General features: G+C 48.2%; 2 protein-coding genes across 2 annotated transcripts in view; both read right to left on the bottom strand.

Annotated features, from left to right (window-relative positions):
- Positions 1-4,422, bottom strand: part of LOC138990491 (putative ankyrin repeat domain-containing protein 20A5) — a 5,411-nt gene extending 989 nt beyond the window's left edge. The window contains exon 1 of the mRNA XM_070382042.1: positions 4,135-4,422. Within this exon, the coding sequence (XP_070238143.1) occupies positions 4,135-4,367 (233 nt within the window). The 5' untranslated portion in view covers positions 4,368-4,422. The remainder of the gene's footprint in view (positions 1-4,134) is intronic.
- A 4,551-nt stretch (positions 4,423-8,973) lies between these two features.
- NINL (ninein like) lies at positions 8,974-107,267 on the bottom strand. The gene is given in 25 exon segments (XM_070382043.1): positions 8,974-9,928; positions 11,721-11,834; positions 13,318-13,488; positions 16,487-16,600; positions 17,284-17,442; positions 22,758-22,827; positions 23,847-23,951; positions 30,628-30,887; positions 31,899-32,008; positions 33,307-33,626; positions 36,732-36,841; positions 37,679-37,786; positions 38,583-38,757; positions 42,672-42,812; positions 44,033-44,135; positions 44,138-44,168; positions 45,910-46,077; positions 47,516-47,668; positions 48,296-48,444; positions 48,447-48,485; positions 53,067-53,133; positions 53,633-53,805; positions 61,557-61,653; positions 69,507-69,920; positions 107,091-107,267. Coding segments are annotated over 24 exon segments (3,312 nt in total). The 5' UTR covers positions 69,690-69,920; positions 107,091-107,267; the 3' UTR covers positions 8,974-9,736.
- Positions 107,268-116,091: the final 8,824 nt, after the last annotated feature.

A 116,091-nucleotide genomic window follows, 5' to 3' on the forward strand; every position in this document is an offset into this window, starting at 1 on the left:
CCTTTGCAGATATATTTTGAGTATTAGAGACAACATTGTACTTCGGTGATTCTAATATGCTCATTTTCTCACATTTTAATGTCTCTGACATTGGAATATAATTTATAATTCACAGACTTTACAAATTGTAGAATTTTTGTTTGTCCATTTCTCTTTTTTCCTGTTGGTCTAATTCCCATGAGGTGTTTTCATCTAAGTCTGCTTTAGAGATGATGTATAATATATATTATTATATAACACAGGTGTACGACACAGTGATCCACAATTGTTAAAGGTTATACTGCATTTAAAGTGACTATAAAATATTAGCTATATTCCCCATGTTGTACAATAAATCTTTGTAGCTTGCAGGATTTTAGTTCCCTCACCAGAGATCGAACCCTGGGCCCAGAGCAGTGAGTCTTAACCACTGGACTTCCAGGAAATTCCCAAGATTCCCTTGACTTCTGAAAAGGCTGAAAGTTGTCACAGGATACCAATCCTCACAAAAAATTCTAAAACAAATTGAAAGTGCCAAATTATTTTTATCTGTGCCACATTCCTATGGAATATGGAATGAAGCAGGGCAAAGGCTAATAGACTGTTGTCAAGAGAACACACTGGTCATAGCAAACACCTTCTTCCAACAACACAAGAGAAGACTCTACACATGGATGTCACCAGATGGTCAACACCAAAATCAGATTGATTATATTCTTTGCAGCCAAAGATGGAGAAGCTCTATACAGTCACCAAAAACAAGACTGGGAGCTGACTGTGGCTCAGATCATGAACTCCTTATTGCCAAATTCAGACTTAAATTGAAGAAAGTAGGGAAAACCACTAGACCATTTAGGTCTGACCTAAATCAAATCCCTTATGATTGTACAGTGGAAGTTAGAAATAGATTTAACGGACTAGATCTGATAGATAGAGTGCTTGATGAACTATGGACAGAGGTTCGTGACATTGTACAGGAGATAGGGATCAAGACCATCCCCATGGAAAAGAAATGCAAAAAAGCAAAATGGCTGTCTGAGGAGGCCTTAGAAATAGCTGTGAAAAGAAGAGAAATGAAAAGCAAAGGAGAAAAGGAAAGATATAAGCATCTGAATGCAGTTCCAAAAAATAGCAAGGAGAGATAAGAAAGCCTTCCTCAGCGATCAGTGCAAAGAAATAGAGGAAAACAACAGAATGGGAACGACTAGAGATCTCTTCAAGAAAATTAGAGATACCAAGGGAACATTTCCTGCAAAGATGGGCTCAATAAAGGACAGAAATGCTATGGACCTAACAGAAGCAGAAGATATTAAGAAGAGGTGGCAAGAATATACAGAAGAATTATACAAAAAAGATCTTCATGACCAAGATAATCACAATGGTGTGATCACTGATCTAGAGCCAGATATCCTGGAATGTGAAGTCAAGTGGGCCTTAGAAAGGATCACTACGAACAAAGCTAGTGGAAGTGATGGAATTCCACTTGAGCTATTTCAAATCCTGGAAGATGATGCTGTGAAAGTGCTGCACTCAATATGCCAGCAAATTTGGAAAACTCAGCAGTGGCCACAGGACTGGAAAAGGTCAGTTTTCATTTCAACCCCAAAGAAAGGCAATGCCAAAGAATGCTCAAACTCCCACACAATTGCACTCATCTCACACTCTAGTAAAGCAATGCTCAAAATTCTCCACACTAGGCTTCAGCAATATGTCAACCATGAACTTCCAGATGTTCAAGCTGGTTTTAGAAAAGGCAAAGGAACCAGAGATCAAATTGCCAACATCCACTGGATCATCGAACAATCAAGAGAGTTCCAGAAAAACATCTACTTCTGCTTTGTTGACTATACCAAAGCCTTTGACTGTGTGGATCACATTAAACTGTGAAAAATTCTGAAAGAAATGGGAATACCAGACCACCTGACCTGCCTCTTGAGAAACCTATATGCAGGTCAGGAAGCAACAGTTAGAACTGGACATGGAACAACTGACTGGTTCCAAATAGGAAAAGGAGTATGTCAAGGCTGTATATTGTCACCCTGTTTATTTAACTTATATGCAGAGTACATCATGAGAAAGGCTGGGCTGGAAGAAGCACAAGCTGGAATCAAGATTGCTGGGAGAAATATCAATAACCTCAGATATGCAGATGACACCACCCTTATGGCAGAGAGTGAAGAGGAACTAAAGAGCCTCTTGATGAAAGTGAAAGAGGAGAGTAAAAAAGTTGACTTAAAGCTCAACATTCAGAAAACTAAGATCATGGCATCTTGTCCCATTACTTCATGGCAAATAGATGGGGAAACAGTGGAAACAGTGTCAGACTTTATTTTGGGGGGCTTCAAAATCACTGCAGATGGTGATTGCAGCCATGAAATTAAAAGACACTCCTTGGAAGAAAAGTTATGACCAATCTAGATAGCATATTGAAAAGCAGAGACATTACTTTGCCAACAAAGGTCTGTCTAGTCAAGGCTATGGTTTTTCCAGTAGTCATGTATGGATGTGAGAGTTGGACTGTGAAGAAAGCTGAGTGCTGAAGAATTCATGCTTTTGAACTGTGGTGTTGGAGAAGACTCTTGAGAGTCCCTTGGACTGCAAGGAGATCCAACCAGTCCATTCTAAATGAGATCAGTTCTGGGTGTTCTTTGGAAGGAATGATGCTAGAAACTCCAATACTTTGCCCACCTCATGTGAAGAGTTGACTCACTGGAAAAGACTCTGATGCTGGGAGGGATTGGGGGCAGGAGGAGAAGGGGACGACAGAGAATGAGATGGCTGGATGGACGGAAAGAGTTGGAGTGAACTCTGGGAGTTGGTGATGGACAGGGAGGCCTGGCGTGCTGCGATTCATGGGGTCACAAAGAGTCGGACATGACTGAGCAACTGAACTGAACTGACTGAAATCAACTTTCAGATTTTTTTCTTTTCTTGTTTTGGTGCCGAAACCCAGGAAACTCCAGAATTGTTGCCTTTGAAACCATTCTTAGAGAGGTCTCTGGGGTGGGATATGTGTATTCTTACAACTGATTTATGATGTTGTACAGAGGAAACCAACACAACATGGTACAGCAACCACCATCCAACTAAAAACATTAAGGTGAATGAACAGTAGAACTAGAAAAAATGGTCTTTGTCAGCACACACAAATGTATAGATAGGAATTTCAGTTTTCTTCTGGTACTTTTCTCACCCTGTGTATTTAAAATTTTTGATCTATACTCCCTCTGAACTTTTTGGTGAGATAAAAATCTAGTTACTTTTCTCTAAATAGTTACCAGGCTATTTCTCCACCATCTACACGTAATTTATCTTTCTAATAGAAATGTCATCAAGCAAATTTTTATATCTAAAAGGGCAAATCTTTGTCTACTATACAAAACTTTCAATTTCATCACAATTAAAGACAGCATGTGTAACCCAAAATCTTTAAAACCACGATGTTTATTTGGTTTAAATATGGAAAAACCATAGATCCTAAGAAAATGTCCTCTTAGTCAAAGGCACAGCCAGCTTCCTACTTCCAAGCTGTCTTCTAAGGTCCTTCAGCAAGGAACCTATACACCTAAGTGTATACTGATATAAAATGGATATTGCATTGTATCTGAAGGATTTTTAACCCAGAAGTTGACCTGTCATGGGGATTATTTTTCTTACTATGCAGTTTTCTGTAATACATAACATTATGGTATAAAAATGTGTACATTAAATGCCAACAACATCAAAAATCTGTCCACTGCCAATATCCACAATGGACGATCCATGGGAAGAAGAGTTTTCATAAATCACATGAGAAAAACAGGGTGAGAGCCAGGGAGTTCCAGATTTCTTGAGAGCTATAGAACTTGAGAGCTCTTACTCACGAGTACATCAGGCTGACACGTGCATAACAACAAAGGAAGAGGAGGAGGAAGAAGGACAAAAAAAGACGCTTTTCATGTTTCATTTCAGTTCTGTGATTACCGACATTCAGTTAAATCACTTTAAAACGACCACTAAAGTGCTCTGTAAGGGGAATTATAAGAGGGTCCGAAACCAGCTAAGGCTTTTGCAGCCTATCAAGTCTGTGGGGCGCTGGATCCCACAAAGGTGTCTGCGAGCCTTGGAGGGGAAACTCACAGGAGGGAGCCCTGCCAGGCCCTTCCTCCCACTTACCTGTTCTTCTTGTCCCTGTCGTTCAGGCCATTCTTTCCGAGCAACAGAACCTGCTGCACTTTGGCTACATTGCCTACGCTGGCAGCTTTGTGGATCTTTTTGAGGTCCCTGTCTCGGATGTGGTACCCGGGCTGGAAGCTGGTTCTACGATGACCTCTGTCTCTCCCCAGGCTGATGGAGGAGTCTAAGGGCGACTCGCCCTTCTTACTCCTGAAGCCAAAAATCTTCTTCATCGCAGAGCCTATGGGCTCCAAACACACCTCACCTCCCCCTCGGCTCTTCACAGTCCCCTAAACCCAACACAAGCACTACAGGGAAGCCTGTAAGCTTAATGGTTTGCTTAACAGTTTCCCAGCTGGGAAGCTCAACGGTTTGGAATCTTTCATCCCAGAATGATTGTTGCTAAGCGACAGCTCTAAACACATTGCCCGTGTGCCAGAATGCCCAGTGTGCATGTGCAAGAACTGGAAGTGCATTTTTCAAAAGAAGCAAACAATATCAATAAACCCTTACCTAAGGGAAGAAGGAAAGAGAGGAAACTGAAATAACCACAGAAAGGAAGGTGACATTACAACAGATACCTCAGAAGTAAAGAAGCATAATCATAAGGGGACGTTATTATTGATGAACAGTTACAAATTGGAAAACCTAGAAGAAATAGATAAATTCTGAGAAACATACACCCTGTCAAGACTAAAACAAGAAAAAATAGAAAAACTCAACACTCCAGTAACAAATAAAGAGATTCAAATATTAATTAAAAAAAAATCCCAAAAGTTAAAAGCTTAGGACCAAATGGCTTCAAAGCTCAATTCTACCAACATTCAAGTAAGAATTAAAAGTAAGACTATGCATAAAAAACACTTGAAAAAATTTAAAACCCATTCATGATAAAAAAAAATTCAATAAAATAGAAATTTCCTCAATAAAACAGAAATTTCCTCAAGGCCATTTATGAAAAGCATGAAAAGTGAAAGTGATAGTCACTCAGTCGTGTCTGACTCTTTGTTATGCCATGGACTATACAGTCCATGGAATTCTCTAGGCATGAATATTGGAGTGGGTAGCCTTTCCCTTCTCCAGGGGATCTTCCCAACCCAGAGATAGAACCTAGGTCTCTCGCAACGCAGGCAGATTCTTTACCAGCTGAGCACCAAGGAACCCCAAGAATACTGGAGTGGGTAGCCACTCTCTTCTCCAGTGGATCTTCCTGACCCAGGAATTGAACCAGGGTCTCCTGCATTGCAGGTGGATTCTTTACCAACTGAGCTAACAGGGAAGCTAGTCTACTTGGGAAAACAGCGTCTGATAGTAGGAAAAGCAGGGACCAAGAGGCTTTGACCAGGATGGCTCCCATCGTTAAAAAGAAAAAAGCCCTCTGTCCTGTGGCTGATTCATGCTGATGTTTGGCAGAAACCAACACAATACTGTAAAGCAATTGTCCTTCAGTTAAAAAAAAAAAAAAAAAAAAACACCTCTCCCTCAACTATGCTGCCCCCTTTACCTGCAGCCTCAAAGGTGCTCAGCCCACAACCAAACACCCTGAAGGAGCTGCCCAGCCTCACTCCTCCTCGCCACAGCCTAGATTCTGCTCCCTCACTCTGGAATTGTTCTCTTTGCCACCGGAGCTGAAATCAAACGGCTTGCCTACAGGTGAAGGGGGAGAGCTCTCAGCACTTCAGGTCACAGGTGCTAGATGGTAAGGTTCAAAGAAAGCTGCCAGTAACGTTACCAGGGTATAAACATCACATGGTGAGGCCACGAGCTGGATCCTCACTGGAGGGAAAAAGAGCTCAAGACCCTCAGTCCCTGATCTGTCCCCACAGATGGGGAGGGGGGCAGGTTGGCATGCATACAGTCACAGGCTGTTGTCACTTCCTGGCGGGGAGGGGACTCCTGCCCTGTGTCTGTGCGGCTGACCCACTGTGCTCTGATTAAACGTATCCCAGGTGTGGAGAATGTTCAACCTACCTCAGTCTGGCTCCCAGGAAAGAGCAATGAGCTTTTTTCTCTTCCCAGGTGGTGGCTGAGGCTGGGAAGAAGCAGGAAACACACATTTGCTCAAGAACACATTCTGATCTAAACTCACAGTGTAGCGTCAGCCTCTCATTTCTGATACTGCAGGACAGGCAACAGCCAACCTGAAAGGTGGTGAAATTGGCCCAGGTCTGAACCTCGGTGTGTGTGGGGTGGAGAGAGAGGATTCTTTATCAGGGACACGGATGGGCCCTGGGGCTGTTTTCAGCCCGTGAATGAGGCTGAGGGATGGAAGAACTATTTCTCCAGGATCGAGGCAAGTGCAGCCAGCAGCTCCAAGCAGTCCTTGGGCTGCTCTGTCCACATCTGCTCCCTGGTTAGTTTCTGAAGCTGTCAGAGCACAAGAAAGCTGTCTAAAGGAAAGTGGGATGCTGGCGTTCAGATGCTTAAATAAACCACATCTGTAGCAGGGCAGAACCCAAGGGCCATGTCTGGGCCCTCAGCTTTGAGAAGAGAGATCATAGTCGTATGTGGATAAGACAAAGCTCGGGATGCTGGAACCCTTTTGAATTATTACTCTGGCTCTGCCCCTAAATGAGCCTCAGATATTTCAACCAATTTATTTTCTCCATTTCTCTATGGATCCATGTATCTATATCCTTCCTACTGTGACCTCAGCCTGCAAATTAGACTGTTTGCCTGGGGAGGGAGAGGGATAGCTCTCACCCAGTACTGATTTGGCACTAATATAAACTAACCCCCACAGTGATAAAGAAAAACCAAGGGGTGCAGCAGAAGGAGTCAGATTTTGGTGGCAGGCAGGCCGTGCATGTGCAAATCCCAGCTCAAATATTAAGTTTAAACACCCAGCCTCAATTGTCTCATCCAACTTTATGAAGTTGTGGGTGTTGGAGGCTATCACGTAGAGTGAAGGGGCATTTTGTTAAGCGTACACGCGGCAGCGGTCACTACTCTTGTTCATTTGTGCGTGATCACTGTTTCTGCAGAAGCAGGGAAGCACTGTCACTAGGTGGGGTGCTAGTCTAGTAAGGGTGGACATTAGGTATAATCGAGGCAAGGCTGGGGAGGAAGGAGGGGTCCAGCTGCTCTGGAGAGAGGGCAGGAGGCAGTGGGCCTGGACAGGTGGGCACCAGGCCCCAGACCCCAGGGTGGTGGGTGGAGGAAGGCTAATGATGAAGGTCCTCGACTGAAGAGGAGCACAACTCAGGCCTAAACACGTCTGCCTGGACAAGACAAAGTACCGGTGGACCAGGGCCAAGGAATGCGCTGCTGGGGAGGGGACAGAGGGGACCCATCTCCCTGGTTCCTCCAGCAGAGGGTGAGTAGCTGCTCCCCTCGGAAAGGTTACGTAACCTCACCAAAGTCACTCAGACAGTAAGTGATGGACCCAAGGTTGAAAACTCAATTGTCTTTCCTACTGTGTAGCATGGGGCACTCTGCTCAATGGGATGTGGCAACCTTGGATGGGAAGGCAGTTTGGAATGAACATTGGAGTATGTGTATCTTTTTGAATTATAGTTTTCTCCAGATATATGCCCCAGAGTGGGATTTCTGAATCATACAGTAGTTCTAGTATATTTTCAGCTTTTTAAGGAATTTCTATACTGTTCTCCATAGTGGCTATACCAATTCACAGTATTACCAATAATGTAGGAGGGTTTCCTTTTCTCTACACCCTCTCCAGCCTTTATTATTAGTAGACTTTTGGATGATGGCCACTCTGACCAGTGTGATGTGATACCTCATCGCAGTTCTGTCATGCATTTCTCTGATAATTAGTGATGCTGACCATCATTTCATGTGCCATCATTTCATGGCAATCTGTCTATCTTCTTTGGAGAACTGTCTACTAACGTCTTCTGCCCATTTCTATTTTTTATTTTTATTTATTTGTGTTGCCCATTTCTAAATTGGGTTTTTGGTTTTTTATTTTTATTTTTTTGACATAGAGCTACATTTGTATATTTTGTAGATTAATCCCTTGTCAGTTGCTGCCTTTGCAAATATATTTTCCCTGTTAGTTTTTTATTTTGTTTTTGTTTCCTTTGGTGTGCAAAAGCTTTTAAGTATAATTAAGTTCCCTTTGTTTATTTTTATTTTTTTTTCAGTATTCAAAGACATGGATCAAAAAGGATAGTTCTGCAGTTTATGTCAGAGCTTTTTTTTTTTTTTTTTTTTGCTGTGCCATGCGACTTGTGGGATCCTAGTTCCCTGACCGGGGATTGAACTCAGGCCCACAGCAGTGAAAGTGCCAAGTCTTAACCCTGGACTGCCAGAGAATTCCCTCAAAGTGTGTTCGGCCTATGTTTTCCTCTAAAAGTTTCCATTTAGGTCTTTGGTCCATTTTGAGTATACTTTTGTGTATGGTATCAGAGAATGTCCTAATTTCATTCTTTTACTGTAGCTGTCCAGATTTCCCAGCACCACTTATTGAAGAGGGTTTTCTCCACTGTCCATCCTTGCCTCCTTTGTCATAGGTTAAGTGACCAGAGTTGCATGGAGAGAAGAGCCCACTTTATGTTGTTGAGTCCTCCTACCCCAGATCTGATCTTTCCATCTATTCCCCCAGTTTAAGGCTTTTCTCATTCAAGCAGGGACAGTAAATGTGCAGACAGACGGAGGGGAGGGGGCGTGCAGCAGCTTCAGGAGAGCGGAGGCCACCAGGACGGGGAGAGAGGTTGGCTGCAGTAGAACAGGGACTGGGCCTCTGTCCAGGATGCTGTAACAACGTCCTTAACACATCTGCATGTTCATGTAGTACATATGAGTGCTTCCTATAGAACTATTTTTCTATCTCTCTGAAATATTTTAGTTTAAAAAATATCTAGAAGTTAATCGGTTTTAATAGAAAAGGATTTTATTGCAAATACAGTGACTTCATATTACAGTAGTTTATTCTGATAAACCAAATGACCATACTTTATGTATATTTTGGATATAAAACTATATTTTTTCCCTTTTTTTTTTTTAAACATATCATACACTTTCCAGTGTGATGACATTTCAATGAGGAAAAGATTGCATTCACAATGGATACCATCCTCCCTGAGTCCACAGCCCTAAAATACCAGCACTGTCTAGACTCCCTCGTGGTGGAACAGGCCCTGACAAAAAGGCTTCCTTCCTCTATCCCTTATCGCCAGTTGAAAGTCACAGAAAGTACATTTCTGGAGTGTCTATATCAATCCACCAACGAGAATGCCAGTGACTAAACCCATAGCACTAACAGTGCAATGGTAAAACTATAGAGCCCTGACTTTGCATTTGAATCTCTGTAGCCAAGGTCAGAAGTGCAACATTAAAATTGCTTTATTTTACCATTTACCTTGCTGGGAACCCCATAATCTGTTTTGCTTGTCAGTAGCAAAATTAGGAATGTAACTCTGGAAGTTACCCAAGGACCACTAAAAAAAAAAGTAGTCTTTTCCAACCTGTTTCCCCAGCCTCTGGCACACAGACCTTCATTAAATGCTTGTGAGATAAACAGAATCACAATCCTCGTCTATCCAGGGGTGTACAGCCAGTGAGCCACAATAAGTTACAGCGTCACAGTGGTTTACTTTAAAGATGTTCTTTCAAAACGAACTCCAGGAAGAAAAGCAGTCTACACAGCGAGGGATGCTGTAGCAATCTTGCTGAGCAGTTTGCTGAGAGCTCTAACTTTTTCTTCCAAGAATCGGGACTTTTTCTCAGCACCTCGTTGCTTCTCTTCAGTGACTTGAAGCGCTTTTGTCAGGTGAGCATTTTCCACATAGAGCTCCTTGAGCAGCAGATCAGATCGGGTGTTCTTTTCAAACTGGAGAGGGGAGAAAGCCACCACGTCTTTACTTTACTTACTGCACGTCTAACACAGCCACGCCACGCCACCAGCTCTCCCTTCCTATTCCTCCACACGCGTTCAGACTAGTTTGGGGAACCTTACAAATCAGAGACATGTTAGATGTAATGACAGGTTTTGTTATCCTGGCATGAGAGAGGAAACTGACGAACTATGTGGCAGAGAAAATTTAAGCCAACTTTGTACAAATTGATGTATCACGAAATGAAGAAGACAAGACCCAAATCTGGAGGCCTCCAAAAATCAATGAGGAAACTGTCAAGAGTACCCAAATGATGGCCTTATCTCAGTGCGCTCTGCAGGCCCACCATGCCAGCCGGGACGCACCGAGGCACCTTGGGTGCCACCCACACGACACCGACAGGGGCTTCAGTGATGGGGACACAGGATACACTAGTCAAGATGCAAAGACGCAGGGGTCCTGGCTTTGGGCTTTGAAAGTCCGCGCTGAGGCCACTCACTCAAGTAGCTACCGAGCAGCTCTGCGGGCCAGTGCTGCCCGGCCACGGCCCTGCTCCCACAGGCACGTGTTCTAACAGGAGCCAGCAGAGCGCGCAGTGTCAGGTGGCGTGTTAACAGAGAACCCAGGCGGGGGACACACGGCTGAGCCTGAGGTGCACAGAGACCTGAAAGAAGCATGGAGGACGCGCGGGCGGCTGCCTGACGCAAACCTCCCGGGCAGAGGCCGGCGCATGCGCGGTGGCAGGAACGGCCAGGAGGCCCGTGAGGAAGGCAGGGCCGCCACGCCGGCTGGGCGAGGGGCCGAGGGGAGGGGGCCAGGTCCTGCAGGATCTCGAGGCCACCGGAGAAGCCGCTGTCTACTCTGAGGCAGGCCGCAGCTCCAACGTATCTAAGGAAGACTGCTGCTGCTGAGGGGCTGGCAGAGGAGACGAGGAGCCCAGCTGTCAGGACCCAAAAGACGGGGCGTGGGGTGCGCGATGGGAGCTCTGCTCCGCACCGAGGGCCGCGTTGAAGAGCCAGACGGGCCCCTGGGTGGCCGGGCGGCTGGGAGCAGACAGCTCTGAAGGGGCGCCTGTCAAGGCAGCAGAGAACTCGCTGGGAGCACCGGGCTCCGGAAGGCGGTGCTGAGGAGACCGGAGAGGGGGCGGCAGAAGCGGGGCTGGGCGAGCTGAGCGCACAGCCATTTCTCTGGGACCTTCTGGTCTTACGGGGACACAGCCCAAGTCACAACTGAGAGGAGGGGAGAGGGGCTGGGGTCAGAGCGGAAGGGCCCCCCAGACAGGGAGGGGGGAAAGGCGGCAGTAGGGACAGTCAACCCCTACCCGCCCCCTCCCCCAGCATGTAGGAGCCTCAAGATTTACTTGGGGTTGAGGTTTTACCAAGAGTGACTGGGGGTAGGGGGTCACCAGGAGTCTGATGATTGGGAAGGAAAGTGAGGACCCAGGGACGGAAAAGGTTGGAGGGCGGTGGTGCCGGCAGGGCAGGGGCTACACAGGTGGGAGTGGGGGTCTGGAGCAGGCAGCCTGCGTGGAGTGACTCGAACTGGGGACGCGGCTCAGGGCGCTCCAGGTAAACCACATTCGGTCACTGTGGAACTAAGCATTTCCACAGATGCTCACATTTCACTTCCTGGAGCAGCAAGCAGACCTCATAGGACAGCAAGGCCTCTCTCTCCCCTCTCCCTGCCCTCCTCTCCCCTTCTCAGCACTTCCGCAGGACACAGGGTTCTCTGGGGTCCTGTCTCCCTCATTAGCTACCCGGACGCCCAAAGGAGGCGTCCATCACTCACCTGTTCCTTCAGCTCACCCACTTTCTCTTGGAGGAGCACTTCCATGTTCTTCAGAATCATTTCCACCTCCTCCACCCGCTCTTCTGTTGCTTTCAGCTGCTTTTCATGTGCTTCCTGAATAAGAGGAGGTTAGAGATCAACACCAGAGAAGGCAATGGCACCCCACTCCAGTACTCTTGCCTGGAGAATCCCAGGGACGGGGGAGCCTGGTGGGCTGTCGTTTATGGGGTCGCACAGAGTTGGATACGACTGAAGTGACTTAGCAGCAGCAGCAGTGGCAGAGATCAACACGGTACATTGGCTGAAAATGGTGGAAAAGGACCAAGATGGGGGCGCAAACTGACGCCTCAGGGACAGAAAGATCTGGACGGGATCGCTGGACAGGTGGCAGCTGCCAACAAGAAGCATTAGAACAAATGATGCTGGGTTAATAAGTTGCCTCGTTAATAAAAAAAAAATAAAATAAAAAGAATCATCTCAGGCTTATTTACTTTAGAATGGAAATCAGCTGAAGTGTACAAAATCTGAGTATCTGGCTAACCTTTCATCTATAGGGAGGGATGGTTAGAAATGTCTCACAAGCCACAAAGCTGCACTTCTCACTGTAGTGTGAGCAGATAAGAGACTCTTTGTCCTAGGATTTTAATCCTAAATGACTCAAAGTTGAGTTTCCCCAATCATGGTAGTCTTTCTAGGGGATCTCTGACTAAATTTCCTTTGTCAATAATCTGTCCTAGCTTAAATGTCTCTCCAGCACAACGTGTTTGCATAATGCTATAAGGCTGTTCTTTGTTAGAATTTGTATTTTACAAATGTCAGATTTTACCCACCTTTCCAATCTTGCACAAATTCCTTCCTCAGGAAGGCACCTAGCCCTCTGCCGCTCCTCACCCTCCCACTGACCCATGAACTTTGAGGACCCAAATGTGCTTCCCCAGGCTCGCACTTTGAGGTGCTCACTCACTGATGCCTGAGAGACTGCTCTGAGGTGGGAACCACTGCCACCAGAGGTTGAAAGAAATGGAAGCACAGAGAGTTGAATCACTCACTCAGTTAAACCACTCGGCTCAGGTGGTGGAGCCAGGATCCAGTCCCCCACAGTGCACGCGCTGAGCCACTGTTCTGCTGCCCTTTTAAGGCAGCAGCTCTGTTTCTGCATGTGAGCCTGGCACACAGCAGGGCTCCCCAAGTCCATGCTGTCACTGTGCTGATCTCTTGTCCAACCAGCACCCCACACCCCTTGCTGCTTTGAAACATGCCAAGCATAGCCCACCCCAGGACCTTTGCACCTGCCTACACTCCTGAAAAGCTATCCCTGCCCATCCCTCTCTTGTGGCCCTTCTATCACCACCTTTCAGACCTGGAAGCAGGTCACGTGTGTGGCTGGCTACAGACACACACAGCCCAGAAAACAGGCTGGGGGACTCAGGGTTGGCCGCTCAATGCCCACCAGCTCCCAGCAGAAGCCGGGTCCCGTGGCTTCCATAAACATCCCACATGGTGGGAGGGCTGTGAGGCCATCCTCGCCTTGGCACCAGAAAGCCTACTCGCCCTCCCCATCACCCCCAGCTGGCCCCCGAGCCTGGTCCCTACTCACCTGGGCCTCCTCCTGGAGCCGCCATGCCCCCCACCGCTCCCCTTCCAGCAGCCGCTGCAGCTCAGCCACGCGGACTGCAGGCACGAGCTGTGCCATCTCCTCCCGCAGCTGCTGTACCCGCTGGGTGTGCTGCGACTGGGCCAGCTGCAGCCTCTGGGTGGCTCCATACAGCTGCCGGGGAAAAGGCACAGCAGTTGTGCGGTGACTGCCCAGAACTAAAGGGTCACCACCAGACACAGAAAACTGCATTTCTACCTGGTAGGCACCCCACAAGGGAAGGGTGTGTCCAGCAGAGCCCACAATTTCTAAAGAGTCCATTTATCTGATGCCCACACTCCATTTCCTGGTAGTTCAGACGGTAAAGAATCCGCCTGCAATGCAGGAGACACAGGATACGTGGATTTGGTCCCTGTGTTGGGAAGATCCCCTGGAGAACGGCATGGCAACCCACTCGAATATTCTTGCCTGGAGAATACCAGGGACAAAGGGCTTGGCAAGATAAAGTCCATGGGGTTGCAAAGAATCAGATGGGACTGAGCGACTAACACAGAGTCCATTCAGGGGCGCTTCTGCACCCTGAGAGCCTGGAAGGCCTGCCTGTAGCCCTCCCTGTGACCTCGTACCGGATCCTGGGAGGATCAAGTTATTCTGTCCTGTTTATCCCCTGGGTTCTTTGCTGGGTTTAATTCCTTCAATAATGGGACTCACACCAGCAGCATAGAGCAGCCTCCCTCTAAATGTAGAGCTCATGCTCCTGAGACGGGCTGTGGCCAGGGCCCCGGAGGTGGTTGCACAGCATCTGGAGAGGTGTGGATGTGGACGGACTCGGCCACCTGCTTCCTGGGCACAGAACCCATGGGATCGCTGGCACCAGGCTGCCCAGAGCCTGGCCACTTTCCCTGAATGGAGCGCCTGGGAGGCCATCTAAACACCATTTACACCACGGGCTCCGGCGGCCTCGTCTGGAGCACACAGACCTGTCCTCTGAGACCCCGTGGACGGGAGAGGTGGCGGCTCCACCAGGGGCCCTGCTGAGGGCAGGCAGGGGAGGAGGGCACTGGCCATCCTGGCCGGGCAGGGGTGAAACTGTGAGCCACAGCCCTACTCCCTCACTGGCCTGTGTCACCCGTGTCTGAGGGGCCACCCTGGGCAGTTTCCCCAGACAGACCCCCAGAAGCACACCACACACACAGGTCCAGCGGAGCAGCTGCCACGCTCCTGGGATGAAGAGAGGGGAGGAAAGTTCTCACACACCCTCCACCAGACGTAGCCACCTCCCTGTGGCTTTAGAGCTTCGGATGATCACTATGCAGTCACTCCTGCCCAGGTCTGAGTCCCACACACCTGCCTGGGTGCCTTGTTGCCTCCTGCAGCGATGCTCTGCTTAGCCCTGAAGCCTGACCACAGGCCTCACCGTCCACTCTCCTAGGCCAGGCAGTATTCAGCACGGCCCAGCTGAGTGCCCCTGAGGCCCTCCTTGTAAAACAAGGTGTGGGTGGAGAGTGGGCCTGCTCCGGAGAGCCCTGCTCGACCACCACGTGAGAAGGCAGGATGTCCCCAGAAGAGAAGTGGGGCCCCTGCAGCCAGGAAGCCAGGGCCTCCGTGTTCTGGGTGCTGGGGTGGGGCAGTGAGCCCCTCAGACGATGGCGGACCTCTCCACCCTGAATCCAGGCTGGCCCGGCCAAATGTGGGGCAGTGATGCTAAGGAAACCCCTGGCGCAGTGCTCAGCAGCCTGGATGCTTGTCTGCCCTTCCTGGGTGCTTGGTTGCCACGCAACAAGGACCCGATGCCACAGAGGGCAGTGCAGGTGCCCCCGCCCACAGCACCCTGGGATGCCGGCCCTGTAAGCTGCCCTCTCTGTTGCCTGGCTCCCTGCTGGCCCTGTGACCTCAGGACCATTCCCTCCTCACGGCTCTGGATGCACCCTCACCTCTGCACCCCTGATGGTCTTTAGATGCCTTGTAAGTGCCTTACTTCTCTCTGCACACTTTCATCCAGGTGTGTTTCGGGGGGTCCTCATCTAACTCACCAAAGGTGACACCAGCTGCCTCACAGCAGCTGCTCCTGCCTGTGACAGCGGCTGAGTGCTGGGCATCCCCCAACCCCAGCAGGCATGGAAGCCTCCGGCAGCCCAGTCCTGCTGCCCATGGGTGGATCTGTCTTCTCCACCTCAAAGGCTCAAACCAGTCCAGCAATTTCTCAAGGTTCCTTTTGCACTACAAACAGGGAAGGGGGCCCCAGTACACAGAGACACCTTGGAGAAAGTGCCTGCTGACAGTGGGGGGCTGGGCCCACAGGGGTCTGCCAGCCCCTCCTAAGACCCTGGACAGGGAGGGGTCCCACATGCAGACAGACCCTTCTGCAACCTGGGCCATCTGAGAAGTGACCTCTCACACCAGGTGTCCACAGCTAAGTCCAGGGGTCAGACCAGGGGCCAGGTGGGGAACCTGGTGCCAGGCTGAGCAGAGACACGAGGCTTAGAGACCCTCTCTCACAGCCCCTTCCCCCTGCAGACCCTGGCTCTCCAAGCGCACCCCATGTCTGAGTCCACCAGGGCCTGAGGCCCTCAGGGCACCTCACACCATCAGCTCCCTCCTCTCCTCCTGCTCGAGCTCCTCGGAAGAACCAGCCCTGCGTCCCAGCACCTCACTCTGGCAGGCACCCCCACCCCTCCTGGGCCCACTCTGCTCACATCTGTGTGTCCCAGCCCGTGAGCTCCCTGCCTCCCCGCTGCTGCATCTCTGAGCCTGGCAGGCATCAGACAAGTGCAGGGCAGGGCATTGGCAGCACTGCCACACACATGAACAGGCATGTGACACCCGGGCTCCACCAGGGCAAGCAGCTGGTCCCCTCGGGGGCTGCTCCGCCAGCGGCCTGGACCTCGGAGGCCACCTTCCGTGTTCCCTGGCTCCTCCACCTGCAGAGGGCACACCCAGAGGTGCTGCTATGCCTGCCTGCCCTCGTGAGGGAACAGGCACAGCCCTTCACACGGTTCACTCGCATTCCACCTGACCCTGGACGGGGCCTGACTGAATCCTCGGCCTGGAGGGCGCCCCCTAGCTGTGTGGCCTCAGCCAGCCCCGTGAAGCCCTTGGCCGGACTAGTCCCGTGCAGGCTGTCAGAGGCGAGGCTGACTCCCCTCAGCCTGGGACCACCATGCACACTCACCTGGTTCCGACTCTCTTCAAGGGCCTCTCTCAGCTGTGACTGTGCCAGTCTCAGGCTCTGACGGTCCCGAGTCACTCGGTCAAGTTCAAGTTCAAGTTTTTGGATTTGGTTACCCTGTTGTTAAATATCGGTTTCACAAGTATAAGAAGAACACTAGCAACGTGATACGTGCTTAATGCAGAAACTTCAGAAAAGCAAGAATTACAAAATTTAAGTCAGCAGTGACCACAGCACACCCGACATGCTGTATCTCCTGGCCCTTCCTCCACACACACACACATGCTGCCACCACGACATCGTGGGCCATGCTTTCTCTTTTATAACGTCCAGAGCATTAGACACTATTCAAAAATGTGGTTTTTAATGGCGGCACCATAATTTACTGACTTAGTCAATACGGTTGATGATTCAAAGCTGATTCCAATTCTGTTGTGCTATTATAAACACCAGAGCAATGAAAATATGTTCATCTAAGTCCATACACAATGTTCAGTAAAGTTCCCACAGCAGAATCATGAAGTCAGAGCACACCAACGTTCTTGACCACTCTTGATGTATGTTTTGCCTAATGGCCTCTGGAGAGGTCACCCCAATTTAGGCTCCTATCATCAGGATTTAATTCCTTTCTGCTACTTTCTCTAGAGGTACCAGGCTTTGCAAAAGCTGCTAGAAGTTCACACATTTGTCAGGGCTTGCTTGTGAAGCCCCTTGCTTTATTACCTGCAGGCACGTCAGGGCTGTCCCTGGTCTGTTTTAGGCCGGGCTGCCTGCCCCTCCCTGCCCTGCCCGCCATTCACCTGCAGCTCCTCCCGGAGCTCGGCCTCCTCCAGTCTGTGTGTCAGCAGCTGGACGGTGACGGGACTCTTCTCGCTTTGGGTCTGGTGGGTAGAGGCCTCCTCTCTGAGCTGCAGGACCCTGTGGTTGAGCTGGGACAGTTCATCCCTACACTTCTGACTCTGGAACAAACAGGGAGAAAACACAGGTAGGAAAGTTACTTTTTTAAGCCAGCAGCATCCCAGGGGTCCTCAACCAGGGACACTCTTCTCCCCAGGGGATGCTTGGCAATCTTTGGAGACCATTTTGGTCATCACAGCTGGGGGTGGGGTTGCTATTAGCAACTAGTGGGTGAGGCACTCGCTCAGTGTCCCCAGAGTGACGGGCTCTCAGGCCACCAGGTGGAGGATGAACTGTGATCAATCCCCCAAGAAATAAATGCTGGGCACCAGGAGCACTCACATCCCATCAACATCCCATCACTGCTCTGGAGAACTGGCATGCTTTTCTCGTTTCTCCCACAGTTATTTCTGACATTATCTTATACAAGTTGAAGAAAAAAAAAAACCCAGAACCCTAGCTAAACCTGAGGCACATGATTCTCTTTAAAAATCTGATCACTGTCATTAAACACAGCACACTGATGAAATGACCCACTTTGCAGACAGTGGATGCTGGACGCTGGCGGTGCGGCCTGGGATAAATGGCAGCCAGCAGGCGACACAAGGAAGCTCGTTATCGCCAACCGTGTGTCACACGCCTTCACACAAACCATGTTTTGCTCCTCTGCTTTTCCCTAGCAATTGCTCCGGAGGCTGAGGGTCTGAAGCCCTCTGTGCCTCGGAGCAGGGTTCATGCACAGCTAGGCGGATGCATCACTGTCGCCCCAGGGTGGCTGTTCCCACCGTATCAGCCAGGCTCGGGGAGGCAGGCAGCGGTGGGAAGAGGCAGATGGGAACTGCGGGTGTCTCCAGGGTACAGCAGGAGTCTGGGAAACCAGAGGTGACAAACGCACTCCCAGAGTGAGTGGGCGCTCAGCAAGGACACAAGGTCGGCAGGTGAAAACCTACTACGCTTCTATGTCCTGACAGTGAATGTGCAGAGACCCACGAGAAAAACAAAACGCCATTTCCGCTCTGGCCTGGAAAGAGCTTGGAAGTCGTCACTCCCACCCTCCCAGCAAGAACAAAGAAAAAGCTGAGTAACTGAAAGTCAACAACTCTTCTCAGGCCCATCAGAGAACTGAAGTCACAGGGCAAACCAATGCTCTGAAAACCAGCAAGAAAGACAGGCGAAGAGCGTCACAGCTCACCAGGAGCCAGAGGCTGGAGGCCTGAACAAGGTGGCTGCTGTGGGTAGAACCGGGTCCACAAAGTCACCAGTCTGGGGACAAGGCTGCTGGCAGGTAATTCAGGTTAAATGTGCTCGCAAGGTGGGGTCCTAATCCAATGGGACAGTGACTTTATAAGAAGACACAGTGAGAGGGGCTCCCCACAAGCCTGGAAGAGCCTCACGGGAACCAGGCCGGCCCCGCCTTGACCGTGGCCTTGAGAACCTTGGGACAATAAACCCTGTAGTTGAAGCCGCCTGCTTGTGGCGTCTGTATGAGCCTGAGTAGACTAGGACCGCGCCTGTTTTGAAGTACACAGAGCGTTCTGCTCTCTGCCCTCGAGGGAAACCTCCTTCTTTACCAGGCCTGAACCAGCGAGGGGATAGCCAAGTGGAGCCCCCGCCAGCTGTTCTGACCCAGTGTCACTCACTCCTGGACGGGCTAAAGTAAGAGTGACAACACCAAGTGTGGACAGGGATGTGGGGCAACTGGACCTGGCAGACGCCGCTGGCGGGAACATTAACTCTTAGTAGCTGCTCTGGAAAACAGCTGGGCAATTTCATATAAAACCAGACATGTAGCTGCCGTACAGATGAGTAATTGTCTCCTGGGCATCTATCCCGTGAAATGAAGACCATCCACACAAAGACCTGCCTAGGAACGTTCATTGCAGCTTCTGTGACGGCCCAAAACTGGAATCAGCCCAGCCATCCTTTAAAAGGTGAGCATTAAGACAAGCTGGTTCCAAATTGGGAAAGGAGTACGTCAAGGCTGTATATTGTCACCCTGCTTGTTTAATTTACATGCAGAGTACATCATGCAAAATGCCAGGCTGGATGAAGCACAAGCTGGAATCAAGATTGCCGGGAGAAACATCAATAACCTCAGATACGCTGATGACACCACCCTTATGGCAGAAGGCAAAGAGGAACTGAAGAGCCTCTTGATGAAAGTGAAAGAGAATGAAACAGTTGGCTTAAAACTCAACATTCAAAAAACTAAGATCATGGCATCCGGTCCCATCAGTTCATGGCAAATAGATGGGAAAACAATGGAAACAGTCACAGACTTTATTTTCTTGGGCTCCAAAATCACTGCAGATGGTAACTGTAGCCACGAAATTAAAAGGCGCCTGCTCCTTGGAAGAAAAGCTATGACCAACCAAGATAGCATGTTAAAAAACTGACAAAGGTCCATCTAGTCAAAGCTATGGTTTTTCTAGTAGTCATGTATGGATGTGAGAGTTGGACCATAAACAAAGTTAAGTGCCGAAGAATTGATGCTTTTGAACTGTGGTGTTGGAAAAGACTCTTGAGGGTCCCTTGGACTGCAAGGTGCAGACACCAACGAGTCCATCCTAAAGGAAATCAGTCCTGAATATTCATTGGAAGGGCTGATGCTGAAGCTGAAACTCCAATACTTTGGCCACCTGATGTGAAGAACTGACTCATTGGAAAAGACCCTGATGCTGGGAAAGAATGAAGGCAGGAGCAGAAGGGGACGACAGAGGATGAGATGGGGGGAAGGCATCACCGACGCGATGGACATGAGTCTGAGCAAGCTCCAGGAGTTGGTGATGGACAGGGGAGCCTGGCACGCCGCAGTCCATAGGGTCGCAGAGTCGGACACGACTGAGAGACTGAACTGAACTGAAAACAAGCTGTGGGACGTTAACGCCTTGGAATGCCATCCAGTGGCAGGAAGAAACTACTGTGGACACGCAGCAGGGAGCCGTGGTATGTGGAGAGGCAGTCCCAGAGAGCTCATTTGGGATGGCTCCTTGTGTGTCACTGGAGAAATGGTACAAGTTTGGCTGTCCTCTGTCACTTTCATCAGGAGGCTCTTCAGTTCCTCTTTGTTTTCTGCCGTAAGGGTGCTGTTGGGGCTGAGATAGGTGGGCAGAAAGACAGATGGCGGATGTCGCTGTGAATGAACAATATGAAGGACCTAGTGGCGCTGCAGCTGGGTTGTGGAGACATGAACCTGCACAGGGAATAAAACCGTGTAGACCTGACACCACACGAGAGCATAAGCAAAGCTGCGGGAGCACGTGGACTTTCTGGGTGGTCCCGTGGTTAAGAACCTGCCTTCCGAGGCAGGACACTCGGGTTCCATCCCTGGTTGGGGAACTAAGATGCCACGTGCCGTGGGGCAACGAAGCCCCTCCCCCAAGAAAAAGAACACCACCACCCCCCCCCCCGCAAAAAAAAAACTGGGGAAGTAAGACCTACGGATGCATCAATGTCAACAGCTTGACTGTGATGCTCATTAAGGGCTGACTTGCGCCCCCTCACACCCCAATTCAATGTTGAAGCCCAAACCTCCAATCCTGTACAGAGGGACTGCAGTTGGAGACGGGGTCTTGAAAGAGGTGATTAAGGTAAAACGAGGTCGTATGAATGCAGTATGATGGTGCCCTAATAAGAGATGATGACACAGACGCATCTGAAGGAGGACCATGTGAAGACACAGGCAGGACAGTTGTGTACAAACCAGAGAGAGGCCTCAGAAGAAACCAGCCCCGCCCTGACCTGAACTTCTAACTCCGAGCACTGTGAGGAAATAAACTTGGTTGTGTAAGCCCCTCAGTCTGCGGTGCTTTGCTATGGCAGCCCTAGCATACTAACACAGACACTATACTAAAGTTTAATAAAATGTGGTCCCTGGGGAAACTGGACAGAGTGTATTCCTCTGTAATATATGTCTTACAACCACATGTGAGCCTGCAATTATCAGTAATAATTTCAATTTTAAAAAAATAAAAAGAATGACACATCCAAGCTGTGTGAAGTGAAGTGAAAGAAGCTCAGTCGTGTCCAACTCTTTGCAACCCCTTGGAATTCTCTAGGCCAGCATACCGGAGTAGGTAGCCTTTCCCTTCTCCAGGGGATCTTCCCTACCCAGGGACCAAACCCAGGTCTCCCACACTACAGGTGGATTCTTTAGCAGCTGAGTCACAAGGGAAGCCCTCCTAGCTGTGTGCTTGGGTACAAAAGCCAGTAAGAGAGACCAAGTGCAGAAAACACTTATTCGTGGCTCAAAGGGAGACCAGTGTGGTGGTCAGCGCTAAACAGCGTGAGAAGGGCATTCACGTGCAGGCTAAAGGGGACTGACCAAACAGTAAGTCCATCCACTGAGGATGATGGAGACCAGGCTTTTCACTGCTAGAGGAATAAGTTATAAATACAGAGAGAGAAAGCTAGAACCATCCCTGTGATATTGGAATTTCAGAGTTTGAATTTATGATTTCTAGTAGAGAGGTGTACAAATAAATATACCTGAAACCACATGCATGTGAGCATCATAAATATACACTCCCTAGTTCCACGCACTAACTGTATTTGGACATAGTGATGATCCTGGAGCCGTGAACACCCCCAGTACCCAAATCTTGGTCTCCAAGTACCATTCTGAGCTAAAAGTCACCAAGGATTCCTTGGAGAAGTGGCTGCTTCCAGGGTTGGGGCAAGGGAAGTACCAGATGAACCTGGAATATCATGGGACACTAGAAAGTAAGGAAGTACTCAAATAATGACCAGGACCTGTCTGGAGGGCCCAGAACTCACCAGGAGGGGGCTCTTATTAGCCAAATCTGGGACAATTGAGCATGAAAATAAATACTGATGGTAACATATTATAACCCATTAAATAAACAGGGAGAACAACTGGGTGAGAGTTTGATGAAGAACAGGACATTCACATCATCTCAAAGGATTTTCCTATAAAATGTTCCGTAATTACCAAGGGGAAAGTAACTTTGTGAAGAAGCCTGGCCAACAGCACCTGACCAAGAATCTAAGGACGTCACTAAAGCTTGTGTTCCTGGACAGGATAGAATGAGAAGGGGATGTTCCCACATAATCGGAATCCAATTATAAGGAAGTTTTAGACACACCAAAACAACTGCTTATAACCTTCAAAAGCACCAGGTCCTAAGAACAAGGAAAGGCAGACAAGCCACACGAGGTCCCGGCCGTGGCTGACGAGGCTACACCCCGTCATATCCACAGTGATTCCCCAACTTGGAGTGGGAGGGGCTGATGGGCCAGCAACTCTTGTAACTTCCATAAAAATGTTCTGTGTTTCCTTTCTGCAAGTTTGAGATTATTTCAAAACAATGGAAAAGGGAGGGGGGCATCCGTTTCACACCAGGGGTCAATACTTAACCTGTGTGCGGAGCTCTTCCATCTCAGAGCAGGCCTTTTCCTTGTCTCTCTTTAAAACCTCAATTTCCTTCCTGTTGAAGAAGCAAAGTTAACAGTGTCACTGATGAGTCATTGCTCACCGTGGTCACCGTGGTGGCTGGTTTGTACACCTGTTCTCGATACCCTACAGCCACTGTTCTGTTACTGTCCTGCACTGTTACTGCTGCTGGTCCAATTGGATCCCAGCCTGGGAGCCAGAGGAACCCTGCCAGCACTGTAAGAACAAACCCTCCACGACATTCCTCAGTTGCACAGCACATGTTAATCTCTCTCCAGCACGTGGGAGTGCTCTTCATACCCAGAAGCATAACAATCAACACAGCCTTACATTTGCTGACATCTGCTGTCAAAAGGGCCCCAGCACCAAACTTAGGGAAAATGGTTCCTGGAGGGAAGAAACCTTTCAGATTTCAGAATTGCTGTAATGTAACAGTGATCGCTGGGTGACCATCCACTCTGGATTCCACACTTTAATCGTCAGGCACTTTTTATCAAATCAACACCACATTCTCAGCAGTTTACAGCTGAGCTCATTTGAATTTTATTAAAAAAAAAAAAAAAGCCAAACCCTTCTTAGATGAGGCTCTGATAGTGAAAGCTGAAATCTACCAACAAGTATCCCTCTACAATACACACAGCTCCTGCCTCAGTGCTCAGGCCCCTGCCCTAGACCCCTGACTCTGACACACTGAAATCAACAGACCAGGAATGAACCGTGGACAACAGCAGGGCTGAAATCATCATCAGGACAAGAAGAAACAGATTCTCCTGGCCCAGGAAGGTTGTAAGAGGCCCTCCTGCCCCTACAGGGATGCAGGATGCCTCCTCTGACCCTTGAGCACGCTATGGAGTATTCTAGGACGCCTGAGCCCTCCCGTGCCCATCAAGGCTGGTCGGAGGGCAGCACAGTTCTCTGCTGACTGTTCCTGGAATGTGGGTTATCTGTGAACACGTCCCACCTTCTACAGTAATGCCCTCTGAGCTTCTTCTGTGATGAGCAAACCGTGTCTGGGATGGGTGGCTGGGGTGGGACCCATGAGCTGGCCCTTACCTCTGTGCAGCCTCCGTCCTTTCTGAAGCTTCAAGCTCTTGTTGGATCCTCCCCAGCTCATTTTTCAAGAGCGTGTTTTCTTCAGAAAGCTTTTCCAACTCGATTCTGGATAACAAATTTTAAAAAGAAAGAAGAGTGGGAATTCCAGGAGCTGGTCATCCGACAGAGTCTGGTCTTGCAATGACCCACAGCCCCACTTTCCTTCCCTGGATGGGGACACAGGGCACCAGTCCCTCCCTGTATCCAGTGTTAACCTGCTCTGGTTTGCATCTCCCAAGAGATAAGCTACAGAAAAACAAAGCTTTCTTAGCTCCTAAAAGAGCCAGTGACTAGTGTGTTCGGCACCTTGGTTCACTGTGTTTACAGCTGGCCCGTTCCTGCATCTCCTTACCTTCACTGAAATGTCACCGTGCTCACAGCTGGCACCAATGCAAGATGCTGGGTGAGAGTCCTCACAGAGTTGTTGCAAGGAAATCCCCCCAGGGACCCCGAGCACAAAGCTGAGGAACACGAGGACTCAGGAAGCTGAATCCTATGGGGAGTGCCCCCTGTCCTACACCCTGAGGTCAGCACTGGAGGAAACTGGAAAGATGCCCGCGGCAGCAGACGGAGGGTGATCCGATGCAACGTGGAACCTTCAGGAGGGGAAAGCAAGTGCTGACAGAGGCTGCCCAGGCCAAGTCTGCCTGGAGCCCTTGGCTTCCAATGCTCTTAGTCTCCCTGGAAGGTAACTCCAGTGATGTGCAACAGATGAGCAACTGACCAATAAAGAGCACGGGGAGGCAGCTTGAAACCCACACCTGCCGCCCAGAAAATCTATCCTTCATATGTGCTGGTGTCACTGACACTTATTCCCCTAAACATTAGGTCTCTACCTGGCATTAGCTTCTGGTTTTTTCAATCTAAAAGTACTCAAGCACATGACCTCATATGTTTAATATATTATTCTTATAATATCAAGCATAAGTATCTCCATAAGCATAAGTATGATTTCATTTTTCTCATGAGGAACTAAACAGAAAAATTAAGACACAGAAGTCAATGGAAGTTTACAAGAAATGAAGGGTTTCAATGAGGAGAGTGATCTCCAATGAGATCTGTATTTTGAACTGTTATTCAGGCTCCTGGATGGTAAACAAAACTGATTCGAGACAGGTGTGTGTGTGTATGTGGGTGGCAGCGGTGGGTGGGGTTCTGTTTCCAGTTTCCTGGACCTCGAATAAGATGGTGGCTGCCTTATCCTAGTCCTCCACATTCACCAGATAACCAGAGCCGTGCATAGCTGATCATTTAAGGTGCGGTGTCCTCACAGAAGGTTATAGAAGCCTCCATGGGCCTTAAACAAAAACCCGAATGCTGAAATCAGAGCTGTGAGCATTAAGCAGCACAAAGATGGGGTTGCCCTGAGCGTCACCCTGAGGCCAACACCTACATCGGTGTGGAGAAACCACACCAGGGGTGTGTGTGCTGGGCTGGTTCCCTGGAGTAGCTTAAGCGGTCTCAGATTAAGAGGCTCCCAAGTCTTCTTGGAAAAAGCAAAACACATCCTTTCTGCAGGGAGAACCCTCTACTACAGCTCTCAAGAGTCCCAGAGATAAACATCGTGTGAACATGAGCTCACAATCAAAGGTCACCACAACGTATGTGGGAAAGGACCACTGATGAGAGTCAGAAGAAGCCAAAACAACAGAATTAGATCCCAGATATTGGAATTATCAGACACAAACTTGGGATAAATATTATTAAATGTTTACTTAAATAAAAGATGGAAATAAAAAGTGGACAAGCAAGCAAGAAGCTATCAGAAATGATCAGGCAGGACCAAATAGAATGTTAGAAAATGAAAAAAAAAAATCAATGTCAAAAGAAAAGCTCACTGGTAGATTAGATATAGCTGAAGAACGAATCACTGACCTGGAACACAGAGATATGAAAAAGTACCCAGAACATGCCATGTACAGAAAAGAAGCTGCAAGAAATGAAAGAGAGGTTAAGAAAAGCAGGAAAAGTGAAAAGATCTAATATCATACATCCAACTGAAAAGGCCACGGAGGGGAGAGGCAATATTTTACAAAGAATATCTGAAAGATTTTCATAGGACACAAATCTATATACTCAGCAGGCATAATATTTCTAAGTATGGTAAGTAAAAAGAAAACGGCACCTCTGCCCTATGACTCAACAATTCCATTCTTAGGAACACCAGCACCGAGAACAAAAAATGGGGTTCCCCAGAGCCCCCAGGGGTTACCACTATCCCGACTTGGAATAGTGACCCTGGGGACGTGTTCTGGGTGTGGTGACACAGATGTGTCCAATTCATCAATTCTTCCAACTGTATACACGTGTGTATTTTTTGTGTGTGCATATAACACTTCAATAAAAAGTTAAAATGAAAGAAATACACACCTAAACACACCAAAGAAAAACCACAAAAGATGGAGAAGCTAACAGCAACCAGATGACACAACTCAGATCACCTCCTGTGGAGACAGAATAACAGCCTCTAAAAGACATCTGCATCCAGAAACTGCAAATGTGCTATTTCATAGCAAAGGGGAATCAATGCAACAAACAGAATTAAAGCTGCTAATTCACTGCCCTTAGATGGAAAGAGTGTCCTAGACTGTCCACTAGGGCCCTTCTCTGTGGAAGAGCAGGCAGAAGACTGGGAGTCAGGATGGAGCACGAGGAGGACCAACTAGTCACTGCTGGCATCAGAGGAGGAAGGTGTGGATCAAGAATGGGAGGCCATGGAGAAATATACCATGTTCATGGATTGGAAGAATCAATATAGTGAAAATGAGTATACTACCCAAAGCAAATTACAGATTCAATGCAATCCCTATCAAGCTTCCAACAGTATTCTTCACAGAGCTAGAACAAATAATTTCACAATTTGTATGGAAATACAAAAAACCTCGAATAGCCAAAGCGATCTTGAGAAAGAAGAATGGAACTGGAGGAATCAAACTACCTGACTTCAGGCTCTACTACAAAGCCACAGTCATCAAGACAGTATGGTACTGGCACAAAGACAGAAATATAGATCAATGGAACAAAATAGAAAGCCCAGAGATAAATCCACGCACATACGGACACCTTATCTTTGACAAAGGAGGCAAGAATATACAATGGATTAAAGACAATCTCTTTAACAAGTGGTGCTGGGAAATCTGGTCAACCACTTGTAAAAGAATGAAACTAGAACACTTTCTAACACCATACACAAAAATAAACTCAAAATGGATTAAAGATCTAAACGTAAGACCAGAAACTATAAAACTCCTAGAGGACAACAGAGGCAAAACACTCTCGGACATACATCACAGCAGGATCCTCTATGACCCACCTCCCAGAATATTGGAAATAAAAGCAAAAATAAACAAATGGGACCTAATTAACCTTAAAAGCTTCTGCACATCAAAGGAAACTATTAGCAAGGTGAAAAGACAGCCTTCAGAATGGGAGAAAATAATAGCAAATGAAGCAACTGACAAACAACTAATCTCAAAAATATACAAGCAACTCCTACAGCTCAACTCCAGAAAAATAAAAGACCCAATCAAAAAATGGGCCAAAGAACTAAACAGACATTTCTCCAAAGAAGACATACAGATGGCTAACAAACACATGAAAAGATGCTCAACATCACTCATTATCAGAGAAATGCAAATCAAAACCACTATGAGGTACCATTTCACACCAGTCAGAATGGCTGCGATCCAAAAGTCTACAAATAATAAATGCTGGAGAGGGTGTGGAGAAAAGGGAACCCTCTTACACTGTTGGTGGGAATGCAAACTAGTACAGCCACTAAGGAGAACAGTATGGAGATTCCTTAAAAAACTGGAAATAGAACTGCCTTATGATCCAGCAATCCCACTGCTGGGCATACACACTGAGGAAACCAGAAGGGAAAGAGACACGTGTACCCCAATGTTCATTGCAGCACTGTTTATAATAGCCAGGACATGGAAGCAACCTAGATGTCCATCAGCAGATGAATGGATAAGAAAGCTGTGGTACATATACACAATGGAGTATTACTCAGCCATTAAAAAGAATACATTTGAATCAGTTCTAATGAGGTAGATGAAACTGGAGCCTATTATACACAGTGAAGTAAGCCAGAAGAAAAAACACCAATACAGTATACTAATGCATATATATGGAATTTAGAAAGATGGTAACAATAACCGGTGTAACACAGAGATAGCAAAAGAGACACTGATGTATAGAACAGTCTTATGGACTCTGTGGGAGAGGGAGAGGGTGGGAAGATTTGGGAGAATGACATTGAAACATGTAAAATATCATGTAAGAAACGAGCTGCCAGTCCAGGTTCGATGCATGATACTGGATGCTTGGGGCTGGTGCACTGGGACGACCCAGAGGGATGGTATGGGGAGGGAGGAGGGAGGAGGGTTCAGAATGGGGAACACATGTATACCTGTGGCGGATTCATTTTGATATTTGGCAAAACTAATACAATTATGTAAAGTTTAAAAAAAAAAAAAAAGAATGGGAGGCCTGCAGGTTTCCTCCCGAGCTTCCAGAAAGGAAGGCAGCTGCCAACACCAAGACTCCTGCCCAGTCGTAGGCACTTCTGACTTCCAGGCTCGAGCACCGTGAAATCCTAAGTGATGATGCTTTAAGCCTCTGACTTCCTGGTAACTCATCACTGCAGCAATGGAAAATGGATGCTCACACAGAGCAGCCTGCCCAGGTCAGAGGGCAGAGGGCAGAGGGCAACCTTCAACTGCACATCAAGGTTTGTGCTTCTAGGAAGACCAGCCTTCAGAAATGGGAGAGAAGCTGAGACATTTTCAGATTAAAAAAACTGAGGGAATGTACTCCAAAGACAGTTTCACAAAAGACCACACATCAGAGTAAAGAAGATGGCCCCATAAGGAAGGCATCTAACCTGGCATCCAAGCTGAGGACCATTCAGTACAACGCCCGGTCTGGAGATTTGAAAAACGGCCATGTCCAAATGCCTTGAAACAATCTACCAAGACAGACCCAGGAGGAAACATAAGACCTGAACAGACCTGTAACAAGGGTTACAGATGCTGAAGAATGGAGCCTTGTTTTGTCCGCCCACCCACCTGGGGCCGAAAGCTGCAAACACCTGTCTCACTCCCGGCTGCTCCCTCAGCTGTGACAGCAGGTGGCAGGTGCCCGGGAAACCCTGTCCAATGATCCAGACACCACTGAGACTGGAACTGTGATGTTATCTGTGGGGCCAACAAGCCAAGGCATGCAGCGAGTCAGGAGAAGCGGGGAGAGGCCCAGCACAGCCCCTGGGCCCGGGGGCTGGGTGGAGGACGAGGACAGCACCGGCTCCTGTGCCTGTCCAGAGGAAGTGCCCGAGACAGAGAGCAGAGAGGGCGTGTGGCCGCTGGGCTGCTCCTGCACGAAAGGCCCCGGAGTGTGCCAGGGGCCTGATGTGGACTCGCAGGTCCACTGGGCCAGAGACCAGCCTCCGATCGCAGCCGCAATTGCAACAGTGGGTCCACACGTTCACCTGAGGCTCTGCCACTTGTGAGGCCCAGCACCACCTCTGCTTCATGGAGCAGGGAATTCAGAGGTCAGCCCACCACGACCAAGGCTCCACATCATGGGGGACCCCCGCGTCTGAGGCAGAGGCCTACAGCAAGGTCTAGAGGGTGATAAACAGTCCAGGCGCCTCGGGGGGAAGGGAGGGGGTCTGGGAACAGAGCCTGGGGCTACTGGCTATGCCAGTATTTTCTTTCTCAAGCTGGGAGGTGCACTGACATTTATTCCTTGGCTTATCATAAATCCCACGTGATCTGTTTTCCGGTGAAGCAACGTGGCATGGTCACCCTGCGGGCAGGAGCTGGCTCCTCAGCTGGACACACCTGCGTGTGCGGTGAGCCAGTGTCCTCTGCCCAGACAAGGGACACAACAGCTCACAAAGACTCTGTCTCTGCAGGACGCGATGAGCTTGCGGGAGTGCCGTGTGGGCGCTCACGGGACCAAAAGACACTGGGTAGAGAGCTGCAACCACAACACACAGCTGGGCCTGCCTGCAGTCACCCAGGTCATCTCCTGGGTGGTGCTGGGAGGCTCCTGGCAAAGCCCTTCTAGAGGCCTGGGCTCCTGAGGTGGAGTGGGTGCCGGCCTGGGCCCCAGGGGGCCCGGGGAGGAGGGCCAGGCTGCACACCTGACACTCCATCACCAGCTCACAGACCTCCTCCCCACCTTTAGCCTCCCCTCAGGCCTCCAGCCCCAGCTCCCTGGTGGGGCCCGGAGGATGGGCGTGTGGGCCCTTCTTCTCTAGCACAGAAGATCATGTTCCAATTTTCCAAATAAACCTGTTCTCTCCTTTGCTCACAAATCTCAGTTTCTTTCAAGAACTCCACTAACCCAAACTAAAGGCCTTTCCCATTATTTGGGGGCATTTAGGCCTTTCGTCCACCTCCCCAGGAGCCACGAGATGACAGATGAGGGAGACTGTGTTTTTAAAGTCAGACTCCTTGGGACGTCCCTGGCAGTCCAGTGGTGAAGACTCCATGCGTCCACCACAGGGGCACAGGTTCGATCCCTGGTGAGGGAACTAAGCTCTCTCATGCCATGCGCACAGTGCAGCCGAAAGAAAAGTCAGACCCTGTGTAAAATAACCTGCTCTTTCAGGGCTCACCACTCAGGTAACAAGTACTTGTGACTCTGAGCAATCTGCCCAAATTCAATTTCAAATCCGGGTTCTGGGCAACAAACCCTGGACCTGAGATCACGCAAAGCTGGGGTGGCGGACCTGAGCCGCTGGAGCGCCTCCTGCAGCCGTGCTCTCTCCTGGCTCAGCCACCACGTGTGGCCCCGCTCCAGCTCCGCCCTCCTCTGCAGCTGCTCCTGCAGGCCTCGGACCACCTCCTGCGACTCCGCGTGCAGCGTCGCCAGCTCGGCCTTCTGACCCTGCAGCACGCCAACCTCGAGCTGGAAGGCCTGCTCCAGCTGCCTCCTCTCCTCTGCAAAGGCCCTTTTCGTCACCTCCATTTCCCTCTCGTGGTCATTAACCTGAGGAGAGAGGCATGAGTGATGTCGACTGGGGACCCCAAACACAACTCACTTGATGAATCAAGGCTGCCGGGCGCAGAACCCAAACAGCGGGTGGCCCAGCTTCAACAGGGTGCCGGGGCCCGTGAAAGGCTCCCCACGGCTTGTGTGGCCGCCTGCTTCCATCACTTCCTGTAACCTCCACTGCAGCCTTGGGGGGAGGCCCGCAGGTGCAGAAGGGAGGCTGGCGGCCTGGCAGGCAGCCGCAGGAGGAGGGCAGAGGGGAACAACACCTCCACGAGGCCTGGAAGGCAAGGCCACAGCAGGCACCCAGGGGCAGGACCACCCCGTGGCCATGGTGACACCTGACAAGCTGTGGGCACCATCCCTCCACAAAACCCACCACAATCAAGTAACAGAGCAAGAGACACATTCACCCAAGAAGACAGGCTTGGCCAGGGTGGCCTAGGAGCCCCTGCGTGCCAAGTCGCTTCAGTCGTGTCCGACTCTGTGTGACCCTGTGGACTGTGGCCCACCAGGCTCCTTCGTCCATGGGATCCTCCAGGAAGAAGATGGAGTGGTTGCCACACTCTCCTCCAGGGGATCTTCCCGACCCAGGGATTGAACCTGCATCTCTTATGTCTCCTGTCTTGGCGACATATCTCCTCTTTTCCACTAGCACCACCTGGGGAGCCCCTGGTGCAGGGCAATCACAGGAACTAAGATTCTGCTCCCAGAATCTGCTTCAGCTGCAACAGAGCTGGGGCTGTGACTTCCCAGCGCAGGGCAAACAGGGAGGTCTGGCCTCTGCACCAGCCTCCGGACACGGGGATGGACCCTGCTCCCTCCCATTATTAGCTATTCCTTCTGTCCTGCCTCCTTCCAAAGAGGGTGGAGGCACAAAGTCAAGGTCACACACATTCCCTGCAAACCTCTGTCCCCCTGAGCGCTCACTCTGGGCAGACGTGTGTGCAGACACGTCTCAGCAGCAGGAAGTTCCCCTAACTCTGTGGCCTCCCTCAGTCCCCTGACCTTGGTCTCCAGCTGGATCTTGAGTTCTTGGTAACGCTCCTTCAGCAGCTCCAACATGATCTCTGTTTTTATACTTGCTGGGGCAGAATCACCCACAAACGTGATGGTGCCTGAAAATAAAGAGGACATGTACATTGATGTTCTGCCCAGAACACCATGGGATCCAGCATCTTTTAATTTCATAGCTGCAGTCACCATCTGCAGTGATTCACGGCCAGCCCTCCTGGGCCCAGGTGTCCCCCACGCCACGCGTGGTAGGGGGCACACTCACATTGATTCAGAATGGGAGTGTGGCCACTGATGGGGTTTCATCCATGCGGTTGATGGGCTGGAAAGTGAGGGAGCAGACATATCCTGACCTCTCGCCTGCTCTTTTCAGTTCCCGAATTGTTTTCCATGAAAAGAGGGACAGACTTGGCAACATCCGGCTGAGAGAACTTGGGATAAGCACCTTAGGAAAGAGAGCATCCCATCGCCCTGACAACAGGAAGCTGCCGCCTGGGTCAGGAGTGGCCCCGGTTGGATGCACAGCCAGCCCGGCCTCCACCACCCATGTGGCCCCTGCACCACAGTGCTGCTGTTCTGACCGCCCCTCCTCCTTAGATGGGGGCGAGGGGAAGAGAAAAGGCTCCAGCCGGAGAGCGCTTTGGCTGCATCGGCACCAACACGAAGCTTGGGGCTCCCTCCAGTGTTATGACCCAGAGCCATATGGCCACCACACCCGGGGCGCAGGTCCTGGCTCTCAACAAGGGCCACACACTCCTTGCAGCTCAGGCCCGTCCAGGGATAAAGACCATCACCCCCTTCCCTGCGGCCACACGGGCCCCTGACACTCATCGAGGCATGCGATGACAGCAGCCACGCGCCAACCACCCCTGGCTGAGGGCAGCAGGGCTGTGGCTCGGGGAGCAGAGTCCACTGCTGCAGGTGCAGGTGAGGGCCCCCCTCAGAGGCCAGGTGCGCAGAAGACCCCCCGGCTGCCCTCGGAGGCCCCGAGGAAAGCTGACATGGACTGCCCTGTCAGAGCCATCGCAGGCCGTCCTCCATCGCCCCCAGCCCGCTCTCTGCTCCCCTTCCCAGATGACCCTCCCCGGGGGCATCTCCTTCCGTCCCCGCTGCCTTAGGAGGCTCACAGGGGACACGCCTGCCCTGAGGTCACAGCAAGGTCATCATAACCTTCACCACTTACTCTGTCCAAGCAGTAGGACCTTCATCCTCCTCCATCTCCCTTGGGGCTCTGGGTTGCCTAAACCCCTCGCCTCAGATAGGCCCCTTCTCCCACACAAGTGGTCCGAAGGACTTGTGACCCCCTGCATAGCGGGCTGGCCCACCGCCCCACCCCCGGGGCATGAGCACGCGACCCACCGCCTCCCAGCAGACCCACGACCTCCAAGCAGTCAGCTCCTACCTGCCGGGCCGTGTCCCGGGGGCAGGCGGCCGTGCTGACTCGGGGCCGCCTGTGCCTGCAGACCTTCCAGGGCAGCCTGCAGCTCGTCGTTGCGATCCTGCAGGTCCTGTGGGCAGAGCCAGACACTTCCTCCAGCCACTGCGGCCACCAGGCCCAGGAGCGGGGCACAGGGCCAGCACCTGGGGAACAGTTCAGGCCCCAGCAGAGCGGGTCCCAACTTCCAGGACGGGGCACTGACACTATACCCGGGCACCGAACTGCTCTGGGAGCGACAAGGAGCAGGAGTCATTTCCCACCGTCTTATGCCTGGCACCACCTTCCATCACTAGATACCCAGAAGGGGCTCGGGGAAAAAAGTGCAGTGAAAGTGAGAAATGGAGAAAACACAGAGACCTTTTAACACCTGAAACCACAAGAGGTTGGGGGAGCATGCTCGTAAGGGGTAGGGGAGATTCGGGGGACACGAGGCTTAAGAGGAAGGGCCTCTGGGACCTTCCTGGTGGTCCAGCGGTTAGGACTGAGTGCTTTCCCTGCAGAGGACGCGGGTTTGCTCCTGGTTAGGGAACTAAGACCCTGCAAGCTGCACAGCACAGAGGAAAAATAAAAGAGGAAGGGTCTCGTTTGTAACAAGCATCATTTATCCACGCAAAGAATGAAATATAACTCAACGCGCCCACTTGGTCACCCGGCTTTTACAGGGCAGGAAGGGCAGCGCGCACAGTCCGCTCTCCCAGGTGGTCCCACGGCCCGAGCGCCACGTTCACCCGTGACGGTGGGTCCACGTGCTCCTCCCCCCGCCTCGGGTGGGCCGTGGTCACCCCACCTGGAGGACGCCACATGCGATGCCGCTTCCAGCCGGCTCCTCCCCCGGGACCCAGGCTCTGGGGTCCACGCCACGCACACCCTCAAGGCCCCACTGCCCACTCTGATTCTCCTTTTCTGGGGGCTGTGCATGCGGCCTGCAGGACCTTAGTTCCCCAACCAGGGATCACACCCACGCCCCCTGATCGGGAGTGGAGTCCTAACCACTGGGCCACCAGGGCAGTCCCTCCTCTCTGATTTTTTAATCTGAGTTTCCTCTGCAGGCAGCTCCTCTCAGTTCTTTCTGAACTCCCTGGTGGCCAGTGCCTGGCCTGTGTCCACACCCGCCCTGGGAGGAGGAGCCTCTAACTGGCGGCTCTAGGCCATGTGGGAGAAGGGACAGGCCCTGCTGATCTTAGAGGAAGCACATGTTTACTAGGCTCACTGTACCTCCTTCAGAAACTCCTGAGCAAATACGCAATCTCCCCAGAGCGAGCAGCTCTGTCCCGGGGAAAGGGCAAGGCCAGGAAGCGAGAGCTGCAGGGAGGCCCGTGGGGCGGCGGGTGTGTGCGCCCCAGCCCCCAACCCCACAATGACACCACACAGGCCACAGAGCATCTCTGACGTGGTCAGTCTGGATCGAGGTGTGCAGCATAAACTCTACAATGATCTTAAAGACCAGGTTCCCAAAGAGGGATGCAGAATAGCTCACTTAAAATGTGATTATATTGATTATATGCTGAAATGATGACACTGTGAAAGTAATGGAGTAAATAAAATGTTATTAAAATTAACGTCACCCATTTCTTTTTACTTTTTTCTTTTACCTTTTTTAATGTGACCACTGGAAAACTTGGAAGTACACACGTGACTGCTGTTTTTACTGAGCAGTGCTGATGTGGCAGGAAACATAGACAGAATCATTTCTGCCCAATGCCCTGCCCCTTCAGGGGTTCCTTCCCCCCTCACACGGCCACTGTAAGAGCATATCCATGCTCCGCAAGTTCAGCAGAACCAGAAACCAGGCCCTTAAGGTATGATGCCAGGCACACTGCTCTGTTCCAAGCGCCTAAGGATGACATGCACTGTCCTGGGTCCCAGCCTGTCCATCCAGGGTGTGCCCAGCAGGGCTGGGGAGCCACGTGCCTGCTTTCGTGTGGGTTGCACGTGAATTTGGGGTGCCTGTGGATGCTGAAGGCAGTCACAGGATGCTGCCCCGAGAGCCGGGAAAGGCAGCAAGTCCACTGCACACAGCGAAGCCCTAGGTCTGAGGCTCTGGAACCTTCGAGGCTTCTCTTCACGTTAGCATTAGCAGGAGAGGTGAGCTCAGCAAGAAAGCAGGAGAGGGTGGGGTTTCAACAGCAGCTCAGAAAGCACTGGAGAGGAAGGCAGGGCCAGCCACACCGAGTCAGCACACACAGAGGGGCTGGCTGCCCAGACATTTGCAACTTCGTGTATTAGAAATTATTAAAAAAAAAAATTTTTAACGTTCTCAATGCTAGTTTGAAACAGCCAAAAATGTCCCCCCAAAAGAGGGAAGATCTCTGAATAAGTAGCACCAAAATGTAAAGTTTTTTTTGCCAAAATTTCAAGAATCAAAAGTGAAATGAGTAGCAACAGTTAGGTGACAGTCATGTGAAAAAAACAAAGAGGGTTACACCTGTATGAAAAAGTTCAGGTGCACTAAAGCAACGTATTAAGTGCTGGTTAGTCACAGGTGCTCAAAGTGGGGGAGAAAACACGGCAGGAAGGAGAGTTCCTCCCAGAAAGTTAACCACAAAACCCACACACCACTCGGTCTCTGAGAAGGGCTACATAGGTGACCCATACACAGGACTGCAGGGGCACCGGGATTCGGGGTGTGGCAGGCAGGAGGCGGGGGTCACGTCACATTGCAGACCAGCACGGGCTCACCTTTATCCTCTGGTGTGGCCAAAGCATCACGTGCAGAGAGACAGTTCTTACGTTAATCAGGAGGGAAACCATTAAGAAGCAAGTGAATACTACACCCTTAATGCCAAACAATCATGCTTTATCTGCCAGAGTCCTGGACAATCTTGAGGGAGTAACAGTGTGATCTGTTTCCCAGCAGGGACTGTTCACCACCTGCACCCTGCTCTGCATGGTGGCGACGCCAGCTGAGTGGGCTCACATGTAGGTTTGGCCCAGGAAATGCATACACTCAACCATGGGAAACAAGATGAAGCCCTACACGGGTGCCCGGACACACACAGGGGCCTTGGGACTGGGGTGAGCAGCCTGTGTGGGGCCAGGCACAGGTGCCGGGCAGGCAAAGTCCCAACTGCCTCCTTGCAGAACATGAGGCTTGGGAAATTCCCTGGCAGTCCAGCATTGAGGACTCCATGGCTTTCACTGCCGAGGGTGTGGGTTCCATCCCTGGTCAGGAAACTGCGATCCCACAAGCCATGCAACACAGCCAAAAAAATTTGAAAAAACAAAAACACGAAGCTCAGAAGACCTCAACTGAAGAAAGAAGCCCACGTCAGAGGCTATGCCTGCCCGGCTCATGTAGGGATGCTCCTGTGGACCCAGGCTGGGCCACCCTCCACGTGGAGGCCAGGAGGTGGGAGGGGCCACCCAGTCCTGAGCAGACAGTGCCTGACGTTCCCTCGGGCAGGGCAGGGGGACACTTACCGCACTTAAGCTCGTATTCCTTCAGGATCTCTGAGAATCGCTCTTCCTGGGCCAGGAGTTCTGTGCTCTGAGGCTCCAGCTGAAAGCCAGATGCAAGCAGGAAAGTGAGGGCCAGGACCTCAGGCCAGGTAGAGGGTGGGCTGCCACCCCCTCGTACTGCCGCAGTACGCTCAGCATCTGCAGGCGCAGCCACCTGTCCCTCCCCTTCCTCCCCGCCCTCGTTTCAAAGGTCTCAGGGCAGAAGGATGTTTGAATTTCAGGAAGGTGGTCATGCTCCCACCTGGACCCTGGGCTGCCTTCTTGCCTCGGCCACCTGGGAGGCCCCTTGCACGGACCCTGCACCTCCCTCCCTTCCCCTCCTCCCCTCAAGGTGACAGAAAGGGCCAGGTCTCTAAGCGCTCCTCACCCCAGCACTGGGGTCTGTGCAGGAGTTGCTGCCTGGTCCAGGCCTCGTCACCAGAAGGTCAATGCAGGGCATCACTGGGGAGTCACCTGCACCCCTGCACTGCCTGAAGGGGAGGAAACTCCAGGCGAAGTGGCCTTAATAACTTCCTCTGCATCACAGCATTTAGGGTTCCCAGGTGGCACTAGTGCCAGAGAGCCCGCCTGCCAACGTAGGAAGACGCAGGAGACACAGGTTCAGCCCCGGAGCGGGGAGATCCCCTGGAGCAGGAAATGGCACCCACTCCAGTATTCTTGCCTGCGCCTGGAAAATTCCACGGACGGAGGAGCCTGGCGGGCTACAGTCCATGGGGGTCACAAAGATTCAGACATGACTGAGTGACTGAGCAGCACGTGGAATTTTAGCAGAAAAACCCAATTCCGTCTCCTGTGTATTCTCCATCAAGACCCTGACGCCCTTTACCAACACCCACAGGCGCTTGTCTGGGGACTCAGAGTCTGCAAGAGGACTTGCCTTGTCCCTCAACACAAACTCCAGGTCATTCTGCAGCTTGAGGACTAGCTTCTCTGAGTCTGAGAGCTTCTCCACGACTTCAGTCATCTCCTGCAATCAACTATTTTCCTACGAGACACAGGTCAGTGGTTGGCCAGGATGGAGGAGGGAGCGAGAGGCAGGGCTCCGGGGCAGGAGCCCTGGGGGAGGCTCTCCCAGCCACCTGAGCTCTTGAGAAGGTCATAAGCAGCACGAGTGGAAGGCAGTGACAACCCTTCCCGAGCCGTCTTTGAAAGGACAGATTTGAAGCTGCCCCACAACAGCCCAGGAGTCCACTGGAAGGAAGGCGGTGTCCGGAGACACAGGATACAACCAGAAGGCAGGCCTGGCTTCTCCTCTGGGGGAGGGAGGCAGGGCAGGTGTGGAGGAACCCACAGTCAGGGAAGAAGAAGGTGGGGCTGGAGCCACCTCACTGGAAGCAAAGGCAGGCGGGGAGCAGGTCAGGGACCCTCTCCACAGCCAGGAAGAGTGCCCCCGATCCAGGTCACACAGCCAGGGTTGGGGGCGGGTGACGCTTTTGTGTTTGGTCTAGTGCTGTGGTTCCAGGGAGGCAGCCGAGGCGGCAGCCACTGACCCAGAGTCGAGGGCAAGAGCCCCGGGGCCCCCATCCTGCGGCCCACACGGCTGCAGAGGAGGCCTGGGTCTCTCCTGGAGAAGCCAGGACGCTTCCGCTTCGGCTGAGAAATGGGCTCTCTCGGTGGCTGCAGAAAACGTTCTTTAGCGTTAAGCCCCCAGGGCCGCGGGGAGGGTTCAGACCTGGCCCAGGAAGGTGTGGGTGTGGAGGAGGGACCCCGGGCAATGTGGCCTCCCTCTTTTCGGGTGGGGAGCCCTGAGGAGGCACCCCACAGCACCCTGACCCCCCTACCTTCAGGGCCAGGGTCAGCTTCTCGTGGAGGCCGGTTTCCTCCGCCTGCAGGTGCCTCAGGTCCTCCTCCAGCCCGGCCCTCTGCTGCCGGGCCTCCTCCCAGAACAGCTCACGTTCCACCTCCACCTCGGACCGCAGGAGGCTCAGCCTCCCCTGGTAGCCCTGCTCCAGGCGTCTGCAAGGCACACGGCACACGGTGCATCGGGGGCACCATCTGGGCCTCTCCCTCCCCGGGGTCTCCCGTCAGCACACTTGGCCTCGGCACTAGGGACGCATTTGTTCCCGCCTGATAGATGGGTGAGCTGCAGTGTTGTGGGGCAGCACAGGCCTCATGAACTGCCTGACTCGGGTCTGGCAGAGGTGACCCCCCACACAAGGGAGCCAGCGTGTCCCTCGGCCCATGGGGCGAGCTGGCAGGTGACCTCTGGGTGGGTCTCTGGCACCCTTGGCCATTCAACCTTTTCCACGTCATCAAAAAAAAAAAAAAATGCATTGGTAAATAAAGGCAGCATCAGGGCCCTTGGTGACTGAAGGCACAGAGAAGTCAGCCTCCACCACAAGCCTTGGAAAACCAGCACACAGCAAATCCCAAGCAGACAGAGGATGGGGCGGGGCCCTTCCCCTCGGACTCTGCAGTGATCTTTTGCAACAACCATTTCTATCAGCAGGGAAAACAGTGCCAAACCTTAGCTTTATCACTAAAGCTAGTGGAGCTGAGCTATTTAAAATCCTAAAAGATGATGCTGTTAAAGTGCTGCACTCAATATGCCAGCAAATCTGGAAAACTCAGCAATGACCACAGGACTGGAAAAGGTCAGTTTTCATTTCAATCCCAAAGGAGGGAAATGCCAAAGAATGTTCAAACTACCACACAGTTACACTTATTCCATGTTAGCAAGGTAATGCTCAAAATCCTTCAAGCTAGGCTTCAACAGTACATAAACCAAGAATTTCCAGATGTACAAACTGGATTTAGAAAAGGCAGAGGATCTAGAGATCAAATTGCCAACATCCACTGCATCATAGAAAAAGCAAGAGAATTCCAGAAAAACATCTACTTCTGCTTCATTGTCTACATTAAAGTCTTTGACTATGTGGATCACAATAAACTGTGGAAAATTCTTCAAGAGATGGGAATATCAGACCACCTTACCTGCCTCCTGAGAAACCTGTATGTGGGTCAAGAAGCAACAGAACTGGACATGGAACAATGGACTAGTTCAAAATTGGGAAAGGAGGACATCAAGGCTGTATATTGTCACCTTGCTTATTTAACTTAGAGAGTACATCATGCAAAATGCCAGGAGAAATATCAACAATCTCAGATATACAGATGATACCACTCTAATGGCAGAAAGCAAAGAGGAACTAAAGAGCCTCTTGATGAGGGTGAAAGAGGAGAGTGAAAAAGTTGGCTTGAAACTCAACATTCAAAAATCTAAGATCACAGCACCCAGTCCCATCACTTCACGGCAAATCGAAGGAGAAAAAGTGGAAGCACTGACAGATTTCATTTTCCTGTGTTCCAATCCCAAAGAATGTTCAAACTACCACACAACTGCATTCATTTCACATGCTAGCAAAGTAATGCTCAAAATCATTCAAGCTAGGCTTCAACAGTATGTGAACCGAGAACTTCCAGATGTATAAGCTGGATTTAGAAAAGGCAGAGGAACCAGAGATCAAATTGCCAACATCCACTGGGTCACAGAAAAAGCTAGAGAATTCCACAAAAAAACACATACTTCTGCTTCATTGACTACACTAAAGCCTCTGACTGTGTAGACCACAACAAACTGCAAAATTCTTAAAGAGATGGGAATATCAAACCACCTTACCTGCCTCCTGTGAAACCTGCATGCAGGTCAAGAAGCAAAAGTGAGAACTAGACAGAGTACAACAGACTGGTTTACAATTGGGAAAGGAGTACGTCGACGCAGTATATTGTCACCCTGCTCGTTTAACTTATATGGAGAGTACATCATGTGAAATGCCAGGCTGGATGAAGCACAAGCTGGAATCAAGATTGCCGGGAGAAATATCAATAACCTCAGATATGCGGATGATAACCACCCTTAAAGCAGAAAGTGAAGAAGAACTAAAGAGCCTCTTGATGACAGTGAAAGAGGACAGTGAAAAAGCTGGCTTAAAACTCAATATTCAGAAAACTAAAATCATGGCATCTGGTCCCATCACTTCATGGCAAACAGATAGGGCAACAATGGAAACAGTGACAGACTTTATTTTCTTGGGCTCCAAAATCACTGCAGATGATGACTGCAGCCATGAAATTAAATGATGCTTGATCCTTGTAAGAAAACCTATGACCAACCTAGACAGCATATTAAAAAGCAGAGATATCACTTTGCCAACAAAGGTCCATCTAGTCAAAGCTATGGTTTTTCCAGTAGTAATGCACGGATGTGAGATTTGGACCATAAAGAAAGCTGAGCACCAAAGAATTGATGCTTTTGAACTGTGGTGTTGGAGACGACTCTTGAGAGTTCCTTGGACTGCAAGGAGATCAAACCATCATAAAGGAAATCAGTCCTGAATATTCACTGGAAGGACTGATGCTGAAGCTGAAACTCCAGTACTTTGGCCACCTGATGCAAAGAACTGACTGATTGGAAAAGACCCTGATGCTGGGAAAGATTGAAGGCAGGAGGAGAAGGGGACGACAGAGGATGAGATGGCTGGATGGCATCACTGACTCGATGGACATGAGTTTGAGCAGACTCCAGGAGATGGTGGAGGACAGGGAAGCCTTGTGCCCTGCAGTCCATGGGGTCGCAAAGAGTCGGACACGACTGAGTGACTGAACAACATTACTAAAACAGTTGCTTAACAAAACTCTCAAACCCAGTATATCTAGAGTGAAGATGAGTGGAAACTCTTATTTCGGCAGAGCCTGCCCTGGTCCGCAATCAATTGACTGTGGTCGAAACCAGAAATGATTGGCTCGGCCTCCCTCAGACTCAGCGCAGAGCTTTGGGGCACAAGGGCAGCTGTCACTCAGGGAAACAGTTTGATGAGCGTGATTAACCTAAGAGCCTGCAGATCTTGGGGTGAGTTTTACACACTTGATCATATCACTCCCCTCTTTAAAGGGGAAAGGTGCAGTAACATATGGCAGAGCCTCATGACGGGTGCTCAGGAAGGATATGCAACATTCACCTCTCTGAAAGCGACCACATGCACAGGAAGAAGCGAGGGATGCGTGAGAAAGGTCAGGAACAACAACCTCTGTGGACGTGAAATGTTTGCTTTTATTTTTCCTCGTGTGTGTATTTTCCAAGTTTTCTACAATGAACATGTATCCTTTAATACTTTTCTGTTAGAGTAACCTAACACACAGGAGGCCTGGTTGGCTGCCGTCTATGGGTCGCACAGAGTCGGACACGACTGAAGCGACAGCAGCAGCAGCAGCAACCTAACACAACTGCAAACGCTATTTCTAAAAATGTGCCAATGACACCGTGTTACTCATGGAGCAAAATCCAAACACCCACATGGCCCTCGAGGCCTTGTGTCCCCCAACCAGATTCTTGGATGGAGATAACGAGTCTCTGGTTCTCTGACTCAGAGAGAACTTCACTGAGTCCCTTCGGGGTGGTCGGGAGAATCAGGTCAACCAGGCTGAGACCAACGCAAATCCATTCTCAGCTCCCCGACTGATGGCCTGAAATCAGTCACCGTCGGCTTGTGGGCGCTTGGGGAGGGCAGCGCTGGCTGCAGAGGAAGGGCGTGTGCAGTCAGGCTGCCCCCCAGCGGGAGCCCCATGTGCATCCAGAGGGGACCCGGCACCTCCCCTGTCTGGGATGGAACCAAACGCGGCCACGGCAAAGAACCACAGGGAGGCAGGTGACACATCGAGAGAGGGAAAGACTTTCATAAAGGTCAGAAATGCTTTCCTCTGGTCTGTCCGCCACCAGCCGGGCTGACTCTGCGGAGTCCGCTCAGCCCACTTCATGGGTGATGCCTGGTCTGCGGGCTCCCTGCTGCGGGCTCAGGTGAGACAGCAGGGCCTCAGCTGGCAGCAGCCTGGGTCCAACATCCGCCCTGGCCCAGGACCCCGGCAGGACCTACCTGACCTTCTCCTCCGTGAGCTGCTCCAGGGCAGAGTGCAGGTCATCCGTCTCCTTCACAAACTCCAGGTTCCTCTGCTCAGCTTTCTCCAGGTCTTGCCTGGCCTTATCTCGCTCCCTGACCATCTGCTCCACCTGCTCCCTGCAGAGAGGAGGGAGGGATCACTGGGGACACTGCTCTGGGCCTAGCGAGCCAGTCTGAAGGAACAAACTCAGCTGGCCTAAGAGTGCTGAGCAGTGGCCAGCGCTGGGCTGACCCACCTCCTGTGCATGCGTGCCAAGTCACTGCAGTCATGTCTGACTCTGTAATCCTATGGACTGTAGCCCTCCAGGCTGCACTGTCCATGGGATTCTCCAGGCAAGAATACTAGAGTGGGCTGTCATGCCCTCCTCCAGGGGATCTTCCTGACACAGGGATGGAACTCGCATCTCTCAGGCCTCTTGCGTTGGCAAGCGGGTTGCACTAGCATTGGCAAGTGGGTTCTTTATGACTAACGCCACCCGGGAAGCCTGACCCTCCTCCTACCAGAATGGTTTCTGCAGCTATTGAGTCTGTTTTACAGAAGTACATACAGCAAGAAGCCAACTGGCTTGCAATGGGGTTTCTAGCAGGTTTCTGAACCAAGAGGTTCAAGCCTGGGGTGTGCAGTGTTCACCCCTCCAGACGGCCTTAGAAGAGGTGGGAAATTATCCACACTCCCTCTTGCCTGCAGCTGGGCCTCAGGCCCCAGGGATCCCTAGCACCTAACCTGGGACTGGACGCATGAAGGGGAGAAGGGGGCCACCCCTTATCCTGCCTGGTCACAGCCTTGCCAACTGTAGCCTAGCACCTAAGAGCCAGGGAGTTGCCCAGAGCAGAGGAGACTCCTGTCTCTGTCCGGTCACCCCAGGCCCTGCCTGAGGTTCAGTGCACTGGCTATCCTGGTGCCTGTTTTTCCCACTGGAGAAGCACCGAGCTTGTCTCCCTTCCTCATCCTCCCAAAGCAGTCTTCCTTTGGGCCCCTCTGCAGAGTTGCCTGATGTCAGAGGTCTCATCTGTCGGTACCTAACGAGATGCAAAGTTGTGAGGATGGAGATTGGAATTACTGCCAACCTTTTCTGTAGCTTCAGTACATCAATAAAAATACAGTAACAATCTCTGTGCCAACAGACTCAGCAGACGGATGGCCTGAATATCTAGCTCAACTGGAGCCAAACCCAATGAAAAAGGAACGCATTCTTGGCCCAATCTCCATGCCGTGCTTTGTGACCATGCTGGAAGCACCCTTTCTCCTCCCGCAGGCTGCCCGTGTCCTGGGCGAGGAGGCCAGCCTGGCCAGCAGCACCCCACGCCCCGCCCCCCTCCACCAGCGGGGCTCTTACTGGCAGAAGCTCAGCTCCTGGCGGTAGCAGGCCAAGGCTGCCTGCTGGGTGGCCCCGCCCACCATCATGAGCTCATTCTCCAGGGCCCAGGTCAGCTCCAAAGGTTCACCTTCTCATCCACACTGAAGTCAAGGCTCTGAAAACAGAAAGGCCTGTCAGGCAGGCAGGATGAGTGGGTCTTCAGATATTTGCTGGCTCTCTCAGGCCCAGACCTCACTGTCCCAGTACCTTTCTTTTCTGTCTGCAAAGTCTCCACCTCTTGAATGGAGCCTCTCCCCTGCTCCCATCCCTCTAGGGTACATCTCCCTAGGTCCCTGTCAACACTGATGTCCCCCTCCCACTGTCAACATACAGCTCCTCCCCTCACTGTCCCTGCCTTGGAGGTGGGCACGACTCAAGCTGGACAAAGTCCCCCTTCTTGGACAAAGGGACAGACACAGAAGGGGGCATATGCAAGCAGAGGACTTTGGGGATTGATAGGGAGGCTGGAGAAGGGCTTTTTCTCTGTCAAGGCAAGTGTTGTATAGACCACGGGGTCCTGGGGAACCATGAAAGGGTGCTAGGCCTGAAGCCAAGACCCAGAGGCCAGGAGAGTCCTGACAACCCCCAGAGCTGGGACTCCCAAGCCTAGACATCCTCCTCCTTCCCCAGCTGATCACAAAGATCCCTGATGTCCTCCTCTTGCCAAGTGGGAGTTGAATTCTTGCCATTTCAGACACAAAGAATCCTTGATATATCTCTAAAAAGCACGAACAGACATAGGAACAATGTGGGTTCTGTTGACGGAAACGATTGATAGAGCGATGAGCCACAGCCAGGCATTTCCGAGAGTCACAGCCATTCCCCCTCGGGATTGGGGAAAGTAAAGTCGCTCAGTCGTCTCCGACTCTTTGCGACCCCGTGGACTGTAGCCCACCAGGCTCCTCCATCTGTCCATGGGATTCTCCGGGCAAGAATACTGGAGTGGGTTGCCATTTCCTTCTCCAGGGGATCTTCCCGACCCAGGGATTGAACCCAGGTCTCCCGCATTGCAGGCAGATGCTTTAACCTCTGAGCCACCAGGGAAGCCCTTCAGGATTGGGGAAGGTAAAGTTAAAAGAACAGAAAAACGGTGCTTTCTGTATTTTACCACAGAAAGAAAAAGAGTAGGCTGGGAACGTCCACGCACCTGCCGGCGGCCTAGTGACAACGCGGGTGGCGTGGCTGCTCTCTCGGTGACTGGTGCTTGTGACTACAAGCTGCAGACACACGGGTGGGGCAGGCACATGGCAGGGCCCACGGGGAAGCCCTTCCTGTAAAGCGGGAGACGGGGACTTGAACCTCCACGCTTCTCCATGGCCCCGAGGGCTTCTGGGAGAAAAATGACAGGACGCTAAAGCGTGCGGAGCAACCCGGAAGCTGCGCCACGACACGCTGAGAGCACGCTTCTCAGCAATGAAATCACGGGGGGAGCAGAGGACGAAGAGGTCTGGGCAGCAGCTTCCAGATTAGAAAAACCGCGTCACACGTGTGGGCGGCGCCTCCTGGTGTCCACGCCCACGTGCTGCAGTCACTAAGAGGCCCTCCTGTCCTCCAGGACCCAGGATCCGCTCGGAGGCCGACACGCACTGCGGGGTGTCTGAGATACTGAAACCTACCCTCTAAAGGATTTGTTTCGGGCTGTGGGCTTTCTCTGCTGTTTATTTATTATGTTTCTAAGTTAAGAGGTCCTACATATGGATATCAAAAAATAAAGCAAAAAGTGAGGATGGCGAGCCTTCCCTCCATGGGGCCTGTGTCTGCGAGGTTCTCTGTCCAGCCTCCCTCATGGGCAGCGGCTCCCCCCAATCTCCCCGCCCAGACGCCTCTGCTGGGGCAGCCGCGTGACCGGCCCACACCTGCAAGACCTCCCTGCCATTGTGAACGCCCTCCTGGGCCCCAAAGGAGATGATCTGCTCCAGGAAGGCGAAGCCGCTGCCGTCATCCACACTGCAGAAGAGGCGGGGGCCCGAGCACACAGACACAAGGGACGACGTGGTGGTCTGGCCAACACTCTCCTCCGGGACCTGCACACGGGGACCAGCGCTGTGAGGACCGCGGGCCTCCCCGCGCACCTTCCCTGACCTCACCATCTGTGCTCGGCGGGCGCGGCCTCCCCCTGATTCCTGCTGCAGGGAACAGGGTGCCCAGAGGACCTGAGGGAACTGCAGGCTCCGCGGAGGCGACCTGAGCCCAGGGCTCAGGGCCATCTGCCTGAGACCGTGCGGGGGGACGCCCCAGCACCTGCAGGGCCCCCTGAAGTAACTTCTCTCTGAACAAGCAATGGCTTCCCGCCTGTCCTCCCAGAGGAAGAGCCTGGGAAGGCACACACCAGCCGAGGGAAACCCAGTCTATGCAGAGAAACCCAAGATGGGCTTCAGAAGAGGCGGAGTGGCCTGAGCAGAGGGCACGTGTCCTCAGGATTCAGGGCTGGAGACAAGAGCAGAAAAATCCCTCGGCCAGAAAGCTGACGGGTGAGGCTGAGGTGGCTGGTAAGCTGCTTCCTGCCCCAGGGAGGGCCCCTGGGACACGCCTTGGCTGTTGGGGCCCGAACAAGGAGGAGCAGCGGCCCCCTCCTCTCTGAGGTGGGTGTCCCCAGACCACCAGACCCAGGGGCTCGCCTGATGGAGCAGGAGAACCTCGGTCTGCTGCACGAGGCCCCACACCTGCAGCCCGGTCACACTGGTGTCCACACGCACAGGACGTGGCCCCGGGGCCATGTCAGCGCTTCCTGGGCAGGATCAAGGGGCCGAGGCCCCTGGGAGGAGCCCTCCCCTGCGGGCTGTGGGCACCATGCAGTCCCTGCCCTCAGGTGGCCGGGCACTGTCCTCACTACCCCAAGTCCTTCCCCATCTCAGTGGCTTCAGGGGCAGAAACCTGATTTTCGGACGCGCCCAGCCCAGCAGAGAACAAGGCCACACTGTTCCTGCACCACCGCCCACAAACTACGGGATCAACCACGTTGCCAAAGAGGCAGCAGCAAGACTCCCCAGGACAACCGTGCCCTGCGGTGGGAGAAGGAGCCCTGACCACGCTGAGACAGACATGAACCAAACGCACCGGCCAACATCACAGTGTAAATAAAGTCTGCTTGACTCCAGCTGGACTCGTGCAGGATGAAAAATGGGAAGAACACAGCTCCAGGGAGCCAGGCAGTCCCAGGAGCCCAGGCAGTGACTCTGCCCCCCAGGGAGGAGGGACCGGGTGCTCTTGGTGGAACGCAGTGTACCGCAGGGAATTCATATGAGACCCCTATGAGGTGCGTCCACTTTACAGATGAGGAACCTGAGGCACAGAGAAGGCGAGCAGTTCACCAGTGGCACATAGCCAGGCAGAAGCGGTGTCAGGTCAGGTCACTCCAACCACCTCCTGGGCACCCATTCTGGGGACCAGGCAGAGAGCTCAGGCCTTCAGGAGAGTGATGGCAGTCACCCTGGGCTTCAAGAGTTAATCGCCCCACCTTACCTGGTAACGAGACCAGGACCTGCTGGGTTTGACAAGCGGGGCCAGTTCCAGTGGTCCAGGGGACCCATGATTGAACAGGCCAAGCTGGAGCTCCTCCAGACTCACTCTGCCATCCCCATCTTGGTCCAGCTTGTTGAACAGGTCTTCAGGTTCCTAAAGAAAAGCGCCTCAGGCATCTGCTCAGAGGCTGCTCCCCAGCAGCCTTGACTGCCCCGCCCAGGCCCAGCCCCCACCCCACCAAGCCAGAGGCTTGCTATCCAGCACTGGCTTCCTGGCTGGGGCTTGTGAAATCCACACGCCTGGTCAGTTTCCACCCAGCTGAGCATCCCGCATCTCCCAAACACCCACCTGAGTCTGCTGTGAGGGAGTCTGCTGGACGGTGGGACGTGTGTGTGCGGGACACGTGTGTACGGAATCCCAGCGGTTCAGGGTCAGCAAGGCAGAGCCCATCCCATCGCACTGCCCCCTCCTCCCCTGGGCCCCGAAGGAGGGAAGGGCTGAACACAGCTGCCAGGGTCACAGCCAGATGCTATGGGCACAACCTTTGGGCTGGGCAGTAGGCCTAGGGAGACCAGAGAGGGGAGACAGCTCCAGGCAGAGGAGGGTCCTGCGTGAAGGTGGCCCGAGACGGACCCTCAGCACAAGCCCTGGGAGTCAGCACAGGATTTTAGATCAGACAGTGACAACTGAATCAGTGTCTGAGGGTGAAGGGGTTTTCTAGGTCCAGCACCAACCACAAAGACTCAGCCCTTTGGGGCGGTCCATCCCATCCCCTCTCACCTCCTTCACCAGGCCCTGGAGCCCAGTGCTCTGGCAGACCAGGGCCAGCTCCTGCTCGGGGAGGTGGCCGCTGCTGCCCGCACCCAGCTCTTCCCAGAGGCCCCAGACCCGGCTCTCGGGGGTGTCGAAGGAGTGGCTGCAGGGCTTCCGGGGCTCCCGAAGACCTCAGAACCCCAGGTTGGCAGCTGGCCTGAAGCAGGGGAAACACACCAAGGCGGTACTTTACTCTGAAATCAGATGGACTGACAGATGGGCAGAGGGACACATGTGAGAGTCAAGCTTCCGATGGTGGCAACACGGGGCTCACTGTGCAATTCTTCCAACTTAATTCTATGCAAAATTTCACAATAAAAGGGGGACTCTGCTGCACGTGGGGAAGGCATTTTCTGAAGGGAGCCTACAGAAGCTGTAGCACCAGGAGCACACCTGCAAGCTTTGTACTTAGAATAAAAGGGCCAGATTTAAAAAATTAACGTCTTGAAGGTCTTCAAACCTGCCCAAAGCAAAGAGCACAGTCCAACAAAGGCCGATGACCCTGTCCCTTGGGCAGCCTCTCGCCCTGGCTTCATCTACCCCTGTTTGTTCTTGCCCATGTATTTTTTTTTCTGTAATATTTATTGGGCTGCTCTGGGTCTTGGTTGCTGCATGTGAGATCTTTTTAGTTGTGGCATGCAAACTCTTAGTTACAGCATGGGGGCTCTAGTTCTCAGACAAGGGATGGAACCCGGGCCCCCTGCAATGGGACTGTGGAGTCCTAGACAATAAATCACCACAGAAGTCCCTGGCCCAAGAATTTGAAGGCAAATCCCAGCTGCCGTGTTCTCACCCCTGAGTGTTTCATATGCACTCCTGACCCCAGTGCGACGATGGCCCTACAACCCAACAACGACGTCCCAGTTCTCTCCCAAGTCTCCCGACAGCTGATTTCTTCAACTCAGCATCAACGCAGAACCCTCCCTGTGTGTGTGGCTACTCCCCCAGAGTCGCTGGGTCACCTCCCGCCCCCCCCAGTCCCTGGGCTCCTGCCCTCCACCCCTAACATCTCCTGTAACCTGGAACTTAGCACCAAAGGCTAGTTTGGATGCAGGGTGAGTGTTATCTTTTTCTTTTTTTTCCCCAGCAAAAATGCCCCGAGATGGGCTGTTTTCCATACCACCTCACATCAGGAGCCACAGGGGTCTTTGAGATGCAGATTCAGCAGCGAGTCTGGGTGACAGCTGGCCTGGTTTCATAGCCTTTCTACGTTAGCCAGGTGGCTTACTGAGGTTTCTGAAGCTTTGCCAGAGAAACACCCTTTGGGAGAGGACAGACCTTGGGGTGCCCACAAAGAGCTCTCTTTAGATAAGCAAGGCTTCAAAGCAGAGCTCCTTCCACACCCAGACTGCACCACCCTGCCTGACACAGGATGAGGGTCACCTGCACCTAACCAGACCCCGGCTCCTGGTCAGTGGTCTGGAGGTCTCCAGAGAGGAGTCATCTTGGCGTTTACTGTGATAACCCAACTAATAATCAGAAAGTCCTTTCCTGAGGAAAGCTAAGCCTCCATGCTCAGGAATGATGCTGTATATTGGGTTGAGGAAAACACAAGGAAAGGGCCACTTCCAAGACCCCTTCCAGCTTAAAACATCTGAAAGTTCTATGGAAAAATGGAAAAACAGGGACTTCTCTGAAGGTCCCATGGTTAAGAATCCACCTTGCAATGCAGGGGACTCGGGTTTGATCCTTGGTCATTGGGGGCAGGAGGAGAAGGGGACGACAGAGGATGAGATGGCTGGATGGCATCACTGACTCGATGGACGTAAGTCTGAGTGAACTCCAGGAGTTGGTGATGGACAGGGAGGCCTGGTGTGCTGTGATTCATGGGGTCACAAAGAGTCGGACACGACTGAGCGACTGATCTGATCAGGGAACTCAGATCCCATGTGCCATGGAGCAACTAAGCCTGTGCCCTGCAACTAGACAGAAACCTGTGCACTGCAATGAAAGATCCCAAATGACGTGTGAAGATCCTGCATGCTACCACTAAGACCTGACACAGCCAAATAAATACATTTTTTTTTTTTTGACACAGTTTTTTTTGTGGTCTGTAACCCTCCGGGCTCCTTCCAAAAGAAAGGAAGAGTATGAAATGGTCAATATCCATTCTTAATATCCCTTCTGTTGTTTCTATTAATTCCCTGAGAGAAGGTGAGATATTGTCTTGTTCACTGCATCGCAAGATAGCACCTAAACATTTTCCACAGGTAGGTGCTCAGTAAGAATTTGTTGAGTGAGTATGAGGATGACTAGTACAGTGTTTTGATGACTTTCTGCCACAAAACTTACATTTGTTAGGAATTAGGAATGATATTTTAAGTCCCTCATCTAGTGACTTGCAATAGGGCAATATCACCCATAAAAGGTGTTTTAAAAATTATGAAGGTGTTTCTGGTAATAATAAGGAATAGGAGACACCAATGATATTTAATATGTGAAGGCCAAAAATGCATAGGAATATTTTACATAACATAGCATTGTTCTTGCAGGTACAGCACTTGGGCTTCCCTGATGGCTCTGACGGTAAAAATCTGCCTGCAATGCAGGAGATCCAGGTTTGAGCCCTAGGTCAAGAAGATACCCTGGAGAAGGGAATGACAACCCATTCCAGTATTCCCGCCTGGAAAATTCCATGGACAGAGGAGCCCGGAGGGTTACAGTCCACAAAAAAAACTGTGTCAAAAAAAAAAAAAATGTATTTATTTGGCTGTGTCAGGTCTTAGTGGTAGCATGCAGGATCTTCACACGTCATTTGGGATCTTTCATTGCAGTGCACAGGTTTCTGTCTAGTTGCAGGGCACAGGCTTAGTTGCTCCATGGCACATGGGATCTGAGTTCCCTGATCAGATCAGTCGCTCAGTCGTGTCCGACTCTTTGTGACCCCATGAATCGCAGTTACATTTTGTGGTCCAGGGGTTAAGTCTCCATGCATTAACTATAGGGGATACAGATTTGATCCCTGGCCAGGGAAGTTCCACCTGGCAGTTGGTGCAGCTTCCCCCCAAAATTATCTTCCTCTTTCAAGGTCTTTCAAGGTCCTTCCATGAAGCCTCTTATAAAAACGACTTATCTATATTTATTTATTTATGGCTGCACTGAGTCTTCATTGCTCCATACGAGCCTTCTCCAGTTGCAGAGAGTGGGGGTTGCTTTCTAGTTGCGGGGTGTGGCCTTCAACTGCAGTTATGTTAATACTGTTGACAATATTCTCTTCTCTTGGTTCCGAGCTTGACATAGAGACAGATATCAGGAGTCCAAAAAATATTTGCTAAAAATAAGAAACAAAAAACTGCCTTGTAGTATGGTTATCTGTACATTTGATTAACCTGTAATCCCTACTTTATCCCCATTTTAAGCAATTTAACAGTTGGGTCTCTATTTTACTCATTTATCAGTTTGCTTCAGAGTCAGGTACAATGTCGTATACTTATTGTTCTATTTATTTTTCAGGAAATAATTGTTAAATGTCTACTACCTGCTAGAAACTATAGGTGCTGAGGTAAAGCACCTTAGTTATGGAATTAGAGAACCTGAATTCAAATGCTATCCCTTCTACTCACTGGCTGTGACATTGGGCAAGTTTCTCAGAATTTAAAGGCCTTGAGTTCCTTATCTGTAAAATAATGGTGACAATATGATTATGGGGGAGGGGATGATGATGGCTAATGTTGTGTGTACTGGGCCAGAATCAGGATCAAGAACTAATGTTTTTGACATCAAACTTCAACTATAAATTGATTAAATGGAAAAAAAAAAAACAAATAAATACATTTTAAATTTACAAAATAAACAAATAAATAAAGGCAGGAACCAAAAAAGGGGGAAAGCAATTCTGACACCAGGGCCTGTTCTCAGGGCTGGCAGAGAAGGTAAGTAAGTCCTGTGAGGTCTGACGTTAGTGTTTGTGCAGGAGGGTCAGTTCTAACCTGGATGGAAAGAAGCACCCAACCTGTCTCTGGGCAGAGAGCCCAACATCACTCAGTGGATAACCTCCCCGGAGCCCTTCCTCTCATCCCCTAGATTTAGTCTGAGTCCAGGGAATGTAGGAAGTGATTTTTGGACACAAAGAGGTCCATCTGCTTCATCCAGTAGCACAGACACTTGGTTCATTCACTTGACATCCCCACGCTCAACACAGAGCCAGCAACAGCCTCGGCCCCTGAGGACCACAGTCTGGACGGTGCTCAGCACCAGTGCAGACCTCTCACTCAGGAGAAGCTCCAGGTCAGTTCTGGTCTCCCGCTGGAGCCGTGGTCCTGCACATTCTGCCCTGTGACACACGCTGGTGAGAGGTGTCCTTAAGGAACCCGCACACCCACATGCTGATGCACCCAGCTTTGCTAAGCACCTGTGACTGCCTTCTGGGTGCTCCGCCAGGTTCCCAGGACCAGAGCCACGTCTCACCCTCCACTTGGGGCACATGCAGGGCCTCTGGTGAGTGGGGAGGCTGCTGGCCCAGGCCTGGCACATTAGGAAGGAGTCCCCTGGCCCATGCCTGCTGGTCGGGAGGATCACTATGACCCTAGCCAACCAACTCGCTGCTCTCTTAGCCAGCAGCCCCTGCCCAAGGGTCTGACCTCAGGAATCTCAGAGCTGGGACCTCCCCAGGAGAAGGGCACCCCAGAGAGACCACCCACACTGGGCACCTCCCAGGAAATTCTCTTTCGCTGGCAGCCTGCTGCCTGACAGCCCAGCACTGACCAAAGTGGGCATTTACCACAAGGCCAGGCTTTACCTTGGGCTTCAAACAATTCATTCTGAGGCTCCTTTGTGCTGTCGGCTTCTTCATCAGACTTGAGACTCTGGAAAAACAGAAAGAGAAGGCCATCAGCCACGATTAACCTGCAGGGGGTGGATCTGCCCTGTGGATAGACTTTTTGACACGAAGGCCCGAAGCCTCCCACAGTGGACAGCTCAAGGAGTCTCAGTGGGGGCCCCGGAGGCATCCATCGTGAGCCCACCAAGTTGTGCAGGGTGAGCCTTGGTCCAAGGGCTGGATGCGGGTGACTGTGGCTGTTGCACACCTGCCCTTTCTACCCTCAGTCGATTAGCCTTCCCCTCCTCCTGCAGGGCCAGGGCAGGGTGGTGGTAAACAGGACATGCTCCGAGACCCTGTTTCTGAAGGAGGATGCTCTGTGGCCAGAGCTGCCCTGCAGATAGAGAGACCCAGAGACACCTTAAAACAAAATGTAGGTCCCCAAATAGCCCCTCTTCCAGTGATGAGATGCCCTCTCCCATCCTCCTGTGTCATGTCATGTGAGCAGTGACTGGGGGGATGTGCCGAGGGCGGGGTCCACCCACCTCCACGCTTTCCAGGGATGCAGAACCACGAAGCTGGCTCCTCACACTGGGTATGGCCGGCTGCTCCAGTAAACCTGGGGCTCCACCTGCAGCGCCACAGGGCTTGGGCTGGCTCTGACGGCCGTACCACTTAGAGCTGCTCACGCACTTTGGGGGCACAGCCCGGGAGGCAACTGGAAAGAAATGGGAGGCGTGTGAGGCTCTATAAAACAGACTCCGGGCCCACTTGTGCTTACAAAGATGCAGATTCGGAGGTGCGATGTGGCTCTCGAGGACAGACAGAGAAAATGCCAGAACACAGGGAGTGGCCAACATGGGGCTGGGGCTGAGACAGCTAGGCTGGGAGACAGAAGTTTCCATCCTAAACTCTTGGTGTTTCCACGCAAAATATGCTTTTGTTATGTGATAGAAAACTAATTTAAAAATCTAGCTTTTTACATAAAGAGGAGACAGGACTTTCCATCCTAAACTCTCAGTGTTTCCAGGCAAAATATGCTTTTGTTATGTGATAGAAAACTAATGTAAAAATCTAGCTTTTTACACAAAGAAATAACCTTCCAATAATCCAAGTGCTCTGGAGACCAGAAGGTCATTTCTCACCCACCTGACCCCACCCCACTACAGGACCCCACCTGGACAGGACACAGAGGCAAGGACCTCAGCACAGTCAGGGAGGCTCAGACTCCGCATGAGTCTATACAGGGCAGAGGCAGGTGTGGACTTCAGCTAGGGATTCATGAGGCTCCCTTCAGCCCTAATACACCCCTGCACTTCCTTCTTCCCTCCTTACCTGCCCACATCTGTGGAGCAATGGGGACTCCGCAGGCAGAGAAGAAATGACACTGCCTCTGCAGGAACCTGTGTGGCCAGAGAGACTGGGGAGTGGGGGTGCGGCCTGGGCTGTGACAGGAGAGAACACAGGTTCGAAGGGAAGGAACCAGAAGGGGCCAGTGGGAGAGAAAGGCATAGGGTCCCAGGAAGCAAGGCCAGGCCAGGAAAACAGACCATTTGACACAGGTGGTCACGCTCCCAGGGACCACGTACCACCTCCCTTCTGTCCTCCTCACCCAAAACTGGCCTGCAGCCCCTGACCTTGGGAGCATCAGAGGAGGAGGCTGGGTCCAACCAGGCCTCCAGGAGAAACAGTGATGCCGGTGACCCAGAGAAACTGAGGACAAGGGAGGAGTCTGGGGCGGAAGATGCTGAGTTCCATGTGACAGAGGACATCTACGGCGGGCTGACCATGTTCCTGGACCCTGTGAGGTTATCATGGGCAGGGTCTGGCCCTGTAAACTCTCCCCATGTGGGATTCCCGGGGCTGCTGGAGAGGAGACGGCATTCCCACTGACAGGGAGGAAATGGGAGGCTTGAGCACCCCATGCAGACAGCAGGGGCCTGCACACAGGCTCCGCGCCTGCGCTGGTTTCTGTCTACACACAGGCTGTGGCTGGTTGCTGAGCAGGGAGCAGCGGGAAGAGAAAGGCCGTGCCAGGTGGGAGTGGGCAGCGGGGACACACTCGGGAAACCAGGGGGCCTGACGGCACATGGACCCCCGCCTGGGGCTCCGCACTCCCCGCTCACCGGAGGTCGTGAGCCAGCACCACACCTGCGCCCTTGGCCTGACTGGGCTTCGGCCTCTCCTCTCCTGAGATCCCTCGGTCCGCGTCCGGAGGCCCACCTGCCCTTGCTGTGGTCCCCCCATTCTTCATTGTTTCAGCTGCTCAGCACTTTCCTCAGAGCAATGAGACGCCCAGAAATCACACATTAGAACCGGTTCATAAATGTTCTCTGAAAGTGTCACCTCCTCCCTCCACCAGGGGGAAATGCGTCTTCAGGAACGTGTCCACGCGGCAAATCAGGCCAGGAGGGGGCAGCGTCTCACCACCCACAGAGCACAGAGCTGTGGCCTCTCAGTGGGAAGCTCTGGGGGTCTCGGCCAGTCCTCACCCGCTGCCCAGACAGCCGGCAGACCACAAGGTCAGCCGCGCCCTGTGCCTCCTGTGTGCGCGTATTTATTCATAGGAGCAGAATACCAGACTCTGCAAGTTAAGAATACGTAGGTTTAGGATCTCCCTGATGGTGCAGTGGTTAGGACTCTGCATTGCCAATGCTGGGGGCAAAGTTTCAATCCCCAGTCAGGGAACTAATATCTCAGCATGCTGAGAGGCATAGCCAAAACATTAAACAAAAAAAAAAAAAAAAAAAACCAACAAAAATATTTTGGTTATGTGTTCTGTGATGGCCTTCACTGAATGAGCAGAACTACTGAGAAGCAGAATGTTCTTCAAAACCCCAGGCATTTGGCCCCAGGGTGCCACGCACATTCCTGGAGCATCAAAGCACATGTTTCAATCATGTGGCCTGAGTTGGTGGGAAGGACCAGCAGGCAGATTAGAAAGCCGGAGAGAGGGATGCTGTGGGCTGGCCGGGGAAGCAGGTGAAGCCCATGGGGGAGACCGGGAGGGTGGCCTCCTGGGAAGCACACAGCCCAGGAGGGCGGGGGCAGGGCTCGCTGGGCTCTCACCACAGAGGCCGCCTGTGTGCACCAGCCCTGGCCGAGCCACCTCAGGCAGGCCTATGACTGACCCACCAACTGACTGGGTAATTGAGGAAAGCTCTGAAAACTGAAAGAAGAGAAAAACAACACAAAACAAAACCGGGGTTGGTACAGAAAAGCACCAGTCATGAAGAGGACACAAGTTGCCAACTCACAGGAGTTCCAGCACAGAAAAGGGAGCAATGACACGGGCGTGGCCCTTCTCAGGCACCTTCATGCCCAGGATCACACGATCACATCCCAAGTCAGGAAACGCAAGTGGCCTTCTTCCCACCTCACGGAAGGTAAACTTGAGACAAAGCAACCAACGACCCGACCCTTCAGGTCCCAGGGCAGCCGTTGACAAGCTGGCTCCTCCCCCTGGTCAGACTCTTCCCCCGGTCAGACTCCACCCTTCAGACTCCGCCCCTGTCAGGCTCCTCCCCCTGGTCAGACTCCACCTCCTTATCAGACTCCTCCCCCCGACTAGACTCCACCCTGGTCAGACTCCTCCCCCGTCAGGCTCCTCTCCCCCAGGTCAGGGCTCCCACATGGCTCCAGCAGGAGGCGGTGGGACACCAATGGATTTCAGCCCCAGGGGAGGCCGCAAGTGCTTCCCCAAGGGCCAAGCTCCAGACTAGAAAACCTCACCTGAGTAATAGGTATGATCAGCCACAGGATTTGGGGGGTTGGGGTGGGCTGGGGGCGCTCACTGGAATCTACATGAAAGGTACATAACCCCCAAACCTCCCAATGGCACCCACTGCCCCAGTCATGCACCTGCTCCCGACCAAGGCCCCAACCGGGGTGTGGGAACAGACCAGGGGCCTGTGTGGGGCAGACGCCTCAAAACCCTGACTGGTGGTGGAGGGAGGGACCCGCTGGCCACTGCACTCGCCCTCCCAGCACTCCTCAGATGCAGCCCCGACCGGTCATCCGGCCAGAGCACAGCAGGCGCTGCCAGCCAAGGGGTTGGCCCATCTTCTAAGGAGCACGTCCGCCATCACCTTCCCACTGGACCCACAGTCCATACCTCCAACCAGGCCTCCCTCCAGAATTCTCCCTCCACCTCCTGACCAGTTTCAAAGCCCCTCTTCACTTGTTTTGAAATACTACCTTTGTTCCACTGGCCCCACTGGAAACCAGGATTCTAACAAGTCCGAGGAGCACAGAGCACTATTGTCTGAGACAGAAGACAGGCGCAAGTCTGGCTCAGCTGGTGGCATCCTGCTTGCTCCACAAGCCTCCCAGCCTGGCCAGCACCTCACACCTGCACAGCACTTTTGATGACCAAATTCTTCCACTCCTCCATATACACTTTATCTTGTTCACACCCTTTGCTCTAAGAACATCACTTGATATTACTTGACGTTTGTGAGATTGTGACTTATAATAAATATGAATTTGGTCTTCCTCCCATCCCTTGCACAGCTTTTAAAACCCTCAGAATTTCCTAAGTGATGAGAGCAACCTCACCCAAGTTTATCCTGATGAAGTGACTTTGAGAACCAGACCTTGAGATGGGCTGGTTGCTAGAGAAACCTATGATGCGATTAGAGGTTGGAACTTTCAGCCCTACCCCGGTCAGAGGCTGGATGCTGAGTTCAATCACTGATGCCCCATCACTGGATCAGTCATGATTGTGTAATGAAGCCTCCATAAACCCCAAAAGGACGGGATTCAGAGAGTTTCTGGGTTGGTGAACAGGGGGAGACTGGGGAAGAGTGAAGCCTGGAAAGGGGGTGGGGGCTCTGAGCCTCTTCCCACAAGCCCATACATTGCTCACCCTGAGTTATATTCTTTTGTAATAAACAGCTGATCCAGTAATGAGTTTCCCTGCATTCCATGAGCTGCTCTAGCAAATTAACTGAACCTAAGAAGACCAGAATGTGGTCCAGTGGAGAAGGGAATGGCAAACCACTTCAGTATTCTTGCCTTGAGAACCCCATGAACAGTATGAAAAGGCAAAATGATAGAATACTGAAAGAGGAACTCCCCAGGTCAGTAGGTGCCCAATATGCTACTGGAGATCAGTGGAGAAATAACTCCAGAAAGAATGAAGGGATGAAGCCAGAGCAAAAACAATACCCAGTTGTGGATGTGACTGGCGATAGAAGCAAGGTCTGATGCTGTAAAGAGCAATATTGTATTGTAATCCTGGAATGTCAGGACCATGAATCAAGGCAAATTGGAAGTGGACAAAAAAGAGATGGCAAGAGTGAACGTCGACATTCTAGGAATCAGCGAACTAAAATGGACTGGAATGGGTGAATTTAACTCAGATGACCATTCTGTCTACTACTGCAGGCAGGAATCCTTTAGAAGAAATGGAGTAGCCATCATGGTCAACAAAAGAGTCTGAAATTCAGTACTTGGATGCAAACTCAAAAATGACAGAATGATCTCTGTTCGTTTCTAAGGTAAACCATTCAATATCACAGTAATCCAAGTCTATGCCCCAACCAGTAATGCTGAAGAAGTTGAAGTTAAACGGTTCTATGAAGACCTACAAGACCTTTTAGAACTAACACCCAAAAAAGATGTCCTTTTCATTGTAGGGGACTGGAATGCAAAAGTAGGAAGTCAAATACCTGGAGTAACAGGCAAATTTGGCCTTGGAATACGGAATGAAGCAGGGCAAAGACTAATAGAGTTTTGCCAAGAAAATGCACTGGTCATAGCAAACACCCTCTTCCAACAACACAAGAGAAGATTCTACACATGGACATCACCAGATGGTCAACACCGAAATCAGACTGATTATATTCTTTGCAGCCAAAGATGGAGAAGCTCTATACAGTCAGCAAAAACAAGACTAGGAGCTGACTGTGCCTCAGATCATGAACTCCTTACTGCCAAATTCAGACTTAAATTGAAGAAAGTAGGGAAAACCACTAGACCATTCAGGTATGACCAAAATCAAATCCCTTATGATTATACAGTGGAAGTGAGAAATAGATTTAAGGGCCTAGATCTCATAGATAGAGTGCCTGATGAACTATGGATGGAGGTTTGTGACACTGTACAGGAGACAGGGATCAAGACCATCCTCATGGAAAAGAAATGCAAAAAAGCAAAATGGCTGTCTGGGGAGGCCTTAAAAATACCTGTGGAAAGAAGAGAAGTGAAAAGTAAAGGAGAAAAGAAAGATATAAGCATCTGAATGCAGACTTCCAAAGAATAGCAAGAAGAGATAAGAAAGCCTTCCTCAGTGATCAATGCAAAGAAATAGAGGAAAACAACAGAATGGGAAAGACTAGAGATCTCTTCAAGAAAATTAGAGATAGCAAGGGAACATTTCATGCAAAGATGGGCTCGATAAAGGACAGAAATGGTATGGACTAAAAGAAGCAGACGATATTAAGAAGAGGTGGCAAGAATACACAGAAGAACTGTACAAAAAAGATCTTCAAGACCAAGATAATCACGATGGTATGATCACTCACATAGAGCCAGACATCCTAGAATGTGAAGTCACGTGGGCCCTAGAAAGCCAAAGCTAGTGGAGGTGATGGAATTCCAGTGGAGCTATTCCAAATCCTGAAAGATGATGCTGTGCAAGTGCTGCATTCAATATGCCAGCAAATTTGGAAAACTCAGCAGTGGCCACAGGACTGGAAAAGGTCAGTTTTCATTCCAATCCCAAACAAAGGCAATGCCAAACAATGCTCAAACTACTGCACAATTGCACTCATCTCACACGCTAGTAAAGTAATGCTCAAAATTCTCCAAGCCAGGCTTCAGCAATACGTGAACTGTGAACTTCCAGATGTTCAAGCTGGTTTTAGAAAAGGCAGAGGAACCAGAGATCAAATTGCCAACATCTGCTGGATCATGGAAAAAGCAAGAGAGTTCCAGAAAAACATCTATTTCTGCTTTATTGACTATGCCAAAGCCTTTGACTGTGTGGATCACAATAAACTGTGGAAAATTCTCAAAGAGATGGGACTACCAGACCACCTGACCTGCCTCTTGAGAAACCTACATGCAGGTCAGGAAGCAACAGTTAGAACCGGACATGGAAAAATAGACTGGTTCCAAATAGGAAAAGGAGTTCATCAAGGCTGTATACTGTCACCCTGCTTATTTAACTTCTATGCAGAGTACATCATGAGAAAGGCTGGGCTGGAAGAAGCACAAGCTGGAATCAAGATTGCCGGGAGAAATATCAATAACCTCAGATATGCAGATGACACCACCCTTATGGCAGAAAGTGAAGAGGAACTAAAAAGCCTCTTGATGAAAGTGAAAGTGGAGAGTGAAAAAGTTGGCTTAAAGCTCAACATCCAGAAAACGAAGATCATGGCATCTGGTCCCATCACTTCATGAGAAATAGATGGGGAAACAGTGGAAACAGTGTCAGACTTTATTTTTGGGGGCTCTAAAATCTCTCCAGATGGTGACTGCAGCCATGAAACTAAAAGACGCTTACTCCTTGGAAGGAAAGTTATGACCAACCTAGATAGCATATTAAAAAGCAGAGACATTACTTTGCCAACAAAGGTCCGTCTAGTCAAGGCTATGGTTTTTCCAGTAGTCATGTATGGATGTGAGTTGGACTGTAAAGAAGGCTGAGTGCCGAAGAATTCATGCTTTTGAACTGTGGTGTTGGAGAAGACTCTTGAGAGTCCCTTGGACTGCAAGGAGACCCAACCAGTGCATTCTGAAGGAGATCAGCCCTGGGATTTCTTTGGAAGGAATGATGCTAAAGCTGAAACTCCACTACTTTGGCTGGGAGGGATTGGGGACAGGAGGAGAAGGGGATGACAGAGGATGAGATGGCTGGATGGCATCACTGACTTGATGGACGTGAGTCTGAGTGAACTCCGGGAGTTGGTGATGGACGGGGAGGCTGGGTGTGCTGCGATTCATGGGGTCACAAAGAGTTGGACATGACTGAACGACTGAACTGAATTGAACTGAACTGAACTGAACTGAAGGAGGCCATGGGCACCTCCAATCTTTAGCCAGTGGGTCAGAAGCACAAGGTGACAAGCTGGGCTTGAGATTGTTGTCTGAAGGCAGTGCGGTCTTAGCCTGTGGGGTCTGCAGCTGTGTCCAGAGAGATGGTGTCAGAATGGAGTTGAACTGCAGTACACCTAGCTGGTGTTGCAAAATGGCCTGATGCAGGGGAAACTACAGAGATCTAGTGACCAGAAGTGCCAGGGTATGCAGAGGATTTTGTGCAGTGCAGAAGAAAACACAAGACTTTCCCCTTATAGAACCACTGAACAAATAAGGAAGCCAAATAAGAAAACACCCAGGTGCTGGTCCCAGTCCATGCAGCTGGGGAACATAGACCTGCTGCGTTGTTCAGGTACAACTTCATACTCCAGAAGTCACAGAATCACGGAAAAAGATGTAAAGAAGACCAGAAAGGCCTCTTACCTGACTCCAAAGACCCACTGTCTTCATCTGAGGAGGCAAGACCAGCCTGGGATGACAACACAGCTATGAAACCGTCCTTAAATTCCTCGAAGTTAACCTGTGAATTTGAGAAAAGTGGTCAAGACTGCTTTCTACAAGCCACATACGTAACACACTGGGCTTTGAGGTTTTCTCAGATGGAAGATCTTATATTGCCTTCAGCACTGAGGACATTTATTTTTTCAAATATTTCAGTTCAGTTCAGTTCATTCACTCAGTTGTGTCCGACTCTTTGTGACCCCATGAATCGCAGCACGCCAGGCCTCCCTGTCCGTCACCAACTCCCGGAGTTCACTCAAACTCATGTCCATCAAGTCAGTGATGCCATCCAGCCATCTCATCCTCTGTTGTCCCCTTCTCCTCCTGCCCCCAATCGCTCTCAGCATCAGAGTCTTTTCCAATGAGTCAACTCTATGCATGAGGTGGCCAAAGTACTGGAGTTTCAGCTTCAGCATCATTCCTTCCAAAGAACACCCAGGACCGATCTCCTTTAGAATGGACTGGTTAGATATCCTTGCAAATATTTACTTAAGGTTTTAAAAAACTGAAGATATAGTAAGGCAATTAAAAGTGAATCATATATAGCTTTTATTATGTTGAGGTATGTTCCTTCTATTCCTGCTTTCTGGAGAGTTTTTATTATAAATGGATGTTGAATTTTGTCAAAGGCTTTCTCTGTATCTATTGAGATAAGCATATGGCTTTTATTTTTCAATTTGTTAATGTGGTGTATTACATTGATTGATTTACGGATATTGAAGAATCCTTGCATCCCTGGGATAAAGCCCACTTGGTCGTGGTGTATGATCTTTTTAATGTGTTGTTGGATTCTGATTGCTAGAATTTTGTTAAGGATTTTTGCATCTCTGTTCATCAGTGATATTGGCCTGTAGTTTTCTTTTTTTGTGGCATCTTTGTCAGGTTTTGGTATTAGGGTGATGCTGACCTCATAGAATGCGTTTGGAAGTTTACCCTCCTCTGCAATTTTCTGGAAGAGTTTGAGTAGGATAGGTGTTAGCTCTTCTCTAAATTTTTGGTAGAATTCAGCCGTGAAGCCGTCTAGTCCTGGGCTTTTGTTTGCTGGAAGATTTCTGATTACAGTTTCAATTTCCGTGCTTGTGATGGGTCTGTTAAGATTTTCTATTTCTTCCTGGTTCAGTTTTGGAAAGTTGTACTTTTCTAAGAATTTGTCCATTTCTTCTAAGTTGTTCATTTTATTGGAATATAATTGCTGATAGTAGTCTCTTATGATCCTTTGTATTTCTGTGCTGTCTGTCGTGATCTCTCCATTTTCATTTCTAATTTTATTGATTTGATTTTTCACCCTTTGTTTCTTGATGAGTTTGGCTAATGGTTTGTCAATTTTATTTATCCTTTCAAAGAACCAGCTTTTGGCTTTGTTGATTTTTGCTATGGGCTCTTTTGTTTCTTTTGCATTTATTTCTGCCCTAATTTTTAAGACTTCTTTCCTTCTGCTAGCCCTGGGGTTCTTCATTTCTTCCTTTTCTAGTTGCTTTAGGTGTAGAGTTAGGTTATTTATTTGACTTTTTTCTTGTTTCTTGAGATATGCCTGTATTGCTATGAACTTTCCTCTTAGCACTGCTTTTACAGTGTCCCACAGGTTTGGGGTTGTTGTGTTTTCATTTTCATTCATTTCTATGCATATTTTGATTTCTTTTTTGATTTCTTCTGTGATTTGTCGGTTATTCAGCAGCGTGTTGTTCAGCCTCCATATGTTGAAATTTTTAATAGTTTTCCTCCTATAATTGAGATCTAATCTTACTGCATTGTGGTCAGAAAAGATGCTTGGAGTGATTTCAATTTTTTTGAATTTACCAAGGCTAGATTTATGGCCCAGGATGTGATCTATCCTGGAGAAGGTTCCGTGTGCTCTTGAGAAAAAGATGAAATTCATTGTTTTGGGGTGAAATGTCCTATAGATATCAATTAGGTCTAACTGGTCTATTGTATCATTTAAAGTTTGTGTTTCCTTGTTAATTTTCTGTTTAGTTGATCTATCCATAGGTGTGAGTGGGGTATTAAAGTCTCCCACTAGAACACTTTCTAACACCATACACAGAAATAAACTCAAAATGGATTAAAGATCTAAATGTAAGACCAGAAACTATAAAACTCCTAGAGGACAACAGAGGCAAAACACTCTCCGACATAAATCACAGCAAGATCCTCTATGACCCACCTCCCAGAATATTGGAAATAAAAGCAAAAATAAACAAATTGGACCTAATTAAAATTAAAAGCTTCTGCACAACAAAGGAAACTATAAGCAAGGTGAAAAGACAGCCTTCAGAATGGGAGAAAATAATAGCAAATGAAGCAACTGACAAACAACTAATCTCAAAAATATATAACTCCTGCAGCTCAATTCCAGAAAAATAAAAGACCCAATCAACAAATGGGCCAAAAAGCTAAAGAGGCAATTCTCCAGAGAAGACATACAGATGGCTAGCAAACACATGAAAAGATGCTCAACATCACTCATTATTAGAGAAATGCAAATCAAAACCACAATGAGGTACCATTTCACGCCAGTCAGAATGGCTGCGATCCAAAAGCCTACAAGCAATAAATGCTGGAGAGGGTGTGGAGAAAAGGGAACCCTCTTACGCTGTTGGTGGGAATGCAAACTAGTACAGCCACTATGGAGAACAGTGTGCAGATTCCTTAAAGAACTGGAAATAGAACTGCCTTATGACCCAGCAATCCCACTGCTGGGCATACACACCGAGGAAACCAGAATTGAAAGAGACACGTGTACCCCAATGTTCATCGTAGCACTGTTTATAATAGCCAGGACATGGAAGCAACCTAGATGTCCATCAGCAGATGAATGGATAAGAAAGCTGTGGTACATATACACAATGGAGTATTACTCAGCCATTAAAAAGAATATATTTGAATCAGTTCTAATGAGGTAGATGAAACTGGAGCCTGTTATACAGAGTGAAGTAAGCCAGAAAGAAAAACACCAATACAGTATACTAATGCATATATATGGAATTTAGAAAGATGGTAACAATAACCCTGTATATGAGACAGCAAAAGAGACACAGATGTATAGAACAGTCTTTTGGACTCTGTGGGAGAGGGAGAGGGTGGGATGATTTGGGAGAAATACATTGAAACATGTATATCATATAAGAAACAAATCGCCAGTCCAGGTTCGATGCAGGATACAGGATGCTTGGGGCTGGTGCATTGGGATGACCCAGAGGGATGGTAGGGGGAGGGAGGTGGGAGGGGGTTCAGGATGGGGAACACGTGTATACCCGTGGCGGATTTATGTTGATGTGTGGCAAAACCAATACAATATTGTAAAGTAATTAGCCTCCAATTAAAATAAATAAATTTAAATTTTAAAAAAAGAGTCATAAGCCCTTCACCAAAAAACACTATTAACAACTCCATAAAAGGAAGTTAGATAACATAATTAGAAAAAAGGTGCAGAAAAGACGTGTCTGATGACCACAAACATTAACACACAAAGAAATATCCATGCCTTCATTACCCACCACGAAAGAGAACATGCCAGCATGTAGGCTAGTCCTCCACCAAGGTTCCTTTCCTGATTAAATCCCCCGCCCCTACACTGGGGGCAAAAAAAAGCTCTGAACAGTCACATATATGTCCCAAGAGTTTCTCTGGAGTATACGCACCTAAGAATGGGATTGCTGAGTCACAGAATATACATTCATATCCTCTCGGTAAATTGAATCTTTTGTCACTATACAATGCCGACCCTCTTCAGTTCAGTAATGCTTTTTACCCTAGAGACTAGCTTTCTTATGGAGCTTGAAGCTTTCATATTAACCAGTTTTACCCTCTTCAGGGACAACACAAAGCCTGTCTGATACTTTTGTGCCTTTGTTATCATTTATTTTAACTCCTTACAAGATATTTTTGTTTTATATAGTCAGTGTTCATTTAGAATTATTCAAATATTTGCCACCTTGTTTTTCATTTCTTCCTTCATTTCCAACCTTCTGCCTGGGATAGTTCTCCATCTATTTGAAATAGATCTTTGAGACTTGTGTGTTTTCTTAAGTATGCTGGTGCTAAGCTCTTTTAGTGTGATTGTCTGAAATGTTTTAATTTCACTTTGATTCTTTTTTCAGCAAAAACATAATTTATTAAAAGAATATTGGAAATGATCCAGATGTGCCTAAAGAAAATGGGTAAATAAACTGTGATTCAGTCAGACAATGAAAGACGACAACAGGGGGAAAATAAAACACTGACAGAGACAACATATTGACACTGACCGACACTATCTGAATATAGATTGCAGACATGATACTGAATGAAAGAACCAGAGGATGCACTGAGCATGTGCTGTATACATCCACCTGTATATAGTTCAGAAACAGGCAAACAAATCTATGCTCTTCTCATCAAGATGGCCAGAGGGACTACAGGGGCACCTGAGGAGGGATGCAGGATGCTGGGGGCCCAGGTATGCTTGGAACGGATGTTCACTGAGCTGCACACTTCCCAACTCTTTTCTCTACCTGTGCTTCACCTGAAGTCACACAGAAAGAAATCAACACAAGAGATACTTGTAGGTCAAAATGCTAGAAAAGCAGGCCTGGGGCTGTAGGTCCAAGCATGCTCCCCACACCTGGCACAGAACTCGAATGAGCACATTTCTATTGCTGCCTCTGAGCACTAAACGCAGCTGTTGGCTGTGGAACGTCTCTACCTGGGTTACACACGTATCAGACTTGAAGGTGGACTGCTCATATGTGTGTTTATCTTCTGGATCCCCAACTAGCTAACACATTGTAAATACTCAACAAATGTCTATCAGATGTGTTGGTCTCTATATCCTTTCAAAACTGAGCAGAATTCACCTTCTCAAGGAGACATTCTTTCACCCTTCTACTTTTTAAAAAAAAAAAGTTCTATTGATTTACTTTTGGCTGTGCTGGGTCTTCTTGCTGCATGCAGGCTTTCTCCATTTGTGGCGAGTGGGGGCTACTCTTCCCTGTGCTGTATGGACTTACCATTCTAGTAGCCCTCACTGGAAGGTGGGCGTGAATTTGCTAAACTGCTAATATGACAAAGTCTGAAGCCTCTTCTCTCTTTTTTAGGATGATGCATCAATTTCATCAGGTGGATCTATTAATGTATTGTTGTTCAGTCACAAGTCATGTCCAAATTTTTGCGACCCCATGGACTGCAACACACCAGGCTTCCCTTGTCCCTCACCATCTCTCAGAGTTTGCCCGAGTTCATGTCATGTCGGTGATGCCATCCAACCATCTCATTCTTTGTTGTCCCCTTCTCCTCCCCACCCTTAATCTTTCCCAGCATCCGAGTCTTTTCCAATGAGTTGGCTCTTCCCATCGGTAGCCAGAGTACTGGAGCTTCAGCTTCAGCATCAGTCCTTCCAATGAATATTCCAGGTTGATTTCCTTTAGGATTGACTGGTTTGATCTCCTTTTGATTCAAAAATCTTCTCCAGCACCACAATTCAAAAGCATCAATTCTTTGGCACTCAGCCTTCTTTATGATTCAACTCTCACATCCATACATGACTGCTGGAAAAACCACTGGATCAATACTAGAAAGAACATTCTTGCATAGCTTTCATCTCACAGAGATATTATATTGCTTTCATTTTACACTCCTACCTTCTAGATGTTGCCTAGCACATAATAAGTGCTCAAAAATACTTGTTGAGGGACTTCCCTGGTAGTCCAGTGACTAAGACTCCAAGCTCCCAATGCAGGGGACCCAGCTCCACCGCTGGTCAGGGAACTAGATCTCACATGCCGCAGCTAAGAGTTTGAATGCCCCACCTAAAGATCCCACATGTCACAGGGAAGACTGGTGCAGCGAAATAAATAAATAAATATTTTAAAAAAACACCTTGTTGACTACATGGGAGTGGAATGAAACGGCCATTTTGTCTGATCCAATCTCAGATTTCTATTGCATCTTTGATAATACTTATCAGCTTTCTTCTGAGCCATCAAACAGGAGGGGATTTGGGAATTCTCTGGTGGTTCAGTGGTTAGGACTCTGCACTCTCACAGCCAAGAGCCCAGGTTCAACCCCTCGTTGGGGAACTAAGATCCCACAAGCTGTGTAGCGTTAACAACAACAACAAAAAAGAAAGCAGGAGGGAATCTGATGGCTGAGTGTGCTGCTGTTTTATCTGATACCATTTGACTGTGTTTCTGTGTCCTCTCCCATCACAGCTCACAAACGGAGGAGGGGCCAGGATAAAAAACATCAAGGAAACCAGATAACCTGTTTATGCTGTTTTACCCAGTGGTGATTTTCACAAATGTGCCTTTTGCTCACCTAGCCCTTGAATGCAATTCCAGGTGATATCAAGAGGGGCTAGGACATGAGCGATCAAAATCACACCTGATTTTTTTCCTGGCCACACCACGAATGGCATGTGGCATCTTAGTTCACCAGCCAGGGATGGAACAAGTCCCCCCTGCAGTGGAAGCACGGAGTCTTAACCGCTGGACCATGAGGGAAGTTCCCACACCTGAGCCTTAAGTCCATAAAGAAAAAGCAGTAGAGGGGAAGGTGACCGAGCAGGGTAAGGCGGGCGTGTGAGGCAGAGTCCTCCTCGCCGCAGGAGCAGCTCTGCTGACAGCACTGACCACCCGGGCTCTGGGGGAGTAACAGGAGTCAGATTCGCCTAGAAGCTCCCCCGGGGCCAGCAGAGAGGGGTTTTAGGTTGTTCTTCAAGAACCAACTCAGGCTGGAATTTTTTTTCTCATTCAAAATGAGACCAGTTTTACTAAGTTCTGTGGGGGGAAAAATACTCTTCCTTCAAAGGTAAGATGAAGTGCCTGTAATTATAGGCACTGCTTTTTTATTTCTGTTTTTTTTTTTTTTTCAGTCTGTGGGATCTCAATTTCCAAACCAGGGATTGAACCCGGGCCCAGATTCCTAACTACTGGACCACTAGGGAATTCCCAGGCTCTGGTTTTAAAATGAACACGCGTACCTCCCTGGTGGCCTCGTGGTTAAGAATCCGCCTGCCAACGGAATGGACATGGGGTTCGATCCCTGGTCTAGGTAGATCCCTCATGCTGTGGGGCAACTAAGCCCAAGCACCACAACTACTGAGCCTGTACTCTCAAGCCGAGGCTCTGCAACAGAAGCCACTGCAATGAGGAACGAAGAACAGCCCCTACTTGCTGCAACTGGAGAAAGCCTACACGCAGCAACGACAGAGGGCAGCAAAAAAAAAAAAAAAATTCATTATTACAAGCATAAAATGAATATGTTACATCTGGACACATTTAAGAAACAGAACACCAAGAAGCTTCTCAGTGTTCCCCTCAGGAAAGCAAGGCGTGCTCCAGGCTTCAGATGACCTTTCTAGGCGACCTTGAACTTCCTAGAGAAAAGAACTCCACGCACACTTTCTTCCTATCTGGGACAGATACACTCAGAGGGCACCTCTGAAGGCAGGAAGCCTTCGTTCCTGCAACAGCAACGCGCGATGTTTTGTCCAGCTGCTGGACAAATTTCACACTGGGCAATTTTATGAGACAATCTGCCTTCGAGGTACTTCGAAGCTGCCTCTGAATGACCCAGCACGTGAGCTGTACACAGACCACTGTGCTTTGTGAACCATCCATAACAACCTTCCACTCCCCGGACAAATCAGCCGTTAAACATCTTTCTGGAAAAATGGAACAAAAACAAATCTCTGGAAGTTACTACGCTTAAAAAAGGGCAATCTTAAGAAACCCCTTTCTACAACACAAGAGTTCCATAAAAGGAAAAATAGCATCCCATTTCCTCCTAACTTTCCTTTGATGAGTATCTCTAGTCAACTGGTGTTTCTCAGACGCCCATAGCTGTCACCACGGGCTCTCCATACTTTTCTCTGTGAGAATGAAGTCCAGTACCCACCCTGGCAAACTGGTTGTTTCCGAGAAGTGTGTGCAGGAGGACAGGCAGCTGTTTTTCCAGATGGAGCTTCAGGCAGAGCTGGGTCAGCTCCTCCCGGTCCAAGAAGCCTGTCCCCGTGGTGTCACAGCTGCTGTAGACGTCCCTAAGTTGCGAAACGTAGTGGTTCTCTTCCTCTTTGTCCATCCCATCGCAGGCCACGTGCGGGACAGGAAGATGCCGCGCCGTTGGACTGGCCCTCGCCTCCCTCCACTGTCCTGGGGCGCCAGGCAGTGTGGTCCAGGGCAGGGTAAGAGCTGGGGTGTGGGCACCAGGGTCTGCTCAGGGTGCGCAAGGCTGGAGGAGGTCAGTGAGGCTAGAGACGTGTTTGCAGGGAATCCATCCTCTACTGGCTTGAAAAACCAGAATTACTTTGTTCTAAAAAAAAAAAAAAAAGTACCTAATACAGAATAATCAGGAAAAAAACAGGTAAGTATAAAGAGGACCAAAGTCATCCAAAATTTCATCACCTAAAAAAATATCATTATTACTATTTTGGCAAATATTCACTCTGTGTTTTTCTCTATGCACTTACACACAGGACCTACTGGGTGCCTGGCACTCCTGCCCTAGGATTCCAGTCTTGGGGAGAACTCAGGTGTGGGGCTGGAGGTCAGAGGGCACCGAAAGCCCTCTCAAGAGAAGTGATGAGCCAGCCCTATCCTGAGGGGGCTCGCTGGACCGTAGCCCCCTCCCAATTCCACTCACGGGCTGATTCAGGGGCGAGGGCCCCCCCCCTTGGCCCACTGTCACCCCGGTCATGCCAGCTTTGCACATCACAGTTGAGTCCTGGCCATTCAGAAACACTTCTTTTCCTCTCCTTTCCCTCATCCCTAGGAAACTGAGACCCTGACCCAACAGAGCAGGTGCTTTGTCTTCGGCCATCCAGGCATACGCCATTGGTGATTCAGACCAGCATCCTACAGGTCAGGCACAAAAGACCCTTCAGGCGCCCTTTGCTAGGACACTTCCTAACCTCCATCCAAGATAAGGGCTAGACTGGCTGGCGTCCCGGACCTGCTCCCTGGCCGCTGGGGAGGGGACCCGTGATGGGGGACATCCCTTCGTCCCTCCACGCCCCTGCGGCGTGCTGCGCCCCTCGAGGGACCAAGCATGGGCGATCGACTGTCCTCGCCACAGGCCGAGAGGGTCAGCTGGGTCCCTGGTGATGCCTCCCCACTTCCTCGCTTTGTGGGTTGCCGCTGCCCCAACTCCTTGTGCTGGCTTTAGGCTTCCCAGGTGATGCTAGCGGTAAAGAACCTGCCTGCCAATGCAGGAGATGTAATTATGAGATGTGTGCTGGATCCCTGGGTTGGGAAGATCCCCTGGAGAAGGAAATGGCTACCCACTCCAGCATTCTTGCCTGGAGAATCCTCATGGACAGAGGAGCCTGGCATGCTATCCGTCCAAGGGGTCGCAAAGAGTTAGACACAACTGAAGTGACTTAAGCACAGCACAATACTGCTTTCAAAACGCTGGGAAAACTATTGCGAGAAAGGAGTCACTGCTTCGGGTCACAGGAGCCATCCTTCCACCCCAGGATGGGGGTCTTTTTTCAGCCAAGATTCAACATGGCAAACCTCAGCGCTGAGATGGGGCAGGAAGGTTTGGAAAAACTGAAAGGGTGCCTCCACCTGGGATATATGCCAGGGCTCATCAACCACGCTGATGTCCCTGGCCTCCCCAAGACTCGAGAGTCCTAGAAAAGGGCAGGACAAGTCACTCCAGTGACTCTAAACACCTCGGAACTATGACATCTTTTCTACTGTGCTCATCACACCACAAAGGACAGCAGAATCACCATCCTGTACACGGGTCCCCAGGTTCCCAGTTGCTCAAATCCTGTTTCCAGAAATGTTTCCCCTCCCTCCCTCCTGATGGGGAAAAGGGATCAACCCAAACACAGAACAAGAAGGTGAGAAGAAGGGCTTTACCCTGTCCCTCCCAGCAGGGAGCCAGGAGTATATTACTCCGACTCTGTTCAGACTCCCCAGCCTGTGAATGGGGTCAAAGAACGCTGTCCCCTAGAATCCCCACGCAGGACCCTGGAAGGGAGACAAAGGGGACCCTCAGGCGGGGTCCGGTGCCCTGCACTGTCCCACCCTTGGCACCCAGGCCTACTCACCTGTGAAGTGCAGGCCTCACAGCCAAGTGATCCTTATAAATAATAGAACGTCCAAGGCCCTCTTCAGTTTCTCTCTTCACCCAAGCTAAATTATTTAATCCTTTCTAGATTCTACAAATACATAAAGGTCCGCGCATGGAAATCACTAGAAAGACCAGCCACATTCAACGTTCCAGATAAAGAGGAGCCATTGGCTTATTCCGGTTTGATTATTTTGAAGTTGGAATCTGTAGATTCTCAGTAATTTGAATGCTATAAAACTTTATTTAAAATTGGAGCATAAACTTTGCTACCAGGTGAGGCAAAAACCCTGTTTTCATCCTGGGGAGAAAAACCTGCCCTCAAACAAACTGAACACTGGTTAAGAAACAGTGGTTGACCAGCACTCTGCAGGACCACGCAGCCCTCTGGAGGCCATGAGGGAAGGTGTAGGTTTGCATTTAACTGGAGCACAGCGATGAAGGAATTTAATCCGTGGCCCTGGAAATCTGCTGGGTATCAAGACAGGGAGAAGGACTATGGCCTCTCACAAGCAGCTGGGTGTGCTGTGTGGAACCAGAGCATTGCAACCCAGAACAACTCCAAACAAGGTCCTCCAAAAAATCCTGTAAAAGTGTGCCAACCCAGAACAAGCAGCACCAAGGTCGCATTCTAGATGGCATGTTCTGTATCTGGAGAGATGTTACAACTCTGATTAAATATTGAAGCCCAGCCTTGGGTTCCAGAAAAGCAGGTCTGGGCACCATGTCAAATAGCCTTGGGATTGGTAATCAAACTTCACACTTCAGCAGTTCTGAGCTTTAAGGATTAATCTCTGCATTAGCTGTTTTCATGGCTTTTTTTCTTATTTTTCAAAACATATACTATTCACTTACTTTGCCAAGGTCAGCCCCATCTCAGCGATAAAGCTTGAGAGGCCATCACTTTTATCAAAGGGATTTTCCAATCCCAACAATATAAAAAAAGCTGATGCATCATTTAATTGGCGATTAACATAGTCTTTGCTCTTCCTACAAAGTAGTTATTTAGACTGGGCAAAAACTTCGCACTTCCAAAAGATTTTTTTTTTTTAATTTATTTGGCTGCACCAGGTATTAGTTGTGGCACGTGGGAATTTTTAGTTGCAGCATTTGGGATCTGGTTCCCTGACCAGGGATCTAACTCAGGCACCCTGGACTTGGGAGCAGAGAGTCTTAGCCACTGGACCACCAGGGAAGTCTCCCTAAAGATTTTTATAATCACATGTACTTATATTCATGCTGGGATTATAGCCATACTCCCAGTGGTTATAAAACATCTACATAATTAGTTGATATATATCTTGCCTGGAAAATCCCATGGACGGAGGAGCCTGGTAGGCTGCAATCCATGGGGCTGCTAAGAGTTGGACACGACTGAGCGACTTCACTTTCACTTTTCACTTTCATGCACTGGAGAAGGAAATGGCAACCCACTCCAGTGTTCTTGCCTGGAGAATCCCAGGGACGGGGCAGCCTGGTGGGCTGCCGTCTATGGAGTCACACAGAGTCGGACACAACTGAGGTGACTTAGCAGGAGCAGCAGCATACATGAGGTTATCCACATAAGGTTCTACATATAAAAATGAGCTTCTCTATGTTTATCACTATATGTATGCAAATACAGAAAACCTTACTCTCAGTATCAATATCAGCTTCTACCTTAAATTCAACTAGCAAATTCTACCATAAAGAAAGCAATAGTTTCTCTTCTTTACTAAAAGTAGCCAGTAGCAGTGTAGAAGAAATGACGGAACTGGAATACTACAATTTTGAATCCCTAGTGTCAGAGCTGATAGGCTACAGATCATCAATGTGTGAGTAAAAACAGCTGGTGCGGGGGGAACTCCCCTGGTGGCCCAGGGGTGAAGACTCCTAATGCAGGGGGCACATGCCACACTGCAAAGCCAAAAAAATTTTTAAATGAGAAACGGGGGAATGGTGATGTCATGCAAAGTGGCAGGGGAGGAAACTCCACCAGAGCAAAACTGAGCCGTAAAGAGGGACTGGAAGGAACTATTTGAAACTCTAGAACCAGATCAGACACAGCAAGGTGGTGAAAACAGGCTGTTGATCTCTGTAAGAGAGCGGTGAGCAGGAGCCAGTCACTACCCTCGACGCCGTGGGGACCAGAGCCATGAGGACAGCAGCCCAGAGTCCTTTGGCTGGAACAAGAGCGGGCAATCTGGACCATGTCACCCAAAATCTGGAATTGTGTGTTTTGTTGGTGACTGAGGACGTGGAGCAGATTCTGGCCTTGGGGTCAGCTTCCTTGGGCTGCAGTAGCTTCCCTCAGAGCATCTCTGTTATTGCTGTTTAGTCCCTCAGTCATATCTGACTCTTTGTGACCCCATGGACTGTAGTCTGCCAGGCTCTTCTGCACATGGGATTTTACCGGCAAGAATACTAGAGTGGGTTGCCATTTCCCTCTCCAGGGGATCTTCCTGACTCAGGGAGCCTGCATCTCCTGCATTGGCAGGCGGGTTCTTTATCACAGAGCCACAGGGGAAGCCCTCAGAGCATCTAGGAGAAGGCTAAGACGAGCAGGAAGACTGCAGGGGAGGCGTTTGTCAGGTCACTGACTGGCTGCAGACATCGCAGAATGGAAACGTCAGTCACCACGCACAACAAAGAACACACTTTGCAAAAATAGCTTCGAAAAGTCACAAAGACAACTGCAGTCCTCGACTAATAAAAATCATTAATGTCTGAGGTGTGGGAGAATCAGAACGTCCAGATTTCAACAAAACTTACAGAGCGCACAAAGACACACACATACTGGAGCCTTTCTTACAGTAGAATTTTTTTATTTAAGGCAGTGTGGTCCATTTAATTTAATTTTGTCTGCACTTCACAGCTTGTGAGATCTTAGGTCCCTGACCAGGGATAGAACCTGATCCCTCTGCAATGGAAGCACAGAGTCCTAACTGCTAGACTGTCAGGGAATTCCCTATACTAGAATTTCTAAATTTCACTTTCTGCACTTCTACCCAAATATTAAACAGCAGTTGCATGGTATAAGCAGTGATAAATTTTCCTTCTGAAAGGAACCACAGTGAGTGCAATGGAAGGGCATTTGCTAAAACAGACTTCTGATTCTAAAGACCCCCAAAATAATTTGGGGTTTATCCAGTTTAATCATTGCTGCCCAATCTCCCTCAACATGATGACTTTTTTCAAGGTTTAAAAAAAAATTATTTTAATTGCAGGATTTACAATATTGTGGTGGGTTTTGCCATACATAGACATGAATCAGCCATGGGTGCATATGTGTCCTCCCATCCTGAACCCCAATCCCACCTCCCTCCCCACCCCATCCCTCTAGGTTGTCCCAGAGCACTGGCTTTGAGTGCCCTGCTTCATGCAGCAAACTTGATCTGGTCATCTATTTTACATATGGTAATGCACATGTGTCAATGCTATTCTCTCAAATCATCCCACCCTCACCTTTCCCCACATAGTTCAAAAGTCTGTTGTTTAATCTGTGTCTCTTTTGCTGCCTTGCATATAGGATCGTCATTACCGTCTTTCTAAATTCCATATATGTGCATTAGTATACTGTATTGCTGTTTCTCTGACTTACTTCACTCTGTATAATAGGCTCCAGTTTCATCTGCCTCATTAGAACTGACTCTAATGTGCTCCTTCTTATAGCTAAGTAATATTCCATTGTGCATATGTACCACAACTTCCTCGTCCATTCATCTGCTGATGGTCATGTAGGTTGCTTCTGTGTCCGAGCTATTGTAAACAGTGCTGCGATGAACACTGGGGCACGTGTGTCTGTTTCAGTTCTGGTTTCCTCAGTGTGTATCCCCAGCAGTGGGATTGCTGGGTCATATGGCAGTTCAGTACCGTGAATTTTTAAAGAAATCTGTCACCTAGCTGCATTTGTTATAGTAGATGGCCATTATACCAACGTAGTACGTAACAGCTCGTTATCTCAATGAGTATAAACTTGAATTTTCAACACCGAGCAGGCCTGGCAGTCACGGTCCACCCTTGCTGTCTTCCTCACGTGGACTCTTATTGGCTGCTTTATGAGTGATTTCTGTAACCTTGTTATTCAGTCCAGATTTCCCAAGGATAATCTACTTTGCCTGTGACCCTCAATCTGAGAATAATGTTACAGAATATCAGAGTCAGAAAAGGGTGGTCCCAAAGGGTGCCATTCAATCACCCATTTCACACATGAGGACCTGGTATCATACACTTAAGTACAGAGGTAGATTTCCTCAGTCAGCTGAAGAACGTGGATGGAGCGGACAAGCGCGAAGGCAAGCTGGGAAGGGGACATCTCCTGCCGCTCCAAGTGTGTGGTGCTTCCTTAGCCTTGAGGTGAGACCCTCTATCAAGGAAACCCCTGCCGATGCTTATAACTGTATACACTGTATACAGCTCAGTGACCAAGGAGCAGCCCCATGGACTCCCCACTGTCTTCTTCTCCTGTCTTAGACTTTGATGGTTTTCAAGATGTACCAATCAGGTAAACCCAGGCAGCTGGAGCTGCTCATGCTGACCATTCACAGCTCCATCCTCTGTCTCAATGGCATCAAGTTAGTAGGTTAAAATCTGCTCTGGGAGGACTAATTTACACCACAGTCATTGGAAAATGCTTCAAAGTAGGACTTTGGGGGACAGTGGGAAAGCTTTGGAAGTATACCACATCACTGGCTAAAATGTAAAGACTGATCAATATCAAGTTTTGATAGAGACGTGGAACAACTGGAATGCTCAGAACTTGTTAGTAGGGGTATAACTGGCACAACAGCTCTAAAAACCTACTCAGTTTTATGTATGTGTTCAAAGCTAAACACATATCCACCCTACAACATGGCAATTCAACACCGAGGTTCCAACTCGATAGAAACCATAGATTTGTGCACCAAAAGACACACTTTCTTAAGCAACATTATTCATTGTACCCTAAACCAGAAGCAATCCAAACATCCATCAACAGTAAAAATATAAGTGGAGACTTCCCTGGTAGTCCAGTGGTTAGGACTCTGTGCGTCCACTGCAGGGGCCGTGGGTTCAATCCCTGGTGGAGAAACTGCACCATGTGGCCAAAAACAAACAAAAGTAAAAATAAGTAATTTGAGGCATATTCTGGGAAACTGTAAAGCCATGGAAAGGAATGAGCTACATAACAACCCCGATCTTATAAACATGATGGAAGAAGCAGATATTGCAAGATTCCACTTGCATTAAGTTCAAAAGAAGAAAAAATTAACCTGCAGTGTTAGAAGTTAAGATAGCGAGACTTCCTTGGTAGTCCAGTGGTTAAGAATCCGACTGACGATGCAGGGGACATGCGTTCGGTTCCTCATCTAGGAAGATTCCACATGTCACAGGGCAACTGAGCCCATGCTTCACAACTACTGAGCCCGCGTGCCCTAGAGCCCATAATCCTCAACAAGAAAAGGCACCACAGTGCGAAGCCTGGGCACTGAAACTAGAGAGCAGAGCCCCCCCTCACCACAACTAGAGAAAGCCCACTAGCAGCAATGAAAACTCAGCACTGACCAAAAAAAAAGGAAGAAAGAAAATGCTATCCAAAAAATTGATTAGCCATATTAAAAAGAAAAAAAAAAGAATACCCATCTCATTCTTTTCAGCAAATTCCAGAAGAATCAGAAATTTTAACCAAAAAAAAAAAAAGTAATCTATGAAACATCTAGAATGAAATACAGCTTCTTCATCATCCTTAAAAGAGTGGGAAGTGTGGGGAGTTTGCTTAAAAGTCAAAATTTCTATGAACAAAATAATAAAGTCAGAAGATAAATGCCAAACAACAACAACAACAACAAAACAACAAGGTACTATTCATTGGGTGACTTAAAACAACAGAAATGTATTTTCTCACAGTCCTGGAGGCTAGAAGTCCAGGATCAAGCTGCTGGCAGAGCTGGTTTCTTCTGGGATGTCTGTCCTTCCTGCTGTGTCCTCATGTGGGCGTCCCTGTGTGTATATGTCTGGATCCTAATCTCCTTTTCTTACAAGGACACAGTCACACCAGACCAGGGCCACCTGCTGGGCTGCACCTGGAGGCCAACAGGCCCTGTAGCTCAGCTGTGGGACCAAAGAAAGACCGCAGATACAATGACGGAGACATCTACAGTGTATCGGACAGAGGCCCTTTCAAGTCCGAAGCACAAGGTCCTCAGGAGTTCTGCTGCCACTCTTGGGATGACCCAGCTAGTAGGCCTGGTCACAAAGCAGCTGTGAGGCCTCAGTTAAAGTGCTTCAGCTCTTGGAGCCTGGGCTTCCTGAGACATCAGACAAGGAGGCCAAACCTCACGGCCCAAGGCACCTTCATCCTCTGACATCCTGGTTCTCTCAGGTCCATCACCACATCTTTGGGCTCCATTCATCACTGAGCAGGAGTCCAGGGAATGAGGTCTCAGGGACACAGGCCTCAGGGGCCACACTTCTTACACCTAGAACCCTGGAACCAGTCTCACCACAGACACTGTCTCCTGGCTCCCTCTGGCCTTTACACAGAGTCTGGGTCAACATCTGCTCAGTCTCCCGTTCTCTCTTCCCTTCTTTTTCTGGACTGGAGAGAAGGCAACATGAATTGTTCTTTGACATCCACGCAAACGTTGGGAGAAGTGCATTATGCACCATTAGCAGCAAACCAATTATATAACCAGAGGTACAGTGCACAGTGCACGGCGGCCAAACAGACCTGTCTTAAACATCAAAAGGGAAACGCCCTGACACTTCAGAGCTCCAGAGTTGCCTGTTCAACTACATTTGTGTCATTCTTTCCAACCAACGTCACAGTGTCCTCAACGCACTGAAATGTTTTTAAAAATGTGCCTACGTGGAAAATGTTGAAAGCCAGGTCAGTCTCAGGACACAAATGACAGTATTTATAAGACTCTAGCCCAGCTCACTGTACACATGGCCATCCACAAACACGTAGCCAAAGATGAAAATGATGTGGATCAGAAATGGAATCAAAGCTGACAGAACAGTGAAAAAGAACATATATTAATAAACAATCCAATGTAATGTAACAGAGGGCCCTGGTCTCTCTTTTCCAAACACTTTGGATCATATCACATTTACTCAAAAGAGCCTAAAAAAAAGAAAGAAAGAAGAGGGACTGCCCAACAGACACAGAAAAGTGAATGCACAAAGCCACTGCCCTTAAGCCTTTTCTTTTCTCCCTTTCCCACTCAAGTAAAAAATCTACCAGAAGAATATGTAATATGTAAAATGTAATGTGTGATCCTCTGGGTTTGTAAGGCCGACTGCTCCTTTACCCTATTAATCAAACACTGAAGTGGATTCCAGAGATTTTATTCCAGCTGGGTTGGCACAACTCAAGAGAGACACCATCTGCCCACGATCTTCTGTGGGAATCAGGAGGCCTCCATGCCCAGCCACGGCCTTTGGGGTGGAGCTTACTCAGCCAGGCCTGGAAATGCTCCCTTAGAAGACTGGAACAGGCCTCCTGGAAAGATCTACACCCAGGAGAGATGAACAGGGGACGAGCAGGTCCTGGGATAAGGAAGGAGACACAGAGGAATTCAACCAGTCCTCTGGTCGATCCTCACAGCTTCGGCGGCAGGTTTGGGAAGCGCCGCCCCCCCCGCCCCGGTGCACTGTTAACCTGGGGACCCAGCAAATGAGCAACTTCACCTCTGAAAAGAGCCCCCTGAAACAGGGCAGCCCCACACTGACTCATCTCCCCACTTCTGCATGGAAGGATGAGGGCCTCGGGGACCTGACGTGCCTTCCTGCTGTCGGATGTTATCTCCCATCCTTGATTTATGTTAGAATCTCTTTTTTTTAAATTATTGTTATTTTTTAATTATTCATTTGGCTGTGCTGGGTCTTAGTTGAGGCACGTGGGATCTTCAGTCTTCACTGCAGCACTCAGGATCTTTAGTTGCGGCATGTGGGATCAAGTTCCCTGACCAGGGATCGAACCTGGGCCGCCTGTATTGGAAGCTCAGAGTCTTAGCCACTAGACCACCTGGGAAGTCCCTATGCTAGAAACTGGCCTCAGAAGTACTTTGGGAAAAGAAGCGCGTGATATAAGGCATAGGCTGGAGGAATGGCATTTTAAAGGGAGCCGTGCGCTGATGGGCCACGGGGGTCCTGACTTCTCTGAGCATCTGTGTCCCTAACTGGTGGCCTGTGGGCAACAACAGGGAAGGTATTTTCTCATTGCCTTTACGATGAGAGACACTTTATATATAACTAATCAATAGCTGTGCTGGGGTTCCGATGCCGCGTGCAGGCTTTCTCTTTACGGCAATCGGGGGCTACTCTTCACTGCAGTGCAGGGCTTCTGTTGCAGAGCACAGGCTCTAGGTGCACGGGTTTCAGCAGTTACAGCTTGTGGGCTTAGTTGCCCCTCGGCATGTGGGATCCTCCCGGACTAGGAATCAAACTGGTTCCCCTGCAATGGCAGGCAGATTCTCATCCACTGTACCACCAGGGAAGTCCAGTTAGAGACAACTTTGAAAAAAAGAATCATCCCATGGCAAAGATGCTTCCCTCTGATTCAGTGGCGGTGCAAACTGGCCTGAAGTAAATCCAACTGGGTTCGCACGAAAACATGGGTCACGAGGAAAGCCAGGATGAGACCTCAATCTTTTAAAGAAAAACACAGGCTGTGCACCCCAGATTGTGTGTGCCTGGGTGGAGAAGGGCTGGATGTTTTATGCCGGAACTTAATGTTCTTTTCATTGGTGCCTGTTCTACTCTAAACATACCCACTAAGTTAATGTTATTTATTACAGCTTTTATTTCTATAGTTAATTCTTTTATAAGCTATTACAGCCTTGTGAATATTAATAGTTCAGCTTGCTGACAACATCCTAAGTCAAAACCACAGGTTGAGATGAATACAGATGTTGTTTGGTTCCCAAGAAGGCCAATTTGTTCCAGTTCACTCACACACCAGGTGGAGCAGCTAAAACTTGGATAGAAAAAAACAGTTTTGATAGCTTGCCAAGTTTGGGGCAACCACAGCAACTGAAAAATGAGTGAGGAATCCCCCCAAAAAAGAGAAGGAAAGACAGAAAGCCCCCAATTCTGCAAATGCTACCTAATTCACCAGACAACCCAACTATGCGTGTGTGGAGCAACCTCCAAGCAGCTAAGTCAAGAATAAGAGAACTGATGGACTTCCTCGGCGGTCCAGGGGTTAAGAGTCCTCCTTCCGACGCAGGGGACTTGGGTTTGATCCCCGGTTGGGGAACTAGATCCCACATGCCATGGGCAACTTAGCGTGCGTGCCACAGTGAAAGACCCTGCATGCCACAACTAAGACCAACACAGCCAAATAAATAAATACTTTTTAACGAAAAGAATAAAAGAACTGAAATGAGATTTGAGCTGCTGCCCAGAGGCAGAGTTTTCAGTATGAATCCAATAGCACTGCCTACTAAAACAACACAAATGAACACTCTTCAGAGGAATATAACAGAAACTTCCCTCTCCATGATACACCTTCACAATGTTCAGGACATAGTCCACAATCACTCACAAAAATGAAGAACCAGGACAGAGTAAGAGAAGTCAAAACCAGAGATTAACCTCAAAATGAGTGAGATGTTGGAATTAGCTGCCTTAGAATCCTTTGCCAGCTTAATTATACTCAAGGATGTGAAAGAAAAGATTCTCCTAATGAATGCACACATAGAAAACCTCAGCAGAGAAAGAGAAACAATAAAACAGCCAAATGGAAATTTGAGAACTAAAAAAACCTGTAATATCTGAAATTTTAAAATTCAAATAAAAGGCTTAATAGCAGAATGGATATGACAGAGGGAAAAAGTCAGAGAACTTGAAGACAGATGAATAGAAATCATCCAATCTTAAGAATAGAGAAAAGGAAATTATTTAAAGATTAGCCTCAGGGATTAAAAAGATAATTTTCAGAAGTCTAGCATACATCCTAGGAGGAGAAGAGAGGGAATTAGGCAGAAAAACAGACTGAAGAACAAACGGCAAAGATTATCCCAAATTTGGTGAAAAACAAAAATGTACAGATTCAAGAAACTTAGTAAACCCCATTTAGCATAAAAGTTAATAAAACTACACCCAGGCACATCAGAGCCAAACTGATGAAAAGCAACATAAGGAGAAAACCTTGAAAACATCCAGAGAAAAACAACACATCACATATAAGGACACAATAATTCAAAATGATTGTTGACTTCTCAGAAATAATGGGCTCCAGAGGACTGTGTAACTTCATCTTTAACATGCTTAAAAACAACAACAAAAAGAAAACTCTGTCCAACTAAAATTCTGTACACCAAAAATATCCTTCAAGTGATCTTGTCTTCTTTGCGGCATGTGAACTCTTAGCTGTGACATGTGAGATGTAGTTCCCTGACCAGGGATGGAACCCAGGCTCCCTGCATTGGGAGCACAGACCACCAGGGAAGTCCTCAAATGCATTTTCAATTAAAAAAACAAACTGAGAGAACTGCCAATAGCCTTGTGCTAAAAGAAATGCTTTAGTTGAAGAGAAATTATGCCAGATGGAAATTTATATTTTTAGAAAGGAATAAACAGAATCCAAAAAACCAAATATCTGATTAAAATGAGAGAAAAAAGCTGTAAACTTGGAAAAAATACAACTAAAGTTAAAAAAAAAATACCACTGTCTTGTCAAATTTGTAAGATATGTGGATGTAATCCATGTAACATCTATACTATCAAGGTGGGTGAGATGGGGGTACACATTTGCAGGATTTCTATATTACATGTGAAGTGGCAGAATATCAATTCCAAATAAATTATGAAAAGTTAAGTCCACAAAAACACCTGCACACAAATGTTTAGAGCAGCTCAATTCATAATTGCCAAAACTTGTTAATAACCAAAATACCCTCCAGTAAGTGAATAGAGAGACTTCTCTGGCAGTACAGTGGTTCAGATTCCATGCTCCAGATGCAAGGGACAAAGATGCAAGGGTTCAATCCCTGGCTGGGGAACCAAGATCCAGTATGACACACAGCATAGCCAAAAAAAAGATAAACTGGAGTACATCCATACAACAGAATATTATCCATCACTTTTAAAAAATGAGCTAGCAAACGTGAAAAGACTTGGAAGAACTTTAAATGCACATTCAGTTCAGTTCAGTTCAGTCGCTCAGTCGTGTCTGATTCTTTGCGACCCCATGAGTCGCAGCACGCCAGGCCTCCCTGTCCAACACCAACTCCCGGAGTTCACCCAGACTCACGTCCAGCGAGTCAGTGATACCATCCAGCCATCTCATCCTCTGTCGTCCCCTTCTCCTCCTGCCCCCAATCCCTCCCAGCATCAGAGTCTTTTCCAATGAGTCAACTCTTCACATGAGGTGGCCAAAGTACTGGAGCTTCAGCTTCAGCATCATTCCTTCCAAAGAAATCCCAGGGCTGATCTCCTTCAGAATGGACTGGTTGGATCTCCTTGCAGTCCAACGGACTCTCAAGAGTCTTCTCCAACACCACAGTTTAAAGGCATCAATTCTTCGGCGCTCAGCCTTCTTCACAGTCCAACTCTCACATCCGTACATGACCACAGGAAAAACCATAGCCTTGGCTAAACGGACCTTTGTTGGCAAAGTAATGTGTCTGCTTTTGAATATAAGACAATTTAAAAAGGCCACATAGTATATAATTCCAAATATATGATATTCTGGAAAAAGTAACACTGTTGAGACAGTGAAAAAGATCAGTGGTTGCTGGGGGTGGGGACAAGGCATGGATGAACAGACAGAGCACAGGGGATTTAAGGAACTGAAACGTCTCTGCACGATACTGTAAAGGTGCAAACATGTTATTACACATTTCCAAAACCCATAAGGTGTAAAACAGGGAGTGAGCCCTAGTGTAAACTCTGGACTCTGGGTGATCATGGTATCAATGTAGATTTGTCAACTACAACCACAGTGGTGAGGGATGGGGTGGGAGAAGTATTGGGTTGGCTAAAAAGTTTGTTTGGGTTTTTCCATAAGATATTACAGAAAAACATGAACGAACTTGTTGGCTAACCCAATATATGGGAACTCTCTGCACTGTCTATTCAATTTTGCTGCAAACCTAAAAGTGCTCTAAAAAAGAAAGTCTATTAATTTTTTTAAAGAAAACAGAAACAATGGTTGGATAAAATACTGAAACATGCTATAATACTTAGGACTCTTGAGAACATTATACCAAGCGAAAGAAGCCAGTCATAAAAACCACATATAGTATGATTTCATGTATATGAAATGTCTAGAAGAGGCAAATGTATAGAGACAGAAAATAAATTAGTGGTTGCCCTGGGCTGATGGGGGTGGGGTGTCTGAATGAAACGGAGAATGATTGCTAATGTGGGATTCTTTTGAGATGATGAAAATGTTCTGAAAGTTGTTGTGGCCATGGTTGCACAACCCTGTGAATATACTAAAAACCCCTGAATTATACATATTAAATGGGTGAATTGATGGTATGTGAATTGTATCTCAATAAAACTGTCATTTTCTTAAGTAAAGCTGCAATTTTTTAAAAGTAACTGGTTAGAACCCATAGCATGCATACTTTAAACATTAGAATGCTGAAGAATACTGAAGAAGTCTCTAGACTTCTAGAGATAGAAGATAGACTTCTCATAGTGATAATTCAGCAGGAAGGCATGTCATAAATATCCACATGCCTAACAACAGAGCCTCAAAACAAACAAAACAAGAACTGAAGGAACCAAAGCTAGAAACAGATGGAAATTTTAAACACCAGTTTCTTAACAGGTAATAGAAGTAGATCCAAAGTAGGGGGGGGGATATAAATAATGTACACAATACCATCAACCACCTTGTCTAAAATAAATATGTTGAGGATTGACACATGTACACTACTGATGTATAAAAGAGATAACTAATGAGAACGTATTGTATAGCTCAGGGAACTCTATCCAATGCTCTGTGGTGACTTAAGTAGGAAAAGAAATCTAAAAAAGAGGGGATATATGTATACATATAACTGATCCACTTTGCTGTACAGCAGAAACTAAAGTAAGATTGCAAAGCAACTCTACTCCAATAAAAATTAATTTTAAAATATGTTGAGTATAACAAGCAGTGGTTAAGCATTCATTTCATAATAATTTTTGTCTCCTTGGAACCTCTAAAAATCTTTCAGTGGTCTGAAATCTTTCTTTAAGATTTACTATTATCTTCTTTACTCTTATTATTTATGTATTTACTCTGGGCTGTGCCAGGTCTCCGCGGCCACACATGAGCCTTCTCTGGCTGTGGCAAATGGGGGCCACTCTCTGGTTGCAGTGTGTGAGGGCTTCTCGGTGCGGGGGCTTCTCTGGCTGTGCAGCACTGGCTCTAGGATGCGTGGGCTTCAGACGCTGCGGCCTGCAGGCTCTAGAGCACAGGCTCAGAGGTTGTGGTACATGGGCTTCATTGCCCTGCAGCATATGGAATATTCCTGGACCAGGGATGGAACCTGTGTCATAGGCAGATTCTTAACCACTAGATGAACCATCAAGGCAGTCTTCTTAAAGGAGGTGACCAAAGTAATTTGCACAGATGCCTTTTTCCTTCTTAACACCCTTTCCAAACACAAAGACTTATTCAAAACCATCCCATTTTCCCCAAGACACAATCCCTGTATTCTTTCCTCTTAGATGTTTTAATTCTCTACTCCCTGGAACCCAGGTGGTTTTGACAAGAAGCCCTGCTCCCCTGCAGAAATGTGCTGGGGGCCAATCACAAGCCATCAGCCAGAGATAGACAGCATCCAGGCGGGTGGGTTTGGAGTGCTGCAAACAGCACAGCAAAGGAAATGGACCTGGTCTGCACCCCCGTGTCATCACACAGCAGTGGCACCTGGCAGGCACTTGTTCATTTCCTATCAGCAAGCCCCAAAGGCGAGGCACGAGCTGGAGCCTCCTGCTTTTCCCAGGAGGTGGTTTCACTGCCAATGCATTGTGATGCTATCCAGGGTCTTAGGTTCCCTAGCACGGTTGCTTTTCAGCAGTTACCTGCCAGCTTCTGACTCATGAGACCTGTACAACCTCCTTCAACAGATTGTGCTTAGTCACTCAGTTATGTCCGACTCTTTGTGACCCCATGGACTCTAGCCCTCCAGGCTCCTCTGTCCATGGGGATTCTCCAGGCAAGAATACTGGAGTTTGTTGCCATAACTTTCTCCAGGGGATTTTCCCAACCCAAGGATCAAACCCAGGTCTCCTGCACTGAAGGCAGATTCTTTACTGTGTGAAGCACCCGGGACTATCATATAATGACCCGCATAAGACCTGAAAGGACAGGCCTGTGTCGGGGCGTCAGCATATCAGACGGCCTTCCTTCACACAGAAGAGGCCACGTCAGGGGCCCGTGCTTCTCCATCCTAAAGCTTAAGGGTCCCAGAGCATGTCACTTCCCTCAAATCACTTGCAGGCAGTAACAGCACACTCTGTAGCTTTAGGACCAAGCTAGGATGGCAGTGCGCATGTGTGCTAAGTCACTTCAGTTGTGTCTGACTCTTTGTGACCCCAGGGATTGTAGCCTGCCAGGCTCCTCTGTCCATGGGATTCTCCAGACAAGAATACTGGAGTAGGTTGCCATTCCCTCCTCCAGGGGATCTTCCTGACCCAGGGATCAAAGCTGGGGCTCTTATGTTTCCTGCCTTGGCAAGCAGGTTCTTTACCACCAGCGCCACCTGGGAAGCCCAAGGATAGTTGGTGGAACATGAAAAGAGAGGAGGTGCCCGGTGTGGTTATGTACACCATGGGAGGATGTCAGGGATGACAACTTTTTTAAAAGGAAGAAAAGAAAGTTGCAAAACTGTTCTTTCATCCAGGAAATATTTACTGAGGGAATTCCCTGGCAGTCCAGTGGTTAGGACTCCATGCTTTCACTGCTGAGGGCCTGGGTTCAATCTCTGGTCAGGGAACTAAGATCCCACAAGCCATGCAGCAAGGTAAAAATATATATTTACTGAGCATGCACCAGTCTAGGCACTTAGGACACTGCAACTAACGAAACAGACAAACCTGGCAAATAAGCAAACCCTATCTCAAACGGTGATAGGTAACGTGAGAGAAACAGAGCAGGAGGAGGCGGGCTATCGTCAACTCACAGCCTTAAATGGGGCAGATGGGGAAGGCCTTCCTGAGAAGGGGACCTTTCTGCGTGTCTGAAGGTCATGTATCTTGGTCTGCATACATATGCCTGGTGCTTCCCTGGTGGTTCAGTGGTTAAGATCTGCCTTGCAATGCAGAGAACAAAGGTTCGATTCCTGGTTGGGGAACTAAGATCCCACATGCCATGGAGCAACTAAGCCAACAAGCCGCAACTAGAGAGTCACAACGAAGACCCCATGTGTGGAAACCAGGACCTGACATAACCAAATAGATAAATAAATACTAAATATTTTTGAAAAGCCAGCCTGGCCTCAAATGATTTCAAGAGGTCCCTAAACCCCGAGTATTCCCCTGCCTTCTTTTAAAGCCTGAAATTTCTTTAATGAGGGGGGAAAGAAACCTATTTAATTCCATTTAATTCTATTAAATTCCTATTTAATTCTGTACTATCAAAGAGAAATATCTGATGGTTTTGGAAAAGCTGATGCACAGGGCTCCCATGTTACCAGGTGACCGTGGAAGCATATGGTTGATGTCTGGACTTTGCTCCATCACAAGGGAAGGGGAGCACACATTTCAAGAAGACAGGTGGGTCACTGAGTCAGAAGGAGCAAAGGCGGCTATCAGACAGCACTCATCCCAGCTCAGCTGCCTCTGCCTGTTTGGCCCAGGACAGGGCAGCTGTCTGCCGTGTGGTGAGCATGTCGTGTGACTGAAACCAGGCAATTCCAGTACACTAACCATGACGGTCACACAAGGCAATTTAGCAGTGACCGGGCACCCTGGACACTCACTGATCAGCAGTGCTACGCTGAATCCTCACCTTCTGTACCACCTGCATTAGAGCAAGAAGGGAGCTCTCTAGCAGACCCACTCTGAAAGAAAGGCTAAAGGAAATTCTTCAGATTCAAAGAGAAAAATACCAGAGGGAAACAAATTTCAAGAATAAAGGAAGAGCAATAGAAATGGCAAATAACTATGTAAATATGAGTCTTATGGTTTTTTGGTCTGTGCCATCCAATGTGTGGGATCTTAGTTCCCTGACCAGGGGTGGAACCCTTGTCTTAATCACTGGACTGCCAGGGAGTCCCTAATTTTAAACAAGTGGCCAAAGCAGTCAGCTTTTTATACTTCTCATTTATTTAAGAAATATTTATTTTTATGTATTTATGTAGCTGTGCCAGGTCTTAGTTGTGGCACTTGGGACCTTCCATCTTCATTGCAGCAGGTGGGATCTAGTTCCCGAGCAGGATCAAACCCAGGCCCCGTGCACTGGGAGCACAGAGTCCTAGCCACTGGACCACCAGGGAAGTCCCGAGACTATTTGTATGTATGTATGATGTATATATGTATGACAGCAGAAAGCAAAATTTCTAACACTGTCTGAAGCAGTTTTTGATGCATGAAGATGTAGCACTAAGTGGTGGTGTGGCTTCTATGTTCCCCTTGACTTGGCACAATCTTATTTCCAAGCAGACAGAGAAAAGCTAAATATGAATATTATAATCACCAGAGCAACCACTAAAATACAGAGATACATGGTGAAAAACATCAATAAAAATTATTAAAATGGAACACTAAGAATATAATCAACAATACAGTCAATGTAGAAGAATATAGTCAGTAACAAAGAAATACCTTTCATGGTGACAGATTTATTTTGAAATGTATAGAAATGTCAAATCACTATGCGGTGCACCGGGGAACTAACAGAGTGCTGTAGTCAATTATACTTCAAAAATAAACAAGTTCATAGAAAAAGATCAGAGACTGTAGTCTTTAGTCTTTGGAGGTAGAGCCTTCTTCACAGTTGGGGTGTTGGGAGGGGAATTGGAAGAATCTGGTCAAAGAGTACAAACTTCCAGAGCACCACCCAGCCGGGTGAGGCGGGTAGACCCAGCCCTCCCGGCCTCTGCCCCCAACCCAGATCTGAAAGAAGAAAGTCCCAGGGCGAAACACCAATTTACTTCAAAAATAAACAAGTTCATAGCCCGCATTTGCCACTGGAGGTATGCAGAGGGGTGTTGGGAGGGGAATTGGAAGAATCTGGTCCGGTACAAAGCCAGGCACCACCCAGCCCGGCCCGCTGCCCGCCTGCCGGCCCCTGTCCAGGCGCGCCTTCCAGTTCACGGGCTCGCTGGAGACATGCGCTCCTGCAGGCGATCCGAGCGCTCCAGAAGGGCACGCGCCTGCAGGCAATCCAAGCTCCAAAAGCCCCCCTGCCGACCCCTTCTGCTGCCTCTCTCATCCAACCAGCCTCCCGTCCCTTCCCCTGCCCCCAGAGACTGTCTCCTCCTCTCCCACCGCCGAGACCAGGAGAGCCGTGCCCGCCGTCTCTAAGCTCCCTGCAGCTGACACCAGCCACCAGTTAGGTCCCAAGAGTAAGCACCAGGAAAGAAGAACAGAGGTGAAGATTCACGGAGACTCGCAGAGAATCTATCTTCTCTTGAGTCTCCTTTTCCTCTCCACTCCTCCCCCCATCCCCGCTCCTTCACCGGCAAGAGAAATACGTGTTAAATTCACTCGTGGTGTGGACTTCAGTTGGCAAACCCAGGCCCTGTTGGCCCTGCAAGAGGCGGCAGAGCTCTCCTCAAAGGATGCTCAGCTGGCCCGGAGGATCAGAGGCATTCAAGGGCACGGATGGGCTCCGGGCACCCACCGTGTCTCTGGTGGATACCAGAGCCCCTGCCCGTGGCTAGGACCAGATCCAGGGGGTACAAGGTGTTGCCTGCACTTGCTGTCTCTGAGCAGAGTGTGTGAGTTGCTTTCCTAGTTAGTTTTTTTGAGAAGGAGAAGACTGCATGGCTTTCCTCTGTACCAGAGGTAAAATATGAGAGAATCAAGGTATTCCAGAAATCCTGAGAATAATTTTCAGATGAAGATACTCTAAGGTTGACTTCACTTTGCAAATTATTCATATGACTGTTTGATGATTTGGAAAACATCAGATTTTCTAGGTTATAGGAGAAAAGGATATTTACTGATTATTTTAAATCCTCTTGTACCATTTAAATGTTTTACCATATGTATGTTTACTTTTATTTAAAACATGATGGAACAAATAAGGGAAGACCACTCCAGTCAGTTGCATGGAAGAGCCTGGTGCATCCAGGATACAAATATCTGTCCCTCAGACTGACTCCATCATTAGTGGCAGAAGCAAGTTCCTGTGTGCACTGTGCCTGCCAACAGATCAAAAATTCAACTGAGATGAAAACAGAAAATTGTTAAGGTCTGATGTTTTAGCTCCTTCTGGTAAACTCCTACCAAAGTCATTCAGAAATTCCAACTTGTAGAATTTATTTGATTCTTTTATTTGCAAATCATAGACGTATCATAAATCATACTTCAGAATTCTTCATTCCAGGATTTTAAAGAGCTTTTTCAATGTTTTTACAGGTATTTTTATAACTTCCTTGTGGAGAGATAATAAAAATAATTCTTAATGAAAAAAATTTGAAGCAAAGTTACTGTTATAGAGAGATTATACTGTGTTCTTTGTGTGTTAGTGCTAATTTCTTCATTCGGACACTGTTTTCCAAGAGCCACAATTTAAACAAGAGAATTGAGGGATGTATTTTTGTCTCCAATGGAGTAGAGTGTGAGCTGATAAAATCCTTGCCCTTCTTTTGTAACTGAAAGTAGTTTAAGAGACTTCCAGGGAAATAGGAAGTGCCACCAGAAGACTTTTGATATTGTGTGTGATGAAAATGATCAGTGAGGGTGGATATTAATAATGATGCAGTCAGCCAACTGAATTCAAACTAAATGGAAGGACCAAGTTCTGTTGTTTGATACATTTTAACCCTTTGGAAAAACCTTTTCCTGTTCTACATTAACTCATTTTTATGTAAACACTGGAATAAACCTTATCTATGAATACATTCTTTTAAAAAAAGGTACAAACTTCCAGTTGTAAGATACATAAGTACTAGGGATATAATCTATAATACAATAAATACAATTAATAAACACTGTTCTATGTTATATATGAAAATTGTTAAGACAGTAAATCTCAACAGTTCTAATAAGGAAAAATACTATTTTTCTTTTTTTTCATTTTGCATCTATATGAAATGATAAGTGTTCACTAAACCTACTGTGGTAACCATTTCAAGATGTATGTAAGTAAAATCATTCTGTAGACCTTAAACTTATATAGTGTTGTATGTCAATTATATCTCAATAAAACTGGAAGAAAAAAGTGAAATAGAAAAAAAAGGAACACTGAGCAACATTCAAGTAATCCAGGAAAGAAAAAAAATAGAAATAAAAATATAGAGGATAGTTATATGTCAACTATACCTCAATAAACACACACGGGGACAAAGAGAAAACAAATAATAAAATGATAGACTTATACCCAAATATATTAATGGTCACATTAAATGTAAATGGTCTAAATGCACAGACTAAAAGAAAGGGACTATCAGACCCAAATACATGCTCTCCTCAGGAAATCTGCTTCATGTTTTAGTAGAAGGATGGGTAAAACAAGCCATACAAAACAATATTTCTTTATGTAGAGTGACTATATTAACACCAGAAGAAGTAGACTTTGGAGGAAGGAAATTACGAGAGATAAAGAGGGGCATTAAATGATTTCAAAATGTCCACTCACCAAGAAGATATAATAAGCCTAAATGTAGATATACCTAAGGAGTATGTCAAGGCTGTATATTGTCACTCTGCTTATTTAACTTATATGCAGAGTACATCATGCAAAATGCCAGGCTAGATGAAGTACAAGTGGGAATCAAGATTACCAGGAGAAATATCAATAACCTCAGATACGCACATGACACCACCATTATGGCAGAAAGCAAAGAAGAACTAAAGAGCCTCTTGATGAAAGTTAAAGAGGAGAGTGAAAAAGTTGGATTAAAACTCAACATTCAAAAAACTAAGATCATGGCATCCAGTCCCATCACTTCATGGCAAATAGATGGAGTAACCATGGAAACAGTGAGAAACTTTATTTTCTTGGGCTCCAAAATCCCTGCAGATGGTGACTGCAGCCATGAAATTAAAAAATGCTTGCTCCTTGGAAGAAAAGCTACGACCAACCTAGACAGCATATTAAAAAGCAGAGACATTACTTTACCAACAGAGGTCTGTCTAGTCAAAGCTATGATTTTTCCAGTGGTCAAGTATGGATGTGAGAGTTAGAGCATAAAGAAGGCTGAGTGCCAAAGAACTGATACTCTGTGGTATTGATGTTGATAATTGATATACTGTGGTGTTGGAGAAGACTCTTGAGAGTCCCTTGGACTGCAAGGAGATCTAACTAGTCCATCCATAAAGTACATCAGTCCTGAATATTTATTAGAAGAACTGATGCTGAAGTTGAAGCTCCAATACTTTGGCTACCTGATGTGAAGAATTGACTCATCAGAAAAGACCCTGATGCTGGGAAAGATTGAAGGCAGGAAGAGAAGGGGACAAGAGCAGATGAGATGGTTGGATGGCATCACTGACCTGATGGACATGAGTTTGAGCAGCCTCCAGGAGTTGGTGATGGACAAGGAAGCCTGGCATGTTGCAGTCCATGGAGTCACAAAGAATTGGATACGACTGAGCGACTGAATTGAACTGAGATATACCTAAAAATCGGAGAAGGCGATGGCACCCCACTGCAGTACTCTTGCCTGGAAAATCCATGGACGGAGGAGCCTGGTAGGCTGCGGTCCATGGGGTTGCTAAGAGTCGGGAACGACTGAGCGACTTCACTTTCACTTTTCTCTTTCATGCATTGGAGAAGGAAATGGCAACCCACTCCAGTGTTCTTGCCTGGAGAATCCCAGGGACGGGGGAGCCTGGTGGGCTGCCGTCTGTGGGGTCGCACAGAGTCGGACACAACTGAAGCGACTTAGCAGCATACCTAAAAATAGTTCAACAAAAAACACAAAGCAAAAATGGACAGAACAACTGCTTTTTCAGTTTCACAGTTTTCTTGGGGCAGAATCCTCCGAAAGCCAGTAACTGGTAGAACCACATAAACATAGTTGACAAATGCTGGAGGCTAGAGGTGGCGAGATCAAACTTAAAACTCCTGAGCTAGGGGGAGGGAAAGGGGATGACACACTGACATGAGTTTTACTTCCAGGAGCCCCATGGGGTCTTCATGATAAAGCCTGGAGAAAAAAAAGAATTAGACTTTCACTATTTAGACAGGGATGAGAAGAAAACTAACAGTTTAGAAATGTACCCAGAGAAAAGTAACCATTTTCAAAAACATCCATACCAAAGGGTGTGTCTTTCCTCAGAATAAACTATTTTATCAGACAGAGCCTTATCAGACATGGGGGAAGGGCAAAGAGCAACTTGACAACTGGAATCTCTTCTAGCCTTCCTGTCTTACAACTGGGACAGAGGAAAAAAAAAAAAAAAGGATGAGTGGGAGCTAAGAAACTTCTGAAGGGCACAGTCCAGGACCTCATGACCACAAAACAGTCTGACTCACAGGAATGCCTCCCTCACCCAGCACCTCTCCACCACATGCACAGGGCTCTGGTAGGAAAGCCATGCATTATACCACGGGCGCTGCCAGACACAGACTCCGTTTCAGATAGAGTTTCTGGGAAAACCCAGAGACAACAGGGAGACCACAGAAGACACCTGAAGCATCTGAAGCCTGATATCTACCACAAGTCCAGCTTTCAACACAAAGTTACAAGGCAAACTAAGGGCAAGAAAAAGCAGAGCTTGAGGAGGCCTGAGAAAAAGCAGGCATGAGAACTTGGCTCAGATATGGCAAAGATTTTGCAATTATTAGACTGAGAGTTTAACTATGATTAACATGCTAGGGGCTGTAAAGGGAAAAAAGTGGACAACCTACAAAAAAACCAATGGGTAATATAAGCAGGGGCTTCCTCAGAAGCTCAGTGGTAAAGAATCCACCTGCAATGCAGAAGATACAGGTTTGGTCTGGGAAAATCCCATGGACAGAGGAGCCTGGCAGGCTATAGTCTAAGGGGTTGCAGAGTCAGACATGACTGAAGCAACTGAGCATGCATGCAATATAAGCAGAGATATGGGAACTCTAATAAAGAAGCAAAAATAAATGCCAGAAATCAAAAATATAGTAATAGAAATAAAGAATGCCTTTGATACATTCATCACTAGACTGGACATGGGTGAGGAAAGAATTCAGTAAGCAATTAATTTATATCACTAGAAACGTCTCAAACTAAAAAACAAAGAGAAAAACTAATGCGGAGGGGGAGAAAAAGGAATAGAATATCCAAGAATTGTGAGACAATTACAAAAGGTGTAATATATGCATAATTGAAATATGAGATGATGAAATAAAAAATTAACAGAAGAAACATCTGAAGTAACAATGGCTGAGAATTTTCCAAAATTAATGGCGGATCCCAGAGAACACATCCAGGAATTTCAGAGAACAACCAATCAGGATATATCACCAAAGGACTACACCTAGGCACATCATATTCGAACTGCAGAAAACCAAAGACAAATCCTTAAGGAAAGCCTGAGGGGGGAAAACCACCTCACCTGTGGAGGAACAAAGTAAAGAATCACATGTCTTGTCAGAAAACATGAGCAAGAGAATGAAGTAATACATCTGAAGAGTTGAATGAATAAACCACCCACCTATGGTTGTATATCCAAAGAAATTATCCTTCGTAAGTGAGGAAGAAATAAAGACTTTCTCAGACAAAAACTGAAGGAATGCATTGCCAGGAGACCTGCCTCGCAAAAACTATTGTTCTTCAGAGAAAAGGAAAATAATATATACTAATAGGTCAGAGATTCAGATCAACATTTAAAAAGGGAAAGCATTAGAGAAAGAATAAATGAAGGTAAAATAAAGCATCTCATTCTTTTTTCTTTCTTTTTTTGTTTTTGGCGACGCCTCGTGGCTTGTGGGATCCTCGCTCCCGGACCAGGGATTGAATGCACACCCTCGGCAGTGAGAGCACAGAGCCCTAACCCCTAGTTCACTGGCGAATTCCCTCATGTTTTTATTATTAGCTGATTCAATATATATAGCTGTTCAAAATAAAAATAGCAACAATGTGCTGGTGATCATAGCTTATGAATGAGGGAAATGAACAACTGCAACATTATAAGGAACAGGAAGGAGGAACTGGGAATACTCTGTTAAGAGGTACCTGCACTATCTGTAAAGTGAAACAGAGTTATTTGAAAGTGGACATAGATTACTTGCAAATGTATATTGCAAACTCCAGGCCAACCATAATTTTTTTTTCAAAAGAAGAATTGATATGCTAAGAGAAGAGAGAAAATGAAATCATATAAAATGCTCATTAAAGTCAGAGAAGACAGGAAAAAAGAATGGAGTATATTTTAAAAAGGTAACAAAGAATAAGTGCAATGAATGGAAGGTTCCTTTACAAATGGAGTAGATATTAATCCAACTATATCAATAATCACCTTCAATGTGAATGGTCTAAATACACCAATCAAAAGAGTCTGTTAGAATGGATTAAAAAAATATGACCAAACTATATGCAGTCTACAAGAAATGCATTTTATTTTCATTTAAAAAAAATTAATTGCAGCATGCAGGATTTAGTTCCCTGACCAGGGATCAAACCCTGGCCCCCTGCATTGGGAGTTCAGAGTGTTAAATGCTGGTCTACCCAGGAAGTCCCCCTAGAGGGTTATATTACAGGGCCAAAGGCAGAAGTTTTTTTAAAAATGACCTCTCTCTCCCTTTAAAAAAAAAAAAAACTGCTTACACAAAAATTGACCCATGTATGCATGCATATATATGGTTCCAAGAGTTTTAACATGTACAGATTTGTATTAACTGTCACAAGAATGAGAACACAGAAGGGTTCCATCACCAAAAACACGTGCTGACCTCAAATAGTCCTAACACTGCCCATGTTTGCTGATCCCACAGTCTTGCCTTTTCCAGAGTGTCCTATAAATGGATCCTTACAGCACATGGCCTTTCTGAACTGACTCTCTTTCAGCATCGGTGAGGCTGCACGGATGGTTGTCATTTCACGGAGGGCAGTGTTCCAGGTGAGGGTTGCCACAGTGGGTCCAGTCATTCACCTGATGGACGATGTTAGGATTCTTTCTAAAGACAATCTTTTTGATCTTTCTAAAGAGCCCCCATGCTGCAACTAAAACTCAGTGCAGCCAAATTAAACAAACAAACAAAAAACACCTCCATCCTTTGATTCCAATTTTAAAAAAAATCATGGAGGCAAGGGAACACCAAGATCTGGTACCATCTTAGAATGGAAAAAACAGAACAAATATACACTGAATTTCAATACACTATCCTGCTGCAGGTTTATAAATGCTAAGGCATATATAGCTAGTTTGATCAAACGAAATCACTTCAGCTCACTTCAGAGGCTCTGTCATTGACTTCCCAAGGAGTCTCAGCCTTCCTCCCACCTGAGCAACACAAGTGTGGAATGTGAAGCTGCAATTCCCTTTTGTGCCACATGCAGCCTGTACACAGCTTCTGAAGCACTGGAACGGGACCAGCCCCAGTTAACAGAGGTGGGTGGGTCGCCTCCTCCCCGGACGCCACTGTGGAGGAAAGATGTGGGTGCAGGTACATTTCCAGAAACACATGAGTAACCTATATTTCTCTGTCCGAAGTAAGAGGCGAGAGCACTCTGCAGCCAGCAGTGAGGCAGGCAGAGCAGACCCAAGGGTGCAGGTCCCAGGACACTTGTCGTTCGTTACAGAAATGTTATTACTGGTCACAGAACCAGCTAGTTTTATCAGCGTTTGGTTCTCTATCGAAGCCAGAAATTCCAGAAGAGACTTCACATAAACCCTTTTGTTTCATTTCCAAAATGTCTGAGATCCCAGTGTTGAAGTGAGTGGGTATTAGTGTGACGGCTCCTTGCTCACACTAATGAGCGAGAGAGGTCATTTTTTAAAAAACTTCCCTAGGGTTAGTCCAAGAACAGACCAGAAGGTCGGCACAAAGCACCCCTGCTGCTGTCTGCAGGGTTCACCTGCCAGAGCAATGTCCTCAGGATACCCAGGAAGACGGGCTGATTCTGACAGGCATGATCTTGCTTTTCTTCATCAAATAAATAAACACTTAACAGACACAATCTTGCTAATGTCAACTTAAAAAAGAGTCACAACCTAAAAGTTGAGAGTTACGGGTTTTTGGTGGGAATTTTTAGGACTTCAAGCCTAAAGTAATCTCAAGTAACCCTGGGGGAGGGGGGGAGGGTGTCAGGTTATATAGGTTTGCAACAAAGCGCAAGTAGTCTGAACATCAAAAGTTATTTTTGTGAATTAAAGAAAACCAGATATCTCAAGGAATTTAGCACTTTTCTACATATAGGAAGATGCAAGAGTCTGGGCCCACTAAAATCATTCCTCTCACATGCATCTCAGCTATCTGGGGTCAGTATCCTACGTTTTTTCACGTCCTAAGTTTCCTCAGTGCTCACCGTAGGGAATGGTGCAACCTCATGGCTGCCTTACTGCAGGCATTGTTCTTCCCGGGTGCCCTCAGAGTTCAGAAATTCATATTTGGAGGGCTGGAATTGCTGATGGCTGTGACAGCCTTGTTTACTGGTATGGCAGGAAATACTCCATCTCTCACTAATCACTAAAGAAACCAGACTGAAACAGCTCAAGCAACAGGTTTCCACCCAGGGTGCAGGTGAGCTGGCTCCACCTCCCTGGCCCGGGGCAGAGGTGGGGAGGAGAGGGCTGACACTCCCACCCACCTCCCAGGGAGGGGCCACTGAGGATGTTCTGGTCAGAGACCCCACTGCACACCCATCCCACCAGGCACATAAAGGAGCAGAGGTGGGACTGGAAGAAAAAACCAAGGGGTGTGCTTTCATATCCAAAGAGAAAGACAAGAGGAAACCTAAAATTTTTCATAGAATGCTATGTGAAAGTTCCTAACTGTTTAGGAAAAAACCAGAAGCCTAACCAGAGGGAACAACTCAGCACACCAGGTGTTTTTTTTTTTTTTGCCACACAGCCCAGCAGGAAGGATCTTAGTTCCTCAACCAGGCAGGGACGGCACCCGTGCCCCTGCACTGGAAGCAGAGTCTTACCCACTGGACCACCAGGAAGTCACCAGGTGTGTGTTTTCAACAACAGTGAAAACGGACAGACCTGTAAACTGTATCATCACACAAACCTCATCTTTAAAAAAAACAAAACTACAGAAATTAGCAGAACAAAGCAGAAATCTAGCACACCTTTCGACTCCACATGCTGCTTGCCTCCACAGTGGAGGCAAGGACGGAGCCTGCAGGGTAATGAGAGCATCCTGGTGAATATACTCTTTCATTAAAGTTAATCTGTGTTTATCATTTTTTGAAATGTTTGCATATTTTGCCATTCTGAGTAGTTTCTCTTTGTAGGATAACCGTTGCAATTTATTTTTATTTCAGTCAAGTGACCTTAAACGTTAAGACAGAAAAAGTAAAACAGGCTCCAGGAGGTTTTCTTAAAGCCTGCAGGCACTGGAGTCTACTTTCTGCGGACAGCCAGAGCCGCAGGAGAGATGTCTCGACCTTTGACACCTCCACAGAATGCTCGCTCTTGCTAAATAAACTTTTGATAATACAAAACTAGTATTTCTTGAGCACTCATCTTTTAATGGGCACATTCCTAAAACTGAGGAATTTAGCCTTGTGAGGGAGGTGCTGTTATCATCCATATATATATATGTATGTATATGTATTATCATCCTTATATTAAAAGCAAGGAAACTGAGGCATAGAGAGGTTAGGTAATTTGCTCAAAGTCACAGAGTTGGTAAGTGAACACATACTGAGGTCTAACTACACAGAACTACCAACTTTTACATCCTGCCTCATGCCTACTGATCGCATATAAACCCACAAAGCAGTTTTAAATACCAAAAAAAAAAAAAGTTTTTCCATGACTAAGTTCAGGAATCTGAAATCCAGAATATATGAGAAAACGTCCTTCTAGCTCGAAACCAAACCAAGAATGTCCTAATGTTACGCAAGAATTTTATATTAGGAAACCTAATTATAAGGAAAGAACATTAACTCGGATAGTCCCCCAAATTAAAAGCATTACTTTAACCCAACACTCTGTGTCCCAGTCCATTTCTATTCATCTGTTAAGAAACTTTCCCTTTGCCAGAACCTTTCTCATTTTGTGTTGGCAATAAGAACACAAGAGAATAAAATAACAAAGACTACAAAATCTATTTAGAAAACCCTAGGAACAATTTCGGAGAAGGCAATGGCACCCCACTCCAGTACTTTTGCCTGGAAAATCCCATGGGCGGGGGAGCCTGGTAGGCTGCAGTCCATGGGGTCACTAGGAGTCGGACACGACTGAGCGACTTCACTTTCACTTTTCACTTTCATGCATCGGAGAAGGAAATGGCAACCACTCCTGTGTTCTTGCCTGGAGAATCCCAGGGACGGGGGAGCCTGGTAGGCTGCCGTCTATGGGGTCGCAGAGTCGGGCATGACTGAAGTGACTTAGCAGTGGCAGGAACAATTTGCCCCTGCTCAGTGTTATCCAACTTTCTTATCTTAAATTCCAGCCAAGCCTTTAGGAGCCTAAAGGCAAATCACACAAAATTGCTGATCTTCTTTGTTCTCTACACATATTTAAAAGTCCGCAGAATTCAGCAAAACTCAGAAACCCTGGGTTTCTCCTTCTGAAGAATGAGCCTGCTGTGAAGGTCACTGTCAACACCAACAACTCAGTGGCCCAGCAGCAGACTCAGAGATGCCAAGAAGTGGGCTTCCCTGGTGGCTCAGCAGTAAAGAGTCCACTAGCAACATGGGTTCCATCCCTGATTCTGGAAGATCCCACGTGCGGAAGAACAACTAAGCCCGCCCCCATACCGAAACTACTGAAGCCTGCACGCCCTAGAGCCTGTGCACAAGAGAAGTCACCGCAACGAGAAGCCTGCACACTGCAACTAGAGAAAAAGGCCTCACAGCAACAAAGACCCCGCCCAGCCAGAAACAAACAAATAAAAATTATTGTACAAAAAATGCCAAGAAGCAATCACCCAAAATGTAGACAAAACACAGCAGTGAAGAAACCAGGCCATGGGGAAATCACCGTATTTTGCTATTGCAGTTGCTTGAAGTCCATGCCAAACAAAATAGTAAAGTGTTACCATCCTGAGCTGATGCAGTTTCCTAAATCAAACGGGGCTAAAAAGGTTCAGATGGAGCCATTCCCAAGTCTGACACATGAGCGGTTCAAGACTAGTGAGACAATACGATGCCACGCAAGTTCCAGTGACACTGACCAGTGGCCCCAGGGTGGAGAGGACCCTGGGAGCACCAGGCACGGCCAGTTCTATAAAACAGCCCTGCTCCTGGTGGTGCCTGCCAGCATCCGGTGTAAAACCAACACCACCCTGACTCATCCAGGAACCGGACTCCATTCGGGAAAGAAGCCTGGGAGGAAGTACTGGCTGCCCACACCCCTGCCCTCACTGACATGGGAGCTCAGAGCAGGTCTGCTTCATGGGAGCTCACTTTGCTGCTGCTCACTTTGCTGCTGCTGCTGTGTCGCTTCAGTCGTGTCCGACTCTGTGCGACCCCATAGACGGCAGCCCACCAGGCCTCCCGTCCCTGGGATTCTCCAGGCAAGAACACTGGAGTGGGTTGCCATTTCCTTCTCCAATGCATGAAAGTGAAAAGTGAAAGTGAAGTCGCTCAGTTGTGTCTGACTCTAGTGACCCCATGGACTGCAGCCTACCAGGCTCCTCCGTCCATGGGATTTTCTAGGCAAAAGTACTGGAGTGGGGTGCCATTGCCTTCTCCGGGGAGCTCACTTTGAATGATACTATAAAAGTCTTCCTAAAATGCTCTCCTGTTTTAAGTCACAGGATTTCAGAGTTTTATGGTTACTGAACTTGCTTGTCCATTATCTTCATAGACTTGAGGAAAATATCCTCATTTGACAAATGGGGGAAACGAGGCACAGATATTTGGAGCCCAAAGACAAAAACTAGGCAGTCTAAAATCAGCCTGTGTCCCAGGTGAGACCGGGATGCACCCACACCCCATCTCTGTAAGCACTGACGGGTCCTTGCGCTCCTCTCAGGGGCCCATTTTGAGCCAACTCTGGCTAAAAGTCAGGTTCCACTCTGAGACAGGAACCCAGAGGAAGAGCAGTTTGTGGGTAGAGGTGAACACAGAAATCCAGCCTGGAATGTGTTGAGTTTGAAATACCTAGCAGGCACAGAAGTGGAAATGAGCAAAGGCAGCTAGATATCTGGCCTGGGGCAAAGACACTAGCTGAGTAAAACTTCCTGTGAGCGAAACTTGACACACAAAGCTACTCAAAGCACCATCTTCTTTTCCCACCTCTTCAAACAACACAGCCAGGGAGAATACCTTACTGTCTGAGCCGCCAGGGGAGCCCAGAGAGAATACCACATTTCATCAAACCCAAGGTGCCTCTGATGCTAAGACAAAGGACAAAGAAAGGAAAACTCTGTCAAAACTTGACACGATGAATTCTAAGACAGCGTCGATCGTAAGATGCACCCGCAAGGACTTCCCTAGTGATCCAGTGGGTTAGAATCTGCCAATGCAGGGGACACATATTCAATCCCTGAGCTGGGAAGATGTGACATGCCACGGAGCAACTAAGCCCCTGTGCCACAACCACCGAGCCCAAGTGCTGCAGTCACTGAAGCCTGTGAGCATAGAGCCTGTGCTCCACGACAGGAGCAGCCACCGCAGTGAGACGCCTGTGCACCACAATGAAGACCAGGCCTCATGCACCTCAACTAGAGAAAGCAGGTGTGCAGCAACGGAGACCCAGCACAACAACAACAATTAAAAAAAAAATTCAACCCAAATTCAGAGAAGTGAGAAGATGAAAAAAATGCATCTTAGAAAAGATGAAATAGTGTAAGCTTTTATCAGTGGCAGAGTTTTACATTGCTGTGAATCCAGGGCAGACATTTGTTTTTGTAACTTTTTATTCTGATGTACTTTCAATTTCAAATGCATAGAGAAGTTGCAAGAACAGTACAAAGAATTCGCCAACACTCTTTGCCTAGATAACTTCACCAATGTCTTGCTTTCACTTTGCCCCATTGATCCTACGTCCATATGATCATTTTCTCCCCTCCCCCTTACCCCATGAAGTTTTAGACTATGTGCCGTCTTATCCCTAAACATAGAATTGGCCAGAAAGTTTGTTCAGGCTTTTCACAAGATGTAACAGAAAAACCCAAATGAACTTTTTGGTCAACGCCCTACTTCCACATGTATTTACAAACACAAGCACATGGTCACAGCACTGTTATCAGACTCAGGAAACATGATATTGCTAGCATACTATTGGCCCATCCACCTTCACACTCAAATTTTGCCCACTGACCCAATAATGTCCTTTACAGCTACCCTCCCCCGAATCCAGTCCACAGCTAAGCACTGTATATAGTTCTCAGATCCCTCAGCACTCTTTCAACTGGAATAGTTCCTCATCTTTCTTTGTGTTTCTTGGCCCTGAAAGTTTAAGAGTACAGAGGCCAGGAATTCCCTGGTGGTTCAGTGGTAAAGAATCCGCCTGCCAATGCAGGAGACACAGGTTCGATCCCTGATCCAGGAAGACCGCACATGCTGCAGAGCAACTAAGCTCGTGAGCCACAAACCGAGCCTGCGCTCTCCAGCCCACAAGCAGCAGCCGCTGAAGCTCACAGGCCCTGGAGCCGGGCTCTGCAGAGAGAGGTGAGAAGCCTGCGCGCCGCAAACCAGAGTGCAGCCTCCGCTTACCCCAACTAGAGAAAAGCCCGAGCAGCAACCGAAGACCCAGCATACCCAGAAAAGAGGCCAGAGGCCAGTTACTTTGTAGAATGTGACTCAAATGTAGTTTGTTTCCCACACGAGATTCAGGTTACCGCAGCAATACCCCAAGCAAGGCTGTGTCCTTCTCTGCACCTCTTATCAGGAGGTTATCTGGGACCATAACTTTGATCAGTCACTTAGTTAAGGGGCATCCACAGCAGGGCAGTCAACACCTTATTTTGTGTGTTCAACTTGAAATAATGAGTATTAAAAAAGAATTAAAAATGTATCAAGAACTGCTTAATTTTGAAGTCACACTGCTGCATGTAACTACCAGCTATGTTTTTACTTTTTTGCCACAGAGCAGGACCGACTATGTCTGATTAATTATGTAGAACCTTGCGAACGACCTGTTAGAGTGCGACCAGCAGCGAGCACAGGTCATTGATGCAGACAGTGGCCCAGTCCAGGGGCAAACTCGCCCTGTCCCTTTCTTAATCTAGGTCCTCAGACAGCAGCGGCTTTCTCGGGAGCCGAACCACAGAACCAGTCACCTGGGCCCAGGGGGCTCAGTGGTGGCTGCAGTGAGCAGTATCATGCCCGGGAGGCGGCGGCACAGCCCTTCCTGTTATCACGGGGTCAGCGTCCCCCAGTGTGAGCGGAAGAGTCTGGTCTACCCCCGGCTCTGTCATCCGGCCCCAGCTGGAGAACTGGTGACGCTGCCCACTTTTACTTGGCTTTGCCCACTTCCGGGGACGCAGCCGGAAGCCGAGAGGCCAGGTGGCTGGATGGAGCGGCGCCTCGGGACCCCTGAGCGCAGGGCAGGTGGAGATGGTCCAGGTACAGGGAGCTCTCCCTGGGGTATGACAGCCTGCCTGCTCATCAAACTCTCCACTGAGCAGACTGTCTTGTTGGTTGTTAGAGAATTTACAATCGTTGACAAAATTCCTGTGCCCTGAAGTGAGAGAGTGAAGGTCGCTCAGTCGTGTCCGACTTTTTGTGACTCCATAGACTGTAGCCTGCCAGGCTCTTCTGCCCATGGAATTCTCCAGGCCAGAACACGAGTGGGCAGTGGTTCCCTTCTCCAGGGGATCCTCCCAACCTAGCGATCAAACCCAGGCCTCCCGCATTGCAGGCAGATTCTTTACCAGGGCACAAGGAAACCCCTGTGCCCTGAAACTGAACCCCAAATCTGTGAATGTTTCATTACATGATGTGATGCTGGCTCTTAAATTCATGCCATCTTTGACCCTGAGAGCAACACCACCACCTGGCGTGAACCACACTCCTACACTCCAGCTCTTTTGTTACTATTGTTAGTTGTTATTGTTACTTCCAAGGACAGACACATCCAGGAGGCCCACAGAATGCAAGGCCAGTTTATTAAGCCATCTACACTCTTGTTCACAGATGGAATTTGGTTGACAGTTCCTCTCTTGTCCCGCACTTAGGATGACTAGACAGATGATGTTAGTCACAGCTTCATGGGTTTTTTTTGTTTTGGTTTTGGTTTTGGTTTTCAGTCACCAACACTGAAAAACCCTCATTTTCTTTCTAATGTAAAGAAACAACATTGTCACTGAGGCAATGAAGTACCAGTCTTCGAGATGGGAACCACAGTACAGCCAGCTCAGCAGACTGCTGTGAGCACCAGCCAAAGGAATTTACCCGAAGCACTGAGAAGAGAGCCTGGCCCACAGTGAGTGCTTAGGCACAACTTAAACAGAAATCACCAAGAGAATCGGCTCCATTTCTGACAGTAGCTCAGCGCGGCATGGGGCCCAGGTACCAGGGACACACCACCTGTGCAATGAGCCACATAAGCCCACCCAAAGCCTGTACCTCAGCCCCCAAGTCTAAGGAAGGGCCATCCAGAGTTGAGAAAGAAATGTGCAACTATCAGAGCAGATGCAAACTCCAACTTCCACCAAGAAACTAAAAATACAGAATGCCCAAAAGAACCCCTTGGTCCCATAGTTCACAAGCCAAACAATGCTGACAGTCAGAATCCCCTGGTGGAGAGGTCTCACCAGCGGGCTCAAGGTCACCTTGGGGCTGGGGCAGGGAAAACCTTCTGCTGCCACCACCCGCCAAATAGCTCCAGGTAGAGTCTGGCCTCCTGCTTGTGATTAACCAAATTGCTGGCCTTGAGCCTGAATTCCTAATTCATACTTGGAGAAGGAAATGGCACCCCACTCCAGTATTCTTGCCTGGAAAATCCCATGGACAGAAAAGCCTGGTAGGCTACAGTCCATGGGGTCACAAAGAGTCGGACACGACTGAGCGACTTCACTTCACTTCATTTCACTTCACTGCACTTGAAGCCAAGGACTAAGTTAAGTTCAAACCTAAAGTCCAGTTACAGCTACTGCCACTCAACTTTTTAGGGAATGACCATGGAACCAGACGGCAAAGTGGCCTGGGTACTGGAAACACTCTTCCAAGTTGGAGAGCACTATTCCTTCAGTCAGAAGCCATGCCACGCAAGTGACTCCACCTCTGAAACTTCTACTTCAAGGCACGCCAGACACTGTTTTTGCCTCCTTCTTCTAGACCTATCTTGAGTCAGAGAAGAAGAGAGATGTTCAGCAACTGCCTGCTTGTGGCAAGATCCAAAGCTAAGTGTCCAACGTAGAAAGAACATGGACAGAGGGATCTATCACATGCCCCAAACACCACATGCGCCATCTTCAAAAAAAAGAAACAAACCATCCAGTAACCAGCAACCAGCACCTAAAGCCACTCACCATAAAAGGGCAGGATCTGAACACCTTGAATACTCAGATAGAACTCTGCAACTCTTCTGTTACTCTATTTCCCACCACCAGATGTTCGTAAGGACTCAAGACACAGAATCAAACTACAGTAAGTCCCCTACATATGAACAAGCTCCATTCCAAGAACATGTCCTTAAAGCCAATTTGTTCATAAGTCCAACAAAGTTAGCACTGGTACCCAACTAACAAAATCGGCTATATAGCACTGTGCTATAGTTGGTTTACAATACTTTTCACACAAATGAAACAAACACAAAAAAAATAAAGAAAACATTTTTAATCTTACAGTACAGTACCTTGAAAAACTACAGTACAACAGCTGGCACACAGGGGCAAGAAGAGTTACTGACTAAACAGGCAAGGAGAGTTACAACAGGCAAGAAGAGTTACTGACTAAAGGAGATGGGAGATGGTAGAGGTGAAGGATCATCAGCCACAGATGGAGGACAACCTGCAATTTCACTCCTGCCTGATGGTGATGCGATGCACATTTGCATCTTTGAAAGTTCACAACTTGAAGGTTCATATGTAAGGGTACTACTGTAACACTAAAGGATGAATCCCCAGCATGTTGTGCACAATGACACAGCCCATCCACCTCCGAGAAGCCCTGCAAACTGCAATGTCTGGGGTAAACATGAGCTAGAGAAAAACAGCTATCCATCAAAGTTTATATAAACTCCTCAACTGAACAGAATTCTCTGGTGGTCCTGTGGTTAGGACTCCAGGAAGGTGGCATAGGTTGGATCCTTGGTCAGGGGAACTCAAATCCCACAAGCGGAGTGGCCAAAAAGAAAAGGTAAATAAGATAAATTCCTCAATTAAAAAATGTTAAAACCCTAACTTTTCGATAAACTGTTCTCCTAGTTTGATGACGTAAAATGTTATCTGAGATTCAGGTGCTTTGGAGATGGCCTGTTATTTTACCATTCTGCAAAAACGATTATCTATTTTTTTTATTGAACCTGAACTATAATTTCAGCAGCAGCCCCTCAAGAGCAGCTTACCGTCGCTCCGTCCTATTGACAGTGCTGGCGGTGGGACCGCGAGCATCACTCGATCCTCCAGCCTGGACCATCACAAGACCACCGGCTCCCAGTTCTTGCCCCCAACCCCACCTTCCCTTGCACCACCACCCCCGGGGCCGTTCCACAGCTCGGCCTAAGTCTCCAGGAGCAGAAAGGACCCGAGCGAACTTCCTCACTTCCATCTTGTGCAAATACACAGCTCAACAAGGAGTTTCCAGTTATCAGTATGATTTATGGGATCCGCGACTGAGCGCACCCGCGGGAGGAAAGCCGCGCTTCTGCAAAAACTACTTACAGCATACAAAACTCATAACAAACTTTTCCGCCCCAGAGCGTGAGTCCTTATTTCTAACAATTTTTTCAAGTGCAAACTCGTAATACAGCAAAAGGAAGCAGGTAGGAAGCAGAGCTTCTGCACAGTGAGGCGATCTTACTCAGAGCTCATCCCGAGCAGTAACTGGACGCCAGCAGCCGCCTAGAGGACCGGCCCGGCCGCCTTGGGACTCCAGCCGATCGCCCGCCGGCCACCTGAGCCAAGGTCCTGGAGCGGCAACCCAGACGCGACCCGCGAGAGGGCCTGGCTCTACCGAAGCCGCCCCGCGCCCCAGGGTCTCGAGGGAAGCGAGTTCCCTCCGGACTGACTCAGGGGCCCCCAGGCCCGGGGGCAGAGCGAGGCGCGGAGCCCCGGCCCGCGGTCCCAGCGCCCGCCACTGTACGCCCCCGGGTGCGCGATTACCCCCGCGCTCGGCTCACCTGGGCTGCGGCGTCTCGGGTCCCGTCCGCGCGGGGACAGACCAAGGGCGCGAGCGTGCGCTCCGCTCCTAGCCGCGTCTCGCCGCCGCTCTTTGTGTCTGAAGGCCCGGGAGCCGCTCTCCTCCCCGCCTGCAGGCGCTGAGGCTGCTCCCGGCGCGGGGCAACGAGGGCCGAGCCCTGGGCGGGACCAGGGAAGGCGGAGCCTGAGTCGGGGGCGGGCCCCAACTTAAAGGCGGAGCCGGAGGGGCGCGGCGGGGCGGAGAGGCGGGGCGGAGAGGCGGGGCCAGAGATCGCGGGACCCTCCGCGGCGGGGCAAAGCCAGGGGCGGGGCCCCCTCAAGAGGGGCGTGGCCCGTGCCGAGTGGGTGGGGTCGGTGGGCGGGCCCGCAGTGGGTGGGGCCCCGTCTGGAGTCGGCGGGGTGGGGATCCTAAAGGACGAGAGGGCTACGCGCTGCCCCGGGAACATCTTGGGAAAATTTAGAGCCTCAAGGGATGAACCAAGGGGCTGACTTTGCTGATCTCTGTGAGCAATGCACCCCTGTTCTCAGGTGTCGGTCTAGCATCCTCTTTTGGAAGCAAACCAGGCAACACACCTTAAACCCAAGTTGAGCACCATGCTCTGCTGCTCGGAGTGATGCCAGAGCCTTTACGCTGTGCCTGTGACCTTTCCCAGACAGGGAGGGGCCAGCAGAAAGTCAGGCCACGCCGAGGTGGTCAAGCTGCCAAGACCCTGGTCGATTCCAGTTGATGGAAATTCCCCTAAATTCCCAACGGTGTGTGTTGCCAGAGTGAAGACTGTCTTTCCTCTCCTGTTCCTTACTCTTTGCTTGCTTGGTTCTCTCTCACTCACCAGCTGGTGAATAAATTGTATGTCAAATGATGCTAGTGGAAGTGACAGAATCCCAGCTGAGATATTTAAAACTTTAAAAGATGATCCTGTTAAAGTGCTGCACTCCATATGTCAGCAAATTTGGAAACCTCACCACTGGCCACAGGACTGGAAAAGGTCAGTTTTCAGTCCAATTCCAAAAAGGGCAATGCCAAAGAATGTTCAAACTAATGTACAATTGCATTCATTTTATATGCTAGCGAGGTTATGCTCAAAATCCTTCAAGTTTCAGCAGTATATGAACTGAGAACTTTCAAATATACAAGCTCGGTTTAGAAAAGACAAAGAAACCAGAGATCAAATTGCCAACATTTGATGGATTGTGGAAAAAGCAAGAGAATGCCCCCCAAAATCTACTTCTGCATTACTATGTTAAAGCCTTTGACTGTGTGGATCACAACAAACTGTGGAAAATTCTTCAAGAGATGGGAATACTAGACCACCTTTCTTGTCTCCTGGGAAACTTGTATGTGGGTCAAGAAGCAACAGAACTGGACATGGAACAATGGACTGGTTCAAAAGTGAGAAAGGGGTAGGTCCAGGGTGTTTAAGGTCACCCTGCTTATTTAACTTATATGCAGAGTATATCATGCAAAATGCCAGGAGAAATATCAACAATCTCAGATACGCAGATGATACCACTCTAATGACAGAAAGCAAAGAGGAACTAAAGAGCCTCTTGATGTGTGTGAAAGAGGAGTGAAAAAGCTGGCTTGAAACTCAGCGTTTAAAAAACTAAGATCATGGCACTCGGTCCCATCACTGCATGGCAAATAGAAGGAAAAAAGTGGAAGCAGTGACAGATTGTATTTTCCTTTGCCCTTGTCCCAAAGAAGGGCAGTACCAAAGAATGTTCAAACTACTGCACAACTGTACTCATTTCACATGCTAAAGTAATGTTCAAAATCCTTCAAGTTGGGCTTCAAAAGTGTGTGAACCGAGAACTTTCAACTGTTCAAGCTGGATTTAGAAAAGGCAAAGGAACCAGAGATCATATTGCCAACATCTGCTGGATCATGGAAAAACCTAGAGAATTCCAGAAAAACATCTACTTCTGCTTCATTGACTATGCTAAAACCTTTGACTGTGTAGACCACAACAAACTGTGGAAAATTCTTAAAGGGATAGGAATACCAGACCATCTTACCTGCTTCCTGCAAAACCTGTATGCAGCTCAAGAAGCAACAGTTAGAACTGGACATGGAACAGTGGACTGGTTCAAAATTGGGAAAAGAGTATGTCAAAGCTGTATATATAATGGATATAATTTGAGCAAACTCTGGGAGGACAGAGGAGCCTGGCATGCTGCTGTCCATGGGGTCACAAAGAGTTGGACACGACTTAGAGACTGAATAACAACAATAACAACATGGGAATCATAGTGCCATATACTGGCTGTTTGTGAACCACCCAGTCATTTAACCTTTGGTTTCCTCAGTTTCCTCATCTGTAATTTAGAAATTTTAAAAATAATCACTGGATAAGCATGTGTGCTAAGTCATATCTGACTCTTTGGGACCCCATGGACTGTATCCCACCAGGCTCCTCTGTCCATGGAATTTTCCAGGCAAGAGTACTGGAGTGGATTGTCATTTCCTCCTACAGGGGGTTTTCCTGACCCAGGAATTGAACCTGAATCTCTTTTGTCTCCAGATTGGTAGGCAGATTCTTTACCATTGCACCACCTAGGAAGCCCAACAAGCATGTATCACATTTAAATGAGCTAATCAGTGGCTACTTATCTGAAGGAGGCAGGGAGACCAGGAATCCTCCACCTTGAATATTTAAAAATTAAATGCTAGTCGGAGGCCTTCCTTGGTGGTCCAGTGGTTAAGAATGCACCTTACAATGCAGGGGGGGCACTGGGTCCATCCCTGGTTAGGGAATTAAGATCCCACGGGCTGTGGAGCCTCCAACTACTGAGCCTACACACTGCAACTGCAGAGAAGCCCTTGAACAGCCTGAGTGCTGCAACGAAGATGCCGCAACTAAGACAAAACACAGCTTAAATAAGTAAAAGAATTAGATGTCTTAAATATGTAAGTAAATAAATGCCAATGGGTATGTCTTACTGTAACCGAAAGTGGGAGTCCTGCTGCTTGCTGCTCAAAAACCAATAAAGAGGCAAGGTTAGTGGAAAGGAAACTTTATTTTGCTTTTTTTTATTTTAGTTTGCTTTATTTCAGATGCTGGCAACCCATGGTGGGGAGTGGAGAGCAGATTCTTGTCCAAAAGCTGACCCTCCACATCCATGTGGCTCTCCTACTTTAAATTTTTTTATTTTGAATTTTATTTTGAAATATAGAAAAAAATTTCTATATTTATAGAAAACTTACAAAAATAGTACAGAGAGTTTCCATATACTTCTTACCAGGTTCCCCTAAAATTAACATCTAATACAATCATGGTTAACAGAATCAGGAATTTAACATCAGTACATTACTATTAACTAAAGGCCGTATTCAAAAAATCAGAAACATTTCCAGCTTATCTTGCTTAGGTGGAAGATGAAGTTGAAACATTACCCAACACTTTAGGGAGAAATGAGGTGTTCTGTTCTCACCATTACTTACTAGTGGCATATTGATTGTAATTGTTTTACAAACTCAGTATTGTTTAAATTTAACCAGCAGTTGGGCTCAGTGGTAGATTTCAGTGCTTTCCTTTCGAAAGATATTATCTTACCCACAGTCTGGATTTAGAAGAAAAACTAACCCCAAATTCTATTTGTTAGTTTGTAATCTTATCCTATGAGAAATACATTCAGTCTCTCTGTCTCTGCTGCTGCTGCTGCTGCTAAGTCACTTCAGTCGAGTCTGACTCTGTGCAACCCCATGGACGGCAGCCCACCAGGCTCCTCCGTCCATGGGATTTTCCAGGCAAGAGTATTGGAGTGGGGTGCCATCACCTTCTCCGCTCTCTGTCTCTAGAGCATGCTTAATGTCTGGAGAGACTAATGATGCAAGGGGCTTCCCAGGTGGTGCCAGTGGTAAAGAACCCACCTGCCAATGCAGGAGACATAAGAGATGAGGGGTTCAATCCTTGGGTCAGAAAGATCCCCTGGAAGGCATGGCAACCCACTCCAGTAGTCTCACCTGGAGAATCCCACGGACAGAGGAGCCAGGTGGGCTACAGTCCATAGGATCACAGATTTGGACACCACTGAAGTGACCTAGCATGCAGGCACAATGATGCAAGAGAAAGAACATTCAGGACATGTTGGGTGGGGATCAGCATAACTTTAAGGTAGGAGAGGGAGAAACTAGGGCCCTAGAGTTCTGAAGACCACTCACAACATAAGATGCACCTTATCAGGTTACACCCAAAGCCCCCACCTCCCAATGTTTCTCCTCCAATTTATGTGTTGTGACAAATGACAAACATCCCATAACCATGTATTCCTTTACTCAAGGCTTTGATGGCTCCACATTTACTAGGCAGGGGAATCTAGGCTCACAAACCCTAGTCCAGGGTTGTTCAGACATCCCAGTGCACCTTTCCAACTTCTATCTTTTGTCTCATGAAGCCCTGGCTCCAGCAAAGCCATGTACTGGCTGCCTCTTGAGAATGCCCTTGGCACTCCTGCCTTCATGTTTTTGACATGAAAGGCTTCTCTCTGCTTGAGTTGATCCATTCATCAAGGTTGCACTCCAGCCTGATCACTTTGGAGAAGACACCCTCAGGACCATCTGTCCAAGTCATCCAGTAATAGTCCTCTTCTGCTTTGTGCCAATCATTCTGGTGTCCTGATCTGTTATTTACATCATTATCTGAAGTTCCCCTGGTAAGTCCTTGTTGTTTGAGTCCCACCAAGATTATAGCTATAGCTATATATATAATGTATTATATATATATGTGTATATATATATATATGTATATATGTTGGCCGCTCCAAGCAGCTAACAGGATCTTAGTTCCACAATCAAGGATAGAACCCATGCCCCTTGCAGTGGAAGCAGAGAGTCCTAACCAGGGACTTCCAGGAATTCTGAATCCCACCTAGATTATAAACTCCTGCAGTCAGACATAGTAATTTTCACCTTTATATCCCCCAAGACACATTAGTAGAAAGCCTGGTAAGTGAGGGAGGGGGATTCCTTATTTTATTGGATTCTCATGTTGATGCTATGTTTCTGGCAATTGTCTCAGTACCGAGTGGGGAAAAGCGTAGTTTTTCTCTGTGAAGAGATATCCTAGTTTTTCTTTGATAACCTATCATGAAATTGCTATCTATGAATTCCAATGTCTTTCAGAGAGTTGAGAATGGCCAGCAAACCTTCAAACGGCTGTGCTTTGGCAAACGGCCACAAAATACTGCATTTGTCTTTATAGTGTTGACTCACAGATTTTTCATAGTCAGTTTTCAACTTAAAACAACGGCAATCAGATGACTTAACGGAGTACTTTATCCTTTAATCCTTTTAAAGGAAAGAGTTGCCGTATTCAGGTTCTTTTTCACTGGGAGTCATGGCTAAGTGCTGACCTCAGTACTTTTGGAAAACATATTCATTTGTGGATACTGTTGCTTCATTACACTTTGATGAGCCTGGATAACGTATGTAGCAATGTCACGAACCTAAGAACTAAAGAAGCTTATTAACTCAGCTTGATTATACTGTGGAAGTGACAAATATATTCAAGAGATGAGATCTGACGGACAGAGTGTCTATGGACGGAGGTTCATGACATTGTACAAACCATCCCTAAGAAAAAGAAATGAAAAAAGGCAAAATGCTTCTCTGAGGAAGCCTTACAAATCGCTGAGAAAAGAAGAGTAGCAAAAGGCACAGGATACAAGGAAAGATATATCCATCTGAATGCAGAGTTCCAAAGAATATCAAGGAGGGATAAGAAAGCCTTCCAAAATAATCAATGCAAAGAAATAGAGGAAAACAATACAATGGGAAAGGCTATAGATCTCTTCAAGAAAATTAGAGATACCAAGGGAACATTTCATGCAAAGATGGGCACATAAAGGACAGAAATGGTATGGACCTAACAGAAGCAGAAGATATTAAGAAGAGGTGGCAAGACTACACAGAACTATACAAAAAAGATCTTCACGACCCAGATAACCATGATGGTGTGATCACTCACCTAGAGCCAGACATCCTGGAATGTGAAGTCAAGCGGGCCTTAGGAAGTATCACTATGAGCAAAGGTAGTGGAGGTGATGAAATTCCAGCTGAGCTGTTTCAAATCCTAAAAGATGATGCTGTTTAAGTGCTGCACTCAATATGCCAGTGAATTTAGAAAAGTCAGCAGTGGCCACAGGACTAGAAAAGGTCAGTTTTCATTCCAATCCCAAAGAAGGACAATCCAAAGAATGCTCAAACTACCACACAATTGCACTCATTTCACATGCTAGCAAAGTGATGCTCAAAGTTCTCCAAGCTAAGTTTCAACAGTACCTGAACTGAAAACTTCCAGATGTTCAAGCTATATTTAGAAAAGGCAGAGAACCAGAGATCAAATTGCCAACATCCAATGGATCATCAAAAAAGCAAGAGAATTCCAGAAAAACATCTGCTTCATTGACTATGCTAAAGCCCGTGACTGTGTGGATCACAACAAACTATGGGAAATTCTTAGAGACAGGAATACCAGACCATCTTACCTGCCTCCTGAGAAATCTGTATGCAGGTCAAGAAGCAACAGTTAGAACTGGACATGGAACAATGGACTGGTTCAAAATTGGAAAGGAATATGTCAAGGCTGTACATTGTCATCCTGCTTATTTAACTTTTATGCAGAGTACATCATGCAAAATGCCAGACTGGATGAAGCACAAGCTGGAATCAAGATTGCCGGGAGAAATATCAATAACCTCAGATATGCAGATGACACCACCCTTATGGCAGAAAGTGAAGAAGAACTAAAGAGCCTCTTGATGAAAGTGAAAGAGGAGAGTGAAAAAGTTGGGTTAAAACTCAACATTCAGAAAACGAAGATCATGGCATCCGGTTCCATCACTTCATGGCAAATAGATAGGGAAACAGTGGAAACAGTGTCAGACTTTATTTTGGGGGGCTCCAAAATCACTGAAGATGGTGACTGCAGCCATGAAATTAAAAGACGCTTGCTCCTTGGAAGGAAAGTTACGACCAACCTAGATAGCATATTCAAAAGCAGACATTATTTTTCCAACAAAGGTCCGTCTAGTCAAGGCTATGGTTTTTCCAGTAGTCATGTATGGATGTGAGAGTTGGACTATAAAGAAAGCTGAGCGCTGAAGAATTGATGCTTTTGAACTGTGGTGTTGAAGAAGACTCTTGCGAGTCCCTTGGACTGCAAGGAGACCCAACCAGTCCATCATAAAGGAAATCAGTCCTGAATATTCATTGGAAGGCCTGATGCTGAAGCTAAAACTCCAATACTTTAGCCACCTGATACAAAGAACTGACTCATCTGAAAAGACCCTGATGCTGGGAAAGATTGAGGGCAGGAGGAGAAGGGGATGACAGGAAGAGATGGCAGGATGGCATCTCCAACTTGATGGCCTTGAGTCTGAGCAAGCTGTGGAAGTTGGTGATGGACAGGAAAGCCTGGTGTGCTGTGGTCCATGGTGTCCTAAAGAGTCAGACATGACTGAGCGACTGAACTGAACTGATTGTCTCCCAATTCTAGGAGGCTGGAAGTCCAAGATCAAGGTGTTGGTGGGGTTGGTGGAACCTGCAGGCTCTCTCCTTGGCTTGCAGAAGGATGTCCTCCCCTCCACTCCCTGGTGTCCTCATGTGCCCTTTCCTCTGAGGGCATGCATGGTTGGTGTGTCTTCTTATAAAGATACCAGTCCTAGAGGATTAAGGGTCCACCCTTATGGCCTCATTTAACCTGAATCACTTCTTTAAAGACCCTGTCTCCTAATAGTCACATTAGGGGTCAGGACTTCACCATATGAAATCTGGGTGGGGCGGGGGGACACAGTTCAGTGCAGACACCTCTCCTCATCTGTGGGTCCCTCACCCTCCTCCTTACATACCTACCTCCTTCTCTTCTCTCACTACAGACCCACTTTCTCTTTTTCTGTGGTTTTAACTCATTTGCCCTTTTAAGTGTTCACTCAGGAGAGTGGAATGTGCTGAGTTCACAGTCCTTGGACCCGTGGTTTCACCTCAGGCCTGTTTTGCTTGGCTCGATGACCAGGACCCTTCCTGTGGGTGACTCTCTCCCACATTGGGCTTCTTACAGTCATCACCCTCCCTGTGCCCCCACGACCCGGCCCCCTTGGCTCCTCCTTAGGGGGTCTGGCCCCCCTGGGAATTCACGAGTGGACCCCCCCAAACTAGACCCTCTCAGTCCCAAACTGTAAGACCTGCACATTGAGGCTTCCTTGGTCCCACCAGGCAGAGAAGTTCAGAGAAGTCAGGGGTGGGAGCCCCTCGAAGAAGCTGCGGGAGTTCAGACAATGCCTGACAGATGGACAATCGTGCCCTGGCCCACATCTTAAAGGAGATTCCCAGCCTCTGTCTCCGTCTCTCACCCAAGCATGTTTTAACCTGGTCAAGGAATCACTCTTTCTCACGTCATTTTTATTCAGTCACCACACACACACACTTAACACAGTAGTACTGCACACACACACACACACCATCAAAACACCCCACTGCACACAATCCCACCAGACATCCAACCAAGCACATGCATACCCACTGCTCACATCGACACCGCAGTCCCTCGCCTCACAAACTCCACAACACACAGCCCACCACTCACACGATTCCACTGCATGCACCCCACCACTCACACACGCCCCGCTAATGAGCACTCCACTACGTGCACAATTTCACACACATATACTGCAGTACTCAACACACATAATATTCACACATACACGCTCCTACAAAAACTACATGCTTACACACAATCCCACCACGTACATACACAACCCTCCATATTCACCTCACGACTCACATATCCACATGAACACAGACCACTACACCCACATTCCTCACACACCCATGCACACGCACCCAGAACACTGTATTCGCTCCCCACTATTCACACACACACCACCACACAAACTTCAGTGTGCACATATATACACCCCTTCCACGTACTTGCACACACACTACATATGCAACTCTCTGTACATTTATCCACCTCTACACACACA

The sequence above is a fragment of the Bos mutus genome, chromosome 13 (assembly GCF_027580195.1).
Source record: "Bos mutus isolate GX-2022 chromosome 13, NWIPB_WYAK_1.1, whole genome shotgun sequence".
NCBI lineage: Eukaryota > Metazoa > Chordata > Mammalia > Artiodactyla > Bovidae > Bos > Bos mutus.